Source organism: Dreissena polymorpha, chromosome 3 (assembly GCF_020536995.1).
Source record: "Dreissena polymorpha isolate Duluth1 chromosome 3, UMN_Dpol_1.0, whole genome shotgun sequence".
NCBI classification, from domain to species: domain Eukaryota; kingdom Metazoa; phylum Mollusca; class Bivalvia; order Myida; family Dreissenidae; genus Dreissena; species Dreissena polymorpha.
Genome location: NC_068357.1, coordinates 128,701,782 through 128,830,213, shown reverse-complemented (window position 1 = coordinate 128,830,213; position 128,432 = coordinate 128,701,782). Strand labels below are relative to the sequence as shown.

General features: G+C 36.2%; 2 protein-coding genes, 2 long non-coding RNA genes and 2 other non-coding genes across 16 annotated transcripts; 4 read left to right on the top strand and 2 right to left on the bottom strand.

Annotated features, from left to right (window-relative positions):
- Positions 1-13,636: 13,636 nt before the first annotated feature.
- LOC127871410 (uncharacterized) lies at positions 13,637-48,486 on the bottom strand. 8 transcript variants are annotated; one of them, XR_008045324.1, is made up of 10 exons: positions 48,340-48,486; positions 45,339-45,485; positions 43,352-44,730; positions 42,937-42,985; positions 41,334-41,431; positions 38,555-38,680; positions 28,725-28,870; positions 27,294-27,448; positions 18,968-21,878; positions 13,637-18,932 (listed from the first exon to the last, which is right to left on the bottom strand). XR_008045324.1 is itself a non-coding variant. In XM_052414314.1 (9 exons), the coding sequence occupies exons 1-9, from the start codon at positions 48,380-48,382 to the stop codon at positions 21,064-21,066; spliced, it is 2,958 nt and encodes a 985-aa protein (XP_052270274.1). In that variant the 5' UTR covers positions 48,383-48,486; the 3' UTR covers positions 13,637-21,063. The 8 variants fall into 8 exon arrangements, 1 of the variants encoding a protein (XP_052270274.1); XR_008045323.1 differs by having other exon boundaries at positions 13,637-18,862; XR_008045320.1 differs by having other exon boundaries at positions 13,637-18,967; positions 19,003-21,878.
- Positions 48,487-52,686: 4,200 nt separating this feature from the next.
- Positions 52,687-85,709, bottom strand: LOC127871409 (ATP-dependent DNA helicase Q1-like). 4 transcript variants are annotated; one of them, XM_052414312.1, is made up of 13 exons: positions 85,577-85,709; positions 73,471-73,641; positions 72,964-73,143; positions 72,326-72,631; positions 68,411-68,577; positions 67,483-67,564; positions 63,689-63,837; positions 63,355-63,472; positions 61,416-61,554; positions 60,918-61,006; positions 57,938-58,083; positions 56,143-56,266; positions 52,687-55,782 (listed from the first exon to the last, which is right to left on the bottom strand). In XM_052414312.1, exons 1-13 carry the CDS (start codon positions 85,581-85,583, stop codon positions 55,385-55,387), a joined length of 2,076 nt encoding a protein of 691 aa, XP_052270272.1. In that variant the 5' UTR covers positions 85,584-85,709; the 3' UTR covers positions 52,687-55,384. The 4 variants fall into 4 exon arrangements, with proteins under 4 accessions (XP_052270272.1, XP_052270270.1, XP_052270271.1 ...); XM_052414310.1 differs by lacking the exon at positions 85,577-85,709 and adding an exon at positions 85,234-85,284; XM_052414311.1 differs by lacking the exon at positions 85,577-85,709 and adding an exon at positions 80,487-80,605.
- Positions 80,826-80,897, top strand: Trnae-cuc (transfer RNA glutamic acid (anticodon CUC)). Its single transcript has one exon. It is a non-coding gene; the product is annotated as a tRNA-Glu (tRNA).
- Positions 85,710-88,258: 2,549 nt separating the features above from the next.
- On the top strand, positions 88,259-89,159 carry LOC127873023 (uncharacterized). Its single transcript, XR_008045897.1, has 2 exons — positions 88,259-88,390; positions 89,042-89,159. It is a non-coding gene; the product is annotated as an uncharacterized LOC127873023 (long non-coding RNA).
- A 12,540-nt stretch (positions 89,160-101,699) lies between these two features.
- On the top strand, positions 101,700-101,771 carry Trnae-cuc (transfer RNA glutamic acid (anticodon CUC)). The gene has a single exon. It is a non-coding gene; the product is annotated as a tRNA-Glu (tRNA).
- A 17,495-nt stretch (positions 101,772-119,266) lies between these two features.
- On the top strand, positions 119,267-126,523 carry LOC127874022 (uncharacterized). Its single transcript, XR_008046538.1, has 3 exons — positions 119,267-119,312; positions 120,284-120,401; positions 125,264-126,523. It is a non-coding gene; the product is annotated as an uncharacterized LOC127874022 (long non-coding RNA).
- Positions 126,524-128,432: the final 1,909 nt, after the last annotated feature.

Below are 128,432 nucleotides of genomic sequence, written 5' to 3'. Positions count from 1 at the left end.
AATAAATAAAAAATAATATAAATATATATTTTTTAATTTTTAAAGATCATCTCAGAAATGACCACTACCCCACATTATACCCCCCTCTCTTCCCCCACCCTACCCCCAAAGCAAAAAATAATTTGTATGCCCCCTGGATTGAATGATCGGGGGTATATTGTTTTTTGCCTGTCCTGTCTGTCATTCTGCTTGTCTGTGTGTATGTGTGTCTGTCACAAAACTTTAACCTTGGTCATAACTTTTGTAATATTGAAGATAGCAACTTGATATTTGGCATGCATGTGTATCTCATGGAGCTGCACATTTTGAGTGGTGAAAGGTCAAGGTCATCCTTCAAGGTCAAAGGTCAAATATATGGCTTCAAAGCAGCGCAATAGGGGGCTATTGTGTTTCTGACAAACACATCTCTTGTTTTTTTCTTGGAAACATGGTAAAAAAATACAACACATATTTATTTCCTTTATTTTTGAAGGACCGTCCAACCATCCCACCCTAGCTATCTCTATCAAACTTGAAATAAAATCTTATTAGTTTGTTTTATGTCTTTACAAATGTTCAAGAGATTGTGGAAAGTATTCCTGAACTCAGAATCGTCTATAATGTACCACTTCTTTAAAACATAAGCGATCAATATGTTTCAATTATGGTCCTCTTCCACTTAGAATATGACTATATTACCTTGACCTTATTGAATATGAACAATTTACCCATGATGGCTTACGTTATACTGTCAAGCACTCGAATAGTCGAGCACGCTGTCCTCTGACAGCTCTTGTTGTTGTTTTTTATACAATTAAAACCAATACATAATCAGGCCCGTTTTAAGCTCACCTGATTGCTCAGGTTAGATTTTGTGACCGGTCTTTGTCCGTCGTCCGTCCGTCCACATTTGTTCGTAAAAACTCTAGAAGCCACATGTATTGTCCAATCTTCATGAAACTTGGTCAGACGCTTCGTCCCAATGAAATCTCGGTCGAGTTAACTTCGAAACTGGGTCGTGCCGGGTCAAAAACTAGGTCACTAGGTCAAAAAAAGGAAAAAACTTGTAAACAATGTAGAAGTCACATTTCATGCCCAATCTTCTTGTAACTTTGTCAAAATGTTTGTCTAAATGATATGTTGGTTGAGTTCAAAAGTGGTTCCAGTCCGTTGAAAACATGGCCGCCAGTGAGTGGGCAGTTTTTCTTATTTGGCTATAGAGAAACCTTGTAAACACTCTAGAAGTCACAATTTTTGCTCAATCATCATGAAAGTTGGTGAAACATTGGTTTTATCAGGGACCTATTGTAAAGGTCCCTGGTTTTATTGATATCTCGGACGAGTTCGAAAATGGTCCAGATCAGTGAAAAAACATGGCCGCCAGTGGGCGGGGCATTTTTCTCTATATGTTTATAGTGAAAACATGTGAACACTCTAGTAGTCACATTTTTGGCCCATTTTCAAGAAATTTGGTCAGAACATTTGTTTCCTTGATATGAGAGTTGAGTTCGAAAATGGTTCTGGTCCGTTGAAAAACATGGTTGCCAGGGGGACGGGCAGTTTTCTTATATTTATATAGTAAAAAGGCTTGTAAACAATCATGAATTAAGGTCATGTAACATGCGAGACAACTCTACTAAATATTGCATTTACATGTAAGTTTACAGTAGTTACTCCCCTTTGACTATTAATGTTTTCATAATAATACAGTGTATTTTGTAGAGGGCACATTTCTTTTCCGATCTTCATGAAACTTGTTCAGAAGCTTTGTCCCAATTATATCTGGGTAAAGTTCAAAACTGGGTCATGCCGGGCCAAAAACTAGGTCACTAGGTCAAAAAAAAAGAAAAACCTTGTAAACACTGTAAAAGTCACATTTCATGCCCAATCTTCATGTAACTTTGTCAAAATGTTTGTCTCAATGATATGTTGGTTGAGTTCAAAAGTGGTTCTGGTCCGTTGAAAAACATGGCCACCAGTGGGCGGGGCAGTTTTCCTTATTTGGCTATAGAGAAACCTTGTAAACACACTAGAAGTCACAATTTTTGCCCAATCATCATGAAAGTTGGACAAAACATTGTTTTATTGATATCTTGGACGAGTTCGAAAATGGTCCAGATCGGTGAAAAACATGGCCGCCAGTGGGTTGGGCATTTTTCTCTATATGTATATAGTGAAAACATGTGAACACTCTAGAAGTCACATTTTTGGCCCAATTTTCATGAAATTTGGTCAGAACATTTGTTTCCTTGATACGAGAGTTGAGTTTAAAAATGGTTCCGGTCAGTTGAATAACATGGCTGCCGGGGGGGGGGGGGGCAGTTTTCTTATATTTATATAGTAAAAAAAGCTTGTGAACACTAGAAGTCACATTTTTTGCCCAATCATCATGAAACTTGGTGAAATGATTAGTTGTATATATGTCTCAGATGAGTTTGCAAATGGTCCCGATCTGTCAAGAAACATGGCCCCCAGGGGGATGGGGGGCAGTTTTCCTTATGTGACTAGAGAGAAACCTTGTGATCGAACACTATAGAAGTCTCATTTTTTGCCTAATTATCGTGAAACTTAGTCAATAAATTGGTTTTATTGATTTCTCGGACAAGTTAGAAAATGGCTCAGATCGGTGAAAAACACTTTAGCTCACCTGATTGCTCAGGTGAGGTTTTTGAATTGGTCTTTGTCCGCCCTCCTTTCGTCCACATTTGGTTTGTAAACACCCCAGCATTCACATTTGTCAAGCATTCTTTATGAAAGTTGCTGAAAGATCTCAGTCAAGTTTGATAATGAGCAAAATCACATAATTAATGCCATAATTATTGCCCTTAGATTGTCCAAATTTTCATTATATTATACAAAATCCTTGTAAACACTCTAGAGGTCAAAATTTTGTTTCAGATTTTATGAATCTTGGTCAAAATATTTATTTGTGTAAGCAAAGTTTGATGTTTGGTAAGGGGGGTCAACTCAAAATATAGGTCACCAGGTAAAATCTTACAAAAACAAAAACACTCCATACGCCAAAGTTTTGGTTCAATAATGATGAAACTTGACCAGAATGTTTGTCTGGACAATATCTAGGTCAGGTTTGACGTTTGGTAAAGATTAAATGAACCGACTCCTCTCAGGTTAGCGAACTAGGGCCATCTTGGCCCTCTTGTTTAAAACTATTGGTTTCCTAAGTTTTTTTTAATGAAGATACAACTCAAGATTTATTTTGTTTTCTTTTTATGTCCCCCACTATAGTAGTGGTGGACATCTTGTTTTTGCCCTGTCTGCTGGTCTGTTGGTTGGTTGGTTGGTCTATTGGTTGGTTTGTTTGCCTAAACTTTAACATTTTGCAATCACTTTTGCTATATTGAACATAGCAACTTGATATTTGGCATGCATGTGTATCACATGGAGCTGCACATTTTGAGTGGTGAAAGGTCAAGTTCAAGGTCATCCTTCAAGGTTAGAGGTCAAATATATGTGGCCAAAATCGCTCATTTTATGAATACTTTTGCAATATTGAAGATAGCAACTTGATATTTGGCATGCATGTGAATCTCATGGAGATGCACATTTTGAGTGGTGAAAGGTCAAGGTCAAGGTCATCCTTCAAGGTCAGAGGTCAAATATATGTGGCCCAAATCACTTATTTTATGAATACTTTTGAAATATTGAAGATAGCAACTTGATATTTGGCATGCATGTGTATCTCATGGAGCTGCACATTTTGAGTGGTGAAAGGTCAAGGTCATCCTTCAAGGTCATAGGTCAAATATATGTGGCCCAGATCGCTTATTTTATGAATACTTTTGCAATATTGAAGATAGCAACTTGATATTTGGCTTGCATGTGTATCTCATGGAGCTGCACATTTTGAGTGGTGAAAGGTCAAGGTCATCCTTCAAGGTCAAATATATGGGTCAAAATTGCTCATGTAATGCCACTTCTGCAATATTGAAGCTAGCAATTTTATATTTGAAATGCATGTGTATCTCATGGAGCTGCACATTTTGAGTGGTGAAGGGTTAAGGTCAAGGTCATCCTTCAAGGTCAAAGGTCAAATATATGTGGCCCAAATCGCTTATTTTATGAATACTTTTGCAATATTGAAGATAGCAACTTGATATTTGGCATGCATGTGTATCTCATGGAACTGCACATTTTGAGTGGTGAAAGGTCAAGGTCATCCTTCAAGGTCAAATATATGGGTCAAAATTGCTCATGTAATGTCACTTCTGCAATATTGAAGCTAGCAATTTTATATTTGAAATGCATGTGTATCTCATGGAGCTGCAAATTTTGAGTGGTGGGTCAAGGTCATCCTTCAAGGTCAAACGTCATATAGCGGGACACTGTGTTTCACAAACGGATCTTGTTGTTAATTTTATAGTGTACATAATACAGGTAAAGTAAAAAAAAAGCTAAGGTACAATGACAATAAATGCAATAAATTTGGTAATCTGATAAACAAACATTCACAACTTTTATGATAATTTCAACATCATAATTTCACCACTTCAACTATATATGTTATACACACAAAAAATTGTCTTTTGATTGTTATCCCCCGCCATAGGCGGAGGGATATTGTTTTGGCGTTGTCCCTCCATCCGTCTTTCCATCCTTCCGTCTTTCCGTCTGTCCGGTACTTTTGTGTCTGGACCCATATCTTGGAAGTGCTTTGGCTGATTTTATAGAAACTTGTTATGAGTATATATATGGATAAGAGGATGATGCACGCCAAATGGCATTGTAGGCCATATGTTGATAAAAGAGTTATGGCCCTTTGTATCTTGAAAAAAATGCTTTTTTGTGACCGGAGCCATATCTTGGAAGTGTTTTGGCGGATTTCATTGAAACTTGGTATGAGTATATATATAGATAAGAGGATGATGCATGCTAAATGGCATTGTACGCCAATGAATAATAACGGAGTAATGGCCCTTTGTATCTTGAAAAAAAGTTTTTTGTGTGCGTCTGGAGCCATATCTTGGAAGTGCTTTGACGGATTTCATTGAAACTTGGTAGTATATAAATGGATAAGAGGATGATGCACGTTGGCCTTTTTTCATCCGTCCAGACAACTTTTTGTGTCCAAAAGTATATTGGCGCCGGGGATATCAATTCAACAAATTTGCTTGTTTATAGGCTTTTTGTCTACTTTAAACTCATGTCCTAGTGTTTCAACCAATTTAACCCAGTTTCAAATTCAGCTGAAATATCATTAAGAACAATACTCTGACCAATGTTCATACAAATTTGTCAATATAAATGTGGCCTCTTTAGTGTTGACAGTTTTGTTTTTCATAATTTGACCCATTGATTTAGTTGTTGACCACAGGTGAACCACAAGCTCTTTCTTTATTTCTCCTAGTGACCTAGTGTTTGACTCTTCATGGCCAGTTTCAGACTCACCCACTACAAGGCCCAGTTTCAGACTCACCCAATTTATCATGGTGACATGTGTTCTGACCAAGTTTAATCAAGATAAATGTAGCTTCCAGTGTTTATGAATTTTCTTTAATTTGACCTAGTGACCTTGTGTTTTACGCAATGTGACCCCATTTCAAACTTAGACATTACATTATCAGGACAAATGTTCTGAGACAGTTTTATAAAATTTCAGCAATAATTTGGTAGCTAGAGTGTTCACAAGGTAAATAATGAAACAAAACAAAGGACAACAACAGGAGGAGAAAAAATGATCACAAATGGTTGCCAAGAGCATACTCTGTTCAGATGAGCTGAAAGGAATTTAATATTGAAATATCAATATGCAAAGATGCTATAAAAAAAAGCAACACAGTTAAGATTGTCTTTTCTTAGCAATGGATACAAGAACAGTTTCAATAGGGAAATATGTCTGAGATCATTATTATGGTTGAACCTTGGGATCCCCCTAAATCGTCCATGGGTGACAAACCTGGTAGTTCAAATGTAATTTTAACAACTTTTCAATAAATAAACAATACATGTTATTGCTTACATAAAAGTTTCAAACCATTTCAAACACATATGAAAGACTCTTTATTCTTTAGTTTTGTTTCATGCTTGTTTCACATCAATTGAAAAATGTTAACAGTAAAGTAACTTCAATGAGTGCTTTAAAAACAACTACATAAAGTTTATGATTATCATCTGATTTTCGTTTTGTCAAATTCAACAGCATCAACTGTCCCACAAAGACATGTATACATATAGGATCTGGCACGAGTGGTCATATCAAACGGTTCAAACCATATTTTATTAAACGAGTTCAGTAATTTTGTAAGTAAGCGAGCCTTTGGAGAGCTTACTAACTAATTTCCTGGACAATTTAATAAAATATGGTATGAAATGACGAGTGTCAGATCTGTTTTATCACATGCTTTTAAATTAGCAATTTAGATAAATATTTACGCAAACATAATTATTAATCCCGAATGTTGTTTACATTTCGTGACGTCATTTGACGTTGCAACGTCATTTCAGCAAAATAACAAAATGCGATTGGTCAATGGAACGAAAACTAAGCCAATGAACACGCTTAAAAAGTATATTACACATGTTTTAGATAAAAATATTCGTAATGGTCGTATTAAATGGGAAACAGGGTATGGTATGTGATTTTTTTAGCTCACCTGAGCACAATGTGCTGATGGTGAGCTTTTGAGATCGCCCTTTGTCCGTCGTGCGTTGTGCGGCGTCAACATTTGCCTTGGTTACACTTAGAGGCCACATTTATTGTCCAATCTTCATGAAATATGGTCAGAAGATTGGTCTCAATGATATCTTGGACGAGTTAAACAAGAGGGCCATGTTGGCCCTGTATCGCTAAACTGTTTTTTTATGCGAAAAAACGTGCAATGCGCATGGGTTGAAATGTACTCAAGCATGTGACTTTCTCTTTCTATCCCTCGTCCCACTGGGTGCTTAAAGTTTGAAGGGTGAGCTTTTTTATATATGGAAAAAGTTACTACCGTGTTAACTAAACAGACTAAAAGCCTGGGAATTGTTGCACAGGTCCTTTGCTTATAACGTAGGTACATTTATCTCTCCAAAAGATATTGTTGTTCTTTCTATTTCGAGATGCTGAAGATCAAATCTAGGCATTTGATTTGAAACAGATTCACAAGACCCATATGAATCAAAATGCCTTAACCCTTTACCAAACGACACATTTTGGACATTCCCAATTTGAAAGAGGTTGCAGACGACAATTAAATTGTAATGGAATCTGAAGGAAATGATCAGGTAGGGAAGAAATAATTGTGATAAAAGGAGAAATTGCTCATCTTGAGCAATTTCTCCTTTTATCACAATTATTTATAAAGTCGTCAGCTACAAACCTGTAAAATCCTGTTAGTGTTTGGTAAAGGGTTGATAATCTCTGGTTCCTTTTTAAGAGCCTTTCACACATTTATAACAAATACAATAGTAGCATCTTTCTTTGTAAAGAATCATCTCAAAATATAACAAGGGCTGTTTGTAAAACATGCATGCCCCCCATATGGGCTGTAAGATGTAGTGGCAGCCATTGTGTGAATACGTAATTTGGCACTGTGACCTTGACCTTTGACCAAGTGACCTAAAAATCAATAGGGGTCATCTGCGAGTCATGATCAATGTATATAAAGTTTCATGATCCTAGGCGTATTAGCTTTCTTGAGTTATCATCCGGAAACCATTTTACTGTGTAAAGTCACCGTGACCTTGACCTTTGACCTAGTGACCTGAACGTCAATAGGGGTCATCTGCGAGTCATGATCAATGTACCTATTTAGTTTCATGATCCTAGGTGTAAGCCTTCTTGAGTTATCATCCGGAGACCATTTTTCTAAGTTGAGTCACCGTGACCTTGACCTTTGACCTAGTGACCTGAAAATCAAGAGGGGTCAACTGCGAGTCATGATCAATGTACCTATGAAGTTTCATGATCCAAGGCATAAGCATTCTTGAGTTATCATCCAGAAACCATTTTACTATTTCGGGTCACAATGACCTTGATCTTTGACCTAGTGACCTAAAAATCAATAGGGGTTATCTGCGAGTCATGATCAATGTACCTATGAAGTTTCATGATCCTAGGCATAAGCGTTCTTGAGTTAACATCGAGAAACCATTTTACAATTTGGGTCACCGTGACCTTGATCTTTGACCTAGTAACCTGAAAATCAATAGGGGTCATCTGCAAGTCATGATCAATGTACCTATGAAGTTTCATGATCGAGCGTTCTTGTAGTTATCATCCGGAAACCATTTTACTATTTCGGGTCACCGTGACCTTGACCTTTGACCTAGTGACCTGAAAATCGATAGGGGGTCATCTGCGAGTCATGAACAAATTTGGTAGAGGACTATTAGATATCACTACATACCAAATTTAGTAGCCCTAGGCTCTATAATTATGAACAAGAAGATTTTTAAAGTTTGCACAAAATAGGCCTTATTTAAGCATATGTTCATTTTTGTGACCCCCTGGGCAGGGTCAAAATTGTCCCCAGGGGCATAATTTGAACAAACTAAGTAGAGACCTATTAGATGTCACTACATACCGAATTTGGTAGAAATAGGCCTAATAGTTATGGACAAGAAGATTTTAAAAATTTGCAAAAAATGGGCCCAATATAAGCATATGTTCAATTTTGTGACCCGTGGGTAACGGTCAAATTTGATCCCAGGGTCTTAATTTGAACAAACTTGGTAGAGGACTATTAGATGTAATTACCGGTACATACCAAATTTGGTAGCCCTATGCCATACGGTTATGGACATGAAGATTTTTAAAGTTTGCACAAAATAGGCCTTATGTAAGCAAATGTTCATTTTTTTGACCCCCCCCCCAGGGCAGGGTCAAATTTGAACACAGGGGCATAATTTGAAGAAACTTGGTCTAGGACTATAAGATGTCACTACATACCCAATTTGGTAGCCCTAGGCCCAATGGTTATGGACGAGAAGATTTTTAAAGTTTTCAATAAATAGGCCTTATATAAGCAAATTTTCAATTTTCACCCCCAGGGCAAGGTCAAATTTGACCCCAGGAGCATAATTTGAACGAATTCGGAAGAGGTTCACCCCAGGAACATTCCTGAGAAATTTCATCAGAATTGGACCAGTAGTTTAGGAGAAGATGTTTAAAGAAAAAGTTAACGCACGGACGGACGAACGCACGCACGCATGAGGGACACAGGAACATGACATAAACCCTGCTGGCCTCTGGCCAGTGGAGCTAAAAATGTTTGCTTGAAAAACATGGCTGCCAATGGGCGGGGCATTTTTGCTTATATGGCTAAAGTAATATCTTGTTAACACTCAAGAGGCCACATTTATTGTCTGATCTTCATGAAATTTGGTCAGAAGATTGGTCTCAAGGATATCTTGGATGAGTACGAAAATGATTACGTTTGCTTGAAAAACATGGCTGCCAAGGGTTGGGGCATTTTTCCTTATATGGCTATATAAGGCTATAGTAAAACCTTGTGAACACTCTAGAGGCCACATTTATTATCCAATCTTCATGAAATTTGTTCAGAAGATTGGTCCTAATGATATCTTGGATGAGTTTGAAAATGGTTACGTTTGCTTGAAAAACATGGCTGCCAAGGGGCGGGGCATTTTTCCTTATATGGCTATTATGGCTATAGTAAAATCTTGTTAACACTCTAGATACCACATTGATTGTCCGATCTTCATGAAACTTGGTCAGAAGATTCACCCCAATAATATCTTGGACGAGTTTAAAAATGATGCTGGTTGGTTGAAAAACATGGCTACCAGTGGGCGGGGCATTTTTCCTTATATGGCTATAGTAAAACCTTGTTAACACTCAAGAGGCCACATTTATTTTCCGATCTTCATGAAACTTGGTCAGATGTTTGTCCCAATTATATCTTGGACAAGTTGGAAAATGGTTTCGGTTGCTTTAAAAACATGGCCATCAAGGGGCGGGGCATTTTTCCTTGGCCACCAGGGGGCGGGGCATTTTTCCTTAAATGGCTATATATGGCTTTAGTAAAACCTTGTTAACACTATAGAGGCCACCTTTATTGTCCAATCTTCATGAAATTTGGTCAGAAGATTAGTCTCAATGATATCTTGGATGAGTTTGAAAACAGTTATGTTTGCTTGAAAAACATGGCTGCCAAGGGGCGGGGCATTTTTCCTAACATGGTTCATGAATCTTCATGAAACTGTGTCAGAATATGTGTTTAAATGATATCTTGGATGTGTATGAAAATGGTTCTGGTCTGTTGAAAAACGTGGCTGCCAGGGTGTTTACTAGTCATGAAAGTTGGTAAGAACATTTTGTTTTTTTGACATCTTGGGCTGCACAGAACAGGTTAGTTCCTATGAATCTCAGGTGAGCGACTTTGGGCCTTTCAGGCCCTCTTGTTTTTTTAATTGGAATTACATTAGCAATAGTGATTCACAAAGAAATAATACACATGAACATTTGTTCGTTAACAAGTCTGTGTCCAAAATTTCTATATTAAAAAAAAATCATATATTCTTTACATAGTCAGAAAATATTGTGAAAACATATTTCCACTTTTACATCCAATGGAAATATTTTTCTTTGAAAAACAAACTTGGCCGTTTGGTTTTCTTCTTACATATGTGGATGACAAGTTCTGGCTACCAGAGACCAGTAAATTATACGTTATTAACCATTTTATATTTACATGTTTGTGCAATTAAATGCATACCAAACAAGAGATGTTAGAGGACATCCCAATCCATTGTTCTTGTCAGAGTTGCTCTTGTTTTGCACTGAATCAAACTGTTTGACTAGAAGGTTAAGTTATTTAAGCAATCAAGCAATTTAGTATCTTTATCATTTGCAAAGTATCCAATGCGAAAAATAAACAGTGATTTTGAGCCGGAGCCATATAAATATATATATATGAACATAAGTTGACTTTTGACCTTTAAAATATGCAAACAACAAGGCATCTGTACATGGGACACGGATGCTTCATATAATCCCTGCCGAAAAAAAATTCGGAGGGGATATAGTAATTGGTACTGTCAGTATGTGCGTCCGTCTATCCGTCCAAAACATTGTCCGGAGCGTAACTGCAAATCTACTGAAGGGATTTACTTGAAACTCAAAATATAAACAGATGGCAAGTAGGAGAAGTGCAGTGACTAAGAACCATAACTCTATCTACCTTAGTTTTTGAATTATCTCCCCTTTTATATAATTTCAAAGTAAATTTTTGTCCAGAGCATTAATTTAAATCTACTTAAGGGTTTTACTTGAAACTTAAAATATAAACAGATGGCAAGTAAAATAAGTGCAGTGACTAAGAACCATAACTCTATCTACCTTAGTTTTTTTAATTACCTCCCTTTTATATAATTTCAAAGTAAACTTTGTCCGGAGCATAACTCTAAATCTACTCAAGGGATTTACTTGAAACTTAAAATATAAACAGATGGCAAGTAGGATAAGTGCAGTGACTAACAAGGGACAAAATTGTCACAAAACCAGGTTTTCATTGTGAAAAAAAATCTGATAAAGGGAGACAACTCAAACTGAACATTTGAAATGAACAAACAAAATTAACCCTCTTTGTAAATTTGTTTTAAAATAAATCTATTTTTAGTCGTGGTGACCTTGACATTGGAGATATTGACATGATTCTTTCGTGCGACACACCGTCCCATGATGGTGAACAAATGTGCCAAATGATTTTAAAATCTCATAATGAATGACATAGTTATAGCCCAGACAAGCTCATTTATGGCTATTTTTTACCTTTGAACTCAAAGTGTGACCTTGACTTGGAGACATTGACGTAATTTTTTCGCGCGACACACCGTCTAATGATGGTTAACAAATGTGCCAAATGATTTTAAAATCTCACAATGAACGACAAAGTTATGGCCCGGACAAGCTTGTTCCGCCCGCCCGCCAGCCAGCCAGCCCGCCCGCATTCGCCAATCTAATAACCAGTTTTTTCCTTCGGAAAACCTGGTTAAAAACCATAACTCTATCTACCTTGTTTTTTTTTAATTACCTCCCTTTTATATAATTTCAAAGTAAATTTTTTCCGGAGCATAACTCTAAATGTACTGAAGGGATTTACTTGAAACTTAAAATATAAACAGATGACAAGTAGGATAAGTGCAGTGACTAAGAACCATAACTCTATCTACCTTAGTTTTTGAATTATCTCCCTTTTATATAATTTAAAAGTAAATTTTTGTCTGGAGCATAACTCTAAATCTACTGAAGAGATTTACTTGAAACTTTAAATATAAACAGATGGCAAGTAGGAGAAGTGCAGTGACTAAGAACCATAACTCTAACTACCTTAGTTTTTGAATTATCTCCCTTTATTTAATTTCAAAGTTAATTTTTGTCCGGAGCATAACTCTAATTCAAATGAAGGGATTTACCTGAAACTTTAAATATAAACAGATGGCAAGTAGGATAAGTGCAGTAACTAAGAACCATAACTCTATCTACCGTAGTTTTTTAAAAATCTCCCTTTATTTAATTTCAAAGTTAATTTTTGTCCGGAGCATAACTCTAACCATAACTCTATCTACCTTAGTTATTGTATTATCTCCCTTTATTTAATTTCATAGTAAATTTTTGTCCAGAGAGTAACTCTAAATCTCCTGAAGGGATTTACTTGAAACTAGAAATATAAACAGATCGCAACTAGGAGAAGTGCAGTGAACATGAACCATAACTCTTTCAGCCATAATTTTTTAATTATCTCTCTTTATTTTATATATATATTTTTAGTTATTTATAATTTTAAATTATATTTAATTTAATTTCATAGTAAATATTTTAGCTTTTCAATTTTAATATCTCCCTTTATCTTATTTTACAATAATATTTTAATTTGAACACTATAGTATTCACTGTAAAATAAATAGATGATTTTAAGAAAAATTACAGTGATCAAGAACAGTTACTGTTTATAGTCTTCTTTTTTAATTATCTCCCTTTCTTTCATTTCCATATATTTAATTCTCTACAGCATAACTCCAACACTATATAATTAATTGATCCTTGAAATATAAATAGATGACACAGGTGCCATGTTTTACAAATATTATTCAACTCTTTAAAACAAATGTTGTCATACAAGCAAACACATTTAGGCGGGGATTTGGCACTACTGTGACAAGCTCTTGTTCCATTTATGTCTAATAACTCCACTAATATCTATAACAAGCTGTTAAATGGCCACATTTCACTTTGACCTCTAAGTCTGACATTGACCTTTGAGGTAGAGACACATATGATACAATATCACAGCATACTCTCAAGGTGGTCATTTGTTTTACATTATTTTAAAATTGCATGATGAATGACAAAATTACAGTATGGCAAGCTAAAGACCTCTAATTGTGAACTTTACCTTTGATAAAAGGGGTTGAGATTAACATATGACGAGCTGTCTTATAGATGTTTTCATTCATGCCAAAAAATATTTCACCATCAAAATAAGGCCATGACAATAATGTTTCAGCTGTCTTATGTTCTAAGTTGACCTATGACCTCTAAGTGTGACCTTGACCTTTGAGGTATGCAGACAAGAGTTACCATTGACGCATTGTGTTATGATCAATATACCGGTATGGCAAAGAAATGGCTTAGAAAGGAATTTGGTAATGGACATTCTGACAGACAGATACCTTAACTTCAAAACATCCAATGCAGAGTTGACCCAAGTTTTTATTCCATGATGTTCATAAAACATAATTGAACAAACATTACAACGTTTAAATTAAAATTTATCAATTTACACTGCATGTACAGGCTTGCTTGCTATATAAACTAATAAAACAAATGTAGTGACAAAAACATCACACATGATTCAATTTAAGTAACTAAATAGATCTTGTGTAAATGCAAACACTCAACAATCTTACAACCTAAGACAAACTTTAACAAAAAACAATAAAAATATGACAATGAAAATAGTGTCATTGATCTTTTTGACAATGGAAAACAACTCAAACATTATGCAAAAGAATGTCCTTCTTGACTTCTTGAGATGGAATAATTGACAATATAAAACAATTCTAAACACAAAAAAGCATTTTCAATATTAATTATAATACACATGCTCTTCACCTTTTATTCTTCATAGAATTAATTATATTGAATATTACACTCACTTTATAATTTTTTTAGGAATAACTAGTTAGTGTGACAAAGATTTATTTCAAACATCGTAGAACAATATTCAAAAACAAATAAATATTGCACACCCAATTAACGCTCGATTGGTCATTGTCGGCTCAGGTACTACTTACATGTACCCAGGTTACTCTTAAGTATACTAACACACACCCTGGGTACGGTGAATATGCTAAAATGAACCCGGAAATTTTAACGCTAAACCAGTCGTTGTCAGCTTTTTTTTAAATGAATTATGTTCACATGAATCTCAATTTTCTGTTTAATGGCCTCTGTATTATCGAAACTCTTATTAAAGAAACATGTTGATGCAGTTTTTAGTTAAGATAAGTTTGTTATAGACACATACACATTCTTTCGGTTTCCAGTACTCATTGATTAAGATAAACAATACCCTTTTACGGTAATATGTAGCGCGTTTTACGACATTGGATTTTGGGTGGGAATACAACTCAGGCACAGTCTAATATCAACCGGTTATGTTTTAGTATATTTACAGTACCTGGGGTACATGTAAGTATACTAAGAGTACCCGGGGTACATGTAAGTAGTACCCGAGCCAACAATGACCAATCGAGCCTCATTAACAAGAACATACCCACTGCATAACAAACATATTGAACATTGTGCTCACACACAAATGCTGAACTTACACAAAAATGCTGGAACATTAACATACCACCTTATATTAAAACATGGTTTGATATTAATTGACAAAAAAACACCTATTTTGAATTGCACTTCCCTCCAAAGCATTCTTCTTACTTTTTTCATAAGTTTTACTTAATATTTTGTTTCTACAAGACATACATATTGAAAAAAAGGATGTGTTTACCAATCTGATATCACTGGACATCACAGTTGAATGCAGTTGGTTTGTTATTCAACACTAACAATAAAACTGTTTATCCAAAACTGTGCAAACAAATTAACAAGTAACATAAAATCACAAACATTTTTTTCAATTTTTATTTTTTGAACAAAAAATATTAAAATATTACTGTTTGTTTTAAAATCATACAAATAGATTTTATAACTCAAATTAATCACTCTATTAGGGAAACAAACAAACATATTTCACATGTTTATTATTTACCATCTATAAAACATTACCATCATAGTAATATTTAAGGTTCCAAATTACTGACAAAATGAGATTTCAACAATATACACACAAGAAAATACAAATAAGCAACTTCCCGTTGCACATGAGAAAAATGATCACAAAATGCTAGTTCTGAATCAAGCATGAAACTAAAATATGATGTGTATCATGTAAAAGTGGGTTTCACACCATATAGGGCCAGCTACCCTGTCCGCTTTAAAGTCAGGCAAGGTTTCATGGTCTCATTAGTGGACAGAATAACTCCTGACCAGTCAGAGCAAATGTGCAGGCCTGGACCAATGCTGGCTGCTATGGCATAAGACCCATTTTCCCATGACACCAGTCATATCTGATATTAAAAATGTTAAGAAGATTCATCCGTTCCCCACTAAATCTGTGGTACAATCATGAATATTGCTTTGATTGCAAAAGTTACAGCACTCTAAGAGTTAACAATATTAAATCATTTCTTCGTAGAAAACATATATTTTTTCAAACAAGCCATGCTAGAGTTCTACATAACGAATCATCTAAATAAATTTTACCCAGTGACTTTTTGTCCTGTACATAACATTGACGGGTGTTCAACCATTTAAAATATACAGATGTATGTGCTTACAAAAGTTTAGGTGCAATACATGTATATAACACATGATAATTTATATCAAATACATAACTGCCTAATTGATATATAACTATATGTAGAAAATGGGTAAAACATCACATCGCGAATACGGAAAACTGTTAAATTTTTTAGTATTTTACAGTTTTACAATAAAAAACAACAACAATAGTTGGCCAAATCAGCTGCAAAAGCAAACTTGAGTGAACTGAATGTTCAGTGCCTTATGACCTCACTCCGGGAGTTATAATCTAAATAATCAATATATGTGACAACCAAGAGGCTAGTATATGATTTTTATGCTTCCCTAGGACGGCATATAGTGATCAGACCGTCCGTCTGTCTTTCCGTCACACTTTGCGTTAAGGTTTCGCGTTTAGGTTTCAAAAAATGCTCATAACTTCTATGTCGCTTCAGATAGCAACTTGATATTTGGCATGCATGTGTATCTCATAAAGCTGCACATTTTGAGAAGTGAAAGGTCAAGGTCATCCTTCATGGTCAAAAGTAAAAAAAACAAATTGAAGGGAAGTAATAAGCTTCAAAGGGAGATAATTATCAGAACCTGCCAAATGATAAAAAAAAAATCAAAAAAATCAAAGCGGCGCAGTAGGGGGCATTGTGTTTCTGACAAACACATCTCTTGTTTGGTTATAATACAGTGCAGATTGTATTACATATCTTAACATTATGTGAATTTTTTTATTTTGTATCCAATACAAGATACATTTTTAAATAGTGAAAAACAAATTGGTGAAAATTTCAATTACAGACCAATTAATGTTGACAATAATTATTCTGTTGAAATTATTTGCTAATTGTATACAAGATCAGTGTTGTGTATCTTACCGAGAGGAATCTGTTTATGAATGGGAATGCTGGAAGAACCCTGACTTTTGAATGAGGCCATTTTTATACACATCCTAATGATGTCAGCATGTCAGGTAAATATTTATTCAGTTCATTTTAATGATATAACTTTTTTCAGATTGTACACAGCATTCGTAAGAAATTATATGCTTTTGTTGCACTAGTAAATTAAAGTTTGACTGTTTTTATTTTTACAGTGAATATAACAAATAGAATATTTCATGGTTTTGTTGGTCTGAAGGTTTGTATAACACACTAGAACACCACAGTCATGCAAAATCTCCAATTGCATACAACAATACTTAAGCAAGAATGCATTTTTAAATAGTGAAAAACAAATTGGTGAAAATTTCAATTACAGACCAATAAATGTTGACAATAATTATTCTGTTGAAATTATTTGCTAATTGTTAGTAATGTACAAAAATTGGATTAACAAATCTTTAGAATTATTGCTTACATAGTGAAACATTAATGTTCATTCAGCCATTTACCTTGTGAATATGACTAAAATATTTATGGAAACTTTTGGCCGAAAACAATTTGTTTAAAAGCCTATTACAAAAGCTTTCCACATGAACAATTATTTGGATAAGATCTTGGCTTCCACAAATGCTTATAAACACAAAGTGTTAGCATCCAGGATGTAGTTCATGCATATTGTATCATTTAAGCAATCCTCAGTAAAAATGTTCTTTCCTTCCTCATAAAAGTACTTCAATGACCATGGTCATAAAGTATAACTGCACATCAAATGTGGATACATATGAGTCATATTCTGAGAAAACTGGGCATAATGCATGTACGTAAAGTGTCGTCCCAGATTAATCTGTGCAGTCTGCACAGGCTAATAAGGGACACCACTTTCCGCTTTTATGACATTTTTTATTAAAATGAAGTCTCTTCTTAGCAAAAATCCAATTTAGGCGCAAAGTGTTGTTCCTGATTAGCCTTACGGACTGCACAGGCTAATCTGGGACGATGCTTTACGCACATGCATTATGCCCAGTTTTCTCAGAACGCGACTCATATCAATAAATCTGAGCCTCATTCTGGGATAATGGTGCTTAATGCATGCATGAAAAGTGTCAGCCATATTAGCCTACTCAGTCCGCACAGGCTAATCAGGGAAGGCACTTCCTACCCGGATTTTCATTTACAGAAGACTTTCTGTCATTAAAAATTCAAAAAAGCAGAAAGTGTTGTCCCTGCAGACTGCAAAGGCTATCTGGGACGACATTTTAAGCAAATGCATTTTTCCAGAGCCCAGCTTGCACTGTAAAGCAGATCTACCTGGAATCTATTTAGTTTATTCATACCTTTCATTGCGTTTCTCATTCAATTGTTTCAATAATCATGCTCATATTTCTACCCTTTAGAATTATTTAGTAATTCAATGTATTATTTGTACCATGCCACTTAAACTATCAATTTTCTACAGAAACTAGACTGAAGGTTCATTAATTGTGACTATAACACACACAATTAAAAACAAATACTATCGAAGACTTCAAAATATGTTAAAAACGAGTGTGTTTTTCTGTCTTTCGAAAATATTGTCTGGTTGTGTTTTTGGTAGTTAATCTTCCTATACCATTTCCTACTTTTTTTAACCTGGCCTTTGTGAGACAGGTGTTTATACCAGCTGAATATTGTTTTACCTTAGTTTAAATAGTGTGGCAAAAACCAATTACATGTATAACTAAACGTTATTAAAAATGTTTTTACTTTATTCAAATTTTAACCACTTTAAGTAAACACAAATGATGTTCTCAAAATTCTAAGTTCACATAGCATTAACTGTTTAAGATTTAATGTCAACTTTTGAATAATTTGCCAATTATTTAAGCCAATGTCTATCCTAAACAATCTATCATATTAAGGGATAACAATCAAATCATACTGTATGTACAGAAAGATCTTGGAAGAAAAAAGGTTCAGATTGCTGCTTAAAATGTCATGGATGGAAAAAAGAACCAGGGACAACATTTTCCTCTTTTATTTAATTTTGCATTTTAAGTTATGGATGAAAATGCATACTGAAATGTTATTCAAATATTTGTTGTTCATTACCTGGTATTCAAACATATTTGAATCTTCTATATTACCTGGTATTCAAACATATTTGAATCTTCTATATTACCTGGTATTCAAACATATTTGAATCTTCTATATTACCTGGTATTCAAACATATTTGAATCTTCTATATTACCTGGTATTCAAACATATTTGAATCTTCTATATTACCTGGTATACAAACATATTTGAATCTTCTATATTACCTGGTATACAAACATATTTGAATATTCTTTATTAAATTTTAGATCAAAATGTCTGGACCTACACATGTCATGAAGGGAGTATACGGATTGCCACTAATACCATTATAAATCATATCCTATGTACATCTTTGAAAAAGGAAAACTGAAAACAAGTTGACAATTATGTTTGGCATTTGCCACATTTTATTTTCAAAAGATATATGTGAAAGACACTTCCCTTAAACATACATGTATTACTGTAATCCTTATTTATTTCAATGCTTAACAAAATTGCTTATGACTTGAGCAATTGAGGGTGGAATTGTGAATTGATTTAACTAAATAGTAAGTAAAATATAAATTTTAGATGGATCTAGACCATATAGCTTGTTTGAAATGAACCCTATCAAATGTAAAATAATATATTGAAAACAAATTTAATTGGTTAATATTTGAGTAAATAATTTCTGAATAGATTATGATGGATGAAATGTATTGATCAAGCAGTTAAAAACAAATGACCATATGAAGATAATGCAAGTTCCCTTTGTTGTTTTAATTGAGAGATGCTGAACTGTAAATAAGATAGCAATACTCTTAAGCAGTAGATAAACACTTTGTATAAACACCCTTGCAAACTGACAGATAAAACAACAAATAATGCCTGTCCCCAGATACTCTCCCTTTTGCCATACAGAGAAATAAAATATTCTGATCAGAATTCAGGATTTGAATAGTAGGTCGATTTTCTAATATCAGAATATTCTAATATGTTTTCCCATCCATAGTAAAAAGAAGTCTTAGTGCAAATCCAGTTTTGGCGGAAAGTGCTATAGTAATGAGTCTGTGTGGCGTGTAAGGTTCATATAGGATGTCACTTAATGCACATGCATTAAGCCCCATTTTCTCATAGCAAGGCTCATTAACCCTTTGCATGCTGAGAAATTTGTCGTCTGCTAAAATGTTGTCTGCTGAATTTCTAAAATTAGCATTTTCTTCGATTTTTTTTCAAAGAATACTATCAGAATAGCAAACAGTTTGGATCCAGATGAGACGCCACGTTTTGTGGCGTCTCATCTGGATCCAAACTGTTTGCAAAGGCCTTCAAAATTTGGTTCCCGCACAGAAAGGGTTAATACCATAAGATTTTCACACTTTAAGTGCCTTGACCAGCTGGAGGGGCAAGTGATCAGGGCATAGCACATTGCTAATGTGCCTAAGATCTTTTCGTTATCCACTCCAACATAGTTATCCCTTAGCAACTAAAATGGAATTTATACAAAAACATATTTAAGCTATTTGGATACACTAACACAATGCCAATGAATCAGACTCTCTTATTTGTACAACAATAACAAACTAACCGGAAAGCATTCGTTCGTAATGAAGTTAACACTTTTTTTGCTAGAATATTGAACAATATTTGTATAACCTCAACTCAGCCATGAACTTACTAAGAGCTTATTAATTGCATCCCTATATATAAAGAATAACTGGTTAGTGCCTGATATTTTTTATATATATTAAAAAAGGCTTAGAATAATATAACGGAAAGGCTTGCTGAGCTCTTTTTTTATTCGTGGCGAGCCTGATATATTACAAAAAGATCAGACGGTAACCGGTATTTTGGTTTATCATACCTCTACTTTATTTCACAATAATGAAAAAAAATGCTACAACGCTGCATTTTTAGCAGGAATGAATATGAATTTTGACGTTTGACCTGTTAATAATGACATCATGTGCACTTGCTCTTAATATTTGTAAAATATGTATTTCGCTGTTTGTGTAGCTTTTTGTATTAATTTTTTATTTCATCTTGGTATCAAATTGTTTGTTTTGTTAAATCTGATTTTATTTTACTTTTATTTTTGACTTTGTAGTTCATTCCTAGTAATACGACCTACCTCCAAACATCAACTGTTACAACAACTTCCTGTTGAACTGATAAAAACAAAATATATCAAGCAACATTATATCAGACAGATTTTAATGCAGCTGTTTGATAAATCAAGTCATTTAACTAACTGCACACTAAGGAATCTTCTTTAATATGAACAATTTTAAAAAAGCGGGCACACATCAATACAATGATTTGCCGTAAGTGTACTCTATAAGGTACTCAGGATAGGCCTGAGTCGTGTCAAATATCACAAATATTTTAGGGTTCTGCATATTATCCACACAAGAATCGTAACATTTTCCAAAAGGATCATCCGTATACCGAGCCGGAGGTTTACGTAGTTTAGGATTTCCAGTCGTATAGCTACCGACCAGCACCTTGGCAAAGAACATCCTAGCTTTGAACTTGTCCTGATCTGTTTGCATGCCTGTAGTATTGAGAGCAGAAGACGGCAACCCAGATATTTGTCGAATGGGAACCGGTTGTGGTATGATTTTCCTGGAATATGGTCTGAAATTCCCACCAGCGTATGTTATACCACTGCTTGGACCAGGCTGTCCAGGGGGAACAGGCATTGGTTGAAGATCTGTACTGCCCACTGCATGCTGAGGACAAAGACATCCATTACCATGGTTACCTATGTTGGTGTCCTGTATTGACAGGCCTATTGGATTGCTAGAGAAGGGGCACCCAATGTTGTGCTGGGAACCATGAGATGTCGGATGAGACGGAGGATTTGGGGTGGTGTTTTGCGACAGATTCATTGGTCCAAATTGGAATGACCCGCCGGGAAGTGTTGGCACAGGATTCATCAGAAGGTTTTGACGCATATTGGAAGCTAATCCCGGATGATTATAAAAAGAGTGCATCCTTGATGTGATCAATGACTGAGCGCCTTGGGATTGAAGAGTCATTGAAGGCATCAGCGATGACTGGGGCTTTCTCAGATCCGTGTACTGATGGGAGTAGGACGCATTGGTGGCAAAATAGGAACCTGCAAAAAAATATGTATTCATTATTTTTGTTAAATTAATATGATATTTTAGAGGTCAATATTCATGATAAGTTAGTTGTTAATGTTTAATGAAAATATGTGTTCAATACTGTTCTTTTTAAATGAAATTTATATGTCAATGTAAACTTTAAAATAAAACAAACCCATTTTTTGAGTGTTTTCTTAAGATTTGACCTAGTGGCCATGTTTTGCCACAGACCATGATCCAATTTCAAACATGGCTAAAATACCATTTTAAAAATGGTATCGGCCAGTTAAATAATGATTGTGTAAAAAATGTGATTTCTATTGTTCATAATATTTCACTGTAGCCATATTAGGAAAATTGCCTCGACCAATGGTTGCCTTGTTTTTAAACTTACTGGAATCATTTTCCAGCTTGCATAAGATATTATATGAACAAATGTTCTGTGCAAGTTTCATGATCATTGGGCAAAATAATGTTACTTCTAGTGTTAAAAAAGGTTTCACTCTAGCCATAGTAAAAAAACTGCATCGCCGCATGGTGGCCATGTTTTTCAACATACCAGAACCATTTGTCAACTCTCCCAAGTTATTATTTGAACAAATCTTCTGCGTAAGTTTCATAGTGATATGGCAACAAAATGTGGCTTTGAGTATTCACATGGTTAAAAAATATTGCAATCAACTTTCAAGACAACTTTGAAAAACAAGAGCACCGCCTAACGAGACCGCTCATCTATTTTTCTTTTTTAAGGTGAAGGGACCTATCTCAATACTTCAATCAAAAAGGGGGGAGGGGTGGGGGTGGAAAGGGGTGTATAGTGTGGGGATGTGGTCATTTATTACATTATATTTCAAAAATGAAAATAAAAGAAAAAAAAATAAAAAATGAGGGTGGGATTTTATGGTAGGATAGTTGGACAGTGTTTCAACAAGAGCACCGCATAACAAGTGCCACGAACGGGTACGGGTGCAGTTTTAAATAAATTAAAGCTTGTCAGATTTTTTTTTGTTTTTTCAAGGTTACAGTGACCGTGACCTTTGCTCTAGTGACCCCAAATTGGGTGTGGCGTGTAAAACTCATCAAGGTGCATCTACATATTAAGTTTCAAATTCGATTTTAGAGCCAATGTTTAAAACCTTAACAAGATGTTAAGGTTTAGCAAGACGCGGACGTCAGCCGACACGACGAGCTGGCTATGACAATACCTCGGGTTTTCTCAGAAAACGCAGAGCTAAAAATTAAAAATAATAAAAATTAATATGCGTGTTTTTTTTAACCATGTTTCAAACAAATATTTTTTTTTGGGGGGGGGGGGGGGTCGGGGGGGGGGGGTGGAGAGGGGAGTATAGTGTGGGGTGTGGTTATTTATTAGATCGCCCTATTGGTACAAAAAGGTACCGTGTGCCTTCTAATTTCAATGTCACATGGTACCTTTTTGCACCAAAGGGGCGAGATGATCTTTCAAAAACAAGAGGGCCTGAAAGGCCCAAAGTCGCTCACCTGAGATTCAAAGGAACTGACCTGTTCTGTGCAGCCCAAGATGTCATTAGAACAATATTTTCTTACCAACTTTCATGACTAGTGAACACCCTGGCAGCCACTTTTTCAACGGACCAGAACCATTTTCATACACATCCAAGATATCATTTAAACAAATATACTGACAAAGTTTCATGAAGATTCATAAGTCCATATAAGGAAAAATGCCCCGCCCACTGGTAGCCATGTTTTTCAAGCAACTGGAACCACTTTCGAACTTGTCCAAATATCATTGGGACAAATCTTCTGACAAAGTTTCATGATGATCGTACAATAAATATGGCTTCTAGAGTGTTAACAAGGTTTAAATATAGCTTTATAAGGAAAAATGCCACGCCCCCTTGGCGGCCATGTTTTTCCACCAACCGGAACCATTTTCGAACTCATCCAAGATATCATTGGGACAAATCATGTGACCAAGTTTCATGATGATCGGACAATAAATGTGTCCTCTAGAGTGTTAACAAGGTTTTACTAAAGCATGATATATAGCCATATTAGGAAAAATGCCCCGCCCCTGGTGGCCATGTTTTTTAAGCAACCAAAACCATTTTCGAACTCATTCAAGATATCATTAGGACAAATTTTCTGACCAAATTTCATGAAGATCGGAAAATAAATGTGGCCTTTAGAGTGTTGACAAGGTTTTACTATAGCCATATAAGGAAAAATGACCCGCCCCCCTGGCAGCCATGTTTTTCAACCAACCAGCATCATTTTTGAACTCATCCAAGATATTATTGGGGTGAATCTTCTGACCAAGTTTCATGAAGATCGGACAATAAATGTGGCCTCTAGAGTGTTAACAAGATTTTACTATAGCCATATGAGGAAAAATGCCCCGCCCCTTGGCAGCCATGTTTTTCAAGCAAATGTAACCATTTTCGAACTCATCCAAGATATCATTGAGATTAATCTTCTGACAAAATTTCATGAAGATCGGAAAATAAATGTGGCCTCTAGAGTGTTGACAAGGTTTTACTATAGCCATATAAGGAAAAATGACCCGCCCCCTGGCAGCCATGTTTTTCAACGAACCAGCATCATTTTTGAACTCATCCAAGATATTATTGGGGTGAATCTTCTGACCAAGTTTCATGAAGATCGGACAATAAATGTGGCCTCTAGAGTGTTAACAAGATTTTACTATAGCCATATGAGGAAAAATGCCCCGCCCCTTGGCAGCCATGTTTTTCAAGCAAATGTAACCATTTTCGAACTCATCCAAGATATCATTGAGATTAAACTTCTGACCAAATTTCATGAAGATTGGACAATAAATGTGGCCTCTAGAGTGTTCACAAGATTTTACTATAGCCATATATAGCCATATAAGGAAAAATGCTGCAACTTGGCAGCCATGTTTTTCAAGCAAACGTAACCATTTTCAAACTCATCCAAGATATCATTGAGACCAATCTTCTGATCAAATTTCATGAAGATTGGACAATAAATGTGGCCTCTAGAGTGTTAACAAGGTTTTAGTAAAGCCATAGAAGGAAAACTGCCCCAGCCCCTGGAGGCCATGTTTTTTCACCGATCTGGACCATTTTCGAACTCGTCCGAGATATCAATGAAACCAATGTTTTGACCAAGTTTCATGATGATTGGGCAAAAAGTGACCTCTAGAGTGTTTACAAGGTTTCTCTTTAGCCATATAAGGAATACTGCCCCGCCCCCTGGCGGCCATGTTTTTCAATGGACCGAAACCATTTTTGAACTCAACCAACATATCATTTTGACAAAGTTACATGAAGATTGGGCATCAAATGTGACTTCTACGGTTTTCACAAGGTTGTTTTTTTTCTTTTGACCTAGTGACCTAGTTTTTGACCCAGCATGACCCAGTTTCGAACTCAGTAGAGGTATCAATGGGACAAATGTTCTGATTGAATTTCATGAAGATCAGACAATAAATGTGGCCTCTAGACTGTTCACAAGGCAAAATGTTGATGATGAACGACGGACCACGCACGACAGACAAAAAACGTTGTGCTCAGGTGAGCTAAAAAGAAAAAAAATGGAAAAAAGATTTTTTGGTGGGGGGGATTCTGGGTGGGGCGTGGAGTGGGGGATGGTTTGGGTGGAGTCAAAGTATGAATCAAATCTGATCATACATAAAGAAGTTATAGCAATTTTAGTAAGATATATGTGATTTCTAGCAAGTGTACAACCTTATCCTTTAACTTGTTGTAGTTCTTGACCCCATGTAACCCAGTTTTTAACTCGTCAAAGACATCAATAAAACTAATGTTCTGGCCAAGTTCAATGAAGATTTGGCAATTAATGTTTCCTCTAGAGTGAACACAAGGTAAATGTTGTCGGCCGACAAGGCACAAAAGACAAAAACTGTTCAGAAACGCTCACAATTAGCTTTTGTAAGCTCAGGTGAGCTAAAATGGAAAAAATAATTTTCATTTATAATATAAACATTCTGTCTAGATTTGTTGGTTAACATTTGCTTACAAAATATGGCTTCAATTTGTTTAAGAGCTACAAGATGACACCTGACAACACACAATGCTGCACGTCATAGACTTTCAGCAACAGCTCACAAAGAGTAATTTGTGCTAAGGTGAGCTACGGTAATTATACTACTGAGCCGAAACTGTTGCAATTGCATAATATTTTTGTATCAAGAACTAAAAGATCACACTTAAACTTCAAATACAAAATGTTGATGTCTATAAATCTGTTAATGTATACAAGTTTTAAACTTATTACAAATCTGTTATAAGGTTCAACAAGTACCAAACTGCGCTCCACCACAATTGGAATAATCAATATCTTGTATTTTATTTTGGTGTAGACATGCGGTGGTTTCACTGGCCCAAAATAATTGATACCACATTTATATGCAATTAAAAAATCGTTATATGCCGGTAAATTGCTCCTTGATATTTAAAACTATCAATAAAACAAAATGCTGCATTAATGTATCAGAATTATCTTATTGAACATCGTACCACACAAATTGTGCATCTGAATAAGAAAATAAACATCAAACATCTGCACATAAGAGATCTCAAATGAAATCAACATATTTATATGTACACACTTATATTTGTTAATTGTCAGATTTTGGACACTGAATATTTCAGAATTCCACTGTTTTTACAAGCTCTAATTATCTTTCAAATAATTGGTCTTAGTTGAAGTTTTCCCAGTGTTTGTCAATGGATTATTTAATTTCATACATGGTGTTTGTTAGCTCGTTAATTATACATATAAAATGTGTCAATTGCATTACAAACAACATTCATAACATTTAGTGGTTTCAGTTTTTCCATTTGATCTGTTTGTCGCTTATGTTCATAATTAACTGTTTATAACCCACAGACACTATCAGCCCATGTTTTTTGCCGCTTGCATGCGCCGGTTTGCCTTCAGTAGCTTGCTTTTGACTCACAGTATATTTTTCTAATTTTTCAGATCTTTGACTACTTTAAAAATGGACACTTTTACAATTGTCTCACCAGCTCACAAATCTGTGCAAATGACTCATAGCAGGAAAACCTCTGAACATCTGTAAATGTCAGGTAGTTTGGCTTGTAATGAAAAATTTACAATATCAGTATAAAATAGGATGTTCATTGTCAAGTTTAGGTTTTAAGGCAGTTCAAGTTTATTTGATATTTACATTAATTAAACAGATTTATCTTTAACCCTTTGCATGCTGGGAAATTTGTCGTCTGCTAAAATGTCGTCTGCTGAATTTTTAAAATTAGCATTTTCTTCGATTTTTTTCAAAAAATACTATCAGAATAGCAAACAGTTTGGATCCTGATGAGACGCCACGTTTTGTGGCGTCTCATCTGGATCCAAACTGTTTGCAAAGGCCTTCAAAATTTGGTTCCAGCGTTGAAAGGGTTAACATGTCCACTCACCTTGTCCATACAGAGTACCATGTTTGCCACACAATCTCCAGTCAAACCCCTTTCTACAAATGGCATCCACGGCATTGGATGAGGTTCCGTGAAACAGATTTCCTTCAACAACTCTCCCAAAGCCCTCGTTATCTTGGATCATCTCTGCCTTTTTTCTGCATTTTGGTAGAAAAGACATTTTAACTTATTTTAACATTCTTTAGACCAAACATGAACCACTTGCCTGACAGACGAGAAATGCAAAATTGGCCAAATAAATCAGTTTTGTTTAAGGAACTTTGGGTTAATGGAACTTTCACCAGGTTACTATTACTTTACGTTTCTTACAAGTGTATTCAAATAACAAATGGATACCATTCATAACAAGGCTTTGATATTGTTTAAAGCCACACACCTTGAAATGAAATACAATGTTAATCAATACATATAGATGCAATTTGAAAGTGTGCAAAATTGTCATTATATCTATAGCCTAGTTGGCAAGTAATTTATTATTTTTTTAAATTTTAAAACCGAATATGATTTCTATACGTATATGTCCATTTCGACAAACGCGATTATTTTTAAGTTTTAAAGCGCAAAAGAGACGGATTCCTACCTTGTAACCACCAGATATATTATAATTGGCATAGATAAAATATGTTTTTATTTATACTTAAATTTACTGTGAATTATTGTGAAAGTGACCTTGACCTTTGACCTAGTGACCCCAATTGAAAAGGGGTCATCTTCTTTTCAAGGCCAATGGGCATGGGAAGTATCAAAAGTATCAAGCTAATCGGTCAATTAGTTGACGAGTTTTTGATCGGAAACGATATTGACACTTATCCAGACAGTGACCTTGACCTTTGACCTAGTGACCCCAATTTCAGTAGGGGTCATCTATAGTCCAAGGCCAATGCATATGTGAAGTATCAAGCCAATCAGTCAATTCGTTGATGAGTTATCGATCGGAAACAATTAGACACTTATTGTGACAGTGACCTTGACCTTTGAGCTAGTGACCCCTATTTCAATAACAGTCATCTTCTGTCCAAGGCCAATGCATATGCAAAGTATCAAGCCAATCAGTCAATCCGTTGACGAGTTATTGATGAGAAATGATTTTCACTCTTATTGAGACAGTGACCTTGACCTTTGACCTAGTGACCCCAATTTCAATAGGGTTCATCTACTGTCCCAAGCGAATGCACATGTGAAGTCATGATCAATGTATCTATGAAGTTTCATGATCTCTAGGCCTAAGCGTGTTTGAGTTATCATCCAGAAACCATTTGGTGGACAGACCAACATCTGCAAAACAATATACTCCCTCTTCTTCGAAGGGGGCATAAAAATTAACAGCAATTTCTATTACAAAAAAAAAGACTTATTTTTTCACTTGCTGATAGCCCAGTATTTTGTTTCAAACAAAACCACAAGCACACTTACACAGTGTAGTATTTCCACTGTATAGGATTCTGCACCCTGTATACACCAGTCACCTCGACTGAGTGATCCACCATTGACTCAAAAAAGCGCACCACAACATACTCATATTCCGGACTGCCTTGCTGGAGAAGAATGTTTGCATAGCCCTGAAACAAGTTAAAGAAGGGATTACTAGATGTTCAGACTGACATTGATCCTATGGTTTATAATTATGCCTTAGGCCACAACATTTAAGTCCTACAAACACGGGCAACACATGTATTTACAAGAAAGGTCTTTGAAACTAACGATCAAGCTTTCTGAATTACTTATCAAATCTGATTTGTAGGAAAATTGAGTATTACTGATAAGTGACATATATTACAAAATCAGCCTTAATACTGTAAACATGTTAATCATCAAAGGCGTAGATTTACAATAAATAAACACATTTATAATAGAGAAACACATTATGCACATTTAAAACCGATGAACACATTTAAAATACCAAATATAGCAATTGTTACACTTGTTTGAATTAATCCCTAAGTCCCTTTCCTTGATATTTCCCAATTGCAAGAAATCATGAGTCTTAACAAAATTCTCAAAGCATTGAAAAACAAGAGCTGTGTTTGTGAAACACAATGCCCCCTACTGCGCCGCTTTGAAGCCATACATTTGACCTTGAGGGATACCCTTGATCTTTCACCACTCATAATGTGCAGCTCCATGAGATACACATACATGCCAAATATTCAGTTGCAATAATCAATATTGCAAAAGTGATGACCAAGGTTAACATTTTGGGTCAGACACACACATACAATGACAGACAGACACATACAATGACAGACAGACACACAGGCCAAAAAAGGGCTTCATGCATCTGCATAAAGTATCGTCCCTGTTAGCCTATGCAGTCCCCACTGTTAGCCTATGCAGTCCCCACAGGCTTATTAGGAACAAGGCTTTCCTTTTTATAATGTTTTATATAATAAAAGAAGTGTCTTACTAATGAAAATCAGGCTTAGGCGGACATGCGTTAAGCCCCCTTTTCCCAGAGCACTGCTTAAATCTTTAACTAGTTCGCTCACCTGAGAGGAGTCGGTTCATTCAATCTTTACCTAATGTCAAACTTGACCTAGATATTGACCAGACAAACATCCTGGTCAAGTTTCATCATTATTGAACCAAAACTCTGGAGTAGGGAGTGTTTTTGTTTTTGTAAGATTTGAAATATGTGAATTTGAGTTGACCCCCCTTACCAAACATCAAACTTTGCTTACAAGGATTTTGTATAATTTAATGAAAATTTGGACAATCTAAGGGCAATAATTATGGCATTAATTATGTGATTTTGCTCATCATCAAACTAGACTGAGATCTTTCAGCAACTTTGATAAAGAATGCTTTAGAAATGTGAATGCTAGAGCGTTTACAAACCAATGTGGACAATTTGACAGCGGACAATGACCAATCCTAAAACCTCACCTGAGAAATCAGGTGAGCTAAAAAGTGTATTTCACCGATCTGAGTCATTTTCCAACTTATCCAAGAAATCAATAAAACCAATGTATTGACTAAGTTTCACGACGATTAGACATCTATAGTGTTCAATCACAAGGTTTCTTTCTATATAGTCACATTAGGAAAACTGCCCCACCCCCCTGGCAGCCATGTTTATTCGCCCATCGGGACCATTTGCAAACTCATCTGAGATATATATAAAACCAATCTGTTCACCAAGTTTCATGATGATTGGGCAAAAAATGTGACTTCTAGAGTGATCACAAGCTTTTTTTTACTATATAAATATAAGAAAACTGCCCCCCCGCCCCCGCCAGCCATGTTATTCAACTGACCGGAACCATTTTCAAAATCAACTCTTGTATCAAGGAAACATATGTTCTGACCAAATTTCGGGCAAAAAATGTGACTTCTAGAGTGTTCACATGTTTTCACTATATACATATAGAGAAAAATGCCCCGCTCACTGGCGGCCATGTTTTTTCACCAATCTGGACCATTTTCGAACGACATATAAAAACCCCCAATGTTTTGATTAACTTTCATGATGATTGAGCAAAAATTGTGACTTCTAGAGTGTTAACAAGGTTTCTCTTTAGCCATTTAAGGAAAACTGCCCCGCCCACTGGCGGCCATGTTTTTCAACGGACCGGAACCACTTTTGAACTCAACCAACATATCATTAAGACAGACATTTAGACAAAGTTACATGAAGATTGGGCATTTAATGTGACTTCTACAGGGTTTACAAGCTTTTTCTTTTTTTTTGACCTAGTGACCTAGTTTTTGACCCAGCATGACCCAGTTTCGAACTCGATCGAGATATCATTGGCACAAATATTCTGACCAAGTTTCATGAAGATCGGACAATAAATGTGACCTCTAGAGTTTTACGAACAAATGTGGACGGACGGGTGACAGACAAAGACCGGTCACAAAAGCTCAACTGAGCAAACAGGTGAGCAAAAAACAAGAGCTGTCACCATAGGATGACATATGCCCTTTATTAACGCTTTGATAGAAGTTATAGCATTTTTTGAGACCTTAACGCAGATTTCGAAACCTAAACGCCGACCCTAAGTTCAAGGTCAAGGTCACAGGGGTAAATAACTGTGTGCATATGGAAAGGCCTTGTCCATATACACATGCATACCAAATATAAAGGTTATATCTCAAGGGACATAGAAGTTATGAGCATTTTTCGAAACCTAAACGCAGATTTCGAAACCTAAAAGCGGACCCTTAGTTCAAGGTCAAGGTCACAGGGGTAAACAAAAATTGTGCATATGGAAAGGCCTTGTCCATATACACATGCATACCAAATATGAAGGTTATATCTCAAGGGACATAGAAGTTATGAGCATTTTTCGAAACCTAAACGCGAAGTGTGATGGAAAGACGGACAGATGGACAGACAGACAGACGGACAGTCCGATCACTTTATGCCCCCTTTTCTTCAAAAGGGGGCATAAAAACATCCAACCTCGAATAATTATTAACACATAAATGACACAACTACACTGTATTATTATCAAAACATTAATAATCAAAAGGGAGTAACTACTGTAAACTTAAATGCAACAAGCAAATTCGTAGAATTGATATCCCCCGCAACATATGCTTTGTTTGAGGATGGGTGCAAATCGGACGGATGAACAAACTGACAGATTTTTTCAAGATACAAAGGGCCATAACTCTGGTTTTAACAGATGGTGTACAATGCCATTTGGCGTGAATCATCCTCTTATGCATATATATACTCATACAAAGTTTCAATGAAGTACGGCAAAGCACTTCCAAGATATGGTTCCGGACACAAAAGTGACGGACGGACGGACAGCCGGACAACGCCAAAACAATATCCCTCCGCCTCTGGCGGGGGATATATACTCATACCAAGTTTATATGAAATCCGCCAAAGCACTTCCAAGATATGGCTCCGGACACAAAAGTGCCTATAGTAAAAAGCTTTTTTTCAAGATACAAAGGGCCATAACTCTGTTTTTAACAGATGGTATAAATACGCATTTTCAATAAGATGAGGCCGATATCATATTCGCCTGTCGCGGTAATTGATAACCAATACACACAGTAAATTGGGGTTAAATGTGTATTCCATCTATTGCATAAATAGCCATGGATGTCTAGACATTTAATAAGTCTTCTTATCTCATACGTGTAGTTGGGCACACAATTTTAAATAACGCGTTTTGTCAGGTTCGTTACTGTCGCCGTCACCAATCCAAAATCCGCAAGAGTTTCTAAACGCAAGTTAAGCTGCTAATGCATGATATTTTGTACATTTCAGTTAGTGTTAACATTGTTTGTTTAGAATCAGCAGTCAAACTTCTTGTTGCCTAAGATTTGCGGAGCAGCTCTGCTATTATATTGAGTATCGCCGAAGAGATGAAACTAAAACAGCTGTAAACACTCTATAGCATTTTTATCAGATTAAGGTGTTATATCAGGTAAAATATATAACTGAAATAACGTTAACACTTAAGAAAATTGGAATATTAAAGCATTTTGCACACCATTGAGTTTTTCTGCTTTAAAATTAAGAACTCTTATCATATTTTTATGCGTCAACTTAAGCGTGCAAGGATCGTTACAGTTGTAAACTGCTCAAAATGATAAATATAACCAATCATTTGTCTTAATAATATAAAGTAACACTAGTAAATAAATTGTGTGAAACACTTATTCATTTATCGGCACTAATATTCTTCAATGCAATCATAAAAATCGTTTTGTAAGGTTCGTTCTGTAATGTTCGTGTCCACAAATTTTGAAACAGACTATAATGATAACTACTGAAGACTATACATGTTATGTGACATCATTCGAGGTGGTTATGACGTAATTTGTCCATGAATATTCTCTTTCGCCATATTTTCGATGTCAACAAGACGTGGCAGCGCGTTGATGTACAGAATTAATAGCTTGGTACACAGAGGTAAGAAAAGTTTGTAATAGGTTTTTGCAAAAGATCAAATGCTTACTAAATGCAAGTGTTTTATGTTGAGTGACTTTACAGTTTACCTTTCTTCCAGAATAGATGCACGTATTTACGTTCATTTGTGCATGAAGGCAAAGTAAGGTTCGTTACCTTCGGTAACGATCCTTACATACATTTAAATGATATTTATGTTTATATTATTGAACGTATAAACTAGTTTTTTATTTTTATATAGCTACTTACCTGATTTTACCAACCTTTAGTAAAGGTGCACCATTGAAACACTTTTGTTAATCGCTTGTAAAATAAACTCGTTTGGATCATCTATTATTATGTACACTTCACACCATTCGCCTGTATTTTAAATATTTACATATAGCTATGGGAACTATTGGCACATGCCTTGGCAAACACCAAAAATAGTTTTCTTAAATGAGGTGTGTACTTAACGGTAGCAGATATATTTTACAAGATATTCTATTCAGTATTGATGGTAAGGTTCGTTATTTGTGGTAACGAACCTTACACTTTCAGTATTTGACATTGAATGTACATTTTCAGGGTTTTCTTAAATCTCATTGTTGCAGATGGGAAAGTCTGCGGCTGAAAAGATGCGAGAGTACCATCAGCGGCTGAAAGATAATGCTGAAAAGTACGAGGCGTACCTGACAAAAGCAAAGCAGCGAAAGAAAAGAAACTATGTTCCGGTTAATCAGTTGTCATCCACAGAGAAGACACCACGAGAAAAACAGAAATGATGTGCGTGCGCACAGGATTAAAAAAAAGGATAGAGAGAGTGGGGATACCACAGGCATGTACATCTTTATCGAAAATGGGATACGAGACGCCAGAATCAGCTGATAGATTGATTGTGAATATGTCTTTTCCAAATAGACGAAATGAGCCCAGAAAACGGGTTCAACGGGCGCTATCAAAGAAAAACAGAGAATATAAAGAGTTGAAGTTTGAGAATATAAGAAAGAAATACAGAACAAACTTGAGAAGATTGCAGCGCATTAAGAAGAAACAGCGAAACGAAACACAGCAGGGCCAAATACAAAATGAAAAACAGTTAGCGGAAAGTAACACACCTAGGCGGCAGACAGATGAACTAATACGTAGTGCCGGCTTCACTAAACAACAAAGCAGAAGAGTGAGAAAGCAACTGTTATTTGCTAATGTTGTCCAGTCAGAACTGCAAAAAAGCCGACAAAGAATTAAACGAGGAGAAAGAAGGATTCTTTGCGGTCTCATAGGCGGGAAGATCATAAGCAAGTACAGACTAGCAAGGTCAGTAAACAAATCAACGGGTCTCGGAAGAAATACACTAAGCGGCGGGCGCAGTTCATGCCTAGCGTTCGGCAAGCTACAAAAAAGAAGAAGAGAGGTTGAAAGACACAAATCACTTGTTATAGAATTCCTTACACGAGATGACAACTCCAGATGTAATCCAGGCAAACAAGATAAACTCAAAGTGAATGGATCAACGCAGCAAACAAGACTTCTAACTGACTACTTAAGAAATTTGTACGCAAAATTTATGAGAGAAAACCCAGGAATAACATTGTCGTTCACATCGTTTACTCGCATTCGCCCTGCTTATGTAAAGCTTACAAGGTTTATTTCACGAAGTTGCTGTCTTTGCACAAAACATCAGAACTTTGCTCTTTGCACATCAGCGCTGCGAAAGTGTCAAATTAATGTGCCTCTTAACCCAGAAAGGTTCATTGAAGATGCCAAATACATAGAGAAAATAAAAGCTGAAATTCCCAACGAAATCGAACTTGGTCAATGGAAAAGAGTAGCAGTTTACGACAAGGGAAAAAAGAAGATGGTAATGAAGGTGGTGGCAAGTACATTGAAGAAAGAGGACTTTTTAAAGCAGATGGAACAGCAGATAGTGGATTTCTCAGCTCATGTTGGAAGGGTGAGATGGCAATATGAACAATCTCTGAACATTAAACATAAGTTACCTGAAAATGAAGTGATTGTACATATGGATTTTTCAGAGAACTTCAGCTGTCGAAGCGTAAATGAAATCCAGTCAGCATATTGGAACCAGAGCACCGTAACTTTACATCCTGTAGTGATTTACTATAAGACCGAGTCGGATAAGTTACAACACAAGAGTGTGGTAATCGTTTCTGACGAACTTGGACATAACGCAAGTACAGTGGTTTCATTTATTGATAACATTGTACCTGAAGTGAAGAAACTGGTCCAGTCAGTCAAGAAAATTCACTATTACACTGACAGTCCGACATCACAATACAGGAATAAAACAATATTTAGAGTTGTGGCAAATCATGAAAACATATTTGGATGCAAAGCCGTCTGGAATTACTTTGAACCGGCCACGGTAAAGGCCCCTGCGACGGATTGGGCGGCTCAACAAAACGTATGGCTGATGAAGCTGTCAATGCAGGAAAAGTTGCCATACAAGATGCTGAAGACTTTTATAGTTGGACGCAGTCGCAAAAGTGTTCAATGAGAAATGTGCAATTCCTTTATGTTTCTTCAGTTGAGAGCCAAAGAAAAGCCAAGAAATTAATTGTCAGGAAATTAAGGCAGTAAAGGGTACTATGAAAGTTCATGCCGTGATCGGAAAAGGAAACAATACCATTATGACATCACATGTAAGCTGTTATTGTGACACCTGCATGAAAGGTGAATGTTGTTCGTCACATCAGTGGACCGAGGTGTCAATTATAGTTCACGATAAAAAAGATCAAGAGAACATGCATGTAGATCCGAATGAGATTCCTGTAGAGCACACACACACAAATGAACATAATGAGATCCTTGAAGGACCCAGCATGACTGAAAATAAAAATGAGATCCCCAAAGATAGCTAGACATGTGATGTTGCAATTGGGACATTTGTTGCTGCAATGTATGAAAGAAAAGTTTATATAGGAAAAGTTGTACAGGTCAATGGAGATGACAACGAAGTTGAGATTACATTCATGAAAAACATGAGAAGTCTGTTGCAGTGGCCATCGATTGAGGACAGGATATGGGTTGATAGAACAGCAATCGTTTGTACAGTTGCAGAACCTATACCAGCCGGAGAATCCAAATCAAAGCTGACCTTTAAGCTTAGTTCGTCCGATCTCGTCACAATTGAAGCGTATAAAAATATGCACAAAAAAGTATAATACTGTACATTTGTGTTACATTCGTCTGTAGACTACAAGTATACCGATATTGCATTTGTAAATACACTGTATTTCTGACTTGTATAATGCGTATATATGTGAAGTACAATGCGAAAATGATTATATCATAATAGTGTAACGAACCTTACATTGATAAAATCAATTAAGTAAACCTACGCATGATGTTCTTGATGAATTTTAAATCGCCCTACTGCATGTTGCGGTTGTTTGTTATTTTGATGAACGTGTTCAATGAGCATTAATGAACAACATGTGTGTTTAAATATGTTTTTGTGTGTTCACGTATGTCTGAAATCGTAATCATTACTTGCATGTAACATTATTAATTGAATGCACTACTAAGTTAAAAATTATCAAGTGCGTATATGTGTTCGAGTTTACTTCATGTTTATAAAAGCATTTGAGAGTTTTTTTTGCGTTATATATTTCTCATTATTTATTACACAAATTTGATGAAAATTAGTAAGGTTCGTTATTTAAGAAGCCCTGTATTAGACAAGCTTATGTGTGTTAAACTGTATGCCTGAGTAAGCACTTGAACTTTTTTTAACCATCAATTCCCTCATGGGTCCAATCAATGATTAATAAAGAGTAAACAAGCGTCACAGATATAAATGCAAACGTCATTAATGATGCATAATAAATAAATCCGTTTTATTTTCGAAAAGTTACAAACAACAACACGTTTTTCAATTGCTACAGTAGCGTTTAAACATGGTGTACGATATTTACAATAACTAAATCAATTATGACAACATAGTTATAAACATTATTGGTGATATTATTCGTCTTATTTGATAATATGCTGGTTCTATTTCAATTTAAAGTTAAGCATATCCCGACAAACGAACCTTACATGCCAGACTGAACGGCTTTTTTTGTCAACAGCGATATCTCAATAACCAATAGCGTCATGATGGAAATACTTGGCAAAATACTCCAATACACTATTTCATACAACAATATGACCATTTAACGTTTATTTTTAAAATTATATCATATTTGTTTGATTTTGTAAATGCAATTGGCCTCTTCTTATTGAAAATGAATGAAAATGCCATTTGGCCTGCATCATCCTCTTATGCATATATATACTCATACCAAGTTTCAATAAAATCCGCCAAAGCACTTCCAAGATATGGCTCCGGACACAAAAGTGCCTATAGTAAAAAGCATTTTTTAAAGATACAAAGGGCCATAACTCTGTTTTTAACAGATGGTGTACAATGCCATTTGGCATGCATCATCCTCTTATGCATATATATACTCATACCAAGTTTCAATGAAATCCGCCAAAGCACTTCTAAGATATGGCTCCGGACACAAAAGTGCTGCACGGACGGACGGCCGGACAGACGGACAATGCCAAAACAATATCCCTCCGCCTCTGGCGGGGGATAACATTTAGAAGAGTTGTCTCGCATGTTACATGACCTTAATTCATGATAGTGTACAAGCCTTTTTACTATATAAATTTAAGGAAAACTGCCCCGTCCCGCTGGCAACCATGTTTTTCAATGGACCAGAACCATTTTCAAACTTAACTCAGGTATCTAGGAAACAAAAGTTCTGACAAAATTTCATCAAAATTGGGCCAAAAATGTGACTTCTAGAGTGTTGACATGTTTTCACTATATACATATAGAGAAAAATGCCCCGCCCACTGGCGGCCATGTTTTTTCACCGATCTGGACCATTTTCGAATTCGTCCGAGAAGTCAATAAAACCAATGTTTTGACCAACTTTCATGATAATTGAGCAAAAATTGTGACTTCCATAGTGTTTACAAGGTTTCTCTATAGCCAAATAAGGAAAACTGCCCCGCCCACCCGCGGCCATGTTTTTCAACGGACCGGAACCACTTTTGAACTCAACAAACATATCACTAAGACAAACATTTTGACAAAGTTACATGAAGATTGGGCATGAAATGTGACTTCGACAGTGTTTACAAGTATTTTCTTTTTTTTTACCTAGTGACCTAGTTTTTGACCCGGCACGACCCAGTTTCGAACTCGACCGTGATTTGATTGGGACAAAGCTTCTGACCAAGTTTCATGAAGATAGGGCAATAAATGTGGTCTCTAGAGTGTTTACAAACAAATGTTAACGGACGGATGGACGGACGGATGGACAAAGACCGTTGACAAAAGTTCACCTGAGCAATCAGGTGAGCTAAAAGCTACCTTTTTGTTCACTTCTCTCTCATCCATGGAGTCCCAGTGCCCAGGGCAATCTTCATACTTCTGGACGTAACTGCACTCACTACTCATGGCTGCTTCTTCCTCAAACTCCATTTCCTCTTCAGCAGCCTACAAAGGTTTATCAACTGCATTGATATCTGCCTGCTATAACGTTGCCTGATATATTTTTTTATATCACTGTCAACGCCTGATATATTTTTTTACATCAGGGTCAACAGGAAGTTCTTATATTAGTCATTTGTGGAGGATGGTCATATTACTTGGAATTAACCATAAAGTAATAATTATTAGTAAAATCAAATCAGATTCAACAAAACAAACAATTTGATACCAAGATTTAACATATTTTAAGCACAAAATGCAACACAAACAGCAACTAGAGGTTTGTCACAGACCTGACGTACATGTATACCCCCACATGATGCACTGGCATAGACTATTTTGCATGCTGACTTCACAAAACAAGAACATTTAATTTATGGCCATTTTTAAGAATTATTATACCATTATCATTTATGGCCATTTTTGACCTTTGAACTCAAAGTGTGACCTTGACCTTGGAGATATCAACATAATTCTTTTGTGCAACACACCGTCCAATGATGGTGAACAAATGATTTTAAAATCTCACAATGAACGACATTGTTATGGCCCGGACAAGCTCATTTATGGCCATTTTCGACCTTGGAACTCAAAAGTGTGACCTTGACCTTGGAGATATCGACGTAATTCTTTCGCGCAACACACTGTCCAGTGATGGTGAACAAATGTGCCAAATGATTTTAAAATCTCACAATGAGTGACATAGTTATGGTTCAGACAAGCTCATTTATGGCCATTTTGACCTTTGAACTCAAAGTGTGACCTTAACCTTGGAGATATCGACGAAATTCTTTCGCGTGACATACCATCCAATGATGCTGAACAAATGTGCCAAATGATTTTTAAATCTCACAATGAACGACATAGTTATTGCCGGGACAAACTCATGTATGTCTATTTTTGACCTTTGAACTCAAAGTGTGACCTTTACCTTGGAGATATCAACGTATTTCTTTCGCGCGACACACCGTCCAATTATGGTGAACAAATGTGCCAAATGATTTTAAAATCTCACAATAAATGACAAAGATATGGCTCGGACAAGCTCATTTATGGCCATTTTTTACCTTTGAACTCAAAGTGTGACCTTGACCTTTGAGATATTAACGTAATTCTTTCAAGCGACACACCGTCCAATGATGGTGAACAAATGTGCCACATGATCTAAAAATCTCACAATGAACAACATAGTTATTGCCCGGACAAGATTTTGGGACAGACCCAAAGACCGACCGTCCGACAGACAAAGTGACTCCTATATAGCCCCCATTAATGGTAATGTGGTTATAAAAAATTATTTTTTGCAAATATTAAGTGCGCGTGATCATGATGTCATTATTAACACGTCAAATGAAGTCATATTCTTTCCCGCTAAAACTGCAGCTTTTTAGCAATTTTTTCATTATTTCTTTAAAATCGGGGACATAGATGTATGATAAACAGAAAAACAGATTACTGTCTGATCTTTTCGTAATTTATCAGGCTCTGCATGAAAAAAATAAACAGCTCGGCAAGCCTCGCCATTATATTATACTAAGCCTTGCCTGATATATAACAAACAAGATCAGGAAGTAACCTGTTATTCTATACATATGAATCTCTTACAATACTAGTAAACAGAGACTTATTATTGTAGCATTACAGGAGTGTTCTCCTGAAGCAGCAGCAGCCAGCAATTTCACCGGTTACATTCAATCTAGATGCTGGCTGCTTTCCCAAAAATATCAATTGAAATGGTGCAAAATCATTTTATTGCTTAGTAGCCGGTTACTTTGAAAATATAACTGGCTTCTCAATTCCTTCTGGATAACACTGTTACAGGTATTTCTTATATACCAAATGATAAAATATGACATTTCTGCAGTAAAATAACAGCAGTGAAAATAAACAAATTGTTTTTTTCAACGGTGAAAATAACACATTTTTGGAACTACTTTTTCTATTTTTAGATTTCATATCAAGATTTTCTATGATAACAAGTGAAATAAAATAGATATTCCACCAAATCCAACAAATTTTCTTTTTATTTTATGTTTTTTTAACGCTAATTTACATTGTTAAAGAGTTTAACTAAAGAATTTCGCTGGGATAATGACATCATTTTGTGTATAGAAAAGTATTGAGGCACGGGAGAAAGAGTAACTTTTCAGCAAAAGGGAAACAGCTGTTAAATTTTTTTCTTGAAAAAAGGGCATAAAAGAAACAGAAAATGTGTTCATGTCAATGTAAGATCGTTTGGTTTTTTCACGAGTGATCATAGAAAAAATATTTTCACGAGTGGCGCAGCCACAGGTTAAATATTATTTTTTATGATCACAAGTGTTACACTGATATGAACAAATATATTCTATTTATTTGATATAGGTTATATGACTCCATTAATGTTCAATACAAGTGGGACTAATACTATGGTGCTCAGGTTTATTTGATTGTAAACATGTTTGCAAAGTTTTAAATACTAACATAGTTACAAATGACAGATGAACAGAGAAGCGCTCTTCTTTATGCTTCCTGTCTGAACGAGGAGACAAAAAATATTTTTTTCAAATAATCTCTGAACAGCTCAATTATTGTTTGCCAACTTTCATACAGTGAATTAACATGAGCTTTATATCAACAACTTTGCAACCATATTGATGAATCTTCTCAAGTGTGTTACCTTCAGTATCATATCTGAGATGCTCTCCACATAATCATTGTCTAGTTTCTCTTCAAGGATTTCAACAACCATGTCTGGCAGAGACTGACTAAGCTCATCTGAAACAACATCAAACAATGTGTGGAACTCCCAACCGGCTCAGAAGCACAGTTAAAATGGCTACATGCAACCAGCATAAGACCAGAACAGACTGCAAGAAACTCCTAGTCTAGTCAGGTCTTACACTGTTCATCAATACCATAGTGGTTGGAAATGAAGTGTATGAGAAAGAAAAGCTGATGAGAATGAATAAATACATTTAAAACAGAGACTAGTTCAAATTGGAGAAAACACAACATAATTAAGTATCAGTGTCCTAGAAGATGCACACAAAATCTAGTGGCCATCATCTATATTTCGTGTTTTGATGAAATCTCCAATTTGCATATTTAAACTTGCAAGCAAAAACACACTTCCACAATTTAATTTTTAGGCGGTATTAACAAATTCTATTTTCAAATTAACAGCGCTCATGTTTTACGTGTTGATCATTTCTCCCCATAAAAGTGCGCACAAATTATGATACATATTATGTTATGTCACAAGCATGTTAAGCATTGGTGTATTGATTTTAATTTAAAAAATTGAAGCGCTGAGAACATGGTCAATTTGAGATCATTTTTATTTCAATTAAAAGTTTCAAAGTTCATTTTAACATAAATTATATTGCAAAGATTTTAAATGTAATTTACTACATGTGTTTCAACAGGCTTCAACTTTAATGTAACAGTCTTTTAGATAAGTCATAATTGACAGTTATTTTATTGTATACTGATGAAACTGCGTTGGTGCCGTGAAAACACACTTAGCAGGTATATTGACCTATTATTCGCACTGTGATTCTTTGACAAAAGGGATTCACATGTGCCAATGCAACTCTTATGACCTTTCATGTACTATATGGTTTATTGCATTATTAAAACGAAATGATCTGATAATTTGATACATAATTTTAACCAAAATCTTTGATTTAAACAATATATATATATATCTTGCAATAATTTGCTTAACAATTACTGGCATGGTTTTATTTATTTTAAAATGTTAGTCATGGTTTTCAATAAAGTAAAATTCTAGATTAATCACTACCTTTTTTTCTAATCACAAGTCTCAATTAAAAGCATTTTCCCCTAAATAACTGTATTATGAAAAATAATGTTCAGAGGTACAGTCCTCTAACTATGGGTTGGTTTTATTACACAGATAAGCATCCATTGAGCGTCACACACAGGTAGATCAGTTAAAACAACTCTGGGGATAATTATCAAATAGTCAGTCCAGGTTACCGTAGTCAGATGAAGATTGTAAGAATGTTTCATCTACAGTAGAGCCTATTGAAAACAAGAGATGGCAAGTTTAAGTTTGGAACAATTAGTTTAGAAAATGCTACATTTTCTACATGAAGTGCAAGTAACCAATTATTCTACAAAAAACTGTACGGAACTTTGTTTCACCAACAAATAAAGGTAGCTCTACATTTTTTTTCAAAAGTGTAGGTAGCTATGCTATTTCTACAATCAGTGTAGGTAATTCTACATTTTCTACAAAAGTGAAGGCAACTCACATATTGGATAATAGCTATCACAGGACACATTAAGACACTTGACAGACTCCTGAAAGAGAACAAAATCTCCACATACATGTATAATAATTTACCCGGTATATATTTTCAAAGACATCATTCATACCAGCAACACATTTTGGTTGAACACATAAAAAACCTTATTTTTGTTTAAAGCTTAGATTAGTTATTTCTTTACAAAATATGTATTATATGATTACTAAATAATGTAGTATTATGTACACCCAGGATATCTTAATATCATTACTACCATTAGCTGAAATAAAATGTAAGATAGATTTAAAGTTTAGTTATTTTGAGGTTCTCTTAAAATTGGTTTCAAAGGAAAATTAACAATCATGTATTTGAATACGTAATTAACATAAACCTGTGAATTCTAAGTGAGTTAATAAAATACCTTTGCTTTGCCTGCCAGCACAAGTTTAACCCGTTCCTGAAGGCATTTCGAGCATGTAAAATGGCCATAGCTGCATTGAGAAGACTTCTGTCCATGAAGATCTGTTCCACATTTTGTGCACTGCTGTTTCTCTGAACCGCGATAACAACGCCTCTGCTTCTTAGGTGGAAGATTGTGCTCTTGGTGCTGATTCTGGTCTAGGTACTTAACAGCAGTTGTAACCGGACTGTTGCTTTCTGCATCTAATTTTGGTGGCTTAAAAGACTGAGGTAACATGTGTTTTTTAGAGGATGTGATTTTGTTTTGACAACTTGAGGGTAATCCGGATGTTGAGGCTGACCGTTTGAAAGATGGATTGTGTTGGGATAACGGTAGTGTCAATAAATTATAATACTGGGCATCGCTTGAAGATGACATTGAACGCTTCAAGCTTCCAGCCTTGTTTGCTGAACTAAACTGTGGGCTTCCAGCACGTCTGATTGCTGGAGAATCTTGTGTACTGGAGGTTACAATACACTGAATTTGGCTGCTATCACTGCCAATGCAAGATTTGGGATTATTATCTAACAAGGTCAGCCATTGTCTACAACGTGTTATCGGATCATCGGAAAGAATTGTATCGATGTTGGATGAGGAAAGACTATTCCCAGCGGTATCTAAACCACTCTGCTTTGCATTGGAGCTATCAGAGGTTGTACTGGTAATGCTACTTACATAAACCTGTTGCCCGCTTGCTGGCTTACATGTGGTGTCATCGGCAGACACAGTGACTGTGTCAGACAACTGGCACAATAAAGATGACCCAATGTTCGAAGTGTTAGATGATGCAGTAGCCACATAAGCTGGACCGATACCAGGATCTATATTCTTATCATCTGTGAATGTTTTAGAGTTTTGTCCTGAATTCGTACTGTCATTTATCTGCAAGTAAGGAGCAGAAGTCAGAGTGCATAAATCAATACAGGACTTATCACTGCAGATTTTTGCTGGTTCAATTTTCACCGCTTCATTGGGGGAACTTGTAGGAGATTTTACAGTTTGCAAGTCTCTCCTTTTATCTGTGCTCGGATAATAGACTGGCCAACTTTTAATTACAGGATCGTCCCGTGTTAATGTCAGTGCTACAGAGGAAGCATCAGCACAACCCGCTGCAGACAAGGACCACTTGATATCGTTAAACAAATCTGTCAATGATCCACCTGCCATACAAGCCTCGCCCGCTTTTGCATTTTGTTGGAGCATCGCCAGATCTGATCTCCTAGACAGATCTAAGGGTGATGTTGCATCCGTTGTGGAATTGTTGTCTGGCTGACCACTATCATCAATCGAGAGCTTGTCAGTTCCTGTTACCAGACTATGAGCTCTATGCAATTCCGGGCCTTTAAAAAATAAAGTTTTGGGAGTTGTTATGGTAATATTATAATACTACATAAAAGATAAAATATTACATCATAATTACTCCAAATACTAAGGCACTGTTTGAAATGTAAAAACACCCCTTACAAGTAAAATTGTTGGATCCATCAGTTGTCTGGCCTCTAACATTTTGATCATTTATACTAAAACAATATGATTTTTTTCATACTTTAAAAATATGATTTTTTTTCTTGTTTTTCAAATTTTTGACATGATTTTCAAGATTGCAAATGAGGCATAATCAGACTTACTGCTTTTTTACCAGTAATGCAAACAGCAATGAATGTGTGTTTAAGCCAAAATTGGTATTTATAATGCACAAAAGCTAATCAACTTTAAAAAGTCAGACAAGACTGACGAAAAACTGTAACAGCACTGACTAAGTTAAATGCACTGCAGACACACAATATTTAAATCTTTAAATCTCAATGTCTATCCTGAATAATTTTAGTAATATTAAAGTTTGCATCCTTTATATAATATATAATATATTTTAGTGCACATGGTGAAAATACCTTAAATGGGAATCAGATTAGTAAGCATAACAAGTTAAGCAAATATTGGTACAAACCTAAAAGAGGTGAAGTTTTATCTTCAACTGTAGTCGGAGATTCATTATGCACAGGCTCAGGTTTTGTCTCGGAGAGAAATATGACATCTTCACAGTCAACTTCTATCTCCTCTTTTATGATAACAACGTCATCACTGTCAGAGTCATCTGGAAACAGAAAACACAATTGGAATACAGACACAGCTACCATATAAGCCTCATTCTACAAAACCAGCCTGGCACTCTCTTCTCGTTAGGGATTTATTTGTTTAAAAGAAAGTCTCATTTAAGGAGAACTCTTTACCAACATGCATGTTACCCTGTTTCCCCAGAGCACAGCTCATATTTATTATGTTTTTGGAAATTGTTTTCTTTAATGACCCAAATGTTTTGGTAAAAAATCAGCTTGCAGTACCCACAAGCTCATCTGGGAAGATACTTTCCGCATTTACGGGATTTTCCGTGTAAATGATACCTCTTCTAAAAGAGCAGAGATCCAGATAAGGATTTAGTCTAAAGGGTTATTTACCCCCTGATATTATAGTTAAACGATATTTTACTCCTTTGTTTCAGCCATAAAGGGTATTAAGGAATATTCAGTGGTATTTTCCATTTCCATAGAAAACTGACCTTTCACAATTATTGACAAATTTTTACATACTTAATATTTTTAAAAAAATGCCAACGGGACCATTAGAAACCAGATACTAATTACAGCTATAAACTCAGATAATCTCTGACATTATTTGAAACCTTAGATAGTTGCATATGCTTTTCGTCTGACTAATAGGTGATTTTTTTGTGCACACCTTCTACAAGTCCATATAACTAATCAAGATTTTTCAATAACCCCCAGGGCTTTTTTTTCCTTCTTTGGGACCCGCCGAAAATCGGCCCTTTCCCCTCAGATTTTTTTTCCCCCTCAGCAGGTAAATTTTCCCCCAGACTTCATTTTTTTCCCCTAAAAAAAAAAAAAAAAAAAAAAAACTTTAAATACATAAGTTAACCTGATCCAGTGTAGAAAATATAACATATTGCATAATTAAATTATCTGTTGCCTTAATTTTGTTTTAAAAACAGCAAAATATGTTGAATTGATTATTTATGACTTTCCTTATTTTCCCCAAAATCCGGTGTTTCGCGTGATTTTTCCCCCAAAATCCGGAATTTTGCGCGATTTTTTTCCCCTAAAAAAAGGCCAGGCCCTTTCCCCAAAATCAGATAAAAACCCCTGACCCCAGACAGCCAGCATATAATTATGTTAAAACTGGCTTAACTATATTGGTACATAGTACTTTATTTTTCTCAGTTATGAAAATCAGTCTTGTGTGTAAAATTAAATTGTTGAGTGCCTCCCTAGTGTTTACCTGACTTTTCTCAACAGCTGCACTTTAAAGGTGATAGAAGTTACACGGTAGGAATATCTGAAGTCGACTTGAAAGGTTAATTAATGGAAGGATTGTAGTGTGTGTGGGAGGTGGGGGGGGTAAGTAAGGCTCGCATGGTCATTGTCGGCTCAGGTTCTGCTAAAAAGAACCGTGGAAACTCTCTCAATTATACAACAAAAGCACCGCATAACGGGTGCCAACGCTTGGCTCCAGGTGCAGTTTTGAATGAAAGAAAGATTTTTAAGAATTTTTTTTTTTTAGAGGTCACAGTGACCTTGACCTTTGACCTAGTGACCCCAAAAATGGGTGTGGTGTGTAGAACTCATCAAGGTGCACCTACATATGAAGTTTCAAAGTTGTAGGTGGAAGCACTTTGATTTAAGAGACAAATGTCAAGGTTTTAGCACGACTTGGACGGCAGACGCCGAGCTGGCTATGATAATACCTCGAGTTTGGAGAAATGAACAAGGTATACAGAAAATATACTAAAAAGAACCCTGGAAAACAGCCTGATTTAGTTATTTTCAATACCCTGGGTAGATTGTAGTATTCTATAGGGTACAAGATATTTGTAAGGTACTTCTTTAAAGTATCCTGGGTACTCTTAAGTTTACTACAAATTACACGGGGTATTGAAAATATTTGCAAAAGTACCCCAGAGCAAGACTGACTTTTTAAAGCATATTTTCCGTACATGGGATACAATGTAGTACTTTTAAGTACTACCTGGGCCAATGATAACCGAGGTTACTAAGCCGCATGGAATAGATCAAATGGCAGTGTAATATACTAATGTTCTAGTGGCTGTATATTCCATGCCCCAAATAGGGGAATTTATTACTCCTACTTCGTACTTCCTACAGTCAATTGGTGACTATTACAGGAAGGCCTATTATAGTCAGATATGGACACTGTAGAGTCCGTTTCCTAAAGCATAGCGTAATATACCAGTTATATACACATTCCCCTAATTGCAATATCAAAAGTGATATTATATTAAGCAATTTATGGAGGTTGAATTTATAATTAGCTATACTGTCAACATTGTGCTCTAAAGTTGTGTTCTATTTTTATATGAATGTTACATGTATTAGGTGGAGAAAAATGTTAGGGTATGTACCAAAATGTCATTTCTGACTTAAATAATAAAACATTGATGAGACAAAATAGAAAATAAAATATTGGTGCTTTTCATGAAAAACAATTAAGCCATTATTTTATTTTTATAAGTTTAATATAAGTTATGTGTTCTGTACATAGCACATACAATCTAAGTGTTTGTGTTTATATCTGCTTTACCCAATATATATATGATGTGTTTATAGTTCTTGATTAATCCAAATTATTATAGGCAAATAATGTTCAACCTAAGGCTAAATGGAAAATACATGCGATCAATAAAAAAAATAGCCAACCCTATTCGTGTCAAATATTTACTCATGCAAATCCTATTTAGAATCTACTTTATAACATATGTTCACATCGTTCAAAAGTTAATGAAAATCCAAATGAAATACCAAATGAATGAAATTATATTGGGAAAAATTGGAACATAAACACAATTAATCTGGGACGAGCCCGTATATTCGTCTTAACAATTTGGACACAAAAAATACTATAAAAACTCGTTTTACCGTCCGAACAGATGACAATCGTGTCGTCGGGGCATTTATCCATCTTCTTTTACCAACTCTGTAAATTTTTAACAAATTTCAACCTGTCTCTACATAGATTTTTACATTTTTTTGGAGACCGTCTTAACGTAGTGTTTGTTGACAGTTTTCTAGGAACATGATATATCACGTGACCTTACAAGAGTTACTTCCCCTATTTTCAGAAGAGAAAGTGAAAGTAGACTCTAATAAGAGTTCTTAAACAAAACAGTTTTGTCGGAAGTGTTACAGTATTAAATCTTTATTTATTGTTTTGAAATATTTAAACATATTCACCAGACTTCATTAAATTCATTGACAAATACAAATTCAAGTTCCAAATTTTGCTGAGTCACTAACGTTAGCATGTAGGCAGTGATGACGCATATCACACGCTTACGCTGGGATTAACGAAGGCAGAATCCCACGTTCGATGACCAGAGAGAGAGAGAGTGCAATGGCTGCGCGTTGTCATGGTAGCAACCGCAAATACTATTTAATGCTGATAAAACAGAACTTTCAGCGATATTTTTACTATTCATGACCGCTTACGTATATTGACCATGCGTAAGCCACCCACTGTGATTGGGTCAGGGTCCCAGGGAGGGGGAAGGGAGGGGGAAACTTCCCAAATTTTAGGGTATGGGTGTCCCATTGAGACTTCCGAAATGTGACCCATTTTTATACCGGAACTCTGATAAACTAGACCCATTTTGATACAAGATTTTGAAAAAGCAGACCAATTTGTATACGATACCATTGAGAAAGAATAGACCCATTTCAATACAAGAATTTGATAAAGTGGACACATTTCATACTATAATTTTAAAAATTGTACAAACAGATAAAAACTGTCATGTTTCTGCATCTTTCTCACTATTGAAATTTACACGTTGATACCCGTTTATATACAAAAATGAAATTTATCATACCTATTTTGATCGATACTTTCAAATCTACATATGCATTTATTTACAAGCAAATTTCTGATTTCAATACCAATATCTATACTAAGATGCTCATAACCATACCCATATCTATAATTTTAGTCGAAAAACACACCCCATATTTTCGGCACACACCTATATACCCGTATATAGGAAGTTTCCCCCCCCCCCCCCCCCCCCCCCCCCCCCCCGTTCAGGATATCCCTGTTTATGTTCTTGCTACTTTGAGTTGAGATGTCGTTTTTAATCTTGCACGAGAACTCTATAGTATATCAGGTTCACTGTAGATATCTTAGCCAGCCAGTTGTGCTATGCACAGATATGAATTATATGCAGATTATTCGCAACGTTTCATTCACGAGACTGAAATGCACGACTTAACAATATTGAGATCATTTTGCACAGAAATAAGCGGCACAAATGACTTGTTTGCAATTTAACCCTTATCACAACTTCTTTTTTTGTATGATTATCTAAGACTTAATAACTCTTTGTGATTCGTAGGTCTACAATCGCAGTAAACTCTGAAGACAGACATACACACAGAACTATATACATGTATTGTCATATATTCATCTAGATGAATCTTTAAGATTGGTAAACACTAAAACAAGTTTTATTATGTTTAAATTTAAAACATGCGTGGCAAATCTTTCGCCAATGAGATTTTTTTTCCAAAACATGCACTGGTTGCAGAATCAACGGGGTTTCCCGGGTTTTACACGCGGGCTGGACAGAATGTAAACAGACCGTTAAGGACTTAATTTTTACAAATGTCTTAAGTTATTGAAAAACATTTGCAAAAATCTTTAGTGCATAAAAGACAGTTATTTCTGCAGTTTGTGCCCATTTCTTAAGGTATAAGAATATATCATTGAATACGTATGAAATCGTTGACAAAATTTCACGTTGCTTGAAGCATTACCGTGTACAATGAATGCAGTAGGTACCGATTTTTTAACAAGAACACAGGCTTATTAAATAAAGTAACTCCGATGTATTTCGCATTGGCATAAGCAGCATAAAAATATGTCTATAATGCAGTAGTTGAAATTCTTAACAAAAATAGTTTTATAAAGTTATTTGAAATAAACCACCACTTACCGTCGTGTATACATCCATTAAAGTGAAAAGGGGAACTCCACAAAGTTACGTGATCCTGTACCCTCATATGGCAATCTTAGAATAACGTTAACTTAATCGGGTATATTCTTACAGCAAACTTATAATAGATCGAGGTATTCGTTGTCCATCGTAATTTATCGTGACTGATATACCGCTCTGCAATTCCGCAATCAGGAATGTCGTTACTTGTGAATATACAAATGTATACCGGAAGGATAACGACAACGCCACGTTCTGTACGTGGCGCACCGTCTAAACGGTCTTTCGCGATATTATGGTTAATGCAAGTACTACTCTACCCTAACCAACGGGATCCCAAACAACATGGGGCGCGGATTGATTTTAAAGTCGCTACTCGACAACAGCTTTACGATCAATGCGTCGACGACGATAACCCGAAAGCAAGAGCGTAATATTGCGAAATTATATAGCATAACCGGTATCATATCATCGTATTGTCGCAGTGTCGCGTCTCCGTAGTCGCACTGTCGCGTTAGCATCAGCGTGCAGTCGTGTTATCGTCATAGTTCTGACGCGTTGTCGTTATCGTGCTTTCATGTTGTCTGGTTAAATATCGTCAGCGTAATGTTGAGTATCGATATACACAAATCAATTCACACATAGGCGATGGTTCTAACGGGATTCCCATGATTCCGTTCTCTTCTATAAAGCTGTCAAGATGATGCATGGTGAAGTGTTGGCATTTATTTGCAAATCGCGATTAATCTGCTGTAATCGCACTTCAAACCTCTACATGTACATTCATATGCAATCGCTTTTACAGAAGCATGTATATGACATTAGCGCATCGATCACAACCGCAACAATTTAAAATAAAGTAAATAAGTATTGATTTCAGTTTGATAATACTTCTTAATAATTTAACATTTAAGTACAACCAGAAACTCATTATTTTACTCCAAACTTAATCTGGAATTATATTTTGAAATGCTCTCGATAATTCTCCCATCCTTAAGACATTTTACAAGCAGCAGCAAATATAATGCCCAATCTACGTCCCACTTCCGTAATTTTAAGCCAACAATATATCCATATGTTAAAAAATGGACAATATTTTGTCACGGGCAGCGATAGGGCGGATTGTGAAATCGCTTATTCCGTTGTTTCAGCGGTGGGCCGCTCGGCACGGTCTCTGATGTGCGGGCGTGCCGGTTTTTGGCTTGGTTGATGGTGGTTGTGCCTGTGGGGAGACGGCGGGCTCTGTCGAGATTTCTTTTTAATTTATAATGGCAATTTCTTATCATTTCTTTGTTTCCGCTTGACATCTCAGTAACAATTCATCAGAATGCGAAGAAACATTATACGCAGTGTCCTTATATGGTGGACTGTGCATATTGACACACCTATCCGCCATTAGAAATTTTCAGGGAGTAATGCAAATTCACAAATGCTCCCATTTAGGTGAAAATGTTCAAACAGCATCGTTATAGGATGGACTCATAAATGTTGCGACGTTTTTCCGACCCAATTAGTTTTCAGGGATTTATTGCTCTGTGTATAAGGTATTAAATAAGGAAATACAGTTCTAAGAGAGCGTGTGTTAGCTTATGTATAAAAAAATATTATTATGCCGTAGTAATGATAACCTGGTAATTGTAAACACAATCTCATGTGACCTTGACCTCAAAATCAATAGGCGTCTTCATTCCTAGCATGTAACCATCAACAACAAACGCTCCATTGGTCATTGTCGGCTCGGGTACTACTTAAATGTACCCTGGGTACTCTTAAGTATACTTAAATGAACCCCAGGTACAGAAAATATACTGAAATGTACCTGGGAATTCTAACGCTTAATTGGTCGTGGTCGGCTATTTTTTTCAAATTAATTATGTTCATATTTATGTCAATATGTTGTTAAGTGAACTATATTTATTATCAAAATCATACTCAAAAGCATGTTGAGGCAGGTTTTGTTCAAAGAGAATTCTGTTTTGTATTCTGTAGCGCGTTTTACATCGGATTTTGGGCGGGATAAACCTCGGGTACAGTCTTAATTAGCCGGGTAAGTGTTAGTATATTTTCAATATACGGGGTAAAGTTAAGTATACTTAAGAATACTCTGGGTACAATAAAGCAGTACCCGAACCGAAAAAAACTAATTGAGCACAACGCTTGACAAACAGGTGCTAAGGAGTTTTCACAGCTGCTTCGTAAGGTGGTAATCAAAGTTGCTGTATTGACAAAACCTATGAAATAGTACCAACAGGGAGTAAAGCATTTTTTTTTTACAAAGTTCACTCTATTTTGGTTTATTGCACAAATATTAAGCAACTACATGATAACAAGGGCTGTTTGTAAAACATGCATGCCCCCCATATGGGCTCTCCATTGTAGTGACAGCCATTGTGTGAATATGTTTTTTGTCACTGTGACCTTGACCTTTGACCTAGTGACCTGAAAATCAATAGGGGTCATCTGCCAGTCATGATCAATGTACCTATGAAGTTTCATGATCCTAGCCATAAGCGTTCTTGAGTAATCATCCGGAAACCATTTTACTATTTCAGGTCACCGTGACCTTGACCTTTGACCTAGTGACCTGAAAATCAATAGGGGTCATCTGCGAGTCATGATCAATCTACCTATCAAGTTTCATGATCCTAGGAATAAGCGTTCTTGAGTTATCATCCGGAAACCATTTTACTATTTCAGGTCACTGTGACCTTGACCTTTGACCTAGTGACCTGAAAATTAATAGGGGTCATCTGCGAGTCATGATCAATCTACCTATCAAGTTTCATGATCCTAGGCCTAAGCGTTCTTGAGTTATCATCCGGAAACCATTTTACTATTTCAGTCACCGTGACCTTGACCTTTGACCTAGTGACCTCAAAATCAATAGGGGTCATCTGCAAGTCATGATCAATGTGCCTATGACGTTTCATGATCCTAGGCCCAAGCGTTCTTGAGTTATCATCCGGAAACCACCTGGTGGACGGACAGACCAACCGACTGACCGACATTTGCAAAGCAATATACCCCCTCTTGTTCGAAGGGGGGCATAAAAATGACAGCTGAATCAATTTAATAAAACAGATGCATGTTTGAAATGTCTGAAAGGTGAACAATACAAAATCAAAACTAGTTTTAACAAAAAAGAACAATTGAAACAAGGGGTGTTTGTAAAACATGCATGCCCCCCATATGGGCTGTCAGATGTAGTGGCAGCCATTGTGTGAATACGTTTTTTGTCACTGTGACCTTGACCTTCGACCTAGTGACATGAAAATCAATAGGGGTCATCTGCCAGTCATGATCAATGTACCTATGAAGTTTCATGATCCTAGGCGTAAGCTTTCTTGAGTTATCATCCAGAAACCATTTTACTGTGTCGAGTCACCGTGACCTTAACCTTTGACCTACCGACCTGAAAATCAATAGGGTTATCTGCGAGTCATGATCAATGTACCTATGAAGTTTCATGATCCTAGGCATAAGCATTCTTGAGTAATCATCTGGAAACCATTTTACTGTGTCAAGTCACCGTGAACTTTGACCTGAAAATCAATAGAGGTCATCTGTGAGTCATGATCAGTGTAGCTATAAAGATCCTAGGCGTAAGCGTTCTTGACTTATCATCCGGAAACCATTTTACTGATTCAAGTCACCGTGACCTTGACCTAGTGACCTGAAAATCAATAAGGGTAATCTGCAAGTCACGATCAATGTACCTATGAAGTTTCATGATCCTAGGTATAAGCGTTCTTCAGTTATCATCCGGAAACCATTTTACTGGTTCGAGTCACAGTGACCTTGACCTTTGACCTGAAAATCAATAGGGGTCATCTGCGAGTCATGATAAATGTACCTATGAAGTTTCATGATCCTAGGCGTAAGCCTTCTTGAGTTATCATCCGGAAACCATTTTTCTGTGTCGAGTCACTGTGGACTTGACCTTTGACCTAGTGACCTGAAAATCAATAGGGGTCATCTGCAAGTCATGATCAATGTACCTGTGAAGTTTCATGACCTTAGGCGTAAGCGTTCTTGAGTTATCATCTGGAAACCATTTTACTGGTTCTAGTCACCGTGACCTTTGACCTAGTGACCTGAAAATCAATAGGGGTCATCTGCGAGTCATGATCAATGTACCTATGAAGTTTCATGATCCTAGGCATAAGCGTTCTTGAGTTATCATCCGGAAACCATTTTTCTGTGACGAGTCACTGTGACCTTGACCTTTGACCTAGTGACCTGAAAATCAATAGGCGTCATCTGCAAGTCATGATCAATGTACCTATGAAGTTTCATGACCCTAGGCGTAAGCGTTCTTGAGTTATCATCCGGAAACCATTTTACTGGTTCTAGTCACTGTGACCTTGACCTTTGACCTAGTGACCTGAAAATCAATAGGGGTCATCTGCGAGTCATGATTAATGTACCTATGAAGTTTCATGATCCTAGGCATAAGCGTTCTTGAGTTATCATCCGGAAACCATCTGGTGGACGGACGGACTGACGGACCGACCAACATGTGCAAAACAATATACCCCCTCTTCTTCGAAGGGGGGCATAAAACTATCAACAGCTCTATAAACAGATCTTCTTTAAATTAATAGATCTTGGACAATATTTTCTCAAATAATATTAAACTTAACGCTAACAGTCTATGACTTGACACAATTCGAAATATAGTCTTACTTTTTTTTATTTATACCCAAACGTTGTTCTGCAGAGTCGCCTATGAAGCATCCATATATTATATTGTTATGCCAACAAGCCATCAAAAATATGAAATGTATTAATTTTACAGTTAAAAATCTACTCATGCATTAAAAGCCCCACAACAGTCCATAATGAAAGCACTAAACTATAGTCCATAAAAAGCGCACTATTTTATAATTAAAAACAAAATCTCATAAGGACTAATGCATAAGAGTAACCTTCCCTCTTATATTTGAAACCCAAGATTTCAAGTTATCATTCAGCGACTACCTATTTTTCTTCTTTGGTGAACTGTCCAAAAAATCTAACTCTTCAGATTCATCATCTGAGATGACATTTCTTTTCCGTTTGCTCGCAGTTTCAACCGACGTCCCTTTCTTGACTTTGTCCTTCACCTCTTTTTCCTTTCCTCTACTATGATCTGCACCTTGATCCCCAGTACTCTCTGATGAAAAGACCTTGTTGGTAAAGGCTGATTTCTGTCGGTTAACAATGACTAGTTCGGATTTTCCCGAAGAGTGTGTGCTCTGCTGAGATGTCAAGGAACTTGAGTTTCCCTTGGTGTTGCTTGTCCCTCTGCCTTCCACTGATGCTCCTTTCTTTTTGACCTGCACATCCATGAAAACCTTTTCCTTGGCATCCCTAAGTAAGGCTGCTTTTGGACCTGAAATAAAGACAATTATTTTGAAATGGACTTGCCCTCACTTGTCATCATGCGCAGTTAATGATTTAAACAAGATAAACACTCCAAAGTTTTTATTTGATAGTGTTACACGTTAAAAAATAATATGATAATTATTTATTTTTTAAATAGATTATACAAAACCTTTGCAATAACATTTTTAACAATGCTCAAAATCATCTGTGAAGACTGTATTTTTACAGACTTGCGAACAATTAAACAATACCTGACGTAAGTTTTTGAAATTTAAACACAAACATGCAACTCTTTTTTTTTTACAAAATCACCAGCTAATATAAGTAAGTCAATTTCTTAAAAACGTGTGCAAACATAGTAACTCACCAGGCACCAAGTAACTGATGGTTGCGTATGGTGTGAAATGGAAGTCCTCGCGAATGTACTGCTTTATAAGCATGTGTGCGAGAATGGTCTCCAACTTTCCACGATCTGCAGCCGTGTCTGTGCCCTGCAAATAGATGTTTGATTTCACGGCTTGATGATGTAAACTGGTACTGGACTCCACATAAACAAAAAATAATAATTACAGCTGAGAAACAAGAAACCATCGGAGACGTGTGATGCTCCCCAAAGTTGTTTTTTTTTTTGTCACAATATTGCACTATATATTCAGATAAAAGAAAACGTCTCGAGGGCACAGTAGTTGGAGGGACAATAATTTTTTATATAAAATTTCAAAGGGCCATAACTCTGTGAAAAATCATCCGACCAGAACCCGCTGATAATATGCACATCTCGTCTTGGTAGTGATGCTTCCCATATAGTTTCATTGAAGTCCAGTCATTAGTTGCTGAGAAATAGCTCGGACAAGAATTGCACTATATGTACAGTTAATGGAAAATTTCAAAGGGCCATAACTCTGTGATAAATCATCCAACCAGAACCGGCTGAAAATATGCACATCTCCTCTTGGTAGTGAAGCTTCCCATAAAGTTTCATTGAATTCCTGTCAATTAGTTGCTGAGAAATAGCCCGGACAAGAATTGCACTATATGTACAGTTAATGGAAAATTTCAAAGGGCCATAACTCTGTGAAAAATCATCCGACCAGAACCGACTGACAATATGCACATCTCCTCTTGGTAGTGAAGCTTCCCATAAAGTTTAATTGAATTTCAGTCATTAGTTGCTGAGAAATAGCCCGGACAAAATTGTGCACGGACGGACACACAGATGGATGGACAGACGAAGCGGCAACTATATGCTCCCCCCAAAATTTTTGGGGGAGCTGGTTTTTGCTTGGATGTTACTGATTTTAAGCAAAAAATTCCATAAAAGCTAAAAGTGTCATAACTGAATAGCCCATGCCCACTACACAGGCTAATCTAGGACAGCACTTGACGCACATGGACAAAGCCCTATTACCCAGAGCACAGCTTCATATGTTCAACAAAATCAATAGCTTTGTTACACTATAGTGGCAGCAGACTCTCAGTTACAGAATGTTATACGTTAGGGAAGGGAACACAAACTTTGGTAAGAAGATTGGGGCTAGTTGTTTTTTATTAATTCTTTAGTGATTGGGAAGAGCTTTCATATGATTATTAGTGATGGTGACTGAAACATATGCAAACCCAAGCAAGGTCAGGATATAAGGTATCCATGTTTGAAGTATCATTACCATAGATTCATCTGTACCATTATTGTTATTAATTATTAAAGGTTAAACATAAATTGATAAATAAGTAATAAATGCATTTTTCTAAAAGTAGATACAAACTTCGGGAAGTGAACTAAATGTGGAAACCATGGCTCTATATTTAACCCTTTCAGTGCTGGAACCGAATTTTGAAGGCCTTCGCAAACAGTTTGGATTCCGATGAGACGCAACAGAATGTGGCGACTCATCAGGACCCAAACTGTTTGCTATTCTGATAGCATTCTTTGGAAAAAATCGAAGAAAATGTTAATTTTACAAATTCAGCAGACAACATTTAAGCAGACGACAAATTTCCCAGCATGCAAAGGGTTAAGGCTTATGCTAATCAAAAAGTAGTTGGATATAACTTATGGCGTCCATTGAGATCCCCAGTAAAAAGTAAATTGCTTAAATCTTGTTAAGTGTTCTATACAGATAATGAGTGTACAAAAACGTTCAAGGTTGCCATGAGACACTGACCTTGACCCTGTTAGCCCCGGGCCCTTTCCCCTGCCAGGCGTCCAGCACTTTGATGGCAGTCAGTTTACTATCGGAGGAGTCAGCATTGTCGAGGATCTTCATTACACTGCTGCAGTACTCAGTGATGTCCTTTTTCTCGCTTTCATCTGGAAGAACAGGCTAGCAAGTTTACAACTTAAACATAAACAAGAGTGCACAGAGGACCCAAGGCCTAATTGTTCATGATGAGATAATCTTAATCTTAGAGAGCCGAAAGCTCACCTGAGAACCAAAAGAACTTAACTGTTTAGTGCTGGTAATATTTCAATTAAGATGCACAAGAAAAACTGCCATCAGCAGCTCTTATTAAATTGAATGGAACCATTTTAAATTCATAATAATTGGTTAAGATTTTGCTTTTCACAAATGTTCACAAGATTTACTATAGCCATATAAGGAAAACTTCCCTAACCCCTTACAAACATGTTTTTCAAAGCACCACAACAAATTTTCTGAGCCAGTTTTGTTATGATGATTACAAAATGTGACCTGTATCTAGGGTTTTCACAGGGTTGCACTATAGCCATATAAACAAAACTGCCCAAACCCTAATGGCCATGTTTTCAAAAAGACTGGGACTTTTATTTAATCTAAACATATAATTACAACACTTTTTCTAAGCAAGTTTCAGGCTGATTGGAAAAATAAGTGACATCAAGGGGTTTAAAATGGTTTACTTATATTCATGTAAGGAAAACTGTCTGGCTTCCATCTTATTTAACTGACCAAGACCATTTTCAAACACATGGTGTCACTCTAGTCATATAAGAACAAGAGGGCCTGAAAGGCCCAAAGTCGCTCACCTGAGATTCAAAGGAACTGACCTGTTCTGTGCAGCCCAAGATGTCATTAGAATAATATGTTCTTACCAACTTTCATGACTAGTGAACACCCTGGCAGCCCCGTTTTTTAACAGACCGAACCATTTTCATACACATCCAAGATATCATTTAAACAAATATACTGACAAAGTTTCATGAAGATTCATAAGTCCATAGAAGGAAAAATGCCCCGCCCACGGGTGGTCATGTTTTTTAAGCAACTGGAACCACTTTCGAACTTGTCCAAAATATCATTGGGACAAATCTTCTGACAAAGTTCCATGATGATCGTACAATAAATATGGCTTCTACAGTGTTAACAAGGTTTAACTATAGCTTTATAAGGAAAAATGCCACGCCCCCTTGGCGGCCATGTTTTTCCACCAACCGGAACCATTTTCATACTCATCCAAGATATCATTGGGACAAATCATCTGACCAAGTTTCATGATGATCGGACAATAAATGTGGCCTCTAGAGTGTTAACAAGGTTTTACTAAAGCATGATATATAGCCATATTAGGAAAAATGCCCCGCCCCCTGGTGGCCAGTTTTTTTAAGCAACCGAAACCATTTTCGAACTCATCCAAGATATCATTAGGACAAATCTTCTGACCAAGTTTCATGAAGATTGGAAAATAAATGTGGCCTCTTGAGTGTTAACAAGGTTTTACTATAGCCATATAAGGAAAAATGCCCCGCCCCCTGGCAGCCATGTTTTTCAACCAACCAGCATCATTTTTGAACTCGTCCAAGATATTATTGGGGTGAATCTTCTGACCAAGTTTTATGAAGATTGGACAATCAATGTGGTATCTAGAGTGTTAACAAGATTTTACTATAGCCATATATAGCCATATGAGGAAAAATTCCCCGCCCCTTGGCAGCCATGTTTTTCAAGCAAACGAAACCATTTTCGAACTCATCCAAGATATCATTGAGACCAATCTTCTGACCAAATTTCATGAAGATTGGATAATAAATGTGGCCTCTAGAGTGTTCACAAGGTTTTACTATAGCCATATAAGGAAAAATGCCCCGCCCCTTGGCAGCCATGTTTTTCAAGCAAACGTAATCATTTTCGAACTCATCCAAGATATCTTTGAGACCAATCTTCCAACCAAATTTCATGAAGATTGGACAATAAATGTGGCTTCTAGAGTGTTAACAAGGTTTTACAAAAGCCATATAAGGAAAACTGCCCCGCCCCCTGGCGACCATGTTTGTTCACCGATCTGGACCATTTTCGTACTCGTCCGAGATATCAATGACACCAATGTTTTGACCAAGTTTCATGATGATTGGGCAAAAATTGTGACTTCTAGAGTGTTCACAAGGTTTCTATATAGCCATATAAGGAAAACTGCCCCGCCCCCTGGCGGCCATGTTTTTCAACTGATCGGAACCATTTTTGAACTCAACCAACATATCATTAAGACAAACATTTTGACAAAGTTACATGAAGATTGGGCATCAAATGTGACTTCAACAGTGTTCACAAGGTTTTTCTTTTTTTTTACCTAGTTTTTGACCCAGCATGACCCAGTTTCGAACTCAGTCTAGGTATCAATGGGACAAATGTTCTGACCAAATTTTATGGAGATCAGACAATAAATGTGGCCTCTAGAGTGTTCACAAGGCAAAAAGTTGACGTAGGACGACGCACGACAGACGACGCACAAAAAGCGATCACAAAAGCTCGCCATGAGCACAACGTGCTCAGGTGAGCTAAAAACTGCCCTGCCCCTTGGCAGCCATAGCTTTTTTTTAATGGAAAAGAACAATTTTTTAAATCATCAAATGTTCTGGACAGTTTTATGATAATTGAGTAAATGTGTTGACCTCAAGAGTGTTGACAAGCTTTTTTTTAAAATTTGACTAAGAGACCCAGATTTTGACACCACATGACTCGGTTTCAACCACCATGGCTGAAATGTCATTGGGGTGGATGTTATTAGGACAAATACTCTAACCAGGTTTTATCAAGGCCATAAATCCAACTGAGTATTTATATCATGAAGGACTTGCTATGCCATTTGTAAGCCCTATACATCCGCAATCAGGAATTATTACCAAAATAATTTCACGCTTAGACTTGAATGAATTTTACTGGAACGTACATGAAGAGTTACAGTGATCACACATCTTGTTGCACTGGCTTGCCTCCCATACCTCACCAAAGTACCTCGCTATCATGCTACGCCGACATCTGCAATGAAAAAACAACACAATTTTATATACATATCCATTTAAATTTAACAATAAATGCATATTTAGACACTCATATACTTAAAACCTAACGCACTTATGAACCAATCTAATTATTAGATTTGATATCAACAGATCTCAATCGTTATTTATTGAATTGCTGTTCTACATGGACTGAATTGTAAAAACAGATAGGTAATCATCTATTATAACTTCATTACACACAATCTGTTTACCGGTATATTATTTTACACACACGTTTTGACCCTTCATGTTAAACACAACATGAACAATCCCCATTAAAATAGAAGTTTATCAGACACAAGTGACAATGACTAGTCAAGGCAAATGATCTCTAGTAACAATGAAATTCAAGCTTAACTAGAAAGTTCAAATAAAACTGCACATACTTTTTTTCATCAACGCAGTAGGATACGATGCCATACAAATTTGTGAGTCCCGTCTGCTCAGTCATCACCATGGCGCTCTGACGGAACACGTCTTGAAGTCGATAGTACACGATACAGTGAGACTTTTTGTCATCGCGACCTGAAAATCCGTGATGTATCCGTGACAAATTGACAGTCCTTGTACTCTGGACCCTCTGTTTATTATTTGAGTCGTGTTCTGAGAAAACTGGGCATAATGCATGTGCATAAAGTGTCGTCCCAGATTAGCCTGTGCAGTCTGCACAAGCTAAAAAGGGACGACACTTTCAGCCTAAATTGGATTTTTGCTAAGAAGAGACTTCATTTAAACGAAAAATGTCATAAAAGCGGAAAGTGTCGTCCCTGACTAGCCTGTGCGGACTGCACAGGCTAATCTGAAACGACACTTTACGCACATGCATTATGCCCAGTTTTCTCAGAACACGACTCATTATATGCAGCTTCATATGAATCCCTTCGATACTTGGCCCTGGGCTGGCTAGCCCAGTTGAGAGAGCACTGAACAACACATGTAACATAAGCAGGCTCTATCCACAGCCTAGCGTAACAACTTGTTTAGGGATTGTTCATGAAATTCTATGGAAATTTTACCCATATCTCTACTTCAAGAAGGGCAGTTGTTATTTACTGGCATAAATATGCGCTCTTAGTACTATCAAACCATCTAACCCAGAAAAAGTGTGATTTGATTAATTGACAGCCGTGAAATGACTGAAATACTGTTGCAAACTATGAAAATCTTTACTAAACAAACATAAACAATACTTCCTGAGTTTAGCTGGGCACAAAACAAAGAAAAGGACTGTACACAAAAATTAATTGAAGGGCAATAACTACAAAAATACTGATAAGAAAAAAAAGGTTTGTGTATTCTGCAGTTTGCCTCAATGTCCATTATCAAAGTCGTTATTTACTTCACAGGAACATTGTAGTGTAATAACTCTATAAATCATGAAGTGAGAGTTATGGCCCAAGTGCTCTGCACATCCTCTCAAAGCCCTCTTACAAACAATCAATTTTCATTTGAATCCCTTCAATGCTAACAGAGTTATTCTGAGAACAGAATGCACACCATGCACATTTTGCCTGCTTTATAATGATAAAAATGGTCACACAATTATTGAAACAGAACTCCTTTTACGGAGTTTGTTTTATACGTCCAGTACTTAAAAAATCTGATCTAGTATCCATAAACTGTGAGTACTCAACCTGCAATATATATTTCTTTTATGTTAATTTAAGGTCTCTGATTTATTTTGTTTGTTGGTTAATTAGAACTTTTTAACATATGAGCCAAGCTCTGTGTAAAAAGGGCTTAATGCATGTGCGTAAAGTGTCGTTCCAGTAAAGGCTAATCAGGGACAACACTTTCTAAAACTGAATGTTGCTAAGAAGAGACTTTCTTTAAACGAAAAATATCATAAAAGCAGAAAGTGGTGTCCCTGATTAGCCTGTGCGGACTGTACAGACTTATCTGGGACGAAACTTTACGCACATTCATTAAACCATTTAAAGGTATTACCTACGTAGTGTAGTATCTCTTTTGTAAAACCAACACAGAATGTGTGTGTACTTTACGTTGGATACTAATGACTTTTATTCCTAAGGTAATTTTTCGCTTTAATGGAATAAGCATAGGGGATAATAATTGTCCATCACAATTGTAAAATCATGTATTGTCTACTATCGGATATCAAAATCAATGAAAATTTTAAGTCACACAAATAATTATGATTTTGCAGAATGTTTCTGGGCCAAAATTAGATCTCAAGAAACCTAATATACAAGCACTCAACCAACTTAGCTGGTGGGCCCATCTTTACAGCGCAACTTTTTTAACAATTGACAACATTTTATAAAGTAAAGTTTTCCAATACAATAACATTTCTTTTATTCTCACCAGCTCTTCCACTCTCCTGGTACAGGTTCTCCATAGACTTGCTGAGAGAATGGTGGATCACAAAGCGCACATCTGGCTTGTCAATGCCCATACCAAACGCAACAGTTGCCACGACAACCTTAAGCAGAGGTAAGCAGATTATAGCTACAAGCGGATTGTATTCAGTTTAAAGTAAAACCTTTTTTTTCAGCCTTAATTGACTACTATATGCATGAACACATGTGTTTGTCTTTTACTATTGATTTATTAATAACTGGTACCTTTCTGTGAAGTCACTGATGCCTTCGGACTAATATGAAATTGTAATCGATATAAAAGCCACTCATCCTCTTACGTTAATAGAGTTTTCCAGCCAGGCCCTGTGCACGCGACTTCTCTCCCCTGCACTCATGTCTGCATGGTAAAAGGCAACCTTAACCCCGCGACCTTGCAGCTCTGCGGTAACCTCTTCAGAGTCCTTTTTCGAGAACGTGTAGATGATGCCTGAATTGTTAAGCCGGTGTTATTACATTGGGAATTAAAAATTCAACTTTAGTGCAACTTTATGTACTAATGCTTCTCAATGTTGCATGTCATATTTTGTAAATTGTAAAAATCGTGACATAGAATATTTCAGATTTTTTTTATTAAGCAGGTTTTAGCACATGGTTAAAACAGCACATGCTTAACTCCATATCATAGGGAGCACTTCATGCACATTTGAATATTGTTGTTGTTGAAAAGTGTACAAGTACCAGAATTTAGTCAGAGAAGTTCGTGCCTACACACACACAGATGGAAAGGCAGACATGCTGATTTGTTGGGTGGTGGGTGTATAAAGAGACAGAAATGTTTATTGACGGCAGTCCTATACAGGAATTATGCAATGTCATTGGCACAACCATTCATATCAAACGAGGTACTTTCAGCATAAATATAAAATAATTGTACTCTTGTCACAACTGATTTTTTTTCCGTGCTTATAAAAATATTATTGTGAACGACAGCTCAATGAATATTTTACAATACTTCACGTGCATTTACATCTGTTTCTTTTTTTCGCTCAAATGGCATGAACTAAAACCCAGTGCCACAACACATATATTTTAATAAATTATGTTGGTTCACGTTATATATAAGGAATGTTTGACTAAATTACTTACAAGTGTACAGATGATATATATTCAAAATACACTGACATGGTGATACTGAAAACATACTGAATTTTCACAGAGTATTGAAACAGTCCATGTAAGATTATATTCAAAGATTATTTATGTAAAGGGTTACATCATTGAAAACAAGAGATGTGTTTGTCAGAAACACAATGCCCCCTTCTGCGCCGCTTTGAAGCCATATATTTGACCTTTGACCTTAAAGGATGACCTTGACCTTTCACCACTCAACATGTGCAGCTCCATGAGATCCATATGCATGCCAAATATCAAGTTGCTATCTTCAATATTGCAAAAGTTATTACCAATGTTAAAGTTTTCGGACGGACACACGGACTGACAGCCAAGGACTGAGAGACAGTTCAACTTCTATATGCCACCCTACTGGGGGCATAAAAAAAGGTTCTTTGTTGGTGCACCTAAGAAAGTCTATCTATAACAAACAGACACTATCACATTTTTTTAAAAATAGAATGGATAAAAATGTTATTAACACCTTTGTAATAAATGCAAGTGTTTTTCCGAGGCCATTTTAGCGTGGCGAAAAGCCACGCCGCCCTCCCGGATCGCCACGCTGCCCTTTTCAAAGGCAAATTTTGCCACGCGCCCTTTTTTTCAAAGGCAAATTTTGCCACGCGCCCTTATCGATAACATCTTTATTGCCTTACGATCTAACTTGGTCCGCAAAATCAGCTTCCTTGATTGTCTGTGACGCTCCGAGTGTGCTTTATTTACTCGAGAGACGTAACGTCTAATTGACTATATTAATTGAGCAGATTTATTCAATAACAGTGCTCGATTTATAGGTAGGTCTTACTGACTGCTTCAAAGCTGTGAATTAGTCATGCATGAAAACCCCGTGTCAGTATCAATCGATAATGCCGGAGGCTATGTTATACCAAGCGCACTTTTCGCTCGGCAATGTGTACTCCTTTACGATAAAATCATTACTTCGGAGACTTTTGATGAAAAACTCAATGTTATTCTCGTGGCAATTGTGCATTGCATGCATTATTCAGTTATATCAAAACATATATTTTTACACATTATTACATTTAAAATCACAAACAAATTTATTCCTTATCGTTTTCGTCTTTAAGATAATTAGATCTAATTATTGAAATAATTACTGAGACGTATACTAATTTAACAAAATGCGAATCGCGTATATGATTTAACGTTGCTATGCGCACCTGTCGCTTACATCATTTGACATTTTATCAACATGGCGGACTATACAGAATTAAATTGTGACTCGGCAAAAATGGCAAATAACGTTGTAAACGATCGAATTAACGATGGAGATTATACATTAAGAAGGAATTAATAAAATGTCTGTGATAATCAACGATGCATAAAAATGTTTTAGATAGCAACAATATTATTTATTAATTTGTAATCCAGGGGTGGCGAAATCTCAAAAAACTATACTTGTCCACGGACAACCATTTAGGAAATTTAACTTGTCCGTTGCTTAACTACACTTGTCCGTTAATGTTTATATAAATTATAAACGCATTTATTGATTAATGTTAAAAGTGTGGAATATATCAAAATGAGTATGATTTGCTTGTTTTGTTTATAATTGTATTTCAATGGTACATTCATTATAGCAGTATATTATAAACAATATAAAGACTTTCTTAAACTTTAAATCTTGCGAAGCTAGTGTTATTAAAACATGTGCTAAACATAAGTACATTGTAATCTTAACAAATTAAACTAGTCCAATATGTGGACCTCTTCAGACTGAGGCTCGGCTTCTGGTAGCAATTTGATTATAAAAACTTGTAACCATTGAAAATCTGTTAGCCAAGTTTCTTGAAAAGTTCTGGTGCGTTTACTTAGATCATATTTTTTATCATAATCTTTCTTAGTTTTTTGGGAGGTGGGCTGCTCAAAGCTTCGGGTTTCTGCTCCGTTGTTGAAGATTAAAAAAAAAAAGTTTCATCTTTACCATTAAAGTCGTCTTAAATAACAAGGTAGACCGGGTTTTATTATCTTAGATTGATACTTTCCGTCTGATTGTAAAAATAAAGAAACCAATCTGTACACTGTCTAACAGTCGGGCCGAATGTTGAAAATGCGGCATGCTCCCGGTCTCTTATAGAATAAGGGAGATCACTGCGCAGGAGAGTGCCCGTATTTTAGCTTGATTGCTCCGCAAATAGCACTGACAATGTAATCGCGTGTCAACATCCGGTTTTGTAAAACTTAATTACGGCTTTAATACAATGTAATTTTGTATACCTGGACGCGACTTTTAAAAAACTTGTTGTCCACGGACAACTTAATTGAAAAAAATCAGTTGCCCAGGCAAGCAAATGTACGACTCGGGCAACTCGGACATTTGATTTCGCCACCCCTGTAATCTATTGTTGGATGTATGTCACAGAAACGAGTGTTTGCATATTGTTAGCGATCAATTTACTCGCAATGTTATTTTAAACATATGTCGAGATTATTGTTAGACAAAGGGATAAGACAAACATGGTTTCATTTATATGTTAGTGGATCTGTGTATAATCAGATTCATATGCATATATTGCTGTATTATGTTTGTCGTGCTGAACAGTTTATTGAAACAGCATGGAACTTAAATGTACATTGCAAGGTAAATATATTAATATAAATCATAGTAAGTTAAATACATATATTACCATTAAATGTGCTTGTTTATATGTTATTTTTCCACAACTGCTTCTGATGCGATTACATGTTTCCCCGTAATTCAGGTATTCAGGGAACGTTTCTGCCCTTTTTTGCCTAAACTGCGCGCTTAAATGCCCTTTTTGAAAGTAATGCGCCATGCCCTTTTGCCCTCCTGGGAAAAACACTAAATGCATTTTAAATTATAACTCTGGTGCTAAAAGGGGCGTAGCCTGATAAACATTGCCACATACTATTGACTAGATATAGGAAAATTTATCCTTTATGAGGTCACATGACAAAACAGGATAAGATTTCTACATACCTGATTGTTGATGAAACTTTGTAGAAATCAGAGTCTGTATATCGTCCATCACTTCCTTGTGAGTGTTGGGCTTTTCTCTCACCTGTGTGGTTAAATTATTGTACTACCTTATTATTAATGTTAACTATTCAAACAAATACTTTTAAATCACAACATGGAATGATGTATGTACAGATGTACAAGGATGAGCAATATAACTTAGGTACAACAAGAGACTGCCAAGCAATATGTCCCCTACCAGTGAAACTCCACCATTGTCAGATTTTTTTATTTTTTATATATATTTGTTGCCATAACAACCAGAATTCTTGATGTATGAACAAAATGAAATGACGTGCATAATCTCCATATTGCCATCTATCCATGTTGAAAGTTTCATTAAAAAATATGAAGAATTTTTAAAGTTATCGCAGGATCCAGAAAAGTGTTACGGACTGACAGACAGACTGAAAGACAGACAGACTGACAGACATACAGACGGAGCGCAAACCATAAGTCCCCTCCAGTTTCACCGGTAGGGGACAATAAATAGCACTCAGTGTGTGTAGATAGCCACCAAAGAAAGTCTCCAAAAAATGCTCTTTCAAAGGTTCCTTAATTTAGATGATGAACTCAAATCAATATCCACACATAAATTGTTTATTATTTGAAAGCATTGGCCAAGAAACCAACTAATTGATAAGCAAATAAAAAACGAACAAACAAAAAATCTTAGTTTTTTTAGTTTTTTACTTTTTAGTTAAATTTTCTTTATATAACATAACAAAACAACTTTGTATTTGCCTCACATGCAAAACAACTTTGTAGTTGCCTCACATGCAAAACAACAAAATAAAACAACAACAAAAATAAAGCAGCATTGTTAATAAACCACAGAACCTTTTTTTGCTGAAAGAAAGGGCAAATATAGATCCCTGTTTGGACATACCTCATAGTAGAGATTTGGTCTGTTGAATGAGGATCTGAAAAGATGGCAATGCTCAATGTTGAGGATCTTCTTCACATCTTCCAGGACAGTAGTGGTTGCCGTGGCAGTGAGACCAAGAATTGGCACCCCGGGAAACTGACGCTTCATTATACCCAAGAATTTGTAGTCTAAAATGCAACACATAAAGTGAATTGAAATCAGTAAGGAAAAATATCAAGAGTCATTGGGTCGAAAATGTTTGTCTATTTTAAGCAAAAGTGACCTTGATACGATTAGCTCAATACAATCCCAAAATAGATCCTAATGTAAGATACCAACACACACAATAACAAAAACATGTGTGCATGCAAACTTAAGTTATTGAGCAGATACTACATTTCTATTTGTGTGTGTCATAATAACCTTCACCCACCTGGCTCAAAAAGTATTCCCTCAAAAACTGATACTCCCCAAAGGTTTTTTTTTGTCACAATATTGCACTATATATTCAGATAAAAGGAAACGTCTTGAGGGGCATAACTTTGGACAAAATAATACAATGGATGGTTTAGCAACTTAAAAATTTCTGAAGGGTCATAATTCTCTAAATAAATCATCCAACCAGAACCCACAAATAACATGCGCATCTCCTCAAGGTAGTTAAGATTCCCATAAAGCTTCATTGAATTCCAGTCAGTAGTTGGGGAGAAATAGCCCGGACAAGAATTGCACTATATGTACAGTTTATAGAAAATTTCAAAGGGCCATAACTCTGTGAAAAATCAAACCGACCATAACCGGCTCATAATATGCACATCTCCTGTTGGTAGTGAAGCTTCCATAAAGTTTCATTGAATTCCCGTAATAAGTTGCTGAGAAATAGCTCGGACAAGAATTGCAATATATGTACAATGGAAAATTTCAAAGGGCCTTAACTCTTTGAACAAGAGCACCGCCTTGCGGGTGCAGACCGCTCATCTATTTTCTTTTTAAAGGTGAAGGGACTCTCATTTTCAATCACAAAGGAGGGAGGGGTGGAATGAAGAGGGGTGTTTAGTGTGGGGGTGTGGACATTTATTACATTATCTTCCAAAAATGCAAAAAAAAATGCACACAAAAAAATTCGGGAGGGGGGTGGGGGGTGGGGGGGGGGGATTCTTGGATGCGATGGTTGGACGGTATTTCAAACATAAAATAATAAAAATAAATATTTGTGTTTTTTAACCGTTTAAAAAAAAAAAATTGGAGGGGGAGGGTGAGGTGGGGGGGGGTAAAGTGTGAGGGTGTGGTGGTAATTTGTGAGATGATCTTAAAAAAAAAAAAAAAAATTAGGGGGGGGGGGGATTCGGGTGGGGGAGGTGGGGGGGGGATTCTTGGGTGCAATGGTTGAACGGTATTTCAAACATAAAATAATAAAAATAAATAGTTTTGTTTTTTAACCGTAAATAAATTTATAAATTGGGGGGAGGTGGGGGGGGGGGGGGGTATAGTGTGAGGGTGTGGTGGTCATTTGTGAGATGATCTTAAAAAAAAATAAGGGGGGGAGGGGGGTTGGGGATTCGAGGGGGGGGGGGGGCACGGGGGATGGTTTGGGTGGAGTCTATTGTGGTATGTCTTGTAAGAGTAGTTTTGTCAAAGTATCAATCAAAACTAATCATAAATAAAGAAGTTATGGCAATTTTAGCAAAATTTAATAATTTGACCTTGAGAGTCAAGGTCATTCAAAGGTCAAGGTAAAATTCAACTTGCAAGGTACAGTAACCTCACGATAGCATGAAAGTATTTGAAGTTTGAATGCAATAGCCTTGATACTTAAAAAGTAAAGTGCAGGGCTCGAATTTAACTTTTCTTTCTACTAGCAAAACATTGCGAGCAGCTTAAATACCAGCTCGCAAAATCAAAAACATTCTCGCAAATTTTGCTAGAAACATAAATAAAAGCAAGTTTGGACATTAGTTTAGTACTATTAAAACTAAATAAAATATGACATCAACCACATGTTTTGGTGTTATATATGAAGTTCTTTTTCCCACTTGTTCACTGTTTTCGTGGAAGCATTTAATTTCCTTTTTTTTCTCTCAACTCAACGGTTAACTTTGCTTTATATTTCGTATTGTTATTTCAATCTGTGGGCAAAAAGGAACTAGTTATTTTTCGCTGCGACGACATGTTAAGGTTTTTTGTTTTTTATAGTGAACATGTGTGGATAATCGACTGTTTCATTATCTTTGTACCAATACCATTCGCATATATGTACTATAAGTATACCAGTCTACATACAAGGTGCAAGCTTCCGCATATGGGTATTCGGACGTTTTATTAATTGACCTGTGGTTTAGCATTCACAACGTCAAGCGCATTTAGCAATATAACTCTTTTTTTTCACTATTTCTTCACTCGCAAAAATATTCTAGTGGCTTAAAACTTAACTCGCAATCGGTATTTTTCACTCCAGTTTGGCGAGTGTGCGAGTGTTAATTTCGAGCCCTGAAAGTGGATCGAAACACAAAATTTAACCATATATTCAAAGTTAAAAAAGGGCCATAATTCCGTAAAAATGACATCCAGAGTTATGCAACTTGTCCTTTTACTGTACCCTTATGATAGTTTGCGAGTGTTCCATGTATGAAAGCAATATCTATGATACTTTAGGGGTAAAGTGGACCAAAACACAAAACTTAACCAAATTTTCAATTTTCTAAGTATAAAGGGCCTATAATTCTGTCCAAATGCCAGTCAGAGTTACATAACTTTGCCTGCAAAGTCCCCTTATGATAGTTAATAAGTGTTGCAAGTATGAAAGCAATAGCTTTGATACTGTAGAAATAAAGTGGACCTAAACACAAAACTTTACCAAATTTTCAATTTTCTATGTATAAAAAGGGCACATAATTCTGTCAAAATGCCAGTCAGAGTTACATTACTTTGCCTGCACAGTCCCCTTATGATAGTTAGTAAGTGTTGCAAGTATGAAAGCAATAGCTTTGATACTTAAGGAATAAAATGGACCTAAACACAAAACTTAACCAAAATTTTCAATTCAAGTATAAAAAGGGCACATAATTCTGTAAAAATGCACTCCAGAGTTATCAAATTTTTCCTGCCGAGTCCCCTCATGATAGTAAGTAAGTGTACCAAGTTTGAATGCAATAGCATTGATACTTTCTGAAAAAAGTGGACCTAAACGCAAAACTTAACCAAAATTTTAAATTTTCTAAGTATAAAAAGGGCACACAATTCAGTCAAAATGCACGCCAGAGTTATCTTACTTTGCCTGCCCAGTCCCCTCATGATAGTTAGTAAGTGTACCAAGTTTGAATGCAATAGCATTGATACTTTCTGAGAAAAGTGGACCGAAACGCAAAACTTAACCGCACGCCGACGCCAAGGTGATGACAATAGCTCATAATTTTTTTTCAAAAAATAGATGAGCTAAAAATCATCCGACGAGAACGGGCTGATAATATGCACATGTCCTCTTGGTAGTGAAGCTTCCCACAAAGTTTAATTGAATTCCGGTCATTAATTGCTGGGAAATAGCCCTGACAAAAATTGTGCACGGACGGACACACACACGGACAGAGGAAGCAGCAACTATATGCTCCCCCCCATTTTTTTTGGGAGCATAAATACTCAGAGTACACAAAGGGACATAATTTTGCATAATTCTTCTGGTAAGAGTCATGGACCTTAGTCAGTGACCTCAATAACCCAAAACACATGTACATGTATTTAGTTAAATGCAGTACTTGTAAAAGAAACAGTGATATGGATATATTGCATGTTAATCTTAAGCATAGCATTACAAATATGCCAACATTTGAGTGCTTAATGTGCTTAAACTATTCAAAGAATGTTCAAGCTAGAATTAGGCCACAAATCATAGAATAACTAAGAAGCCTATGGAAGTTGCAAACTCATTTCAAACTATCCTACCTGGTCTGAAGTCATGACCCCACTGAGAACAGCAATGCACCTCATCAATTACAAGCCGCACAAACATCCCAACTTTGTACATCTTCTCCAAGCGGGCCATGAACCGTTTGCTCTTGGCCAGCTTCTCTGGAGTGACATAGAGCAGTTTCATGTCGGCGTTCTTGTCAACCATGGCCTCCTGGACCTGTTTTATAGTGTCCTTGTTAGTAGATGCGTTCAGCATGGCTGCATTAACTCCGTACGATTTCAGCGAGATGACTTGGTCCTCCATCAAAGACACCAAAGGGGACACAACCAGCGTCACACCTGAAACACATCTAGGTGCTTAAATAAGCATCAAAACAAAGTGGTGTAGCATAAATGAGAATTGTTTGTATTGTAGTAAGCCTGACTGTTTTAAAACATTTAAACCATTCTTGGTCAATTAACTACTGCATGAGCAAAAGCCACGGCCCTAATTTTTTGTTATACATTTGCCTCTCAATTTAAAAAAGTCACTACACCGCGTTTATTATGGATTGTTTATTACTACATCTACATGTATTATTATCAAATACATGTACATTGTTTGCATATCATAACTTACAATCAATCCATCCAAACTTCAGCTGGTAATGATAGTAAAACATCCCACTAACCATCTGATAACAGGGCAGGCAGCTGAAAGCAGAGACTCTTGCCCCCTCCAGTTGGCATGATGAGAATGCAATCCTTCCCAGACAGTGTGAGATTCATCGTTTGTAACTGCATGGGCCTTAACTTGGACATCCTGAACACCGATTGCAAGGTGTCCGTAAGCTTGCTCGACCATGGAAAAGCTGCAGTGAACAATAATTATTTTAAAGTTTCACTGAAATAAGTGTCTTTCATCAAGTTAGAAACAGGACTAGTTTAAAGTTATTTAAGATATTTTCAGGATGAACAATAACAATATTGTTGTTATCATAACATTATCACTGAACTATTAAGCATGATTCAAGGAAACTGTTAACCTTTTCAATAAATCCCAGAAATTAAATTGGAATTTGAAGAGATTAGCTGCAGTTACTTAACAAAAATATTTACAATAATAGGGAGAATTTATTTGCTTGTCAAATTAACAAATACTTTCAAACAATCAAAGTTTTATAATCATAATGCTTTACCTGTTCCATCCCATTTCTTGTTTGTGTCAGCCTGATTTGACGCATTTTTCAACAGACCTTCCAGTTGGGTTTGCTTTTTCAACAAGTTACTCTGTCTGTCCAACAATTTACTAAGCTGTTCCTCGACTTCTGCCAACTCATCTTTCACGTCTTTTAGCTCATTCTGATATGCTGAAAAAAAACACACCTAAAAATGTAAAAGCACCAAATAAAAAAACAGCTATTTGAATGAAGGTAGTTATTTTACAAAATAATAATATATAATTCTTTTAATATTAATTGTTGAAAGAGAGCTTTATTGAAATTTTACTGATGTTTTTTATGGACTTTGATATTGTTAAATCATCCACCATCTTTTAACAATGTCATATCATCTTTACATTTGTCTTGAATGGTATGCCTGTTTAGGCTTTTAAATACAATATGCCAAAAATCAAAAGCTGACATTGCAAAAACTTTTACAATAAATACATGTAAATGGTAAGATATTGTTAATTTGAAGACAAATTTCTTTTAAATGCATAACACAACCATTTATTGATTGAGCAATCCATCTACGTCCTTGTGCTTTGTGAAGTGTGAAAATGATTAACCGTAGACAAACCATGTAATATTCAGTCATTTAGTATTTGTTTTGATGTTGATATTCTGAGAAATCTTTTAAAACACAGGCTTACTGCAGTAGCTGCTGCCCCCCCCCCCCCCCCCCCCAAACACACACAAACACCCTAACACCTGTTACACTAGCTTGAAGATGATCCGGAAATAGTTTTAAACAATGCTGGCAGTGCTCATTGGCAAAAAACTGAAGGGGTGGCTTTCCTGACAACTGGTGCTTGAAGATGGCGTAGACTGTAGAGTGAAAACAGCCTGTTGAATAGTTGAAAAGCTGATTCTCCTAACAGATCTGGATTTTGTGGGATATTTATTTAAGTAAATCATTTTAACTTAGTTTAATTTTAATAGCATGAGATTTGTAATTACAATTTGAATGACTTTAAAACTGATTTATGCATGTTTGTAATGTGTTTTAGATATAGCCTGCTTCTAACAATTTTGTTGCACGTTTGATGTTTGTCAGGGTTTTTTCTGCAATTTAATAAAGGGCGTAAAACGGACCCATTCCAAAATCAAATGTACACGATCCAAAACCAAAATAAAAAATAAAACTAGAAATGGCGCGGCAGAAGCCGAGGCGTATCCCCACGCCGCATGTTTGACCCAGGGGGCACCCCAGGGTTGGTAATGGGGCCATGCATAGTTGAGATTGACCATATTGTCATAAGAGATGTTCAGTATCAATTGGAAGTAAATCGGTGTAGAAATTAAGAAGTTAATGTAAAATAACATAAAACAAGAGATGTGTTTGTCAGAAACACAATGCCCCCTACAGCGCTGCTTTGATTTATTTAAAAAAAAATTATCATTTGGCAGGTTGGACAGACGGACGGACGGCTGAGATAACCACCATTTTTTAAAAGCATGCGGATAATTAGAGCTACAGATAAGGTACATATTTGCGTAAATACCCAATGTAAAATTGCCGATTACACATAGAAAAATAAAACCATGCATCAAAACCCAATTGAAATTGCCGATTACGCATATGGTATTTTCCTTCTGCGTAACGAGTAAATCTGTCCCAGAAATACCTGGGTCCGAAATACCCGGATTTTCTCTGCTTCGCCCAAGCTATTTTAGTATAACCTTCGGCACAAAAATATGTACGGATGGGAAGAAACTGTCTATGTAACTATGTGTTATTGTTGTGAAAATGTCGAAACCTCGAGGCTGTAAAAAGGGAAACATCGTATCCCAGACACAAACAAACTCTATTTAAAGTTATTCAACCCTGAGCAACACAAAATCAGAAGCGGAAAATATAGTGAAACTAATTCTTGACAATATTGTGTCAGAGGCAAGCGCTGACAGTGCTTACATTGTAAGATAACTGGTAGAACAAATCGTCGAACTTTTTTTAAATCATGACTGTATATTATGGATACATCTACATAACTACATGTACACAAAGTCTCTGAAACTAATCAATTAAGAGTGGAACTTCAACCAGCTCATTCAGGTAAGCATTTGAGAATTTAAGACAATGAACATAACTAATTTTAATACAAAAATACTTTTTTTTAAATAAAAATTATCAAGCATATTGTGAGTATTTATTGACCATGCTGGGCGGAGTATCACGGTCCAGCGCATTACTGTGTAGGAAATTCCCAACGGTAACCAGTTACCAAACGATTACGGGATTATAAATGTAAAATAACCTCCCTGGTTTGACCGTATTTTGTGATAACCATTATTTGCATAAGTCAGAGGTTAATTCAGCCATGCTAGGTCAATAAATACAGCCCTTTGTTATCAATAGTTACGAGCAAGACTTGTGCGTCGGCTTGATCAGAAAAGAAGAATATAAAACAAGTTAATTTAGACAAAGTTTCGAGTTTGGTAAAAGCTTTTATAAAGTTAAGTTTTATACGAATACTTCATACTTGATTTTAATAATTTTTGTCTCTGCAGCAATAATATGCAAATACACGAAATATTTAAGGCCGATTTCATAGTTGTAAAAGTGCACCTTTCAGTTCTACCTTTGCATCAAACTTTTATATTTCTTTAAGGAATGTACGGGTTATAATTTAATTTAAGAAATACAAGTTTAGGAAATACTTAACAGTGAAACTTTTAGGATCAGGTCCAGAAAGACTTTTATATAGAAAAGCTGACATATGCCGTACTCTGAACCTTAAATTTGAATAGTAATAAATAATGAAAGTAAACATTTAAAAATAGCATGCACATCTATTGCCTACGTGAACCAATCCTTTTAATTTTGACGTAAACAGTTCCGGTGTTTATTGTTAAATAAACATGTAGAGCATGAACAGAAAACATTTGTGATGCTTTTCATACGGATCATTAACTTCAACCAGCTCATTCAGGTAAGCATTTGAGAATTTAAGACAATGAACATAAGGCCACGACTTTTTTTTTTATTGGTTTACAAAAATTATTTTGAAAATGGTCCATCGGGCGGTCGAAAAAAAAAAAAAAAAAAAACAGAAAAAAAAGTTAATGCTAATAACATCAGAACAAAGACAACATATCTTTTATAACCTTAACACAGAGACAAAAAATCAAATTATGCAATGAAACACATCTATATCTTCAAATGAAATGAGTCCTAACAGCACCTTATGTAACATCAGGCAATTTTAAACACTCCATTACATGACATGCGTTCTTCTCCCATTAAAACGAAAAACTGCGCTTCATTTCCATAATTGGATGCGCACCATTACGCAATGCGATGCCCGTTGCATAAATCTTATATAAGATAAACTACTCATACACAAATTACCCGGTATGTGTTTGCTCTTACTCGACTTATGAGATCGTACATGAAAAAAAAAATCGAGGTAGATCGATCCATGCGTCGTCGCGGTAATGTTTGTCAAAGTTGTTGTTGTCATGAAAACTCGTTGATTTACAACGCAAAACGTCTTATTTGAACTGACGCGAATTAATTTAATCATATTTGTCAACTTCGCTTTTGCTTTATTTTGATAATTTAATCCAAAGTTTAATGTTAGGAAGTGTTTTTTTTACTGGAATTGTAAACAAGGAGTCAGTTAAAGTTTTCCGAAAATGTGCAGTCTGTGTGAATTGACAGTTTGACGTCATCAAAGGAAAGCCGCTTTCTGTCGGAAGCAATAAAGCGACAAATTTCGCGCCGAAAAAATTGGCTTCCTTTGTCTAGCAATCAACATGCCGAACCAATCGTGTGTTTGTTTCTCAATTGACCAGTCGCCAACTCCGCCCACATTTTGTCGATCAGCCAATCAGATATCGATTTTTCACACAACCCTCAGCAACGCTTATCTGGCCGCAATTATGTCCGACAAACAAAGCGTGTTTTACATATGGAATGGACGTAATTTTTAAGAGTTTACACAGATTTTATATCAAATGCATGATCATTACTGTTCGATCATTATTCAAAATTGTAGGTGCTATACATACTTTATAAAAGGTTATTATTTTATCTTTATTTCTTGAACATACGAACGAGTAATGAGAAAACAAACACAGTAAATAGTTTGACCACACCAGGTGTGTGTTCTATAAAACGTGTTATACCGTCTGATGCACAATATTATTAAGCAGTTTGGGCAACATAATAATTGCCACACGTGCTTATTAATCACAGCGTAATTGTCGATGATTAATAAATAACAGTATGTTGCGTGGATCTCGGAATGAAGGAACATTAAGGCATTGTTAGGTATAGTACACAAGAAAAGAAAACTATTTAATTACTTAAATGATTTCCAATTATATATTTATTTTCTGTGGAGCATAAACAAGGACAATCATCATAAATTGTTTACTTAAATATTGTTTTAACTAAAGTAGAAACAACAAAAAGGTGATTTCAACGCGGCTTAGCCAGCTTAAAGCGACTTCAAGTGTAAAATGTACGGCTTATAATACAACAACAACATTTCTAATACAACATATATTGATACGGGGAGAAATGTGAAAATTGCAATTAACATATAAGGGCCATCTTGTTATAAATAAGCAAATGCATAATATGCTAAATGTATTCAGTTCGAATGTTCGTGAACAGCACCGTTATACCAACACTTCATTTTTTGATAGTGAAATGTAACAGGTTCGCATTAAACATAAATGAAATAAAATGCATATTAGACTATATGTTAATGAAACCACGAAATTAGGCCTGTATTAAATTATGGTTACAATCAAAATTTAATTTATATCTAAATAAAAAAAATCGGTGTCTTTTTAAAAATAACACAATAAAACAAAGATCTAAAAAAATTTAATTAACAAAAACCCATCATGATATGGATATGTCATTTGCATTTAATAAAAATATTTTCTAAATTATATATGAATAGCCACCGGGTTCACTGTCAGACGGTTGAATGCAAGTTAAAAATCAATATGAAATTAATGCTCATTTTTACAACGGATTTTTCATCAACTCCCTATATAATATGTATAAGAAACGTTTCTGATAGTCAGTCTGCCGTTAACTCATTTAATTTGATAACGCCATTTCTCTCTAAAGTTTTTATGATTGTATTAACGTTTTACAAAGCAGTTTAGTTTAGTGTGCGGCTTTAATAATTTATATTATAGAAAAGAGCATAATACATCATTACAAATATAGAATTTCCCTCACGTAATCCGCTATAATTGCGATCTGCTTGTCGGAGTTTTCTAATCACTAGACCACGTGACTATGTGGGCGGAGCGATCGATAATTTGGCGACTGGTCAATTGCAATCCTCCAATTTAATAAAAGCACGTGCATAGCTCCGCCTTCGAATCTTTTGCAGAGAACGGAGGCGGAGTTTAAAGGTTAATTGAGCTAGTGTTTTACACAAGTTGAGTTCCGATTTGCCGAAATTACTCGGCCCTAAGCATTGAAACGACAAATACATTTATCAATGATTTTCCGAGATATACCGATTTGTTCCGATTTCCAAACTTTCTGTACAGTTCCTATAAACTATGGCGGACGTGTTTACAAAATTCCTAAACACATATATCGTAAATAATGGCAGTGTTTTATTGGATTATTTATACTTATTATCAAATACTATCGGGTTTGTTTAATATAATTAACATGTTAAACAATATAGTTGCGTCACAGACACGGAAATAAATTTTGATGGGGTCGACATTTGACTGACGCTGATTTTCTTATTGTCTGTAATTTTTACCCGAAATAAATTTTGAGAAGTGCCCATAAAAGGACTGGTACATAATGTGTCACATTGAAAAATATCCCGATCTTTGCAATATATGTGAACCAATCGTTGATTGTACTTACTTGATTTTATTCGCAACCGTACTCAAACCGGATCGTTTTTTTTCTCATTTCGCTCATTTTGAAGTGCGGTCGGGAATAAAATATTTAAAAAAAGACGATTTTCCGATTATATTTTTTTCCCATTTTCCAAAAATTAGGGTCGGCGGTTTTGTAAACCAAGAAATATAAAAGTCGTGGCCTAACCAATTTTAATACAAAAATGCCCAATTGTCAATTTAAGTAGTGGGTATATATACCGACTTTTTTGTACCCAATTGCAAATGAAAATACCCAATTGAACTCAAAAGTAGTGGGTATTTACCCAATTACTCAGAAAAGTTATCTGGAGCTCTGATAATAATCCCAATTCCAATTTAATAACAATTTAATATCTCTAGTTTATTTCACAAACATCTTACAAAGTATATAAATATAACTATAATTTATATGATTTTGTCCTGATGTGTCAATATTTGTTGATACAAAAATAACATTTGGTCCATTTTGTCGATACAAACTTCCAAAATTAGAAAAGTAGAAGCTTGGGGGAAGGGGGGGGGGGAGAAGCTGTGGTGGATGTATTAGCAAATGCAGAAAGCCTGTGATTTAAAACAAAAATGGACAATTTTAGAAGGTTTTGGGAGGAGGGTAGCAGCTGGTGGGGGGGGGGGGAGCTGTGGTGGAATGAAAGAGCAGATTGAATTTGCAATTTAAAATTCAATATCATGCATCATATGGGTAAAGAGAAAATTCATTACATCCCAAAATAAAGGCAATATGTTATAATCAGTCAAACAGTTTGTATTGCTGGAAGGTCATGATCAAGCCTTCATGCAAATCATTCAGGAATCAATTTAAAAATTAAATAGAAAGTGAAAATGGAAACCCAGTTTCATTCCAAGAATGACTCATTGGTCATCACATGCAAATAAATGGTATAAGAAAAAATCAGACTATTTTCACATCCATCATATGTTTTATGTAAATACTACACATTACCTGGCGAAATATTTTTAATCATTCTAAAATTTTAAATAAAAATGTCAAAATCGAAAGTAAAACTATCGCGAAAATATATAACAAATTGAAAATTAATTATAAATATAAAATCAAACTATGGGCTAGTTATTGCAAGACCTATTTGTATACAAACCTTCCATTTAAATATCTGCGCAAAAAAAACAAGAATATGAATTTTGTTCCTCCCAGCAGTTTTCAAATTACACAGGGGCTGCCATTCTGTTTAGGTCTGCCTAATGGATTTGATTTATTTTTAACCGGCTTCAATGATTATCAAATTTATTACGGTGGCGGACAGTCTAAACAAACATATTGGAAAAATGTTCGCATACTATAGATCTATATAATCTACATAATTCCTGCCACAAATGCAATTAAATGTACATAATATCAAATTTTAAGCTAGTTAATCGAATAAATCTACAAGTACTAGGAATAATTACCTACAATTTTCTTTCCATATTACTGTATATCCCAAGTGGTCTAGTGGTTAGGATTCCGCCCTCTCACGGCGGCGGCCGGGGTTCGATTCCCCGCTTGGGAAGTTCTCTTTTTCGTTCATTATATGTGTGATGTGTTCATTTTTATTTTTCTGTACGATTCACAATTATTATGATTTAGGCATGCGATTAAAATAAACGTTTCCTCGTTTAGGAAGAGTTCTGTTTATTTTTTGTTGATTTTTTTTTCTGTATGAATTACATAATTATGACTTATGCATGCGATTAATTGTTTTGAAACTAAAATTAACTGTTACCAGAGACGCACAGGTGGTTAGCGTGTGTATTTGATATTAATTAGTGAAAACATCATTTTGAATGATAAACTATCATATTATAACGAAACATTAACTTTTATGAAAAAAAATTCACTATTATATATATATATATATATTTGATAGTGAAATTTTTTTTTTCAAAAAAGTTAAGTTTTCGTTATAATAAACTTTGGACTTTATTGTGTACAAAACATTTTAATTGTTTCAATACAAAAATAATGCATTCAAACAATTAAATCTTATTTTTTGCTTGATGAAGCGTTTTATATCTGCCAAGCTTTTAGATCTAATATTATACAACTGTGTGCTTATTTAGCATCTATAATTCAAAGATAGTTCGGAGCTGTGGCGTAGTGGATATGGTGTCCGCTAAGCGACTCGGAGGTCTCGGTATTGATCCTTTAAATAGAAGCGTTATTTAAATACCCTTTAGAAACCAAATACTGGTCCTAACCAGGAAACGGATTGTTTTTTCATGTTTAAATTCATCTAAAGCTTTTTTTGGTTCAAGCAGTGATTTATACATTCTAAATGTTTAACATCTAGACGAGTCGAATAAACACCCTGACCTTGTAATACTCGTATATATATTTGATAGTGAAATTGTTTTCCAGAGAAGTTGATTTTTCGTTATAATTTGATTATTTTTCATTCAAAATGATGGTTTTACTAAATTTTTATCTTAACCACACGCTAACCATCTCTGAATTGAACCAGCTCACTTTTAAATGAAGTACAACGCAATCAATAAATCCGAACGGATTCGTGAAACCAAGTCAAGTGGCTTTTTACAAAAACTAAAATGCCTCCACTGTTTCGTAAAGCGCTATTTTGCCTAACTCTGACATTATCAAAGCAACAATATTTTTCTAGTAAATCACTTAACTGTCCGCTAATATCTCCACATGTCTCTAGTAAACCTATGATATCGAAATTCGAGAAGACATGTAAAACAGAACATTTATTCACAAACTTCTTTAACCCACACACATTCCACGTGCAAATATTTATGTTTGTGGGCTTTGATCCACTTTCAAAGTCAATACCAATCTCAAAATGATGGTTTTACAAATTTTTATCTTACCCACACGCTAACCATCTCTGAATTGAACCAGCTCACTTTTAAATGAAGTATAACACAATCAATAAATCCGAACGGATTCGTGAAACCAAGTCAAGTGGCTTTTTACAAAAACTTTAATGCCTCCACTGTTTCGTAAAGCGCTATTTTGCCTAACTCTGACATTATCAAAGCAACAATATTTTTCTAATAAATCACTTAACTGTCCGCTGATATCTCCCCATGTCTCTAGTAAACCTATGATATCGAAATTCGAGAAGACGTGTAAAACATAAGATTTATTCACAAACTTCTTTAACCCGCACACATTCCACGTGCAAATATTTATGTTTGTGGGCTTTGATCCACTTCCATAGTCAATACCAATCTCCCAATCGTAACACTTCGTCCATCTCCGGAGTCTCCGTAAAGAGTGGACTCGTACCAGTCGGGACTCCTCGGACAATTCCGCCATAACGGCGATCGTTAAGCATTTGAGAATTTAAGACAATGAACATAACCAATTTTAATACAAAAATACCCAATTGTCAATTTAAGTAGTGGGTATTTATACCGACTTTTTTTGTACCCAATTGAAAATGAAAATACCCAATTGAACTCAAAAGTAGTGGGTATTTACCCAATTACTCAGAAAAGTTATCTGGAGCTCTAATAATAATCCCAATTCCATTTTTTTAAAATAAGTGTCTAACGATTTTAATATCTTAATTTAATTTCACAAACATCTTACAAAGTATATAAATATAACTATAATTTGTATGATTTTGTCCTGATGTGTCAATATTTGTTGATAAAAAAAATTTGGTCCATTTTGTCGATACAAACTTCCAAAATTAGAAAAGTAGAAGCTTAATTGGGGAAAGGGGGGGGGGGTGGAAGCTGTGGTGGATGTATTAGCAAATGCAGAAAGCCTGTGATTTAAAACGCCAATGGAGAATTTAGAAGGTTTTGGGAGGAGGGTAGCAGCTGGGGGGGGGGGGGGGGGAGTTGTGGTGGATGTACTAGCAAACACAGGTGGTTAGCGTGTGGCTATGATATTAATTAGTGAAAACACCATTTTCAATGATAAAAAATCATATTATAACGAAAAAATAACTTTTCTGAAAAAAAAATCACTGTCAAATATATATATAACAAGGATTTATGAATAAAATCTCCAGTTGTAAAGACAGACCTCCGCATTGGACCAATGAAATCACTCGTGTGTTTAAAATGTCAGTTATTTGAAATGTATGTAGACAAAGGTTTCAAACGGCGCTGGACAGTTAGTTTTGATGCATAATGTAACGGCAAGCACGGTAATAATGTTTTTTCATACGTTTTATTGAATTATGGTATCGAGGTTCGTGAACTTTGCAGGAAAAATGCCCTTTACTCCGTTGTTTTGTGTTTTTCTTTTTTTATCGAGTGCACCGGGATTGTCTCCCATATGGCCATCGCCCCCAGAAAGACGTGTTAGTTGGTTACGGGGGATAGTGCAAGATACAGGAGACACCCCGTTCCAGAGGTGACCCTGGGTCTTTTAGTGCCTGGTGTATAGCACCTAGTACACTGCACCTCGGTTTAATGTCTCATGCGAAAGACGAGTTAGTAGGTTAGATGCAGCGGGGGATCGAACCAGCGATCTCTGGATTGTGAAGCCAGTGTGTTACCACTAGACCACGGATCCGCTACGCCCTTTACTCCGTGAAGATTTCAGTCTTAAATACTGCCTGTTCAGTGTAAACAAGGTGCCTGAACCACGTGACTTTTTCGGCTATATGTGGGACAATCGGATGTAAACAAAACGTCGCTTCAGGTAACGTGTTTGATAATTTCTTCATTATTTCAAAACCATTTTCCAAAAACAAAAAAACAAAGACGAGTGCCCGGTCATTGTCAAAAGACACAACTTTGGTAAGTTTGCGCTAAATTAATTAAGTAATTTTTCCAAAAAGTGCAACCGCGTGCTTGAAAACACACGAAGTGAAATGCTATGTGTGGTATATTTTTTATTCGATCAACAATAACGTTGATTACAATGTTGTCGAGGGTTTAAAAAATAGGGCGGACATTGTAATTCTTCATAGAGAAGCTACATACATTGTATGTTTGCGCAAATACATCTGATTCGGAGTGTGTGTATGAAAATGTAATGATGCTATGTGTGGGACAAATTTTTAAATGCTATGTGTGGTATACAAACTAACTTAGAGAATCGAAAGATTGACATTAACGTCAATAATATTTAAAGTCTGTCTGAATAACACAAGTTGGTCAATAAACATTGTTGGTAGTGCTTTGCGCGCCTTAAATATGATAATCCTACGTTCATGTTACTCAAAATTATCATGATTGTCGTAAACTTACGGAAAAAATACTTAATTAATTTTGCGCAAACTTAACAAAGTTGTGTCTTTTTACAATGACCGGGCACTCGTCTTTGTTTTTTTTGAAAATGGTCTTGAAATAATGAAGAAATTATCAAAAACGTTACCTGAAGCGACGTTTTGTTTACATCCGATTGTCCCACACATAGCCGAAAAAGTCACGTGGTTCAGGCACCTTGGTAAACTGGGTCATGCGAGTTGTGTATCGTGTTATTTCTTAAAAGTTGACCCAGCATTTGTAAAAATATTGCAAGACATATACATTTTCAGAAAGGAAATTCATTTCTGCGTTGAATAAGACCAAGATCGTGAAACAATTGATGAAGATATGGCTGTTCAAAGCGATGCACCCCGTTTTGGGGTGATTTTGAGTTGCATATCTTGTTATATATATATTTGATAGTGAAATTTTTTTTCTTCAGAAAAGTTAATTTTTCGTTATAATATGGTTATTTATCATTCAATATGATGTTTTCACTAATTAATATCATAGCCACACGCTAACCACCTGTGCTAGCAAATACAGAAAGCCTGTGAATTAAAACTGTAACCAAGAGATTTGCAATTTAAAATTCAATATCATTCATCATATGGGTAAAGAGAAAATCCATTTCATCCCAAAATAAAAGCAATATGTTATAATCAGTCAAACAGTTTGTATTGCTGGAGGTCATGATCAAGCCTTCATGTAAATCATTTTGGCATCAATTTCAAATAGAAAGTGAAAATGGAAACCCAGTTTAATTCCAAGAATGACTCATTGGTCATCACATGCAAATAAAGAAAAAAAATCAGATTTTTTTCACATCCATCATACGTTTTATGTCAATACTAAACATTACCTGTCGAAATATTTTTAATCATTAATTTAAAATAAAAATGTCAAAATCGAAAGTAAAACCATATCAATAATATATAAAACAAATTGAAAATTAATTATAAATATATAATTAAACGATGGGCTAGTTAAATGAAAGACATATTTGTATACAAACCTTCCATTTAAATATCTTCGCAAAAAACAAGAATAAGAATTGTGTTCCTCTCAGCAGTTTTCAAATTACACAGGGGCTGCCATTCTGTTTAGGTCTGCCTAATGGATTTGATTTATTTTTAACCGGCTTCAATGATTATCAAATTTATTACGGTGGCGGACAGACTTAACAAACGTATAGGAAAAATGTTCGCATACTATAGATGGCATTATCTCCTCTTTTGGTCCGCGGACCAAACTATCTTTGATTCTTCTTTGGAAACTAGTATGTTGATTTTTCTCTAGCGTAAAAATAAAATATTTTCTCTGTCCTATTTTCGTTTGCGTATGAATACCGTATTATAGTTATTACGATAGTATAGTCTGTTTAATCATTTTCTTCAGAAATGCAGTTTATTCCGTAAGTGAACATATTTTGAGAAAAAAGTTTTATTCTAATATACTCCCGTTATTTCGTCCGCGCAAAATGACACTATTAGAATTTCATTGTATATTTAATAAGCGGATCAAATAATCAGAATATATTTTAGAGGTGCAGACTCTTTTGGTCCGGACCAAATAACGGGAGTATTATATATAGCGAGCGCGATGCTTTTGCATCCAACATTTATTCATCATGCAAGGAGAGGAACTTTCCGGAAAGAGGGTTTCTTTGGGAGGGTCATATTTTTAAAACCGGGGCTTGGTATTTTGGGGGTTTAGTGTGCTTAAGATTTTAAAATAAAATTATTAATATTTTCAAGTATTTTTGAAAGAGCTGACCAAATAGTACTGTAAAACCATTAAATTTCGTGTGGTACGAATTTTCGTGGATTTCGTTGGTCCGCTGAATCACGATTTCAAGTACCAACGATTATTTATACATTCCTAATGCCATTTCCGACATTTTCTTTTGTTGTAAGTTATCAGAGATATTTGTTTTTGTAATATTTTTCTTTTTTTTCTTTTTTATTCATCATCGTTAACAGTTTGCAGATTTCTCACATATGTCAATTAGTAACGGGAGTATATATAGAGGCGCAGAACTCTTTTGGTCCGGACCAAATAACGGGAGTGTTATATATAGCGAGCGCGATGCTTTTACATCCAACATTTATTCATCATGCAAAGAGAGGAACTTTCCGGGAAGAGGGTTTCTTTGGGGGGTCATATATTTAAAGGGGCCTTTTCACAGATTTTGGCATTTTTTTTAAAAACTTATTCATTAAATGCTTTATATTGATAAATGTAAACATTGGATCGTAAAAGCTCCAGTAAAAAATCAAGAAAAAAAAAAAAGAAAAGGAAAAGAACATTGCCCGGAGCAGGTTTCGAACCAGTGACCCCTGGAGTCCTGCCAGAGTCCTGAAGTAAAAACGCTTTAGCCTACTGAGCTATACCGCCGAATACACATTCGTGAGGTATTTTATACATTATATAAGCAATCTTCGTAGTTTCACAAAATTTAACGACAAAAACAGAACTCTCCAAATTATTCAATCGTTTCGCGTTGCAACGCTTTAAAATTTTTAGGTTTTAAAATCGTCAAAAGATGCATATAATGGCTATATTAGAGCATGGTTAATGTTCAGCATTACTGTTTCCTCACAAATATCATAACTAAAACGAAAACTTACGAATCTGAAACAACTTTTTTCAATTTTGTCAATTTACAAAAGCGTGAAAAGATCCCTTTAAAACTGGGGCTTGGTATTTTGGGGGGTTAGTGTGTTAAAGATTAAAAAAAAATATTAACATGTTCAAGTATTTTGAATGAGCGGACCAAATAACGGGAGTATATATAGAGGCGCAGAACTCTTTTGGTCCGGACCAAATAATGGGAGTATATATATAGCGAGCGCGATGCTTTTACATCCAACATTTATTCATCATGCAAGGGGGGGGGGGGGAACTTTCCGGAAAGAGGGTTGTTTTTTGTTGTTGTTTTTTTTTTTTGGGGGGGGGGGGTCATATTTTTAAAACTTGGGCTTGGTATTTTTGGGGGTTAGTGTGTTAATGATTTTAAAATAAAATTATTAACATTTTAAGTATTAACCCAGCAAACACCCGACGTTGAATAGACGTCGAATATTGGTTGAATTTCGGTCGCGACGTCGGCAACCAAAATACAACGTTGATTCAACGTTAGAATGGCGACGTTTAAACAACGTCGGGAAAATGCGTCTATACGACGTTGTATTTAGGTCATAAAATAACTATGTTGAAGAAAAATCTTCCCAGCAAGCGCGTAATGTTTCAAATAAGTTCTATTTAGGTAATGTTCGCACAGAACGTTCCCAGAACGTTTTTAGAACGTTGTAACAAAAATCAAACTATCAGTATTCGTAACTTATTTTAGTTATATGAAATATATGTTGAACAGTATATTTTTACGATCCTATAGGATGTATTGGTGGACCTAAAAAGTGTAACGTACCCGTAACGTTCTTACAACGTTTTTGTCGGAACGTTATCGGGAAACCAAATTTCAACGTTACATTTGTAACGTTTGCAGAACGTTATAAGAACGTATAAAAAATCACACAATATAAACATGTACATTAAAAATGTTTTCATTAAGAATTTGACGTTGTTGTGTTTTTTTTTACAAAATACGCTTATAAGTACTGATTTGCATTTTGACCCGTTTGAGTATCTTCCACTGTTTGCAAGCGCGATTTTCATGTTATCTAAACTTGCAGATCTCGATTCCTTTGTTCACTGACCTACTGGCTAATTGGATTTTCAAAATGTGCTGTTATAGAACGTAAACTTATTTTGTTCAATAATAAAAGAAATTGGGACCTACAATCGACGGTAAACAACAGTTTGCGAGGTAGGTTATAATTGTTATTTCAATTTGTAATATTAAAATTGATATCATTATGCACTTGCTTTAATTCAAATTCGGAATTATGGGGAAACTCGTACCATGGAGACTTCGTACCACTTTTGAATAAACAAACGTTCACTTAAAGTCATATTTGTTTTTGAAAACATTCTTGAAAACACATGTAATTACGTGAAAAATAAATATATTCACTTAAACACCGTACGTTATTTCGAGCACCGATAATCCGAATTCACCGTTAATTGAAAAAAAATAAAATTCGAAAATGTGTCTTGACCTCATTTATTAATTTTATTAAATCTAAAATTGAAATATATAATTATGTAAAATGTAATTTATTAAAAGTGTTTGTTGGTCATGATAAGATCAAAATCTTGATTTTGTAGGTTAATTTCAAATTTATTTATGAATTGATACAGTCATAAAATACATTATTAAATTTAAAGATAGTTTAACGCTTGATTATTTTACCATTTATGATAGAAAATTCGGTTTCATATATGTGTATTTTCAAGATGACGCATATATGTGTGTTTTCTAAGTGTTATTCATGCGGTACATGTATGTCTTGTCATTTTTTCTCCGTTTTATTAAAAAAGGAACAGTTGGTCATTCTGATATTTTTTGTACTTCCAGGACAACTGGGAAAACACACGAACGGATCCGGATTCAAGACAAAAAAGAACAACAATTCGATGATGTGTATTTGCATTTGCATAAATTACATTCATGCAATAAACTTGTGTAGAATAAAGATGTGTTGGTTTTCAACCTCAATATGAAAATTAGATTTAGGTTCGTTTTAGGTTAAATGATAACGTTATTCCGCAAAGTTTCGAGGACGTTAAGCAAACCATACATTTTAACGTTGCAAAGTGGTTGAATTTTGGTTGCAAAGTGGTTGCATAGTGGTTGTAGAATGATTGGATTTTGGTTGAAAAGGGTTGAATTTTGGTTGTAACATGACGTTGAATTAACGTCATAAAATGACGTCTAAAAAACTTATTTACAACCAAAATTCAACGGTTATTCAACGTCATGGTACAACGTCTTTTCAACGTCTATGTTTGCTTGGATGAACGGGCAGACCAATTAACGGGAGTATATATAGAGGCGCAGAACTCTTGGTCTGCTTGCTGCAGAATTACCATAGCGCGGATCAAATAATCTCAGGCTTGCATAGCTAATGAGCTTCGACGGAGCATGCGGTAATGAGTAAATACACCACACTGTTAGAGCTGTAACGATTCGGCTCGATGCATCGAAAAACCGGTTCAACGCCGCCGATTCGATTTCGATACCAATACGGCCAATTTCGATTCGATTCACTGCAATCCCGATCGATCCGCATTTTAAACTTTACTTTTCAAATCCGTCGTCTAAACTTTCTTGTCATTCGTAATACGTCTTGTGATTGGTCAATAGCCAATATGGCATGCAATGAATGAATGAAGGTTACGCATGCGCAATTAATTTCCTTCTATATTACATATAAAATAGTTGAAGTTCGATATCAATTTTTACCATGATCAAGCGCATACCCACTATATCATCATACATCATTGGAAAGATTAATGCATAATCTTTTGAAAAAAATGCATGTCATTAAATTCTATACGCGCAAACTCAAAATATTTACCTTAGAATAGGCAAACCGGTTTTTGCAGCTGTGCAGACAACCATTTTGGGCTCAAATAGTATGACCTACTTTCAAAGCCGGGAACCATCAACACAAAAAGTAGAGCACAAAAATGGCTTATTTTCTTATTGCTTACAAATATACCTTCAAGTTGATACCAAAACCAACCATTTGCAATGTATTTTACAAATCCTAGGCAGCATGCACTCAACAATGTGTGCTAATTATCAAACTGACTGCATGTAACCCTAAAAACAGGAGTTCCGGTTTGGGGTTATGTGACCTGAATAACATGCTGAGCATTACATCAGCCAGTAAAATGGCTTCTTCAGCCACGCTGAAAGACGCACCGTTAAAATAAAAATAAAAAGTATGGGAACATTGCTGTTACTAATACCCATGTGATGTTTTTATATCATTTTTTTCCTCAATACATATGGTTTGTTTACTAAACTGTGTGCATTCTGTTAAGAAGTCAACTGGATGTTGTTTATATACTTACATTTTTTTATTCTGTTAAACACGTGTGATACATTGTGCATTTTATGTTGTTGTTTTTAAGAATAACTCAACAGGAAGTTTTGTTCAATAAATTTGTTACTTATAAAACAATGTTGCGTTTTTAAATTTTATTAAAAAAATTAAACACTTTAAATGTTCAACATAATAAGTTAATAACAAATACCAAACATATTAATGCATGCCCTGGACAGACCAAACATGAACAAGTTTGCAAAATAAGCAGCAAATAGTTTATTTTGAATCGAATAGAAAATAATCGAATCGAACCGTTTGGTATCGAAATCGAATCGAATCGAATGATGGGTGAATCGTTACAGCTCTACACACTGTGTTGTGGGTGTAAACCGCAGTTCCCAGTTTAAATGTTTTTGGGTTTCATGTTTAGATAAGATCATATTATTTTCACTGACATGCAGTTGTATGTGAGATGGAAACACGACAACATCGGCGGGAGGTTTATAAACAATGGATGCTTTCATAGGAATTAATTGGAAAGGCAAATAAGGTAAGTTTATTTCAAATAATGACGGAATAAACTGTAGTATTTTTAGAAACAGACTATAGATCATGTCTACTTTTTTCTAGATTCCGGAAACAGACGGAATAAGCCGAAGTTTATATCTATTTACATCCGGACTACTTTCTTCAAATTTTTTTTACTGAAGGAGCGGGCCTAATGCAATTTTTTAAATATAATTTTAATAATATATAGTTCTGTTCCTATACAAAATTATACATGGTCCGCGGACCAAAAGAGGGGATAATGCCCTATAGATCTATATAATCTACATAATTCCTGCCACAAATGCAATTACATATACATAATATGAAATTTAAAGCGAGTTAATCGAATAAATCTACAAGCACTGGGAATAATTAACTACAATTTTCTCTAATTGCGCATCACACGGCAAAACGCGTGTGCCGAGGTATCGGTCATTCCGAGGTATCCATTCGGATCGTTAATCTCGTGGCGAACGGACGTGTTTCTTGCGATAATCGGATTATTGGATTAGCTTAAATATTTTTTATCTTACAACCGTGTTCTTCAACTTAGAGTCTTAGAAAATCTCGTAACAAGCTCAACCTTAAGTCAGGGTCTATCCTCTGAAGTCCTACTTCGGAGATAGTGCTCTAACAGCAATAAGCTCCAAAGTGAATCAGTGTTAGGAAATTAAGGGAAGATAAGAATTATTCAAATCAATAGGATCATAGTTTTCTTTCTTTTTCTACTTTTCAACAGAGTCTTTAGGAACAAATCTGTCAGAAATTACTTAATCAGTGGACTAGTGAACCATAAGCAATTACAGGGATTAATAGAGGATAATTAAATAAGATATCAGTGATTTAATTAGTGGTTTAATCTCTCTTAAGTGTGATAAAGTGGGTGGATTTTGAGAACAAAGAAGGGTCGCGGAAGTAGTAAGTCTTGTCAAGTGCCAAATCTAACATTATTTACCACTTTTACCACCTTTAACCCATTGAACTAATCCTTTTTCTCAACAGCTAAACAGTTAAACTAGTCTTAGGTAGTAGTACATTGACTGTACCAGAAATTAACTTGGGTTATTACTTTTCTTAGTTTACCTCATTAGCACGCCAGTAACATACCATTTTAATACAACCGCGCACCTGCCGGTATCTCCATCACGTCCGCGCGCTCCAATATAGGTGACCTACTTTAGAAGTACAGACTTAAACCGCCGATAATACAACGTAGTTCGTGTACTAATAAGACCAACCCACAAGGGAAAAATGCAACGTGTCACAAAAACGTTAACAATGAAAACGTATGCCAATGTAACCGCTACGTTAATGGTGACTCCAAAGATTCAAAAATCTTCTTTCCGCGCCGGTGACCTCTCAATAGACTCGGAGACGGGTACACCTTACACAGTCACGTTGACCCCTAAGGAACCCCTGACCCCCAATCAACACGTCACGCGTAACTCGGATCCAAGCCCGGATACCATCCCTGATTCTATCCCTAACTCTCCCCAATTCATTGCCACTCTGATAACAAATGACGCGACGCATCAGACAAACTCTACCCCCTCAAAGGTCAATCAAACCCTCAATGACAAGCCGGTGAATGTACCTAATAAATCTCCCAGGCCTCAGTCCACTAGGCAATCCAACAACTATGACCCTGGACAGGCAATATGGCTCACCCTCTGCCTTGGCACTGTCGCAGCGATCTTCCCGCGCGACAAGGCCAAGGCAATTGGTGATGCTTTTGTGAAGTTTGTTGGATCAGAACAAACCAAACCGCTTAAGGAAGTTAAAGCCGGACTGCTATTTAAAATAAGAAAAGACGCGATCAATAAAGCACATCAATTCTCCTATGGTAACTACGACTTTAAACTGACCGAACAACCAAAACTAGGCAAAGGCATAATTCATGTCCCCCTAAATGCGAACATCGAGAAACTAAAGAATGAACTAAAATCTAAACCTAACGTAGAGGCCGTCCATAGTGGAGCAAGAAACAAATTTATAACAGTTACTTTTAAATCCGAAAACGCGCCAACCAACATCCTAGGCCACAACGTTAAGCCCGCACTATTCGCCAGCCTACGGTGCTTTAAGTGTCAGATGTTCGGCCATGCAGCGCACGTTTGCAAAAACAATGCGAAATGCCCACACTGCGCGGGTAACCACTCGCACGCGTCGTGCACATCAAGGAACACTAGGAAGTGCGCAAACTGTGGTGGAGGCCACAGCGCGGCGTATAAGGGGTGCCCAGTGTACCTCAAGTACCAAACCACTATTAACAACAAAAACCTTCGACTTACTAACAACTACCTTAATAACATGTCTACAACAAATCAGCGCCCTAATCTAGAACAAATTGCTAAACAACTTGTAGGTAAATCTGAAGCTGAAATACTAACTATTCTCAAAAATAAATTCCCTGAAAAAGAGGCTGAGCAACTCAACATCAAACCAACACCGCCCGTGCAACCATCACCAACGCCCGTTCAACCCACAAAACCAAAACAGGTTATGAATCCTCCTCCCACACAACAACAACAATCACAGCAAGCAAAAACCCACAAACCAACCATTAACGCTAACAACCCGGTCACCCCCAAACAACAACAACAAACACCACTACGCACACAATTCCAACGTCACAACTGGCAACCTAGAAACAATGAGAGCTCGCCTCTACACATCCATAGGAAAAAACTTAATTTGAACCGATACCGCCCGAATCCTATCATCATGCGACATAGCCAACACAAAAAGCAAGCGCTCGCGCCGCCGTTCCCGATATACTTCCGTCACGCGTACGGTCTATATTAATAGAATAACTTAAGCTTGTGCAATCTCCCAATACAAGCCCCTCAATGGCTACGACAGCACCTAGTATTACGTCAAATCTAACCGTAATGTCGTGGAACGCCCGAGGGGTTGGCTGTCATGAAACCAATAACAAATTGTATGAGCTCCAAAACTATGTAAATAATAATGAGATACATGTTGTATGCATCCAAGAAACAAACTTTAGAAGCAAAAATAAACAAGTTCAATTAAAAGGATACCAAGAACCCGTGAGATCAATAGAAGGGAAAAAGGCAACGGCCACGGGGGTAGCTATATATGTAAAATTGGGAATCCCATTTACTGAAATTAAGATTAACCAGGATTGCCCGATTGAGTCGTGTGCTATCACACTCTACCTCGATAAAAACCTGTCCTTTCGTATCCAATGTGTCTACGCTCAAACTGTAGAAAATACTCTAAAAAACTACTCAAAAATTTTTCACTCACTAGACCATAGACAAAACAATATTATCATTGGCGATTTTAACCTCAAACACCCTTGCTGGAACCCCGAGGGCGATCCGCGATGTGATGATCATGCGGAAAATCTATTAAAATTACTAAATAACACAAGCCTCAATTTCTTAAACGACGGGCAGGTCACGAGACTAGCCGACCGCGCCGGCCATTCCGACAGCGCGATCGATCTCGCCCTTATATCAGCTAAATTACAAGCGATAAGCGACTTTAATGTACTCGACAATTCATTTGGTAGCGACCATCTCCCTATCGTGGTGAATTTAAAACTGAAAATTGAACACACCCTTCCGTCAATACAACATAAGTGGAAAATCCATAAGGCTACACCTGATCAATGGAATAACTTTAAAGTTCAATGCAATAACGAATTTCTGCCCAACAAAGATAATACTGACTCTAACACTCACTTCCATTCCTATCTAAATAAACTCACGACAGCGCTAGACAATTCTATTCCTATAGCCAACAAAAAACCTAAAAAAATTAAACGCTCAGTATCTTGGTGGAACGAGGAATGTGAAACCGCTATTAAATACCGAGAAAAATGCAGGAAAAAATGCATCAGAATCAGAACGGGCCCCAAATATGAAAAACTTAAAGAAGCCCGCGCTAAGGTAAAACAAGTAATTAAAAAAGCAAAACTAGATAGCTGGAACGAGTTCTGTAACAATCTCTCGTATAAAACCACTAGCAAAGAACTTTGGTCTCAAGTACACCGTATGCAAGGCAGACCGCCTCCTATAACTCCGATATTCCGCATCAATAATGAAATACTTGTAACAAACGCAGATAAAGCTACGGCCTTAGTACGCCACTACCAAACGGTAAGCAGTGACAAAGGCTACTCGCGAGCCTTCATAGCGCGAAAACTTAAAACTAAAAACGAATTTCCAGAATGGCTCGAATCTCATACACAGACCAAAACTCACAAATACAATTCGCCTTTTAGCTTATTCGAACTAGAAACAGCCTTACTGACTTGTAAAAACGGCGCGCCAGGTGATGATAATATACATTACAAAATACTGAAGCAACTCCCTCTCTCTGCAAAACAAGAGCTCCTTGCCTTATACAATAAATCATGGGCCGAAGGCACCCTCCCGGATGAATGGCATGAGGCAACAATTATACCGATCCTCAAACCTAACAAACCCAAAGAATCTCCAGCCTCATACCGGCCGATCTCGTTAACATCAACGTTTACAAAACTAATGCAAAAAATGATTAAACCTCGATTATGCGCTTATCTTGAAAAACACAACCTAATTTCGAAAAATCAATCAGGGTGTAGAGCCCACCACTCGTGCGAAGATCATATAGTGCGCCTCGAAGCCGACATCAGAAGAGCTCAAAATCTAGGCCAATCGGTAGCAGCTGTTTTCTTAGATCTCACTGCCGCGTTCGATAAATTATGGAATGAACATGCGATCTATATGTTACATACATTAGGTATAGAGGGCACCATGCTCAAATGGCTCGCAGCCTTCCTCACAACGCGAAAAATAAAAGTAAGACTACATGACGCGACCTCCGAAACGGTCGACACAACAAACGGCTGCCCCCAGGGAAGTGTCCTCTCCCCCATATTATTTTCCGTTACAATGAATTCGCTAGAACGCACGATTCATAAACATAATGCACAAAATAAAACAGACCTAATTGATCTTTCCCTCTTTGTAGATGACAGTGCCATATGGACTACCTCATGGTCGCCTAAACTAGCAATTGATAAAATTCAAAACGCACTGACTGCTATAGAAACTTGGAGTGCATCATACGGCTTTCAAATTAATCCCTCAAAAACTCAAGCAATTGTTTTTTCTAACCGCGCATCCAAAGCAACTTCTAAAAAAATCTCAGAACTTCCGCAATTAAGACTATGTGGCGCTCCGCTTCCGTACCTCGACAAAATTACTTTCCTAGGAATGACATTTGATAAATACCTAACATGGGAAGAACACATCCTCAAATTAACAGTGCGCTGCCAGAAAGATCTTAATTTTCTCAAATGCATTCAAAAAAATAACTGGGGCACAGACAAGAAAGCACTGATGAGTATTTACAAAGCCACTATCTGGGCAAAGATAAATTACGGAAGCATAGCATATAACTCAGCCAGCGATACACTACTAAAAAAACTACAAGTTATCCAAAACACGGCACTCAAAATAATCACGGGCACACGTAAAACCACAAGCACCGTTCTTATCCATCTCGAGTGTGGAATGCTTGACCTGGACCATCAAAGGCAAATAAATCAAATGAAGTATTACGCGCGCACTAATCCTATGGAAAACAACCTACCGATCAACTCAAAGGTCACCGAAGACCCGGCCTACCGTAAACCTAAAAGTCGCATTGGAGTCCCGTACGCGCAAAATGTCCGAGCGCTTAATTTATACTATAAAATTAACGAAATTGAACTCCAACCACCTACCTACTACAGCCTTAGTGAAATAGTAAAACCCGACATCGACTTTCATCTATCAACACTGATTAAAAAATCCGAAATCGACTCCAATAGCGCAACCATAGCCTTAAATTACATAAATAATACATACGGCGGATACACACAGATTTTCACAGACGGTAGTAAAAACGAGGATTTAAAATTAGCCGGCGCTGCGTACGTAGTATACAACCCTCAAAATGTCATTATCCACCACAACAGATTAAAACTTAAAAAAGAACTTTCCATATTTGCCTGCGAGCTAGCAATAATTAATGACGCAGTAAGGTGGCTTAACACGCTTAACACGCACTAACAGACTAACTACGCGATTCTAACCGACTCTCTTAGCGCATTGCAAGCACTACACGCAGGATCCTCGAAAACGCGACCAGATTTGATATACGCAGCTCTAAAAGGTATCACAAAACTGACTAATAAAAACATATCTCTTAAACTTATTTGGATACCTAGTCATGTAGGCATCCCGGGCAATGAATACGCAGATAAACTTGCCAAGTTAGGATCCCAAGACGGCCTACTCTCTGAGCTAAAACCCAGCGCACGCGAAATTATAGCCATTATAAACCAAAAAGCGTACAATGAACAGGACTACAAATGGTCAAAATACTGCACTGAGCATGATTTACCACTTATCACTAACCCCAGCCATAAGATCCATATCTATAGCCCCATTAAGCAAGAAGATAGGGCATATACGCGTATGCGCTTAGGGGTGACTAGGTTACACGGTGATAGCTACGAAACTGTTCTGTGCCCCATATGCAGTGTCCCAGACACCTTCGAACATTTGTTCTTCATATGCCCTCAACACGCGGCCCAAAGACTAGAACTAAGTGCAGGTATAATAGCAGCATATAACAATATTTCTGTTATAATTGATCGCAGCCTACTGTTAATGCCCCCGAACAAGATCGGATCAGTTATAAGACAACATGTTTTTAAATTTTTGCGGAATACGGGATATCTCAATAAAATATAAATACAATAATTACATCGCATATTAGACAAACAGTTAAAATACTCCGATAAGCGAGCTTCCACTGCGTATGCCTTAATAAAATAGAATATAAGTATTACAAGTTAAATACACAAGATACATTGTTTCCTTAGCAATCTAAATATTATAAATATTACAATATAAATACACTAGATAAATTGTTTCTCTAACAACCTGATTATTAAACCGTAGACCCCGAGTGGGACGCCGCGTTGGTGCGGGAGACGCCGCAGGGGAGTAGGTATTATAATAGCATATATATATATATGTATGTGTATCCCAAGATATTATACAGACATCATATATCCGTAACAATATCTCTCCATCCCCATACTAATAGTAACTAAAGGTTTAATTCCCATATATATTGCAAAACAAACATAAATATGCACGGAAAGGACTATTTTTACGAACTTTGAGTATTTCTATTATCTCCCTTGCATAAGCAAGATATAAGGAAAATCGCATTAAAATCAAAATTAAGGGTAAAACTAGATACATACCTGCACTTAATCTATAAAATAAAGCGATACAGCAGGGCATACTAACTATCCAGAGTCTTTTTGCATAAACTACCTTCCTTAGGCCGTAATAACATAAATATGCGTATAAACAAATCGCGTAACTTACAAAAGTGCGAATAAAGCGCGTTCTGATGCCGGACTAAAACACACATTTAGGTAACTACATAACATCTACCCTGTCTGCCGGACCCCGCCCGTGGACTATAGCCATAAGGGAACCCTCTGTGCGGGCACGGACGACGGTCACTTCCGTATGTCACTGGGGCTGCTCGCCCGGGCCAGCACAGAGTGAACCTACGGTACTATCACGGCCTGAGCATAACGCGGATATGACAACCGACCTATAGTTATTCGTCGCAGGGCATAGCCAACGGGTCACACCTGTGTGTCAGTGGGGCCCCCTGGTCTGTGCCCTGTGACGACGCCACGGACGGGCAAGGGCTGACAAGCTACCCAGTAAAACATCAACAACACTCTATTACTAAAACGACGGAAGGGATTACGCTACCGAATATAACTGTCAACCAAATAATGTATCGGTCGCCTGTCTCGTTAACAACCGCGACCGTACAACATAAACGCATCTTAACCCTAAGGGCACGCTACCAGAATCAATGACGGATAGGTACGCTTGATAAAAATAAAAACGAACATCTGTAACCACTATGTAAAGATATGGACAAATCTAAATCCCCCCTTTGTAAACCAAAAAATCGGGCTAACAGTATCCGGGTTCCGCGAGACCCTCCCCCCCCCTGTGCTGGTCCTCGTTATTTTAAATTTTTGCCGCTGCAACCAGCACGCAGCAGCCGACGACGACTGTAGTGGGGTAAGCACGCAGACACTACACTTCCGCACAGAGACGGAAGCCGCATCAAGTGCGCACTCAGGTAACTCAATAGAGAAACCTTCAGTACAACCCCTTTAGATGTAGATATCACAACCATTTTATATATGCATTATATTTAAAAAAATGTTGGATGGAGCGTGTCGGCTGGGGTGGTGAGACGCCCCCCTTCGCACTGCGGCTCTGTCGACACGACCCACCCAAGATTACCAAAAAAAAAAAAAGAAAAGTGATGATAGTTAGTATATTTGTTTCTCAGTGTATAGATAGAATAACTCATTGCAGTCCATGTATTTACTAACCATTGAAATAGCCACAATAGCACATAGAACTGCTGCCTCTGACATCATACATAACCCGAACCAGTAAAGCGCTCACTCTCCTAATACCAAACTACCATAACCACAGCCCATCTCTTCTATCATCAAATAAATGATCTATCAAAAACAAAGTCTGGCCCCCACAACACCACAGTGCCACAGGCAATCACCTCAGAAAGAAGAAAGAAAATCTCGAAATTGTCTAAGCCCACAAAACAAAATAGTCATCTTGGTCCATTTACACACACTCAGTCCCTCTCTTCTATCATCTAATACATGATCTGTCAAAAATCCAGTCTGACCCTCAAATCAGCATACAACCATTACCCAAAAAAGCAACAGAGAGTGCCCAAGCTACCATAACATATGACACAAGGCAGCAGATCTCTATATGTACCTTACTAACACTATATACTAATATGCCTTCAGCGAGAGACGCTACATGCCGTCCCTCTTGAAAGATACTGAAAAGAATGACTGTTTGCAGTTCATTGGTACACTAACCTTTATATGTTCCTATGTAGCCGGCTCGAGCCCTTAGCTCGACATGCCCTAGACCAGACCACAATACTAAACCTGGCATATTACACAAACACATAGGAATGCTATCTTTGCTTGTATAACCAGAAACACTAACGTGTGCGCTCTCCCTAATACCAAATACGCTCAAACTCAGCCCCTCTCTTCTTTCATCAAATAAATGACCTATCAAAACTAGTCTGGCCCTTACAACACCACAGTCTCACAAGACACTTAACACATCAATAAGAAAGAATTTACAAAAAGATTGTCTGCCCCCAACGAACTAGTCATCTCGGCCCAATCAAACAAACATAGTCCCCTTCTTCTATCATCGTATACATGATCTTTCAAAAACTAGCCTACCCTACGCAATAACATCCATACTACAGACCAAATAACAACAGAGAGAGCCCACGTCACGCAAGCTATGGCACAAAACAGCAGAACTACACATGTATATAAACACCAATTCTAACACTATGTACTAATATGTCCTCCGCGAGGGACGTTAAACGGGGGTGCAGTGTATCGGTGCTATACACCGGGCACTTAAAAGAACCAGGGGCGCCTCTGGAATCGGGGCGTTTCCTGTATCCTGCTCGAACCCCCACTAACACCTCTCATGGGGCGGAGAGCACAACAACCACACTTGGGTAAATGAAAGCTAGAGCACAGGACATAATCTATAATACCATGAGTTTTACAAATTAACATCAAACATAAATAAATCATATGATATATCAACGGAGTTTTTAGATCATTTATTTACTTTACCTATCCAATTATAAAAGCAAATACAACATAACAGCAAAATTAATACATCCCAGCCTGATACACGGTCTGGATGTTTGGCAGGCGGGTGGGAAGGAACGATGGTGACTCTGGATAGGGCTTTGGATGGCTCCATGGTTGGTTCTCGACGGATTTGTTGTCGCGCGCAGCAAGTGGGTGGATGAGGGTGCTTGTCTCGAGGGTCTTCGGCGGTTGGGTGCTCGGACCGGGGCAGTATGCGGGCGCGGGGGGGGGGGGGGCTCGGGCTCGCTCGGCGTGGGTGCGCCTGTGCGGGGCGGCGGGTTCTGCGATCTGGGAACTGCAACAATATACTACCCTTCACGACTGACCGACGACCGTAAATTACTGACAGACACCTCCTCTTCCGCTCCAGACAGATGCACAACAATCACATACCACACACTATACACAACCATACACATCACCACCAAGGAACCCGGAACGCACGGGCGTGGCGCTCTCATACGCGCCACCCGTAATGAGTGGGGGTGTGAGGGCGATACGTGTGTGTGTTCCGGGTCCTATGTACCGGGTGGTGTTGGGTTGTGGATCGCGTTGAGTGTCTTGTACATAAGTAATGTGCGGGACACTTGGCGGGATCCGCTTCTCAACACCACCTTTAGGTAGCTAGCACATTAAGGTCTCATTGGCCAACGTGCAACAAACTCTTTTAAAAATTAAAGTATTTGGCGAATACCCGGGAAACCGGGGTAAATTTGACCTACTTTGACTCTAAAATTAATTTTTTTCTCCTGAGAGGTCACAGGGGCAGGTCGGGCTACCGTAACCTCGTGAAGAGGCCAGTAGGACCTGTAAATAAACTCTGAAACACACACTAATTGCGCATATCCCAAGTGGTCTAGTGGTTAGGATTCCGCCCTCTCACGGCGGCGGCCGGGGTTCGATTCCCCGCTTGGGAAGGTCTCTTTCGTTCATTATTTGTGTGATGTGTTCATTTTCATTTTACTGTATGATTCACAATTATTATGATTTAGGCATGCGATTAAAATAAACGTTTAGGAAGGGTTCTGTTTATTTTTTGTTTATTTTTCTTCTGTATGATTTACATAATTATGACTTATGCATGCGATTAATTGTTTTAAAACTAAAATTAGCTGTTATTTATTATCAGCAAACATTTTGTTGTGTAATATTGTGTAAAATCACTAAAGCATAATACATTCTTATAGATTTAAACATATTCGTATCAGGCCATACCGGTTTTCACGTTTAGGTTAATCATATCTGCAGGCATTCATTGCAGACAAAGAATTCATCACATGAAATAAGATCTAACGGATAAGAAGAGCTTTGGTCAGGCATAGAATGACTGATGGTGCGCAATGTGGGATATTAACATGATAATAGATGCTATCTTATTAACGGGCAAAAGCTTAATTGATAACCATGAAATGAAATAAACTTTGGACTTTATTGTGTTCAAACATTTTAAATGTTTGAATACAAAAATAATGCAGTCAAACAATTAAATCTTATTTTTTTGCTGGATGAAGCGTTTTACATCTGCCAAGCTTTTAGATCTAATATTATACAACTGTGTACTTATTTAGCATCTAGAATTCAAAGATAGTTCGGAGCTGTGGCGTAGTGGATATGGTGTCCGCTAAGCGACTCGGAGGTCTCGGTATTGATCCTTTAAATTGAAGCGTAATCAAAATACCCTTTAGAAACCAAATACTGGTCCTAACCAGGAAACGGATTGATTTATCATGTTTATATTCATCTAAAGCTTTTTTCTGGTTCAAGCAGTGATTTATACAATCTAAATGTTTAACATCTAGACGAGTCGAATAAACACCCTGACCTTGTAATACTCGTATATATAATTTGATTATTTTTCATTCAAAATGATGGGTTTACTAATTTTTATCTTAACCACACGCTAACCATCTCTGAATTGAACCAGCTCACTTTTAAATGAAGTACAACACGATCAATAAATCCGAACGGATTCATGAAACCAAATCAAGTGGCTTTTTACAAAAACTTTAATGCCTCCACTGTTTCGTAAAGCGCTATTTGCTCTGACATTATCAAAGCAACAATATTTTTCTAATAAATCACTAAACTGTCCGCTGATATGTCCCCATGTCTCTAGTAAACCTATGATATCGAATTACGAGAAGACATTTAAAACATAACATTTATTCACAAACTTCTTTAACCCGCACACATTCCACGTGCAAATATTCATGTTTGTGGGCTTTGATCCACTTCCATAGTCAATACCAATCTCCCAATCGTAACACTTCGTCCATCTTTGAAGTCTCCGTAAAGAGTGGACTCGTACCATAGTCAATACTAATCTCCCAATCGTAACACTTCGTCCATCTCCGGAGTCTCCGTCAAGAGTGGACTCGTACCTAATTCCCACTATCTGGTTACAGTACACTAAATAACCGTTTCATGAAGGGCTGTACTCTCTAAAAAAAATACCATAGTCGACAGGAAGGCATATTTTACACTTTTATCTATTATTCGGGTGTTATCTTTCGGAGATAATGGTAGGGCACGAATAGGTGTTCACTACTGAAACCCTGAAATATGATAAACTTGAAGACTATAGTAAACCATCGCACTGAAAAAGGTTACATTCCACTAAGAAACGGCCGAAAAAAAGTTGCAAAACAGTCGATTTTGATTGGTGTCAAGTTCTTTCTTGCTTTGAACATGACATATATTTTTTATTGCATAAATCGATTCCGGTTAGAATGGCCTTTAAGAAAAGGTATGGTTATTGGGGTCTCTATGTGCAAAATGTTGCAGTTATTTTGGCCTAAAGTTGTCGCTTTCACATTGAATTATATAGGGAAACTATTTAGTGTATTCTGACCATCTTGGCTTTGATATATGGCGTACCATTTGTGTCGAAAGTCAACTGTAATCACGCGCCGTCAGTGCAGAAGCCATGTGTCCCCTCTCCGTCTGCTCCGAGGTTGCCAATAGTGATGTGTCAATATCACTTGCAGGGGCGTACCTGAGGCTATTTCAGCTATACGCACAATGTAGCAATGAAGCTGCATCTCCCCCTCCTGCTGGGGAGGTTTGGGGGAGCTTCCCCCAAGAACATTTTGGAAAATTCATTGCAGATGGTGCGTTTTGGTGTTATCTTTCAGCCACGTGTTGGCAATTGTATTCATCAATAACTTGCTTGAATTTTTTTTTAATTTATTAAACATTTTGCACAGCAAATATACTTTCGAACATAATTTATATGCTTAGTTAAAGTGTCAATGCTTAAACATTAAGAAGCCTTATTGCGAGGGAGAATGGATCCGTAGTTGCATAAGTGTGCGAGGGTGATCAACTCTATTGCTGGCGGGAGTATGGGGTCCTCCTCTAGATTTTGTTTATAATTTCTTTGCAAAAGTGTTATTTGGTGTAATTTGACAATGTAATTTTGGCAATGTTTATCCTCGAATTTAAGCTTGAAAAATTGAGAGAAATAAATATTTTCAATAAACATTGCCAACTGCAAATATACTTTTCATATATCTATTAAGTTTGAGTGTCAATGCTTTAAATCAATAAGTCTATGATTGCGAGTGAATGGGTATGTAAATGTGAGGAAATGTTTGACCCTTGCTTCCTTCCCAAGAAAATTTTGGATTTCATTGCAGAAGGAGCGTTTTGTTGTTATCTTTCAGCGACAGTTGGTAATTTTATTGCTCAATTTCTTTCACTAAACAAGTAAATGATTTAGCATTTTTTCCATGGAAACCTTTCCCATGCCCGTGTTTTTGTTGCGACTCTGTAAAAATGTAGTGCCACGCCTACGGCGTGTGTTTTTGTTAAGACGAATTTTCAAACCTAGTGCGACGTGGCCCCAAAAAATCAGCCCGTCATTATTTTCTGCTGAAACTGATTTTATTTCGTGTATTAAGTAAACAGAAAGTTAAATTCGTTTTTAATTAAACTGTAAAAGAAACACTCTTTGAATGAATCAACAGCGTGCTCGAGTCTTGAGCAAGCACACTTAAATTGACACTATCTCTAAAAACATCTGGATAAAACTGAGCGTTCGCAGACATTTTGAAAATTTGCGCCATGTAAGCATAATCTAGAACCCGTGTCCGAATATTGGTTCCTAACAAATTGAAGGGAAAAAACACAGTCGTAGAACGAGTAAAGTCTGCACTGTGATTAATATTCCTCATCAGTGAAAAAAGACTTTGCTTCGTATGCTTGGAGTTAAGAATGTGTTGTGTTTTGTACCCATTGATATTTTCTAAAAGTGGACGTCTTGTTTGCTTGTTTACATATTTATACCCCTAACCCCCCTTAGCCATCACTTTTATTGCATTTTTCGAATTTTAAGCGTTTTCATGTTTTAAGTTTGAAACTGAATTATACGCACGGGCGTACTGCCGTATGCCTAGGTACGCCCCTGCCTTGTTAGGTGTCATAAACCAGGGGCCTAGGTAAATGTCATTGCGTTAATTGTTTTTTGTTCTTTCCAGGGGCCTAGGTAAGTGTCATTGCGTTAATTGTTTTTTTGTTCTTTTCTGTCGGTGTTTTGATTAAGGACAGACTATTATTTTAATTTTAATTGGTCACTTTAATACAAGGTTAACTGCCACTTAAAACAATTTTGAGTAAATACACGCGTGAATTTTTTTTTATCGGCTGATATACTGGACCGCCTCCCCAATGTATGGAGGTTATCTACGTCCCTGCATCAAGACCTACTAGGTTAAAAGAGAAATGTACTTCAACGTACAATGTGTACTTCGACGTACATATTTGTACTTCGAGGTACAAATTTACTAAACAGCCAATCAAAACACTCGTCTCTTGAGCCGTTTTTCATTCAGATTTATTCATAGTACATGTAAATGTTTTGAGAACAAAGTGAATAAAAAATAAAAATTGAAAAAAAAAGAAGTTTCAGGTTGTTTAAAGCATTAAGATAGATTATATACTAATTTGAAGAAGATTCAATGCTACCTTTTTTTAAATTAAAATTATCAAGCATTTTGTGAGTTTTTTTTGGCCATGCTGGGCGGGGTATCACGATCCAGCGCATTACTGTGTTGAAATTCCCAACAATAACCAAACAGTTACCAAACGATTACGGGATTAAAAATGTGTAATAACCTCCTCGGTTCGGTCGTATTTTGTGTTAACCATTATTTGCATAAGTCAGAGGTTAATTCAGACACGCCAGGTCAATAAAAATAAATACACATTTTGGGCAGAGGCACGAACGCTTTTTCTTGTTTACATTTAAAGTAATTTCATTAACGGAAAATGATGTTTTTGCTCTCTTAGTGACGTTCAAATAGCGTCGTGACAAATACAGAAATAAGCCTTGCTTCACTTATTTTTGGAAATGGCTCAATTTAACGGTCTTCAATTTAACGAACTTTAATTTGTGTGCTTTATTCACTTCGATGAAAGTGAAATTAAAAGTGCAACGTTTTTACTAATATTTAAATAGTATTCAATGTATGTAAAATTATTGAAAAATGTACGGTATAATGTTTGAATTAACAAACATAACCACGAGCCTAAGGTCTTTTTAGTGATTTCAAAGTTACCCCTGAAACATACGAAATAGTTAACACTACCGACATCTTGGTTACCTCCCAATAACCCTCAAACATATAACCAATCCACGGCTGTTAATCACGCGCGCAACCTCTATTTTGAGATGCATTAATACATGAACCGATCCAACTTCTGAGGTGGCGCTCAGGCCAGGATGTTTTGAAATTTCATGCATAATTTTACCGGGTGATTAGGCTTTACATGTTTTTCTTCAACATTTTTAGCATTATTTTTAAAATTGGGCAATGTAGTGCGATTCAGCGAAAATTATTTCATCCAAACATGTACAGAATCATACATTCTCAACCCATTTAAAAAACGTGAGAACTTTTATAAGTTGTGGCATAGTGGAGTTTAAAAGCATTTCGATGAGTTTTTCTTGTTTGACGAGAAAATTTCCACCAAATTAAATCGCTAACCTCTTTGGCATTGGATCCATCTCTTTTTTGAAAAATGAAAATGTGTCTAGTAGATCGGCCAGAAGCCGATGTTTTTGTGCAATCATTAACTTGTGCAGGTTCTAAGCAATTGTTTTATGTAATGAGCGATTTACTTGACTCGCAATTTGCTCGTAACACAGGCAAAAGACATCGATTTGCTTTTACGAATTCTACCATGCCACAACTTATAAAGGTCCTCACGTTTCCGAATTGGTTGTAATTGTATGTTACTGTACATCTTTGGATGATTTAATAATCCCTGAATCGCACTTCATCGGCCGATTTTTAAAAATAATGCAAAATATGTTGAAAAAACATATAAAACCTAATAACCCTTTAAAAGTATCCGTTAAATTTAAAAAAATACGGGCCTGAGCGCCGTCTCGGAAGTAGCATTGTCTTATTTATTAATGCCTCTCAAAAAGAGATGGCGCGCGTGATTAACGGCCGTGCAATCTCCATCATCGTCTTCGGTCTGCTTCATTAGCTCCACTGGCCAAAGGCCAGCGGGGCTTATGTCATGGTCCTGTGTCCGTCGTGTGTGCGTCCGTGCGTGCGTCCGTGCGTGCGTGCGTTAACTTTTTCTTTACACATCTTCTTCTTCTAAACTACTGGTCAAAATCTGATGACATTTCTCAGGAATGTTCCTGTGGTGAACCTCTTCCAAATTTGTTCAAATTATGCCCCTGGGGCCAAATTTGACCCTGCCCCGGGGATTCAAAAAATTGAAAATTTGCTTATATAAGGCCTATTTTGTGCAAACTTTATAAATCTTCTTGTCCATACCATAACCATTAGGCCTAGGGCTACCAAATTTGGTATGTATTGACATCTTATAGTCCTCTACCAAGTTTGTTCAAATTATGCCCGTGGGGTCAAATTTGACCCTGCCCCGGGGGGGTCAAAAAATTGAAAATTTGCTTATATAAGGCCTATTTTGTGCAAACTTTAAAAATCTTCTTGTTCATAACCATTGGGCCAAGGGCTTCCAAATTTGGTATGTAGTGACATCTTATAGTCCTCTACCAAGTTTGTTCAAATTATGCCCCTGGGGTCAAATTTGACCCTGCCCCGGGGGGTCAAAAAATTGAAAATTTGCTTATATAAGGCCTATTTTGTGCAAACTTTAAAAATCTTCTTGTCCGTAACCATTGGGCCTAGGGCTACCAAATTTGCTATGTAGTGACATCTTATAGTCCTCTACCAAGTTTGTTCAAATTATGCCCCTGGGGTTAAATTTGACCCTGCCCCGGGGGGTCAAAACATTGAAAATTTGCTCATATAAGGCCTATTTTGTGCAAACTTTAAAAATCTTCTTGTCCATAACCGTATGGCATAAGGCTACCAAATTTGGTATGTAGTGACATCTTATTGTCCTCTACCAAGTTTGTTCAAATTATGCCCCTGGGGTCAAATTTGACCCTGCCCCGGGGGGTTACAAAATTGAAAATTTGCTTATGTAAGGCCTATTTTCTGCAAACTTTAAAAACCTTCTTGTCCATTACCATTGGGTCTAGGGCTACCAAATTTGCCATGTAGTGACATCTTATAGTCCTCTACCAAGTTTGTTCGAATTATGCCCCTGGGGTTAAATTTGACCCTGCCCCGGGGGGTTAAAAAATTGAAAATTTGCTTATATAAGGCCTATTTTGTGCAAACCTAAAAAAATCTTCTTGTCAATAACCAATTGGCCTAGGGCTACCAAATTTGCTATATAGTAACATCTTATAGTCCTCTACCAAGTTTGTTCACATTATGCCCCTGGGGTCAAATTTGACCCTGCCCCGGGGGTTTAAAAAATTGAAAATTTGCTTATATAAGGCATATTTTGTGCAAACTTTAAAAATCTTCTTGTCCATAACCATTGGGCCTAGGGCTACCAAATTTTGTATGTAGTGACATCTTATAGTCCTATATCAAGTTTGTTCAAATTATGCCCCTGGGGTCAAATTTGACCCTGCCCCGGGGGTCAAAAAATTGAACATTTGCTTATGTAAGGCCTTTTTTGTGAAAACTTTAAAAATCTTCTTGACCATAACCATTGGGCCAGGGGCTACTAAATTTGGTATGTAGTGACATCTTATAGTCCTCTACCAAGTTTGTTCAAATTATGCCCCTGGGGTCAAATTTGACCCTGCCCCGGGGGGTCAAAAAATTGAACATTTGCTTATATAAGGCCTATTTTGTGCAAACTTTAAAAATCTTCTTGTCCATAACCGTATGGCATAGGGCTACAAAATTTGGTATGTACTGACATCTTATAGTCCTCTACCAAGTTTGTTCAAATTATGCCCCTGGGAACAAATTTGACCGTTCCCCAGGGGTCACACAATTGAACATATGCTTATATCGGGCCCATTTTGTGCAAACTATAAAAATCTTCTTGTCCATAACCATTGGGCCTATTTCTACCGAATTCGGTAGGCAGTGACATCTAATAGTTCTCTACTTAGTTTGTTCAAATTATGCCCCTAGGAACAAATTTGACCTTGTCCCGGGGTCACAAAAATGAACATATGCTTAAATAAAGCCTTTTTTGTGCAAACTTTAAAAATCTTCTTGTTCTTAATTATAGAGCTTAGGGCTACTAAATTTGGTATGTAGTGATATCTTATAGTCCTCTACCAAATTTGTTCAAATTATTCCCCTGGGCTCAAATTTGACCCGGCCCCGGGGGTCAAAAAACTGAACATATGAGGGGTCAAAAAATTGAAAATGTGCTTATATAAGGCCTATTTTGTGCAAACTTTTAAAATCTCCTTGTCCGTAACCATTGGGCATAGGGCTACCAAATTTGCTATGTAGTGACATCTTATAGTCCTCTACCAAGTTTGTTCAAATTATGCCCCTGGGGTTAAATTTTACCCTGCCCCGGGGGGTCAAAACATTGAAAATTTGCTTATATAAGGCCTATTTGTGCAAACTTTAAAAATCTTCTTGTCCATAACCGTATTGTATAGGGCTACACAATTTGGTATGTAGTGACATCTTATTGTCTTCTACCAAGTTTGTTCAAATTATGCCCCTGGGGTCAAATTTGACCCTGCCCCGGGGGGTTAAAAAATTGAAAATTTGCTTATATAAGGCCTATTTTGTGAAAACTTAAAAAATCTTCTCGTCCATAACCATTGGGCCTAGGGCTACCAAATTTGGTATGTAGTGACATCTAATAGTCCTCTACCAAGTTTGTTTAAATTATGCCCCTGGGGTCAAATTTGACCCTGCCCTGGCGGGTCAAATAATCGAAAATTTGCTTATTTAAGGCCTATTTTGTGCAAACTTTAAAAATCTTCTTGTCCATAACTGTATGGCATAGGGCTACCAAATTTGGTATGTAATGATATCTTATAGTCCTCTACCAAGTTTGTTCAAATTAAGCCCCTGGGATCAAATTTGACCGTTCCCCAGGGGTCACAAAATTGAACATATGCTTATATTGGGCCCATTTTGTGCAAACTATAAAAATCTTGTCCATAACCATTGGGCCTATTTCTACCAATTCGGTAGGTAGTGACATCTAATAGTTCTCTACTTAGTTTGTTCAAATAATGTCCCTAGGAACAAATTTGACCTTGCCCCAGGGGTCACAAAAATGAACATATGCTTAAAAAAGGCCTATTTTGTGCAAACTTTAAAAATCTTCTTGTTCTTAATTATAGAGCCTAGGGCTACTAATTTGGAATGTAGTGATATCTAATAGTCCTCTACCAAATTTGTTCAAATTATTCCCCTGGGCTCAAATTTGACCCGGCCCCGGGGGTCACAAAACTGAACATATGACGTTTACCAGTGGAGATTACTGCGGCCGTTTGGCATTGACCAACAACAACATCAACATCTTGTAAACATGAGATAAAACCCTGTCATTTAGTGCCATTTTAGGTCAGATGGTGACTGCTTACAAAGGTATTGAAGTAAGAACATGTGTTATGAATGTTTTTCTTATAAACTGAAAAAAGTCGGGTTTTATTTAAATATGTCGAAAGTGACCATATATCCGGATGAAAATATTTTGGATGACATGTTAATTTCATGTCTTTTTTGTAGTGTTAAAACCAGTTTAATAATATATTAATAATAACACAACTTCCATGAACATAATTATTTCAAGGAAAGTCAATATATGATACTGCACGGTAAACTCAAACTTTGTATCCAAGAGAAGGTGTTGAAATTAATGAAGTGCAATGTTCTTAACTATCGTATATGCTGCTTTTTAATAACTAATGATTCATTGTTCCATTTGTGAATAGTGACTCATCATGAATTGTTGAAATGATTGTCAATTGCTCAACAATCCATATATATTTCTGACCATTTTATAATTTTCTTAATAAAAGTAATGAATTGATCTTAGAAGTCAAATGTATTACTTACTTAAATACATTTATACATATAAAAAAATAATCTTTAGATTATCATAATATTCTCAGGCCTGTTGGTCTTAGGGATGTGTGGGTTGATGAGCAATTTCTCCTTTTATCACAATTATTTCTACCCTACCTGATCATTTCCTTCATATTCCATTTTAATTCAATTGACGTCTGCAACCTCTTTCAAATTGGGAAAGTCAAAAATGTGTTGTTTGGTAAAGGGTTAAGGAATTTTGATTCCTATAGGTCTTGTGAATCTGTTTCAAATCAAATGCGTAGATTTGATCTTCAGCATCTAAAAATATGTGAAATAGAAAGAACGACAATATATTTTGGAGAGATAAATGTACCTACGTTATAAGCAAAGGACCCGTGCAACAATTCCCAGGCTTTTTTGTCTGTTTAGTTAACACGGTAGTAACTTTTTCCATACATAAAAATGCTCATCCTTCCAACTTTAAGCGCCCAGTGGGACGAGGGATAGAAAGAGAAAGTCACAATTTGCTTGAGTACATTTCAACCCATGCGCATTACACGTTTTTTTTCGCAAAGAAAAAACAGTGGAGCGATGCAGGGCCATCATGGCCCTCTTGTTTTTACAGGTGACAGGTCGATTACTTAAAACCGTTTACTACTTTTCAATCGCTGCACTGTTAAAGACATGCATTCATTTATTATGTGTATACCATACGCCCGTTTGAAACATATCTTTTTATCTACGAGATTTGAGTGTTTTTTTGGGGTGCGCGTTTCAGTTTTTGGCAAAGCTGTCGAAAATGAGTTCAGACATAGATTCCTTGCGATAGTTACATGCAGCAGGAAGACGTACCCTGCCAAATAAACATCACTCTTCGTTATTCGTTTCATCACAATTTTTAAGTTGTATCTTTCTTTGTTGTAGTTTTTTCACCTACTATATTATATTTAAGTTTTTTTGGGGTTGTTTTTGCTGCCGTTCTTCCCTGTCATCATTTAAAATTGACGATAATGTCAATAAAGCATATTTACTATGGTTCAGTCACATAAATTTTAATATTGTGCTTTATTAATTTATCAAACTATGGGAAATGTACAACACGTTCAACTGCATAGTGACAGTAGAGAATACATTTAAATTGATTTAATAGTCCATATATGTTCAACACGGTATATCTTTCAATTACCCAGTATGCACATTGTAAAACCTTCCACAAAATCACACCTTTAAATGTATCTTCACTTGAGCTGTATTGTTCTATGAAAGTAGTTATTCATAAATATTTTTAACCATCAATATATTTAACCGAATCCATACGTACGAAGAAACCTGTTTTTATGGCTGAAATACTCTCATGATCAACATCATATAAATTATTTTAAATTGCCACACACATACACTAATTACTCTACAAATATTTATAATTAAATGATGTGCTTACCTAAAATAAAAGATTTACGATAAAATATTGCACCCATTTTTACGGACGTATTGTCTATTAGACAATCGAGGAATGGAGACGATGTCCATCATGTGGACTAAAAACACCAGTTGGCACACCTGTGACGCCACACATTTGTAGATACGATTACCAAGATAGCAAGATAAAATGACACGCGCCTAACTCTCATAAAAACAAGCACACAGTGATAACTAATTTTTTTTTTATCTTTAAACATTATCCATACGAAAACTGTTTACAGTTATCATATAATAACCGATAAAACTATTTTTTAATGCACTTTTATCTGATTTAATAAAATTTATGTCGTTATATTATATGTTATTTGTATATAGTTTACATGTCAATCAACGACTTCTAATTTAAAGAATGCCGATATTGAACGGAATTATTGATGAACTGCCGACCGGGTGTATCACGTGCCTGAAATTTCGGTTTTCTCGAGCATCGACGGGAATTTGCGATGACACGAATAATTGTTTATTGCTAGTTCCGTAACTTTAGATGTATTTCATCTATTGAATTGCTATGTTGTTGCATCCTGTTAGATGACATTTGTCAGCTTAGTAAAGAGAAGCATATTTTACATATGCTTGTTTTTTTTCTAATTATGTTATTCCCAAGAACTAGCTACTGGTTAGTACGACTTATTAATGCGTTCCCACGACTCTTATCTCCTGGGAACGTCTTAAGAATGCCACAGACATAGCTTACTCGTGATAAACCAATTAAAATACATTTTGTTTACGGCATGTTTCGAAATTGCTGATACAAAGGATGTTAATATTTTTTCGAACGATATAAATTGGACAGATTTGCGCTTTTTGAATGTTTTTGTTTTTAAACTCTGTTCATTTTGATTTGAGTATGCCCTTGATAAATGTGATAATTTAGAAAACATCAACATCTTCTTCAAGCTTAAAATAATGGTGCCTTTCAGTTTCCAAAAGACCCCACAAAGCGTATTCATCATTTCATCGAGCTTTGCAACAAGAATGGGTGCGAGGAAGGGTTCGCCTTCCTGTGGGGGTTCTTCCGGCGTCCTATCGTCAGCGCGTGTAGCCCAGAAAATATGGGCCAGATATGCAAAAGCAACGGTAGATATGCCATGTATTTATTACATATTCTACTCCTTTCACATAGCATATTATACGGCGTGTCGAGCTTGGATCCTTTCTCAATTCTTCAAACATTGTTGTTGATTAAAAACAACAATAATATGTTTTTTTATTATGGCGATTAATAACTCGAGCGTTAGCAACCAGAACTGACATTGCATTGCAGTCCTACTTTTACAGAAAAAAAGTTGTGCGAGTTTTTCTTATTTTTAATGTGACAATAATATGTCGTGTATTTATTTCGAGGTGACGTCAGTGTCGGAATCGGAAAACATTGTAATTAAATGCATTCAAGTTTTGCAGATTATATGAGTTATCTTAACTAGTGTATTATAAGAAAATTTACATCATGATTGTAGGTGTAAGCATTTAAGGGACACTTCATAATTCAGTACTGTTAATATCATTTGAAAGCGGATAATCCATGTATCCATACAACACAGTGTAAATAAAGCACCAAAAGAACCGCGGTTTTATGGGTGGATACCTTCTGTAAGAACCCTGGCTTGGTGAAGGTCTGCTGGTTGCCAGTGGGAAACGATGGGCCCGGAACAGGCGGCTCCTGACGCCGGCGTTCCATTTCGACATCCTGAAACCTTACACGAAGGTCTTTAACAAATCGGCAGACTTGCTGGTGGTAAGCGCGTGCGCATTTGATAGTCTTTGGTACACGCGAAGAGTACAAAGTGTGTTGTATATGCTTAATCTGAATATTTATGTAAACGATGAAGATTATAAGATTTGTAGCTGATAATGTTCGAATCGGACCAATGTCTGCGTCTAATGGGTGAATATTTGATTAGGTTACATTTGCTGTCATATTCAACAATAATCTAAGTGGTAAAAATTAACGGTGATTATTTTCATGATTACAATGTCAAATAATATGTGAAAAATATTAGATAAGAGTTCTTAGCAGATCACACGCTTAAAGCCGTTTTATGCTTTGTCGAAGCAAGTAATCCCTATGTATTTTGGTCAGGTGTGTTGTCCGAATTCTAAATACGGGCAAAAGTCCGCCGCGTAGCGGCGGGCGTAGACCGCTCGATAAATATTGAAATTTCGACATAACAATAGACATAGGGATGCATTTCAAAATTTTTAGTCACGCGACATATATTTTCGCGATACTATCAATGACCTTGAAAGCATAAAAAACACTTCGACATATGCTTAATCATATGTTAATACATACCTCAGGAAAAAGTATACAAATGACTTAATTATTGTGTAGCGAATCTCGTATTATATGTTTTTCTCCGCTTTATATACATGTTCTGCCTCCGTTTGTTTACGCTTCCTGTTTCCTTTTTCCCGGCCTTCAGGGGGTATAAGCCATAAACTGGTTCACTACAAATAGTGACAGTATTTTCCAAACACAATTTTGGTAAACATAATCCGTCTAAAATGTATTGCCTGAATCCCGATTTATTTCGAATGTATTTGCTTTGATATTTTCGATATTTTATTGTTATTATTATCCTGACAAATCACAATTGCTTGATATTTTTTTTTCCAAAACATTATTAACGGCATCTGTAGTTTCTCGCAGTATTCTCGCGGTATTTCAATTACACCACCCTGCTGTTTTCTTGTCAGAATTCCTGACGCATTTTCCATTCGCTTTCAGAAAGCAGTTTACCTGTACGAAATAATGGGGCGGATTCCGGGCGTAATCGGGGCGGAATTGGCACGTAATTTATTTGTTTTTTTTTCCGGGAGTAAAACAAATCCGGGCGTATTTTTATACTTAGAATTTGTATGATGGAGATTTGTGGACGGAATTTTGCACTTTGTTACACTCTGCACTCTGCGGGGCAGAATTTCATACTTATAACATATTTGTGGAGCCACATGACGGAATTTTGAACTTAGTAGTTTTTACAGAGAGTAATATTGGACTTAGCAAATTTCTTTGAAGCAGAACAATAACTTAATAAATTTAATTTAAACCAAAGTACGGAACAAAATATTACCAGTAACTGATAACTTAATAAACGTTCATAAATAAAATTATTTAATTTTATTTATACATTTGTACAATCAATGAACATTCGTTATAGACAAATCTATTTTAGTCACAGTATAATTCATTCAGCATAAAGCTTTGATCTAATTTATGATGTTCATGGTCAGATTCTAAAACATATTTTGTAGTATTTTTATGCCCCCCTCCCCTTCGAAGAAGAGGGGGTATATTGCTTTGCTCATGTCGGTCGGTCGGTCGGTCGGTCCGTCCGTCCGTCCGTCCGTCCGTCCACCAGGTGGTTGTCATACGATAACTCAAGAACGCTTGGGCCTAGGATCATGAAACTTCATAGGTACATTGATCATGACTCGCAGATGACCCCTATTGATTTTGAGGTCACTAGGTCAAAGGTCAAGGTCACGGGGACTCGAAATAGTAAAATGGTTTTTGAATGATAATTCAAGAATGCATACGCGGCCAACAGGGCACACTCTGAACAATATTACTGAAGCAACTGGTCTGTAATCCTAAATCTATAATTATCAGTTCAATGAAACATCATCCTTTTAGTAAAATACAGTGGATCAGTAAAAATATTATCAGAATATGAGATTTTTTGTGTATTTTGTATATTAAATATTGTGTTAATGTTTAATTTTGTTGATTAATATAAATATATGCAGGACAGGGGAGGTAATACACTACAGGGGAAACAAATGCAATACGTTTAAAATTGTTACAGCATTTACCTCCCTTGTAATATATTTAAATTTTACCAAATGTAAGGCTAACTGCATTTTTGTAATGCATACTACTACTACTACTACTACTACTACTACTACTACTGCTGCTGCTGCTGCTGCTGCTGCTGCTGCTGCTACTACTACTACTACTTCTACTTCTTCTTCTACTACTACTTCTACTACTACTACTACTACTACTACTACTACTACTACTACTACTACTACTACTACTACTACTACTACTACTACTACTACTACTACTACTACTACTACTACTACTACTACTACTACTACTACTACTACTACTACTACTACTACTACTACTACTACTACTACTACTACTACTACTTCTACTACTACTACTACTACTACTACTACTACTACTACTACTACTACTACTATTTCTTCTGCAACCACCACCACCACCACCACCACCACCACCACCACCACCACCACCACCACTTCCACCACCACCAACATTCACAGTGACAAAAAACGTATTCACACAATGGCTGCTACTACAACTTATAGCCCATATAGGGGGATATGCATGTTTTACAAACAGCCCTAAATGCCGCTTGTTATACTTAATTTGTGAGAAGCTCAGGAAAGACAGACTTGTGAACTTGTGATCATGAATTACACTCTTTGATTTTGCATTTATTGGCATTGCTGGTAATTTTTTTTAGGAGAATTAACAATAACGCATTTTTAATTTAGATATATTTTATCTATTGCTGACTTTTACAGTTTCTACTTATTATAATTTTAAGTCTGAGGGATGACCAGGATGCATTACAAATCTATTTGCACTTATTTGTTTAAGTCACTCCGTTAATTCTTCTTATTTTTTTGCAAATTATGCCCCTTTCTAATAACTATTTCATTATTTCAGATTTCCCCAGTCTGAAACGACCATAACCATGTACATAAATATACCAATGTTACTTTAATCTCAGATAAACACTGACAACCAGCTGACTTGATATTGTGGTATAATTTGCTGCCCCAATACTGACTGCATGAGCCCTGAGTCATACCTGTTTACATGTTTATAAACCGACCGCTAATCAGGCTTTAATGGATTGGCTAAAAATTCACAGGAAGTGGTAGATTAGTTGCTGTTTGAATTGAAAACAAAAGCGGTTAAGCAAATTTCTGTCTCTGAACTAAATTATCAGTATAATGCTTAAGCAAAATGAGGACTAAACTGTAGTGAAAGAATGTCAAGCAGGGAGTATTGTGTAAAAAACAACTTGTATTTAATACAATGTGGAAATGAACAATAAGTTTATTGCAAAAGAGGTTCAATGTGGCTGGATTAACTGTGATTTGGTCTCACAAGATTCCTGTGTTTTTGGAATACACGACCAACTGGTACTTAAACAGTGCTAATTAGTGTGAAAACAGTTATATTATTGGTAGTCCGTGTACAACAGCAATTGACGGTTTAGGAAATATCAAAATATTCCATGAGTTATCTCCACACTCAGACCAACGAGAGGGAAACGGTTGATACTCGATGAAACCGCGTCCGGCTGGCCCTATGATAGGCGTCATCCGATTAAAAACAAGTAAGTTATAAGGAAGATGTACCTGTTTATACACTCATATTTTCCATCTTATCGAGGCATCGGCGGCCATGTTTTCTCAATTCTGACCACGTGATTCCCCGCATTGAATCCTGAAGATTTACATAAATCCAATAGTTGATACCCGTTGTTATAAATGCGGCCTTTATCTTGTGTGTAACGTTTAATTTCTACATCGGCAATATAACCGTCAAGAAAAAATCTAGTTTCGAGTTATTTTTATCGTCTACTACATAGTCTGGCGAGTCAGATGTGAGTGAGTTAAAGTCTCCAGAAAGTAAAATATAACAATTTCTTCGACACTTTGCATCAATTTCTGTAATAAAAGTTGTCAGTCTATCAAAAATATTGTTATTGATCATTGTATATAATAACGAACTGTATCAATGACGTTTTTAAAGCGGTTAATTTTGACATATATTCTTTAAAATCTTAATAACTTTACATTTTTTTTTTTAATTTAAGGTCCGATCTACAGAAACTAGAGTTTTTAACCCAGTGTATCAAAGAGGGCATGCGCCTTCATTCGCCCGTCCCGACCGGATCCCGAACGTTGGAAGAAGAACTCCATATTGGAGGGGCCATACGACCGGGCTGCATGGTTCAGCTCAACATCTGGGCTCTGCACCATATGGAGAAATACTGGGGCCCAGACCACTGGGAGTTTAAACCGGAGAGATTCTCGCCCGAAAACATCGACGAAATAGCTTCTTATCAGTTCTTTCCATTTTCCGCCGGAAATAGGAATATGTCTTATACAGTATTAAACATTTTCTGGCAAATGCTACGTGAAGCATACTACATGTTCATATATTTTTTTTTTTCATTTCCAAAATATGTTTCCGAGAAAGTATCGAGTCAACAGAAAAAGACTGGGCCGGTCTGATTAAAAAAACACCAACAACAAAACACCTGTATATGCCTTATTGCTTGGTATGTTGTGTGAAAGCTGAACAATCTGGTTATGTAAGTATTTTAGTTGAAATGTAATAGTTAGGATTGTACATGTATCTTTGGGTTGGTAAAGAATGTATCTATCCTTCCGTTTACGCTGTTGCAATCCACGAAGCTCCGTCTAAATGAATGTCAAACAGTTTAACGTTATACTTTTGTGTGCGGCATTTAATTAACTACATGCAGGTAGGCCTGTCGTATGTTTAAGGAACTGCATCGCGATGAACGAAGATAAGGCGATCTTAAGCAAACTGCTGAGAAAGTAAGTGTAACAGGATGCAGAATCAGCGGGGTTTTCAGGGGTATACACACGGGCTGGACATAATGTAATTTTGCAAATATCTCAAGTTATTGTAATGCATTTTCAAAAATCTCAAGTACATAAAAGACGGTTTTTCTTGCAGTTTGTGCCGATATCATAAGGTTAAAGAATACATCCTTGAATTCGTCTGTAATCAGTGACAAAATTTCACGTTGCGTAAAACATACTATTTACATAGCCGTGTATTATGAATGCATGACGAATGGATTTTTTTGAACAAGAACACACGCGTATTAAATAAAGTAATTCTGCTGTATTACACATTGCCATAAGCAGCACAAAAATATGTCTTTTATGCACTAGTTGAAATTATTAAGAAAAATAATTTTATAAAGTTATTTGAAATAAAGCACCACTTACCGTCGCGTTAAAAACCATACAAGTTAAAAGGTGGAACCCGAAAAAGTCATGTGATCCTGCACCTTGGCAAAACATGTCACCAAATTAAAGCAGATGTCGAAAACATTATCAAGTTCCGTTGTAAATCGAACCAAGGGATGTCAACTTATAACATAATGTTACTGAAAAGAGCAACACTATCACGCGCGGTCGTTAGTTACACAAATTAGTGACCCTAGCATTTCAAATTGTTTCAGAGAATTAGTATCGTTGACCTTATTATCATGTGATTTTGATGCATATCAAGAATAATTTTGGTTTGTTGTTGTTGTTTAAAAAAAAACTCGAAGTCGTAAGAATTTGTTACTTGTTTCTAAGAAAAAAATTGAATATACCATTTTTTGCATACTGTAAAAATATTTTAAAGACACATTCTCAAAACAATATTTTCAATACGTAATTTTCAATTTAAATGTGTGTTGCTGTTAATTTTCATCGACGCGATTATACCCAGTGTTAATTAACTGCATAACACTCGGCGCTTTGATTTTTCATATAATATAATGTTTCAGTTTCACGTTCACCCTTGATCCTGATCACGAGGTGAAAAAGCACGCGTTTTTAGTGATGCGAACGGTCAACGGCCTATACATGTTTGCTGAGAAGCGGAGTCAATGAGACGCTTAGACGGTATGCATTGACGCTTGACGAGTTCTGCGGCAAAAAGGCGCTTTTTTTAAGAAACTGGGATGCTTTGTTTATTTCAGAAAGGCCAGAATTTTTTAATAAAATGATTTTCTGATTTTTTTTCTAAAAGTGTCGGGTAGGAGGAGGGAAAAAAATGGGTGACCAAATATGCACTCATTTCAAAAATGATATGGTATGAAGTTCTTTTAACTAAGCAATCGCAGAGATTTTTTTAAACATGTTGATTTGCTCAATGATCACAATTAGACTGTAGGTCTTGATTTGCAGTTTTTAAATCAGTTTGAATTTTAAAAATATCTTTACTGGTTCAAATGTTATGCAATTTTTTCACTTGTCCAAAATTAACTTTTTGGTGATTCTTTTGCTGAGCATTTTAATCATAGTACCTGTGCGTATTGTGGACTAAGTGCGTGGAACAAAATAACTTTGTTTGCTTTCATTTAATTTTTTTTTGTTTTGTCTCATTTGGTTGAAACTTGCCATCTGTATGTATTTTTTCACAAGAAATCCATTTGTTGCATTAAAAATACTTTATCTCAACAAACAACAACTAAGCTATTGAGGTTAGAAAGAAACATTTAAAAGTTTATTGTCCAGGAAAAATCTATACCGCAGACAAATACAAACAACATAATAAAACCTATTTGCTCATAAATGTATTAACAACAGTAATCTTACTTGCAATACATGTTTTGTTTAAAAGAACAATTTCTTCTAGAGATTGAACAATATGTCATAATATTAAGCATAATTATTCCTTTGAGGGGTTGTGGACTCGTGGTAATGGTATCCTGACGTTACCCTTGTCTCAATCAGCATGAACTTGAATTTACCCTTTTAAAGAAAGCATACTTATTCCTTTGAGGGTTTGTGGACTCGTGGTAATGGTATCCTGACGTTACCCTTGTCTCTGTCTCTGTTTTGTCTCTGGTTTGTCTTGCCGATCTTTCAAATCTATGGTTACTGTGCATGTTTTTGTTGTTTTTACGTAGTACTTATTGTTTAAGTTTTAGATTTTATTGTTTCATTAATTTTTTTATAGCTATACACATAGGGTAGTTTTATAGTGTCTTGTTGATCTTTCTAATCTTTGGTTACTGTGCATGTTTTTACGTTGTACTTATAGTATAATAGAGTAGTTTTATAGTATAATTGAGTAGTTTTGATCGAGTTCTTTTGAAACAGTGTTGCAAAATGTATTCGTATCTGCGATACGTCAAATCTTCTTATGTAAAGCGGCTTTGAACGTGCACTCTTGCATGAAAAGGGCGCTATATAAATTCGGTATAATAATAATAATAATAATAATAATGATTTACACACCATACACACACTCCTGCTTTTCTTTCTTGCAAAATTAGTTTATTTACATCACTAATCCATTGTTCAAAGAGTCAAGTGTTTGCAATGTTCACAGCGGATGCCAAGTGCCTGACATGTTCGATACAACTGCACATTTTTAACAGGAAAAAAATAGAAACAACTATTTCAAATAATTCAGATATTTTATTTGGATTCATGGTTTGAAATAGTTTTAAAAACTGCTGATTTTGCGATTTTTAACGTTTGGTACAAACCAGTCCGGAACAAAACCGAAGTTTGGTACCCATTTCGTACCCATTGAAAATAACGAAAAAAAACACGTATTATATGCACACATTCTTCACTAAAACTGCATTTAACAACACATGCAATTTCATTCTTTAAAATATGACCGTATTTGTGCGTAAATATTGAAGATTTAAAGTTGATAGGCGTAAACGGGTTTCGCATTTCGGTCACCTGTTGAACTAAAATCGTTCTTTTCTTATTGCTTTCATAATATGTTTTTTTCATATTAATACTATCAATTTTATAAAATCGTAAAGAAATAATAAAATATTTACTTACAAATCGATTATATTCAGGATTTCATTTGACGGTTGCATAGTTAATGAGATAGCAGCATTGTGTACACACCGGTGTTATTGACAATTACGTAGTGACGTCACCATCTATGTAAAGAATGGAGTAAGCAGACTTTGCTGGTGAAAGCGAGCGTTCTTGAACAAACAATGATGGCATAGCTTTTGGTACATTCAAGCACATTTGAACTTTTTCTTTTTTATCTTTTTTTTTGGTTTCGTCAAAAATTAGAGTCGGCGGGTCCGAAAATCATTTTATTAAAAACTTTTTGGCCTAAGGGCTCCTGTTGAGGATTATTGATCCACATTTTTTTATTTGACTTCAATTTTTATAAATAATGCTGTTTTCATATGGTGCACGTGGCCGATAAACGTGTTATTATGAATCGCACAAAATCAATTATCAACATGGCATTAAGAACCAAAATTGAGACATTAACTGAGCGACTTCTTATTAATGGTCTTAAATCAATCATCAGAATTGCCTTATAATGTTCAGGTATCACATGTGTAACAAACTTTATAAAGTGAGAGTTCGTTTATTTGATGTATATACGGTGTTAAAATTATGGAATAATAAATACCAGATACATTTTTTTAAAGTATGCATTTTCAGTATTTGCTTTACATCCTACTAGTATTATTTTGTATATACCTTATTGTGAATAAGTTTAGAAGTGTTTATTTGCTTATGTATTTCAATACACGACACATTATAATTACAATTATTCTTTTATTCACACCATCATTAATTTTATGGAGTTTGAGTGATTAATTGAATAAATTTAATTTGTGTTTATTGTCTAGTAATCAAATAACTCATATTTTACGTCAATTTAAAGGAAAGATAGAAGCGATTTACCCAGCTGTTTGCATCGTGCTACTACGTATAATGCTGTCGCATTCACAAGGAACAGTCCATGCACGTTTTATTGTTGAGTGGATAAGTGGGTAAGGACTTCGTTGGCTTAATGTGTGTCTACGGACAAACGGACAGACATATATCCATGTGTTAACCAAATATAATAAACACAGGACTATAGTTATAATATGGGTTCTATGATATACAAAGCCCAGTAAGTCCGCCGGCGAGCGTCTGTAATTACCAGTTAAAATAAGAACCTATATTCTGTATTAGAATATCACGTGGGCAAACATATTCTTCAAAGCAGACGTTCGAGTAAAATAGGTGTATACAAAATTATAGCAATTAAATTAAAGAAATTAAAGCAAAACAGCTATTCAGGTAAAAAAAGCTATTCAGATAAAATAGAAAAAGCGAGGATATAACATTACCAATTTATTGTACAAAAGTGCACGGTTAGAAAGGATTTTTCTTGTGATTGCAGTGGTCAGGGCGCTAGAAAGGTAACCGAAGAGTTTGGCAAATGATAGTCGAAGCCTATCGTTGAGATGTTTTTGACGCGCGCTTTTTTGCGCGACTGAAATTTGTGCATTGTTTAATAATATTAAAACACAATTTGAATTAAACATAAAAACAAAACACATGACTATTACACACAACATGTTTTATGTTACACAAATGGTACGTTTATTACCGAAAATAAAATCTGTTATATGAATATTTGAATGTGTTGGTATCAAATCGGAATTTAACTCATAATTATACATACAAAATGTCCATGTACACATGATATTCGTTAATTTTAAGTTTTATTCGAGTATCAAACTAGAGGATACTGACAGCTTATGGTTTTAGGATGTTACCTTTTGGCCATGTGGTTGATACTAGATTTTGGTCGCTCTCTTCGTGAAAAAATGTAGATTGCACAATATGTCCGAACGATATTACTGGATAATTAAATAAACTATTTTTTTCCGGATGATTTAAAGATATAAGTATCAGGCTATACCGGTTGTTACGTTTAAGTTAATCAAGAGATACGTATTGATGCTAAGCATCAAACGGCGTCGGGAATTTCAGTGTAAAAGGCACTCAGTGAAGTTACATGGAGCGATTTTTTTCTACTGTAAATATAAAAATATTGGCCGATTATTTTTAACAAAATAGAAAAAGATACTGGTATAACCATTATCTATGACTTTGTGTTATAACCCCCGAATAACCATTATCTATGATGTTGTGTTATAACTCCCAAATAACCATTATCTATGATTTTGTGTTGTAACCCCCAAATATTTCATTGTCCATTTTATTTACATTGGTTTCCTTTTTTTTACTGGCATCCGTGTGCAGTTTTCATTAATGGAACATAACTGTGTAGGTTTAAAAAAATCTGCTTCATCTTGTAAGCGTAATTTCATATTTTTCTCATCTTCAAGCGGAGATGATTCTGAACTTATTCTTACGTTGCTCATTTACGATAAGGGTTGAGTACTCATTGATATGAAAACACTGTTAAAGTTTTAGCGTGTTTACGAACCCCCCACCCTCTCACACATATATTTCATGGGCATAACAAAAACAAAAAATGGTTACAATAAAACAGCATATTTATTTAAACTAAAATGTCTACATCAAAACAAAAAGTTAACATAGAACACAAATAAAATAATTTGATTCTACTGGGGCTTGAACCTTTGGCCTCTCACATGTGAAACGAGCGTGTAACCACTACACTACGGAACCGCTTGCAAAAAAATATTTGTTATTGTTATTATAAATATTAAAAGCTATTCCAAATATTACAATTTTTAAAAATAAATTCATTACTTTTAGTAATAAATCTTATGAATGAGCATAGGTATATTAAAATTCTGAGCTATTCATATAAATGGTGAATTCTTTTCACAAGCGATAATTTGAGTTCAACCACTTTTCAATATGTAATGTGCTTGTTGTGCTGAAAATTGATTTTTCTCATAACCAACGATCATATAAGGCGTCAGAATGAAACTTAAAGGGGAATTAAAAAATTCATGAAATAAGCATTGTGTGAATTTAGTTTTGTATTTCAGTTCGAGGCCTGATATTACCCAGATTGCTGCTGTGCATTTGAAGACGGGATTTAAGTTCTCGACATATGTGCAGACAACAGTGCCAATTTCTTCCGAAGCTCAGAAAGTGATTGGCATCTCTTTTGATGATCATGGCATAATGCGTGTAAATGGTGGAAGTGTTGATAGTGTATCATTTAAAACTTTTCTACATGATTGTTTGATGTGGCTTGCAAAGTTTCCCAGAGCCATATTTGTTGCTCATAATGGGCGCAGGTTTGATTATCCGGTTTTGGTTAGTGCATTGCTGAACACACACTGTTTTGAAACGTTTTGTAATTGTGTAAGCAGTTTTGTTGACTCTTTGCCGGTTTAAAAAAAATCGTATCCTGGACAGTCACACAAACAGGAAGATCTAGTGAACGAGTTCTCCAGGCAACCTGCAACGCCCACAGTGCTCCTGATGATGTTGAAGCACTGGGATCTTTGCTTAAAACATGTAAAATTACTGACAATATGGCCCACATCTTTACTGTTACTTCAATCCATAATTCAGTTTGTTTAAGTCATGAAAAGCCTTAAAGGCAAAGAACATTAGATTGTAAGACGTGCTGTTGCCTATAAAAAGTCTAAAGCGACCAACAGCTGAAAACATTGCGGGATATGGACTGGACTTGTGTCATTTGAAAGCCATATTTTCTAGTTCCGGAGAGGATGACTTTAGGGATACTTTCATTGCTAAAAACAATGAGGGACTACGAAAAGTCACAAACGCAAAAAATATTTTATGTGAAGTGGTCCCTAAAATCGGTCAGTTTTTCAGTGACGAAAAGTGACGGAACGAGATAATATGGCTTTCAAATTATACGCGGCCAGTCAAAATCACGCAATGGCTTTATACTAATACTAAATTATATACATCTAGTTGTCATTAATCTGGCTGTTTTTATTAAAATATAAGTTGTATATTATTGTGCTACATGTTTAAAGAAACATGATAACTTATACAAATTCAATCTTATATAATTCAAAGTTTGCTAAATTTCTTCACATGTCATGGTTTATAACTGTAGCTTTTAATAAGAAACTAGAAAACCCCCAAAAAGAAGTGATATACAAATTTATACTTAAATTCATTGCGTGAAAATGAATTGGGGTAGGCATACTCAAAGTAAAATTTCTTGAGATAGGAACGGTAAAACTTTCAGAAATTCATTCAGTGTGTAGAAAATATGTTGTGTTAAACAAATATGTACAATATATGCATTTTATAACACTACAAGTGACATAAAACGTAATTAAAGTTTCTTGTCCTTTAACCATTTGTTGTCGTTTTTGCCATTTTATCCAGATAAGTGCATATATTATTGGACATCAAAGGTACAATTCTCTTTCAATGACACTTTTTTAATTCTGTATCTACTAACAAAATCCAGTTGAGTACTTTTTGTTAGTTAATTGTCAAAATATATGTATATCACATTACAAAATGCAAAAAGTATTTATGCCCCCCTTCAAAGAAGAGGGAGTATATTGTTTTGCTCATGTCGGTTGGTCGGTCCGTCGGTCGGTCGGTCGGTCCGTCCGTCGGTCCGTCCACAAGATGGTTTCCGGATGATAACTCAAGAACGCTTATGCCTAGGATCATGAAACTTCATACATAGACTGATCATGACTGGCAGATGACACCTAATGATTTCCATGTCACTAGATCAAAGGTCAAGGTCACAGTGACTCGAAATAGTAAAATGGTTTCCGGATGATAACTCAAGAATGATTACGTCTAGCTAGGATCATGAAACTTCATATGTACATTGACAATGACTAGCAGATGACCCTTATTAATTTTCAGGTCACTAGGTCAAAGGTCAAGATCACAGTGACTTGAAACAGTAAAATGGTTTCCTGATGATAACTCAAGAATTATAAGGTCTAGGATCATGAAACTTCATAGGTACATTGATCACGACTGGCAGATGACACATATTGATTTTCAAGTCACTAGGTCAAAGGTCAAGGTCAGAGACAAAACACTTATTCACACAATGGCTGCCATTACAACTGACAGCCCATATGGGGGGCATGCATGTTTTACAAACAGCCCTTGTTTGGATATAGGGTAAATCCATAGAAAACTCCCAACCGAGTTCCCCCCTTTGTAGAAGAGGGGGTATAATGTTTTGCCCATGTAGGACGGTAGGTCCCTCGGTCCGTCCGTCGGTCCGTCCACCAGATGGTTTCCGGATAATAACCCAAGAACGCTTACGCCTAGGATCATGAAACTGAATAAATAGATTGATCATGACTGTTAGATGACCCCTGTTGATTTTCAGGTCACTAGGTCAAAGGTCAAGGTCACAGTGACTCGAAATAGTAAACAAGTTTCCGGATGATAACTCAAGAATGCTTAGGCCTAGGATCATGAAACTTCATAGGTACATTGATCATGACTAGCAAATGACCCCTGTTGATTTTCAGGTTACTAGGTCAAAGGTCAAGGCCACAGTGACTCTAAACAGTAAAATGGTTTCCGGATGATAACTCAAGAATGCTTAAGCCTAGAATTATAAAACTTCATAGGTACATTGAACATGACAGGCATATGACCCCTATTGATTTCAGGTCACTAGGTCAAAGGTCAATGTCTCAGTGACTCTAACCAGTAAAATGGTTTAAGGATGATAACTCAAGAACGCTTACGCCTAGGATCATGAAACTTCATAGATACATTGATCATCACTGGCAGATGACCCCTATTAATTTTCAGGTCACTAGGTCAAAGGTCAAGGTCACAGTGACTAGAAACAGTTAAATGATTTCCTGCTGATAACTCATAAATAATAAGGCCTAGGATTATGAAACTTAATATGTACATTGATCATGACTGGCAGTTGACACCTATTGATTTTCAAGTCACTAAGTCAAAGGTCAAGGTCAGTGACCAAAAATTATTTACACAATGGCTGCCAGTAAAACTGACAGCCCATATGTTGGGCATGCATGTTTTACAAACAGTCCTTGTTTGGATATAGGGAAAATCCATAGAAAAAGACCAACCGAGTCAAGGGGTAAGTGTATTCAACCAATTATAAAAAGTTAACCGGCTGGTAAAAAGTTTTAAAATTTTGCAATTAGTTGTGTTATACAATTTACTATGTGGAAATAATAACAAAGAGTGTTTCTGGAAAAG

Excerpts from the sequence above, each read along its gene's own strand:
- LOC127871409 (XM_052414310.1), bottom strand. The coding sequence starts at position 85,255 with ATGACCTCCAGCAATACAAACT. Across the intron at positions 63,838-67,482 it reads AAAGTTTCATCAACAATCAG|GCATCATCTACACGTTCTCG; the intron begins GTATGTAGAAAT and ends TTAACAATTCAG. Across the intron at positions 55,783-56,142 it reads CATCAGTTACTTGGTGCCTG|GTCCAAAAGCAGCCTTACTT; the intron begins GTGAGTTACTAT and ends TCTTTATTTCAG.
- LOC127871410 (XM_052414314.1), bottom strand. The coding sequence starts at position 48,382 with ATGGATAAATGCCCCGACGACACGATTGTCATCTGTTCGGACG. Across the intron at positions 42,986-43,351 it reads TGCTGGCAGGCAAAGCAAAG|GAGTCTGTCAAGTGTCTTAA; the intron begins GTATTTTATTAA and ends GTTCTCTTTCAG. Across the intron at positions 27,449-28,724 it reads CAGTGGAAATACTACACTGT|AAAAAAGGCAGAGATGATCC; the intron begins GTAAGTGTGCTT and ends ACCAAAATGCAG.